The sequence below is a fragment of the Clavelina lepadiformis genome, chromosome 6 (genome assembly GCF_947623445.1).
Source record: "Clavelina lepadiformis chromosome 6, kaClaLepa1.1, whole genome shotgun sequence".
In the NCBI taxonomy this organism is placed as follows: Eukaryota; Metazoa; Chordata; class Ascidiacea; order Aplousobranchia; family Clavelinidae; genus Clavelina; species Clavelina lepadiformis.
The window spans coordinates 20,209,983-20,322,694 of NC_135245.1; the positions used below are offsets into that span (position 1 = coordinate 20,209,983).

The following is a 112,712-nucleotide window of genomic DNA, read 5'->3' on the forward strand; positions in this document are numbered from 1 at the left end:
TTTCACATGAATTCAACGGTCTTGTGAACCGCCCAATCCTGTTTTTGTTCGGTGGTTAAAGACGAACGGTTTCTTATAGAACAGCGTTTCACAGATAACCTTTACTTGCGGCAATATGAAGTATATCACATGAAGTACAGTACATAGTTCACAATGATGTTTGTTGACAATGCTGGGGGAGCAAAATTGGGGTTGTTCCCCGGTTGTTAAGGCTCCTTCTTCTCTTTTCACTTCCCATTTTTACAACCCCATTTAAACCGGGTACGTGACATTACTATTTTAACTAGGTGTGGCCGACACTGCACACAAATTTTCAATCGTTAATTGCTCGAAAACTATACGTCGTAAACTGATCGGATTTTTACAGGTTAGTAGCAAAAACATCTGGCTTCCTGTATACATCATAATTGTTAAACTAAAAAAAGTGCATTTAGTGTAAATCAAGTATTCCTACAAGTGATACATATCTAGAAGTTTTTCTTGTTACACCGCGCCCCCGCTGTGCGGAAAACCAGCTGACCGCGAGAAGAGAACACAAGACAGTAATAGTTAGTCGAGTTAGGGGTGCGTAAATGAGTAAACGAAAACGATACGCTTCAATGCGGAGAGAGAGCAAAATTATGAAAATATGAGAATATTTCAAAAATTACAAAATCAGACTTTATAAAACAAACATGGAAAGATAACTGAACCTTTTTTAGGAAAAGTCACCAAATTTCAAGTTTCTACAGCAAACAGTGCAACTGTACGCAAAGTTTTGCCGTGACTGTGTGCAGGATCGGCCACAACATAGTGTTGATGGGTTAAAAAGAACGACTGCCTCCTTTTGACGAAAAGAGAATGCGTCGAACAATTCTCTTTGTTTTCGCCAGCTGACATCAACTAACAGGGTGTGCTTATTCAACCCAAGAAGACAACATTATTGTAAATAGCGTTGCGGTGGCAATGTCGGATTTTTATGATAAATGTTTGGTGACAATGACTTGAATGATCTTTGAAAAATGCGGTAAAGTTTTGCGGTAACGTTTTTATTTTTTCTGGCCACCAGCTGGGTGGGGTAAGAACAACTCGATTGGTTTTAGCCCATCTCCTGACGGCGCTGGTTCGCTCAGGCGACCAAGCATATCACCCTATCACGATCATTCTACCGAGACACAAGGCCAAGACAAGGCAATGTTGCAATTGGTCGACACGTTAGGGTGACGTTAGCGCGTGGTTTGCAAGGTTAGACCCTTAAGAACAGAAATGAGGTTTAGGCTTTTAACGAGCAGCTCAGGAAAAAACGAATTTACAGAAACAAGATCAGTCATGTTGTGTTCTAATTTCAATGAAATTTGATCAACAAAATGAAGATTCAAATTTAAGTAACTTATAGTTTGTTTGCAAAATCCTGACTGTTTTATTTGTACTAAGTTACTTATGCCTGTCAGTATCAGCTTGTCTTTCTTGATGAAGTTCTAAACTTCTAATCACCATTGCCAGTGGAAACGTAATGCCGTTTGCGTTTGTCCGGTTATAACAAGTGTATTATTAGATTGTAAATAATAATTTCGAGACCAACCATTACCAGCTAGAGCAAACTCATGCGGAAATTATTTTCTGTAGTTGTCAGATAACCAAAGCTTTTTCAAAACGTGATTGACACAAACATACCTCTATGTGCAAAATGTTCACCAGTTCTTGATATCCAGCATCAGAAATATAATACGGAATGGTCGGCGTTCATACGCATAAAATAAGGTAAGATATATATAGCTGTACTTTATAATTTTGAGAAATTTGTTATTTCACCTTTGATCTTTATTCAAACTCATTCTGATATAGAAATTACATTTTCATATCAATTTCATAACCTAGATGGAAAACCAGGATCATAACCATTCTGTGGATCATGTCCTTAATTTCTCCTGGATGGATGCAAGGACGCCCAAGACGAAATGACTCGGACCCATGTCCTCATACTTTGCAACCTGATGACTCCAACGCTTATAAACTGATCCCTGTTGGTGACAACATCTGCTGCGGCTGCAATCCTGGGTTCCATGTTGAGAAACATTGCTTGTAAGCGACGGCTCATATTCAACCAATCAGCTTCTACCTTTTGGAATTTTTAGATTTTTTTTTCATAATTTGATATCATTGTATTTTATTTGGTTGGTTTTTACTGTACTGTACATTGATGCGTTTGTCTATAATGCATCTTCTATGTAGGCAAGGTCTGGCCCACACGACATGGTGTGAACCTTGTCCTTCTGGTCACTTCATCAGCCAAAAAGCCCACAAGTTGGAAACATGTCATTCTCACCAAGTATGCTCGGAGGACGAAAGCGTGATTTTGCAAGGGACCTCAACGACCGACACCAAATGCGGAAAGCGTACGACTGCTGATAATGAGCTAATGTTAAAGATACAACGTCCTACGGAGTATGTTCTACGCTTCATTTTGTACTATTATTGTTAGAAAAAGTTTTTCTTTGCGACGAATACTGTTCCTTTATGTACACCAAAGCCAAAACGTCTTCAGCACTAACTGGAACTTGTAACACTTTTAAAGAAGCATTGATGACAGCGAAAAAACAAAGCAAGAAACAATGTCGACGATTCCAGCAACGAAACAATCAACATCTATGTCTGTGTCCACTGAAGCTTTGACAATTGTTGGTGGTAAGTGTTGACAAGGTTATAAAAGTTGCATCTATATTAAATTGTTTGATGTGAACGAACCTTAAACAAGAATGTCGCAGATTCAATGTCGGTTTGGGTTTATCTTGGCCCGGTTTTTGCTGGATTCTCGCTTCTGTTATCGCTGATACTCCTCGGAATTTGCATCAAGAATTGTTTGAAAAAAGTAAGCCTTTAGATTTTATTGTACCCATGTATTTTATTGACTTTATTGTGAGACGTAAATTTCTGAAACAATAAACTGATTAAATGTTTCTGAAGGCAAAGATGTGCTGAAGATCGTAGAGTTTCTACGGAAAGCGATAACTTAGAAGACGATCCACCACGAGAAAGTGACTCCTTGTATGAAAATTTAAAGACTTTATTTTTTCTTAGTTCAATGTTTACATATTAAGCTACCGCACAAGCTCGGAACTTCAATATGTTTACTCATATGCATGGAGATGTACTTGTTCGTTGTGACGCAATATTTGGCGTTCCAGGCTTAGAAATCTCAATAAAACAGAAAGAAACCGCTGCCAAGATTCGGGAAATTCATCTCTGATACGAGCAGATTCGAGAGTGGAACTTTCGTTATACCAACGCTCTGACTTGGACAACAGACGCGACTCACAATTCTCCTTCAGCCCTGTAAGCTAGTGACTTACATTGTTTGCATAACTGATAGCACACAGCTGAAGCTCTTCCACTACAAAGGTTGTTGTTTATAGCTCACTGCAAAACTGCAGATCGACTTGCTGCCGAGGCCAACGTCACTTGTAATCTCAACGTCGTCAGATGGCGCTACATCTCTAAAGTGTAGAAATAGCAGCACATCAACCCTAAGCTCAGATAGACTGGATCAATACACACAAGACAGTCCGTTTAACGCTTTTAAGATTCGTTTGGTTTGAATGGTTTTAAAATCACTTTAAAATCAATACATGGACTCAATAAGTGTAACATTATTTAGTTAATTTTCTGAAAAAACTTAACCTGAAGTTTTTGTTTAACTTTTTGTTCCAGTGATGAACTTGTGCTATGCTCTAGCGAAGGTGATAACTCCGGATGACATCCGACCATTTTTCCGAGATCTCACCATTCTTTCTAACCCTGAAGTTGAAATACAGAACTTGCCGCCTCATGGTAAGCTTAGAAGTTGTTGTTGTGACTTAAATCTCACACAGAGATATAAAACGTAGGTTACAGCACCAGTTCTTGGCTACACATAGTCCCGAGTGCTTGCAGTTAATTAAAGGCTACTTGGTATTATTCAGAGTCGCCCCGGGAACAATTTATTCGTCTCTTCAATGTTCTCGTCTGCCACGGGGTGGAGCACTTCACCCCACAGAAGATCGTCAACGTCTGCTACAAAAATGGGTGGATGACGTATTCGGAAGTCGTCATATTTCATTTCCCCGATGCCCAGCTCGCACGAATGACCTCCTGCAGTGGAGGAGAAGGCCTGTAAGTTCCTAATGATGAGTCCCAGCGGTGAACAGGACGAAGGATATGGAAGTAAAATTGACTCTTGACAAATAATTGTCTGGGATGAAATAATGATAAAAATTTAAAACAATCCTACGTTTTTTAAGGGTTCTACGTTTTGCTAAATTGTATCGACGCAGCGTTAAACGTGAGAGCTTATAACTTAAATAAAGTTGAAGCACAATTCTTGCTTTTTCATGTTGCAAATCGATATTGCCTACGCTTTTATTTGATCGCCATGTTTTTGATAATCTTAATCATATAAGCTGAACACCTTAGTTCTTTTGATAAGGAAGAGTTTTGATTTTTCATTTGTAATGGTGGGCAATGCAATGACGTTGAAAGACGTGAGATTGAGGGCCGCGTGTATTTCTCTTGTGTCTGCGTTATATTTTGGCTCCTCTCTTCTGTTAAGCACGAAAATTAAAGGAACTTCATATTATATGAGACTTTCTTCACTTTGTTTTGGCAAACAGGAAAACGCAAAATTAGATTATAAAAAAGGGCCGGCAGGTGGCGCCCATTGAAAAGTAAGTATAAGAAAAACATGGTTTGACACAGCGGGGCAGAATCAGACCTCGGTGGACCTTTCGTAACAATTAACATCGGTTGATTCATCTTTATGTGGGTGGAAATGCGTACAGCCAACAGCCTCCTAACCCACTGAAGGTCGCGTTTATGAAGTCAGGTACCTTCCTGCTGTTGATTGAAACGTTGACATGTCAGCGACATGACAAAGTAATCGAGACCCTTTTGTTAAAGTCGCCTCACAGCGAACGAGAAATAGATCAAACTCTAAGTCGTTGACGGTGTCAACGGCGCATTACTTTTCATGGAACATCGTAAATTTTACCGAAAAATTGCGCTGTACACGAGATGAGTGCATTCACAAAAGGCGCGAATTAGATTTCCAAACAGAGGTCATATGTTTCATTTTGATTGACGTTTTGACAAGTTTGAATAAGGAAGATAAGTCATAATTGCAAAGGCATAATTGACAGATATGTCTGGATCCCAACAAGTCAGTTGCACGGCGCAGGCGATAATTTAGTAGATGCCGTCAAGTATTTGCCACGATGCGGAAATAATCCATCGCATTAATTGAGCGCAACGCGAATTTGGGCAATAATTATTATGGACGAACAAAGAAAAAATATCCCTTCAAAACTGACCCATGGGGAAGCGAATCGTGGGAAAGACCCTGTGACGTCACATAGGCTGATGCAATCGTTGCATAAGCATTTACGTCACAAGATATTTCATGACGCAATGTCTTGACCATAAAAACTTTTCCAGTGATTGGTGCTTAAATATGTTGGTTGGTAAGACACGTTATGTCCAGCGCTGCCAGCAGGTAGACCCGGCGGTCGGTTTCTACATGACTTATGCTACCGAGCAACTCCTGGACAATTGCAGACACAAACATCTTCACAAAATCAACTTTTCTATCACTGAGGCTGTAATTGAATATTATTTAATCTGCAATAATATCAATGCGCGGTCATCATCGTTCCTTGTTCATATGATGGTCGTGAAGTAAGCTGATATGATTGAAAACTCATGAAGCAAGGTATCACGCATCGTGCTGAAAAGAACCAGATATATCTGGAATATGATCCGGTTAAAACAATTCGCATCGTCTGACTTTGGTTTAAAGCGCTGTGATAAACCCGGTCTTTCATGTGCAAATAAACTTAAGTAAGTTGTTAAAGATGTAGATGGTTTGCGATGTAATAGTTTACATTGGTCATTCGTATTGCTTTTTTCGAATCTATTTGAGCACAATACGACACATGTTACATCATAAATATCATTGCAGGTGCGAGCAATGGGCCTGCATAGTAATAAGCGACGATTGGACCGATTTTTGCAGATTGAAGTTTGGACTGAAGTCGCCGGGCTTAGATGAAAATTAAATATTTGCTTTGACTCAGACACAGGAAGTATTTAAGCAGGAGAGGATTTCAAGCTTGTGACGTCGATGAAATCTTCCGACATTTCAACCCACTCTTTCTATTATGTAAGGAGTGACGTCATTACATGGCGTGACGACAGTGATTTCGCACTGAATGCATTCATGCGTGACAACTCACGACAGAGATTGTTGCGCGAAGTCAAAATTTGTGATACTTTCTAAAAATGAAGGTTGGCATTACACGCCTCACTAGTTTCACGTATTGAGAAACTTCTTTGCTGGAATTACGTCACTCTGCATATCGCATCACATTCCTTTGTACAAGACATTTACGTCATAGGCATTGTTTGTTCGTTATGACGCAAATTGACAACCTTCGCGGAGATTTCGATATTACAGCGATTCATGATAAAATACACATCACATGAAGTGATTGACGTCAAAGATTGATGTTGATTTTACAGCAAAGTGTTGGGGATTAGGGGATGTGTGGTTTAGGGGTTTTCATGATGTCTTACCATGTCTTTGACAAGCAGAGTTAAGTATTTACTGGGGTTTATGCTGCTGTACAGAAAAGATAGATGAAGTGTAAATGCAGACGTATTATTTTCTTGAGTTTCGAGTCTAGCAATTTAAATCAAAAAAATGAGTAGTGAGAAGTTTCAATTCTTTTTGATTCAAAGTGAACTTTCTTCCAAACAATTTACCGGCAAACTACATTTTGTTTCATTTAGCGCGACCCCGACATCTGATGCTTTCAAAAGTTGTAACATATTAGCATTATTATTAACATATTATAAGGGTATTAAGCTATCATAAAGCACTAAATCTTTATAATCTCCCCATTGAAACAGTATCTGAAGAGAGAGATCTCACCTTCGGGCGAGAGAAAAAAGGCACAAGCGCCAATCCATGGGTTAACCATAATAGCTTAGTTATTTCTCCCAAGATTAGCTGTGATAAGGAAGCTTGTTTGAGGCCTGTAAAGGATTACAGGAACGTCGTTGGTTTACAAACAGGTATTAGGACAAATTGCGATTTTTTTATGCCAGTTTGGACGACAGCAGCATGTCATTGGTTGGTCTAGAAATTTTATTTTTTGTTGGATTCTTCTTCGAGATAAACGTGTAAGAAAGATTTTCCCGATTTAATGCGAACATCCGCCTTTTTGTGAAAACAATCGCAATTATGGGATGCCTTGTGCAACGTTTTCTTTTGATGAAACTATGAAAGAGGTCTCAATAAACGTTGGTGTTTAACGTAACTTATCAATAATCGTGTCGTCTGGAAATAACTTGTGAACAAACGAAGATTTATTACGAAAACTGAGGTATGATTATGTTATTGATATGGCGTCAAGTACGATATATTGTAAGATACACGGCGTGTTCATGATCGTGAACCAAAGCTTCCGTATGTTGCTCTTAGGGTGTCTAGTTTGTATTGGTTTGTTACGTGTGACGTCTCGGATAGAAACTTGAGTTTTATTGCTACGCAGGAAACAGAAAACTTTAGAATGGGACCTTGCGCTTTTGAAAGTAGTTTTAAAACAAAGGCGCCGCGTACATTGTAGTTCACATCGCCCCGTAGATGACATCAGCAGACGGGAATATGTCAGAAGATTTTACGGTATGCTGGTGGCAGTTCGTGGGGGTCTGGGTGACGGTTGTTTGTAACATGATGACGACTAGGTTTTACCGAAGCTAGTTTGCGGCTGTAACGTGATCTTAATTCTCACGTAAGCTCTTTGTGTCTTTGATAAGGTATTTTGCACAATAAATATCATATATGATATCTATAACATTTAAAGTGTGACTTTTGACTTTGATATTCAAATGTATCATGATCATATCACTAAATGACGTGATTTACCTTTGTAATATTTAGTCGATAAAGCAATCTATAAACAAATGTTTGCAAATTAATAACAGCTTTTCTACTGGTTATGTGCTTAGTAATTCTCAGATAAGATAGAGCGTTGTTATTCGTTGCAGTTAATATCTCCTTATTAGGTTGTGGTGAAACGACGGCGTTGGAATTTTTGTCGCGCACTTTCCATGTCTTTGCCAGGATCTCAAACGTTCCAAATATTTACTCCGGTTATAATAAAATTTCACAAATCTTTTTGTTTGATTCCCGGAAGTTTGAAAAGTGTGACGTAACAATAAAGTTGCGTGCCGAACAAACGAAAGCGTCGAAGGTAAAAGCTCATTGTTTGCCAGTAACGTTAACTCCCGCCCCCCCAATGAGTCATTGTTTCACCAGGACGTCTGACGTTCCTGATTATGATGACTCATACCGTGTATTGCGTAACGTCGCAGGTGTTTTTGACGCAAATGCGTCACCTTTCAAAGCCCAAAAATGTTTGCGTAACTTTGTTGGCTCAAAGGTTGAGCAACATTTAAATCCAATATATAACACGTTGTAAGTAGTTTGACGCATTCTAATATAGTCATGTTGTTCTTTGACTTTGAAACTTGACATTCTGTAGCATACGAATGAATTTGACCACTTTCCGCCTTTGACGTCACTAACTTTTAGTTAGGAATTTGTAAATAATAACATTTCCGCTAAACAACCTTGATAAAAAATTGATTGCACCACAGTCAATTCGTAATGCTTGGAGAAGCATCAAACCCGTTAACTAAAAAAGGTTATTTTTCAATAATAAGAGTTCAAATGACGTAATGATTACATATAAAGATGTTTTCGACAACCGACGTTACAGCCGTCTAAAGTTCATATCCCCCCACGTAAACAAGTCAAGTGTATCACATGATGTTATTATCAGACTGACGAATGACTTGGCAAGTTATTGGCCGCTGTCCCTCTAAGTACGATGTCTTTCTGACGTCATAATCCGCCAGTGTGAGAAAACAAATCAACTCGTACGATCCTGATTTTATTGTCTTTTGTTTGTTCTGCGCGCTTCTACCCAGCTTTGCTTCTATTTCAACTGGCGATATTGCGACATGGGGTGAGTTACCATGGTAACGTTTCTAGTTCTACTCACAAAATTATCGTCGAAACAATCGACAAACACTCTTTGATTTATCTTTTACCCCCCCACAACTTTTGAAACTTGCTAATTAATTTAACACTGAAGCATTTTGGTAAAACACGCCGCCCCATAATTAAAAAAAACGAAATTAATCGTTCAGGAATTGCAGTTATAATTGTATAAGGAAGTAGCTTCAACGATTCACCAGCATCCGTCGTTATACCGGTGGTGATTCATCCGTGAAATGCTATGAAGCGGCCTCACATACAAAACCTTGCTGGGGACAACCCTCCCAACAGACCGAATAAAATTCACCCAGTTATGACGAATTTCATCTGGGTCCAGTTTGCTTGAATGTGGGTCACGAAATAATGAGCATTATGTCGCAATAATAGGCCACGAACCTGAGCTTCAACATCTCTACGCAAGGTTAAAAGTTGGTCATTCTACAAAATATTATCCATTGCCACGTTCGTTTTTAATTTCTTTTTCATATCATTACAACGAAAATGCTGGTATACAACATATAAGATATACAATAAGTCATCGTGTGTCATGACGAGCTCAAAACCCCGCCCATTAAGACGCAGGTTTTGTTGCTAAGAATCTAAACTGCTGGTAGCATGTGACATCGAAGTACTTTGCTAAATTTGCCTGGAGCGGTGTAAAGCGTTAATTACCACTTTGATTGTATCGAATTACTACCTGGACGTGCAAATAAAACACTAAGTTGTCTTCGACTTAGTTCCTAGCTGTTTTGATTCACGCATTGATATTTTAACAACACTCTTTTGGCGCCCAACATCTGTGGTTTGGTAAATTATTGCATCATTGTTCCTCTGCAGATATTGGTAACAGCGTTGCGCGACGATTGTGTCTTTTACAAAGTTCTCTTTCTTCTCTTTCATCGTCTTTCATCTCGAGAAAAGCAAACAAACAATCAAGCTATCTAGCAAAATGCGATCTCAGCCCAAGCAACCTAATACTGACCCGAAGCATGTGCCCTCATTAGGGCAGGCAGCTAGAACTGCCGTACGGGAAGGTGTCACGTTGCTACAGCTGAATGTAGAAGGTCTCACAAAAGCCAAAATCAACATCTTGGAACACCTTGTGAGCACCCACAAAGTCACCACCATCCTTCTACAGTATAAACCACATATTGCAGCCCTCCGAAGCAAGATATCGGCAAGAAACAACCTTTTAAGATGTCTGGTTGGGTCCTCATGGGGTGCATCCACGTTTCGTACAGCAGCGCTTGCGATTGTCCACAGTGCTGCAGAGTACGCTGCTCCAGTCTGGTGTAGAAGTGTACATGCAAAGAAGTTGGACACCACCCTAAATGAGACCCTCAGAATCATTACTGGCTGCCTCCGTTCCACTCCTGTTGCGTTTATGCCGGTGCTGGCAGGCATCGCTCCTCCCAAACATCGGAGAGCACAAGCAACTCACAAGATTGCATGCCAAGCCATGGATAGCATCAACCATCCCTTACACGCAACCCTGGGCGGCCAACCCCACGGTGGCCGTCAGCGGCTGGTTTCTCGCCGCCCCTTTAGCAGACATGCTGCTGCACTTGTGGCCGCCGGCTTCAACATCAACACTGCATGGTGCGACGACTGGAAAGAAGTTTCCCGCCCCCTCCCCCCCCAGTTTAATGTGGAGCCCTCCACCACTACCCCTACTGGCGCAGACCTTCCTCGAAAGGCCTGGACAACCCTGAACCGCCTCAGAACTGGAGTAGGTCGTTTTGGCAAATGCATGCACCGCTGGGGCCTTAAAACATCATCATCATGCATATGCGGTGCAGAATCACAAACAGCAGAACATATCCTCTTCGACTGCCGTGTCCTGCACCCACCCATGGGCCAAGACGACCTAAAGAGCCCTGACGAGGAAGGGAAGAGATGGCTGCAATTGGTAGCCGAATATGCTTGAGCCGACCTCATACGAAAGAAGAAGAAGAAGATCTCGTTTATTCTTATCTTACCATCAGTTGACAACCGCGCGAAATATCATCATTTAGTAAGGCATAAATAATTGCCATTCTGACGTAAAAAGTTGCAAACATTTATGACGTCATTCGAGCTCTTAATTTAAGGAAATATTTGCTGTGATTTCTATGATTTCTTCTTTCTATTTCTACTTTCATGAGGTAATGGGCGGTAAGTGTCAAAAACACTGTTTTGTAATAAGATCTACTCGACCTTGGACTGCTCTACTATGCTTACTGATACCACCTGCGTCGAAAACGTATCCGCCTTGTTTAGTATTTCCCATGAACTGATTATATGTAAGCTTAACGGCATCAAATGATGTGATGTCTTTTAAGTGATTTCTTCCTCATCAAGTGTTTTACAAAGAAGTAATGGCATTAAGTGACAAAACCTTTTGTTACCAGACAATTCTTTTGGTTTTAAATGTCCCGCCTATAACAAAAGGAGACGCACTTGCCGTGTCCATTCAAAGTTAATGATCTTAACAAAGCTTTCTTAAACGCGGTGAACGCGATCACCTTAAACAAAGGTAACAACGTCACCCCACTCATGGTGATGTAACAATAAGCGTCATCACTTTCACCAATAGGAAAGTAACAGGTCGTTTTAAAGTTCACGTTTTAACGAAAATACCATGATGGTATTTTTAAAACTTTTTTACAATTATATAGAATTAGAACATTTGTGCAAATAAGCGCCGAGGCTGCGGCGGTAAACTCACGGAAGATTTTTAACGAAAGATTTATTATAAGAGATAAAAATTCGCGCCGCATTCGCGGTGTAAATGCTCGATTTATGAGGGGTGGGACCGTCACACCCCCATCTTCAACCATTCAGAACAAACCCACATGTGACGTCATGATTGCATCAAAACTTTGCTGACGCAATCACTGTGAAAAGAAACTTACTTTGAGAATAGAGTAACCTGAGCGTACTATCAGATGTGACATGCTATTGTGTAGATATGCAAGAATGACTCTGACATCTCACTGTACCACTCATGTCACCTCGTCCTCATGCGATCCAGCGTTGTAGTTAAGAGTTGGCCCTTTCTTGTTATTGCATTTCCGAGTATTCCGCTAAGTCGGAAATTGTTAAGGGGTCACTTCCCGATAGAAAGGCAATTTTAAGCGGCTGTGACGATGTCGCAGTCAAAGCGTCGTATTAAAAAAGTATGAAATTTTCCGGTCCAATGCGCATGTGACGTCGATATGGGCTGGTTTGTCACGTCATTGTTTGACGATAGCTTGTCCCAGGTCTAAGCTAAGTTGTAAATTTGGTTTGTTGGAGTATTTGTGCTAAAATCTTAAGCTCAAAACTCGCTGTAAAGCTTAGGTAGTTGTTATAGAAAATTGAGTACAAGAATTCAAGACCGGGCAGTCCTAGTCTAGATCTCGTTGCAAGCCCAAATTCAGGGGAGGTTTATTATGTGGTTTTGCGATAGTAGCTTCTTGACTTAATGCACTTTGCATTCAAAACCCTTTCAATTGGGTCATGACCCCTTAAAGCTCAACATCTCTGCACTTGCAACTGTAGTATTTTTCGAAACCTATGTTCTTTCACTTTAACTTGAATGTCCATGTTTTGGTTCTTCTTCTTTCGAAATTTAGATATTTTTGTGTTTTCAAGCTTCGGTGAGTTGTGTTCTACCGAATTTTGTTTATGTTTTTGTGTTTGTTCGATCCATGCTGCACCTGCACTGGTTTACTGGAAAATTACTGACAGCTCAGCCAACTCCAAATTTTTCGCTTTCAATCGCGTTCGCGTGTTTGCAGTTTTCTGGCGTGTGGCTCCCAATGGTCTGAGCCGATAATGACCGACACTTGGTCGTGTTTATCGCGTGTACAGCGATGATTTTATTCATTCCCTGGTAGCTGAAATGCTTTGGAAGATTTCAACGTAAACTGCATTTTCTGGTAAAGAAATAACTACATTGACTTTAACTTTGTGTTGATAGATGCGATATAAGATATAAGGTAACACGCTTAATGTACTCAATGACAAGACACATTGCCTGCACACAGAGTTAATTTACTTGTTCTTTGAATATATCAAGTTTGTGCCACGGACCTAGGATCAAATATAACAATTTCTTTATCATCGACATCACATTGCCAACAATGCCTTCAACAGCTGTTTGCAGACGACGGTAAGTTTTGTTTGGCCCAAATTTATGCAGAAAATATTTCACTCCATTTATTACTTCTATTGTTTTATTTCCCGGTATTTTTGCCCGTTTACTTCGAAATTGTTCGACAATGAAATTATATCAAATGTTTTTCTATATTTAGGCGGCAAATTATTGTGATGGTTATTCTGCTGGTATTTGCACCTCAAAGTAGTCAAAGTCGACCCCCAGAAGAAAATGAATCTGATCAGTGCCCTGATACGTTAAAACCTGACGGAATGAACCCCTACAAGATGCGCGGGGTCCTAACCCCTGACGGAGACGAGATCATGTGTTGTGGGTTGAACCCCGGTTTCTTTTATAAAGGAATCTGCGAGTGAGCGCCATCTTGTGTTTACATAACAAAACCAGCAGTAGCTTAATGATTAAAAGAGGATTTGGGTCATAAAGTGACGTAACTTTGTTTTATTCTTCCAGCCCCGATTTTCCGAGCACAACTCAGTACTTACCCTGCCCCACGGGAACGTTCATGGACGAGAAAGTTCACGTCGAGCCTCGATGCAAACCTCACTCAAACTGCCCCATCCACTACGGGGTGAAGGGGCCGGGAAACTCCACCGACGATACAGAGTGTGAGAAATGTCGGCCGGGTTTCGACTCACTCACAAGCTCAAGAACTGAAACCTGCACCGAGATCAACAAGCTCAAGTCAGTGCGCGAGGATAATTTTGTTGTTTGTGTTTCCTTGTGTGAGTAGGTTAAATGACGAAGCCTGAATTACTTACATTCGACGACGTTCTTTTTAATCCCTCATGCAAACATGTTATCGCAGGCTGGACACTCTAACAAAAAATGTCGACAGCAAAATGATAAAAAAGCCAACGACAGAAATCAGTACTGCATCTACTCCCCCCAACCATGAAGATTCATCGTCACACAAATGTTAGTTTCTAACGTTCCGCTCATGCTATGCTTAATTTCTGTTACGTCATAATGAAATATTTTTGCATGGTGCTGGTTACAGACTCGACTACTTTTGTGATTTGCCTTTGCCTGGGGTTGGGCATCAGTGCGTTCTGGATTTTATTTTTCTGTCTCTTCTATTTTTGTTTTCTGAAGGTGAGCAAGCGAGAGAATTTTTTTGAGAATTTTTTGCTGCTGTTTTTCTTTGAATGCGCAACTTGCTCCATCGTGGAATGTGGAATAAACTCTAGTTTAACTTCCTTCATTATGACTTGCTGTGCAAATTAACTAACATTTTTGTAACACAGCCGAGAGCAAGATCGAATGGAAAGCACTCTGTGACGTGGCACAGTCGATCAGATTTTGATTCCAGTAACTGGACTCCCATTAACGGAAGCGAGCAGGAGTTATCCCGACACAGGTTGATTGCACAGGTGGGTATAGCGTTTTATCCTGATAACTTTCGACTTGAGCATGAACTCTCAAGACTTGAATCATTGTGTTTAGTTTGATCGTTTTGGCCAAACAGAACGATCTTCTTCATTGCATTTACATGTGTTGCCTCAGCCATCTATTCTATAAAGGAACAAATATAGCACATAACATGGAATGAGGTCTTGCAGTAAATTCTTTCTGAAAAAAAAAACGATTTCCTGTGGTAATACACGGACGATTTTCTTATTAGTCTTCAGGGGAACCGAACCATGTCGTGGCTGATGTACAAATGTCAAATGTCGTTGTCGTCGATGAAGTGCGACAACAGCGGTCGGCTCCTTCCACTTCAGAAATTGGAATTCAAACTGAAGTTATGTCAAACTGCACTGAACGGGAAAAGAAATGTAAGAAAATAGCCACGCTAGCCTACAGCAATGATACGTACCAAGTGTACAATATAATTTGCCAGAGCTATTACAGTTTTAAACGCATATGATGATTATTGGACTTACACCGCTGTCTTGTCTCATTGAACCTGTGTCATTTCAGTGTATGACCTGGGCTATGAGTTGGCAGAGATGATTGATAAGAATGACATCTGTCCCCTCTTCCGCAAGCTGACCATTCTTGGCAATCCTGAAACGGAGATAAACAACACAGATAAACCAGGTAAGAATGCATTGTAGAAAAGAAGTCGCAAATGTAACCTAAATAAAGCATATGAGCCACAACTTTTGGATTCGCTATTAATGGCCAACCACGGAGCTCCAGTTCACTGAAAACATGAGCTAAAGTTGTGTGACGCAGATAACCGACATATCCCAACACGAGTGCGGCAAGGACCGTAATGTAATTGCTGCGAGGCACAATCACCAACAGAAATTTTGCCGCGACCACCTGCCATGAGACTACCTCAGGCCTATTGCGTCACCTCCACGTGACCGCGCAGAATGCAGGAGACGTTAATCACTGTCGCACTTCTTGAAAAGTCAGCAGCCATCGCATAAACTATCGGTGCACCAGGAACATGAGTTAAACGCGGAAGAAAGCTTAGCAGCGATGCAACGTGAAGTGTTGTCGCGTTGAGCGAGCTTAAGACAATCGTTTACGATAAACTGACTCAAACAAACAAATATACAAAGAGAACTTTTTGACCTGTAAATGATGGAACGAAGAGTAGGAAATACAAAGATGAGTGATAAAAGAACGCACGCAAAATAAACTTGTGATAAACGTGATGGGCCTGATCGATTAGACGCTCATAGAAATTTCCGGGATGCACCAACACTAGTATCTCTTGGTCTTGTAGATGTACAACATTAAAACAACATCATCTTAACAACAACATCATTAACTAAACGACATCTAAACAACATCATTAACCCTTGCAATATACACTGATGCATAGTCGGGCGCATGGTCGACACAAAAACATTAAAACTTACCAATCTGTTTTGTTTAGAATTCCCCCGCGAATTGTTCATTCGACTCTTCCAAGTTCTGGTGAAGCACGGAGAAGATCACGTCAACCCACAACGTATCGCTGACGTCTGCATCGAGAAAAGATGGACGTCATACGCCCATCTAGTGCAACGTCACTTCCCCGATGAAGTTCAACTTCCAACTGCAAGTTCAACTCCTTGAAGTTAGTGGTCAGTTCCAAGTTGCAATCAAGCCAAAGGCGGTGAAGGATGAGGAGGTTGAAGATGAGGAGGATGAGGGATCCATGTACACGCCTCCAGCTGAGTCCAAACAACAGGAGTGTTGATAATCTCAGGCCAGACCCGTACAAGTGAAAATTATTCTTGTTTTCATGCCCAATGTCTAAATTACGTCCAACAATATTTTTTCAGTGCAATTCTGAACTTAAACGTCTTGAGGCCAAAAACTTGCCTATGCCCGAACATAATACGCAGTGGTGGCCGAACAATCAAACATATTTTACCGAAATGAGCGCATGTAGTGCAGTAGGAACTTTTGTAGTCGGTTGCTTTTCCTAGAACACTTGCGCACTCCGTCTAAGCATATTTTAATTTTGTGTATATTCATGTGCTGCTTTATTCCAAAATCATTGAAATAGTCGATCAAAACATGACCATGCAACCTATCATTGTTTATTTGATCAAAATTTGGTTGCTAAGAATGTCGGTGCATATTAACCACCTTGATATTACCACGTTGCACTGTCTGGCCGCATAAAAGTTCCTTGCTAGATATTTCTTGGTTGTTTGTATTAGGCAAGTCTTTACAGAATACAATACGTCATTGGCGGTGTGACGTACATTGCTGTATCATGACACTTGCGTTGTTAAAATGTTTTCCGTGCAGCCGTCTTCTTTCCTATAGAGCCATACACCATATACTATATACGCATGTAACTATTGCTGACGTAGCATTGGTGCGACTCTTGGTATCTGTGCAATGCACAAAGCACATGTCGTACTGTGCCAAAGTGGTTATTGGTTTCAAGTTACTTGTTACTTGTTTTTTGTTTGTAGTTGATGTTGGTTACCTGTTAAATTACTTGTTACCTGTTTAAATAAAATTTAGATCAAATTAAGCTTGTGGCAAAGTCATAACCTGTGCGTTGTTTTACGAAGAGTAAGAAACAGGAGAAAAGTGAAACAAAAACGTTTATCGTTAAGTTCCGATTTATACGAACTTGGAAGCAAAGAGCTTAAAGTTACGACTCATTCGCACAACGTGGCCAAGAGGATAAGTTCCACAGAATGAATCATTTCTTGGTTGTTCGAGCCTCTGTAATCGCTCTAAGTGATTCTTGTGATTGTAGTTTCATAATTAATGCTTCTACTGTATTTGCTTGGTCTTACAATGGGATATAGTGGTTAAGAATTGCCAAAGTTTACCTATTTAAAGCTGTTTTAAGTTAATCTATTGTTACGTGAACCAGTTTAACGGCTAGCAATAGGCGTTTAACTAAGTTTAAGATTCTCTGACCAAGAAGCGTGGCTTGCACAGCCTGCGTAGGCCAACTGTCGTCAATGCTTAACAAAAGTTCAACGAAATAGCAGCAAACAGCTCTGACTCATGCAGCAGAATACTTCCCCGTGGGGATTCACCTAAAAAAACTATCCCCGCCGGCTTCCCAGACAAGATTGAACCGGTTGTTGTTTCCATTTTTTCTTGAATAGAGCATTCTAGAACTTTCAAACCGCGGTTAGTCAGCCATTCGTCAACAGAGATTACTGGGAAAGCGAAAACCATATCTCTATAGACTATAGAGTCTTGCAAAGTATTGTTCAGTGTTTTGGCGACGAATCGCTTGTATTTCACTCAATTCAAGGCGGCAAAGGTAAACGTAGAAGTGCTAGTTGTGATACTGCAAGTGCTGGTGTCTAGTTGTATGTCGTATAAAGGTAAAAGTTATTGCAATTCTTGGATTGATCAAACCAGAGCTTCTGAACCAATGAAAACACAAAGTTTGAAAGTTTAGTCCTGTTAGAATTATCCGGTGGACAATAGCAATGTTGGAATAAGCGCCGATAAATTTCGTAATGTTGAAAAATAATCACAAATTAAGAAACAAACTAGCGAGTAAACCCAGGCATTAAGTACGTATAGGCAAGCACTAGCAGTGGCTACGACGCATAGAGCTTATGCCTCTGCCACAAACAGGCCATGTTCGCACGATCTCGAAACCAAGGTATTTTAGCAAGTGAGCTTGTGGGTCGCACGTGAACGATCATATCTCATAGAACTACTTAAAAGATTATGCAACCGTTCCGCTGTGACGTTGGTTTTACTTGATTGTGCGCTGGCAACGTAAGCTGTCGTTCTGACGAGTAATGGTAAGTTTCCTTGTGCACTTATTCGGCTATTATTATGCAGAAAAACGAGCTAATCTCCGATCTGTAAAGGCAGTGAAGCGTCAAACTCAGGCCTGATGCCGGAAACAATTCATTGAACTTGTAATTTTCCGTTCACACACGTATGAGGGTGATTAGACGTAACAGACTCTCTGCTGCAAAAGTTGTTTGTTTTTGTTATGTGTTGACAAGGTCGTTGTCGGCTGTTATTACGGATTATGGTGATATTTGATACTTTTTTGAGTTGGAAACGTGATGAGGTTAATACAATTGTCGGCGGTTTATTTTATTTTCCACTCGCATCTTTTATCCTTTTGCGCAGTGAGAGTTTTTGTGACTTGTTTCCAGGTTTGTTTGTCTAAGCTCTAAGTGTTCAAATATAGGTAAATTTATTTTGAACTCTCAAAGCATTTCACCACATAAGCTACGACATTTACAGCAAAATGAGATTTCGTAAGATTTCGCAACTTGACAGACGATTGTTAAATCAAATACTTAGCTCGCCCTTCCAGAACATGTTGACTTAAACCAGAAAAGTAAATCGGTGTCGAAGCGAGAAAACCAACATTTCCAAGTTCTTTCTTCTGCTACGGCGACCAACAGCGCAAGCGGGGCAATGCAAGGCAGAGAAAGCATCGGAAAATTACTGTAATTGTTTTCGAGATTTGTCGCGCCTGCAATGCGACCATGACCATGATCATGTGGTGCTTTGTAGCGGACTTGTATTTTCTACCGGTTTCGAATAATGTTAACGGTCAGTCGTTTCAGCCAAACCTCCTCTTCGGCAGATACTTTAAAACCGCAAATAAATGACTCCCTTGTATAAGCATTGCCGTATTATATTTTAATGTAAAATCGGCGCTTGCGAACTTTGACAGTCAATGTCAATCTTTGTCTTTGACAGGGGAATTTTCCATTTCACCTCACAACCTCACTTATATTTCTGTGCTCGGGAAAATTATTTAATAGTTTTATTTGCGGTAGTTTTTTTTAGTTTTTTTAGTCATAGTTTTTTTAATAGAGGTTTTTCCGGAATACGCACCAGGTTTTCCTCCACGATCCCTTGCGTTATAGTTGATTTGAGGAAGTCCTCGTCGTCTCTTCTGCTTCTCGTAATCGAACGATGTTTCAGTTGTAGGCATCGGTTTTCTTAAAAAAGCTGCAGCAAGTGATGCGCTGTTGACTGGCGTAGAAATTGACATTTATCGTTTTGCAAAACGTCGTCACCTATTCTCATCAGATTCCTCTCTTCCTCTTCTCTTCTCTCTTCCTGGAGCATTTTCCTTTTCTTTAGGCAGGTTAATTTCTTGGTGATACAATGCTGCAGCTTGTCTAAATCAGAAGTTCACCTTCTGTGCCTGTCGTTGTCATGGCAGCGAAAATGTCAGGAGCCAAACTGAGTGACGCTTAATCAGCCGCAATCACTTTGGCATTGACCTTGTTAAAATTTTGAGATACAAAAAGTCATGATTCCGTGGAAAAACGTTTGAAGTCCCACCGTGTACGGGAAGAAATTTCTTTGGATGAGGAATTGAGAGTGAATTCCAGAAAGTTAAAGTTCTAAGAAGAAAATCACGCTATAAGAGAAAGTTAAACAATGAACGAGGTTACAATCGGTCGTATTCATTCAACCGTTACTACGTCACAATGAATGAGGTTGCTTGCTCTGATTGGTCGACGCAGATGATGTGTCTTAAAGACGATAGCATTTCTTTGAGTTCGTCCGAGTTGACGAAAAAAGTTTTTTGCCAACTTAAACGGGCAACGTCCGGTAACCTGAGTTCAAACCCAAAATCGTTTAAGGTTTCTAAAGATCATAAGTCATAGTTAGCTTTCAAAGAATGTGATGACGAAAGCACACGTGATGTGTGAAGCACAACAAAGTGGTGTGTTCACGACCAAGCATTTAAAGCAGGGGTCGGCAACCCCAGGCACGCGTGCCACTTGTGGATGATTTGATGCGCACGTTATATCACCTTAAGAAAATGTAAAAAAATGCCTTACAAAAATGTTTGGCACGCGAGTTGTTGATATTTTGACATTATTCATAAACTGGCACACTGCATACGAAAGGTTGCCGACCCCTGATTTAAAGCGTGATGTTGCCTTATTAGGTTCAAAGGCTTAGGGCAATCGCCCTTCTAAAAGCAAACATCGAAGTTCTGGGTTAGATTAAGATGAGAAATAGCAAGCTGTAAACTCAGTACGAAATTGTTATGACGTCATCCCTTTATTTGTTTTTAGTCTTAAGTCTTGCGCTGTATATGCTGTGCTGTAGTGCAATATTTGTGCAATTATTCCTAATAACATTATTGCTGCAAAACTTGAAGACATTTGTGACAGAAGCTTTGAGTAGTATTATACAAGGTAAGCCAAGTTACTATGTGGCCAGCACCACGCTATTAGCTTGCAGTTATTTTGATGTAATCATTTTCCTTTACCAAAGCATCTCTTTCGTGCAAACATTAGTAGTGTTAGGAGCTTGCAGACGAATTTTCGTAAAACTATTTCTGCCCTCACAGAACCAGAATGAAGGTTCTGCTCATCTACGTTCTGCTTTCTCTCCTCGCTGTTGTTTATACCAAACCAAGTGAAAGGCGAAATATCGCTGACTCTGGCCATTTAGAAGCAGAGAAAGACATCTTGATCGACGCGTGCCCGCGCATAAAGAAGCCGCTGGACCCCCTTAAATACAAACTTCTACCCACGTTGATTGACGACCAGATGGAGATGTGTTGTGGCTGCGACGATGGGGAGTTGAACGTGGGTCCTTGCACGTAAGTCCAGTTTGGTTGATTCTGCGATAAACGTTTTAACTCGCTCTTTGTTGGTCTTACGTAGCTGGGTACTCACCGCCTGCTTTTTATGCTGACTGTGTGTGACTTTCCCTAGACCGGGCAAACCAGAAACCACCCGATGCGTTCCATGTCCAGATGGAACTTATAACGATGAACTGGCTCATAACAAGACACAATGCAAGCGACATGTTAACATCGCCTGCCCACCAGATCGTATTCACGTAGATGGCGGCAAAACAGAACAGCACAGGTGAGCATAGAACCAACTTAACATCAATATTTTGGTTATCATTGCCGCATCACATCATTGCAACAATATTGTTTTCAATTTCTACTAAATAGATGTGATTGCCGCGAAGGATCATTTCTTCACAACGGGAAGTGTCGGCCCCATACCCCATGCCCCGATCACTATGGGGTGAAGATCAGGGGGAATTTTGAACGGGACACCGTTTGTGAGGAATGTCGCGTCGGCTACAATTCTCCTGACGTGTCTGCAACCGCTATTTGCACCTTAATGTCGTGAGTTACTTTGTTCACAGTGACAAATTGTCATTGATAGGTCGCCGTAAGTTAATTTGTTGTTTCTTTGATCTTCAAGGTTTCGTACTACTCGGACTTCTGACGTCACCGAGCCTCCCCGGTCAATAACCTCCCATCAATCCCCACCCCCCATTTCTGAGAACCCGAAAAGTGAGCCTGGCAACAAAGGTGAGTCAGTTGACAACAACGGTGGAATTGGAATCGCGCTTATTCTTGTCCTCATCTTCATCCCCATCTTTGCCGCCGTCATTGTTGTGCTGCTGTGTTGCTGCAAAAGGAAACTTGTGAGTAGCTACCGCTGTAAGGTTCATTTTTTAACTGATGTTTGTCTTGGGTCAGATAGATTTGCAGTTAAAGTATTTGTTTGTGTTTTTTTTTCTTCATGAAGCCGAAACGTTTCAGAAACTTCTTGTCGCGTAACAATCGAACTGAAGGCGTGGAAGCCAAAGAAAACGAGGCTGGACAATTGTAAGTCCCTTTTTGAAACTTTTCACAGCAATTGTTTTGTGAATTTATCAATTGCTTTTACCTTATCGTGCACTGCCACTGTCAGTACCTTGGTAACTTCATTGAATGTGGTTGGTGGCCAAATGTCTGTGCCAAAGTCTGTCAAGTATCAAGTAGTAAATAAACGACTTTAAACTAAGACTGGATTCGAACGACGCGTTCAACAAAGGCTCCCGAAACATCTCCATCGCGTCTTTTTCCAACGTGGACGAGGATGAAGATGTAAAACGATCGGAAGATCTACAGCAGAAACCATTTTCTGTGAAGGGATCTTCTAAACTTGAAGTAAGTTTGCGTGACTCGCCCAAACCCAGGTTTAGGGTCCATGGCATTAGTCATGCCTACTGGCTCAGCTGTTAACAACATACACATGGTTTCTAGAACGTTAAAGATTACGAGGTCGTCGAATGCCACAGTTTACAGTTCAGTGCACCCGTTGCTGAAGATGGACTGGTGAAAGCACGTCCGACATCAGCAGGACCTAGCGCATCATCTTTATCTGGACATAGGGCGTCTTATTCTCTGACATTTTCTGATCAATTCACAAGAAAAAGTAGGTTTTTTACTTGATTCAGCTTAAACAAATATTTTGTTTTCCAGTGAATTTGTAGACCGAAACTCTCTTACGACATCTTATGGTTGTATCACTAAACCTTTACTTTTATCCAGTGCGGGATTTAGGCAACGACTTATCCGAAGCGTTTAGTCCGCAGGATATAAACCTTTTCTACCGCAAATTTTCAAAAGCAAAATATCCAGAGAACGTGATCCACTATATAGAGCTTGGACCAGGTGAGTGAAATGAAAGAAAACTTTGCCAGTAAGCAACGTTCGGGCTTAAGTTTTTAGTTTAATATATTCAGACCGACCACGACCCTCCGAAAAATTCATCAAACTTTTTAACGAGCTGATGAAACATGGGGAGGATCATTTCAACTCAAAACTAATCCACGGATTCTTCGAGAAGAAAGATTGGATGACGTATGCGCTGGTGGTTGAGGAGAAATTCCCGGAACTCCGGATCGCATCCGATAAAAACTCTCCTCATTATAGCCGTGCAGATACTTCTCAGTCTTAATATAGTTCTCATGGAATTTTAAAAACACAATCCACAGGTTTCCGTTGCTGCTGAGAGAAGCGAATTTCTTTTTTGCTTTATGCGCAGTTCTCTGTACTTCCTATTCTGCTCTGATGTTTCCTCTTTTAAAATATTTTGTTCTCATTTACCGTGAAAGAAGTTTAAACCTGTGTATGAGTTAACATACTTATATCGCCTTATGTGTTTATCACAGGTATCAGTTACATCTTTTTATGGCAAACTACAGGTTATTTCGTTATGTATTGTGACGTAGTACATTCGTCTTTAAACTTAAACTGGACAAGTTTCCTAAAAAAGTAAAACGATGAAACCAGGATTTTGATCGTTTTTAATTATTTTTATTTATCTTTTTATTGTTCACTCAACTTCCGCTGTTTTTTACTTTTTGTACTTTTTTAAATTTCACAACACCATTTGTGTTGAATATTTTTCTATCAAACGTTTTTGCTTTCTTTCCTATTGAAACTTTTCCAGATGCCAAACCGCTTTATTGTAATAAAGTCTTCCCATCAAAAGAAATTGTTCTATCCTGTGCCTGGATTCTTATGCAGAGCTGTATTACAACCACGTGTCTATTGTATCATAAGTCGGCTTTCAATATCTACACCTGCACCGGCATAACCACATGAGAGATAGTGGGCTAAAAATGGAAACGTGTTCATAAATGTGTCAATGTTTGAAGTACAGATTCCCAGCCAATAGTTTTCGTACCTTTTGGGGGAACGAGGTTAGACTTCAAGGGATACAAAACGCACTTTCTGACCTGTTTGCATTAGCAAGGACTTCATCAATATACTACAGGGTTACGAGATGAGCGCTGCACCGACACAAAGGCACATCGGACGAAACAGATTGAGAGTCCTTGCTTCCTCTTCGGATGATTTTGAGGGTTGGAGTTGGCTTGGACGTCATATTATTAAAACAATCGATGTGATTGCCAAACAATTTTAGTCAGGATTTTCATCGCCGAATTTAAATTATCCAGGCTTTGGTATTAAGGTAGAGACCCTGCTCTTATACAACAGTGATACCGGTGAGATGTTGGTGGTTTTGTGAAATGCCAAACGTCATGTATTGCAAAAACCTGAGCGAGCAGAGGAAACTACACGCACGACAACACACAATACTCAGCAATATGTAAAGGCAATTATATTTCTCTGTATGTGGGGATTATGTTGAACAACTATTACTCGTTGATGTGACGCAGAAGCGCAGTAGCCTAAAGCACGTTCAAGACAAGAGTGGGACTGAGTTAAGATTATAAAGATGAACATCGTCATAAAGATCAAGTAATTTCCAGAGCATAATACACTTTATACCTATGTGGTAAGATGTATGACGTATTATGTGATGCTCCTGCTTTGAATAATAAAGACATTGAAAAGTTTCGGTACAGTGTGCAGTGTCTCCTGCTTAGTGCAATTAAGCAACCTGAAGCGAGAAACCTGCCAGTTTCACCGTGGGGATTCCACTGCAAAATCATTCCCTTTTTACAAAGATTGGTTTGAACCAGCAGCAATGTCTCTTTGCTCGACGACAAAACCTCAAATGATAAATAATTTAATTTCTGAGCTTGGAAATGTCTATACTACTCGCAACTTCTGTAAACAAATAACAATATGTTGGAATGATGAAATGGGCACTGATAGAGTTGGCAACAGTGCAGAGTTTTCATAACGTAAAGAAACACGAGTAAGACGCCGGCATTGCCCAAAAATACCGCCACCATGCGGTCTAACCTTGATAGCACTCACGACGCTCGCTTATACCGCAATATAGTCACGCCATTATGACGTGACCAACGTGAAAAACAACTCCACTTCCATCAGCTTTTAGTTACAAAACGCAGATGAAAGTTTCACGTATAAGCGAATAAGACTATAATTTAACAAGCATAATTGCAGACAAGTATGAGAATGCATTCGTGGAACCAACAAGAAAACTGTGCTTTAGTATCGATTAGTGCTTTGATATGAACAAGTCTATAGGTTAATTGATAGGTTGGCAAGTTTATCGGTAGCCGAATTTTATCAAAGAAAGTTGTTGCTTGACTAAGCATAAATGTTTCTTATTGAAAACGAACTGTGGCAACTGTCTTGTTTCCAAATAAAGCCAAAACCTGGAAATTTTTGCTTAACTTCGTAATTTCTCGTTCACTTGCCGTTGGTGACGTCATCACACGCAATAATTCGCCTGCACAAAGAGCGGTCACGGCCAAGTTGAGTTTGGTTTGTCCCGATTAGTTGCTACAGACTTATCAGGTCGTCGTTTGAACTAAGTTAAGTTTAAACTACTTGGCCGTATGTCGGTATCGTTGCCTTAACACTATTTTATTAGCACGTGGCACGTTTTATGTTCTTCAGACTTTGTCGCATTTTTCTTGTTTGCTGAAAGGAGAACTTTAGCGTCACAGCACAACAACATGTTTATTGCAGAGTTGTGTGAGATACCAGCAATGATGAAATAAACATCAAAGCAAGCCCGATAACTCGCGTCGATGAGGTTGTTTGGCAACATCCGAACTCCTCAGGGCCCACATCCGTATTTAGCAAACGACAAAGCACTGAAGTATGAAAGGTTGTGCATCTGGGTCAAAACATGGAAAATTACTGGAAATATTCGAATAAAATGTTGCAGAGGGAGCTGCAGGGTTCATTGATCACGGAGCACTACAAAATGGTCGATGGTCTAACCAATAAGCTACAATGTCAGGGTTTATTGGTTCCGTGAGATAATAAGTTACAAAAATGATATCCACTTCGTTCGTGAAACATGTGCAATATAGTTGTCGTTTCTGTGCCAATTTTAATCGAGTTCAGCATTTATATCAGCTAATATTTGACTTCATATACAACGATATAATAAAAAGATTTTAATTTGTGCTTCCCCTGATGTTCGACTTTTCAGTTTTTATCAAAGATGCCGCTTCTCTTTCCTATAAAGTATTTTTTGTGACACAATAAGCGAAACACAGGCACTTGTTCGACGTTTGGTCACCGCGGGACCGCCTAGATAAATGTGATTGATGACGTAGTTATATTTTTTTGCAACGCAAGACACTGTCGGTCGTGAGATAATCGCATTTTAGCCACACATTTGTAAGGTTACTTCAGGACACCCGCATTTTAATGGCTAAAAATTACGCCACAGGCTTCAGTGTGCTCTTATGTAAACCATTATATATAACAACGTATATAAGCTCAAAGAACCCAAAACGTATGACCTGATAAAATCTTCCGATATTACGAAACGTTTAGAACCTACGAAGTAACATTCGGTCACGTTTAATCAATCGTGTCGTAGACAGAGATTGTTTGCGCTGATAGGCTTGGACCAAGTCAAGAACGAAGAGTTTACCGTGTTTGTATCTTGGCGTCGAACAGCTGTAGGTCACGTGACACACACTTGACCTAGGATAACCTAATTTAAAATCCAAAGTATGCTGAGGTAACCCAGTGGAGCCAAAGAAAGCAAATTCATAAGGTTTATACATCTAAGGCGTTGCTTGTGGTCAGCGCGAACGTTCAGTGTTTAAGCGGGTCCTTTCCCATCCATGGTGTAACAATGCTAATGAATACATGTTAATAACCAGTTAAACATAGTTTAGTTGAAGGTTGCTATAAGTCAACATACATCAGTTGTTTTACTTTGAGAAAACTCTCTTATCACATTCTTTAAGAAGCAAGAGCTTTGTACAGCTTTTTGTTGTGTTGCAGCATTGTAACTTGAAGCCATAAATTGTTGCCTGATCGTGTTTCAAAGTTGTGCTCTCACTGACGCTACAAATTGGATAAACCTTTAAAAAACCTTTACATTTTCGCATCAAAATCTAATTATTTCAAACCAGACTTTCGCAAAACTTGAAGTTGCTTCTGATTGCTGTTCTGTTGCTAATACTTGGGTAAGTTACAAAAGATTAACCATAACAATACACTGTTTGCTGGTAACCTTTTGTTTCACAGCCAAAAAAAGCTGTTTGGTAATGCTTGGAATGTACATATTTTCTGTTATTATCTTCGTTTAACTGATTTCCTGCCTTTGTACAAAAAATGCGAGTTTTCCTCATTTGTGCTGCGATTGTTTCGGTAACTTTTCCCCTCGGCCGACCAGGGGAAAGTCCCCATGTAGCTATGTCAGACCATCAAAAGGCGGAAGAAGATTTCTTGATCGACGCGTGCCCGCGCATAAAGAAGCCGCTGGACCCCCTTAAATACAAACTTCTACCCACGTTGATTGACGGCCAGATGGAGATGTGTTGTGGCTGCGACGATGGGGAGTTGAACGTGGGTCCTTGCACGTAAGACCAGTTTGGTTGATTCTGCGATAAACATTTTAACTCGCTCTTTGTTGGTCTTACGTAGCTGGGTACTCACCGCCTGCTTTTTATACTGACTGTGTGTGACTTTCCCTAGACCTGGCAAACCAGAAACCACGCGATGCGTTCCATGTCCAGACAGAACTTATAACGCTGAACTGGCTCATAACAAGACACAATGCAAGCGACATGTACTTAACATGGTCTGCCCACCAGATCGTATTCTCGTAGATGGCGGCAAAACAGAACAGCACAGGTGAGCATAGAATCAACTTAACATCAATATTTTGGTTATCATTGCCGCATCACATCATGGCAACAATACTGTTTTCAATTTCTACTAAATAGATGTGATTGCCGCGAAGGATCATTTCTTCACAACGGGAAGTGTCGGCCCCATATCCCATGCCCCGATCACTATGGGGTGAAGATCAGGGGGAATTTTGAACGGGACACCGTTTGTGAGAAATGTCGCGTCGGCTACGATTCTCCTGACGTGTCTGCAACCGTTATTTGCACCTTAATATCGTGAGTTACTTTGTTCACAGTGACAAATTGTCATTGATAGGTCGCCGTAAGTTAATTTTTTGTTTCTCTGATCTTCAAGGTATCGTACTACTCGGACTTCTGACGTCACCGAGCCTCCTCGGACAATAACCTCCCATCGATCCCCACCCCCCAGCTCTGAGAACCTGAAAAGTGAGCCTGACAACAACGGTGGAGTCGCGCTTATTCCTGTGATCTTCATCGTCATCTTTTTCGCCGTCATTGTTGTGCTGCTGTGTTGCTACAAAAGGATACTTGTGAGTAGCTATCGCTGTAACGTTCATTTTTTAACTGATGTTTGTCTTGGGTCAGATAGATTTGCAGGTAAATTATTTATTTGTGTTTTTTTTTCTTCGTATAGCCGAAACGTTTCAGAAACTTCTTGCCGCGTAACAATCGATCCGAAGGCGTGGAAGCCAAAGAAAACGAGGCTGGACAATTGTAAGTCCATTGAGTCAATTTTTCTTTCATTTTTGAAACTTTTCACAGCAATTTTTCATGTGAATTCATCAATTGCTTTTACCTGATCGTGCACTGCCACTGTCAGTACCTTGGTAACTTCATTGAATGTGCTTGGTCGCGAAATGTCTGTGCCAAAGTCTGTCAAGCATCAATTAGTAAATAAACGACTTTAAACACAGACTGGATTCGAACGACGCGGTAAACAAAGGCTCCCGAAACATTTCCATCGCGTCTTTTTCCAACGTGGACGAGGATAAAGATGTAAAGCGATCAGATCTTCAACAGAAACCATCTTCTGTGAAGGGATCTTCTAAACTTGAAGTAAGTTTGCGTGACTCGCCCAAACCCAGGTCTAGGGTCCATGGCATTAATCATGCCTACTGGCTCAGCTGTTAACAATATACACATGGTTTCTAGAACGTTAAAGATTACGAGGTCGTCGAATGCCACAGTTTACAGTTCAGTGCACCCGTTGCTGAAGATGGACTGGTGAAAGCACGACCGACATCAGCAGGACCCAGCGCGTCATCGTTATCCGGACATAGGGCGTCTTATTCTCTGACATTTTCTAATCAATTCACAAGAAAAAGTAGGTTTTTACTTGATTCAGCTTAAACAAATATTTTGTTTTCCAGTGAATTTGTAGACCAAAACTCTCTTACGACATCTTATGGTTGTATCACTAAACCTTTACTTTTATCCAGTGCGGGATTTAGGCAACGACTTATCCGAAGCGTTTAGTCCGCAGGATATCAACATTTTCTTCCGCAAATTTTCAAAAGCAAAATATCCAGAGAACGTGATCCACTATATAGAGCTTGGACCAGGTGAGTGAAATGAAAGAAAACTTTGCCAGTAAGCAACGTTCGGGCTTAAGTTTTTAGTTCAATATATTCAGACCTACCACGACCCTCCGAAAAATTCATCAAACTTTTTAACGAGCTGATGAAACATGGGGAGGATCATTTCAACCCAAAACTAATCCACGGATGCTTCGAGAAGAAAGATTGGATGACGTATGCGCTGGTGGTTGAGGAGAAATTCCCGGAACTCCGGATCGCATCCTATAAAAACTCTCCTCATTATAGCCGTGCAGATGTTTCTCAGTCTTAATATAGTTCTCATGGAATTTTAAAAACACAATCCACAGGTTTCCGTTGCTGCTGAGAGAAGCAAATTTCTTTTTTGCTTTATGCGCAGTTCTCTGTACTTCCTATCCTGCTCTGATGTTTCCTCTTTTAAAATATTTTGTTCTCATTTACCGTGAAAGAAGTTTAAACCTGTGTATGAGTTAACATACTTATATCGCCTTATGTGTTTATCACAGGTATCAGTTAGGCGACAAATGCTAAAGTTACATCTTTTTATGACAAACTACAGGTTATTACATTATGTATTGTGACGTAGTACATACGTCTTTAAACATAAACTGGACAAGTTCCTAAAAAAGTAAAACGATGAAACCAGGATTTTAATCGTTTTTAATTGTATTTATTTATCTTTTTACCCCTAGCTCAACTTACACTGTTTTATACTTATTGTGCTTTTTTAAATTTCACATTTGTGTTGAGTATTTTTCTATCAAATGGTTTTGCTTTCTTTTGCTTTCTATTTAAACTTTTCCAGGTGCCAAACGGTGACGTCAAACACCAAAAAAGTCATAAAATCTTTGTTTTATTATACAGTGAATTTACGAAAAGATTGATTACCAGAAATAATTTCCATGAGACTTGGCAAATTTTAGCCTAATTCTGCACGCGAACTGCTAGGGTAATTCCTAGGCTAGAAAACAACATCTTCTGATTGGTTTAAACATGTTTTCAAAGCTCTACGTAAGTATCCAACAAAATCATAGAGATCTTAGTTTTGGGTCCTTGACGCCTCAAGCAAAGACATTAGAGTAGGAATATTTAAGAAAATTTTCAACGAGATCATATACACCGTTCCATGTTAAAGTACTATAATGTTCGCAACAATAAAACTGGTTCTGTATATTATCAGCTTATATTTCGCTGGGTCCTGTTTAAGGAAATTAAACGTATAAAACTTCCAAGACGGATATTTCTGCAAAACTTGGCAAAAGAACTTGGGATGATCTCTGTTAAAAGTTCCTCAATGCCTCGCTCTGCAGAAGAAGCATCTGCTAGTGGATATCAACAACCACCAACACGAAACTGTCAAGTCAGAGACCACTGCTAAAAAACGCTCTGTTGGCAGATGCCACAAATGTGAAACCTTGAATGTGTAGAAAATGCACTTCCAGTGTACAGCGTGTATGCAAAGGCTGCAAATGAAGTTTACTCGTACATTTTGACAATATATGTCACTTGTTTAGTGACGTTTGACTTGTTTGTGTTGCTATGTTAAAAAATGACGTAAATAAAACAGACTGTTCGACTCCAAAGTACATGCTGGGTGTCAAAATGACAACTTCCGTCGTTCAAGGTAAATCAAAGTTTCAGTCTTTCTAGTATTAAGTGTCAAATGTTTTATTTTGTTCTGCATAATAAAATAGTGTCATTTTATATACAGTTACGTCATCATTTTTCAAAACCTAACAAATTTTCAAAGCATGGTAATCTATTTCACTCTCCACTCAAATCAATACCACCATCAACTTTCAAACAACTTCCAGTGATCATCGTTGCTTTGTCAGATGCCAGGAACAAGATGGCGTCGACCACTTCTTCCACTTTGATGTTTCTTTCGTTGAGTGGATGCATCTTGCCATAATCAGCAAACATCTCTTTGCTTTCCTTCTCCGTGAAACCGCCATTTACAAAGATGTTAGTTTCAACAAATGAAGGACTGCATGATGCACAAAAGAAAGATATTGAGGTTATAGTTTTCAAAAAACAAACAAACATAGACTTGTAACTGTACAACTTACTTCACTGCGTTTACTCTTATTCCACTTTTTGCAAGTTCTGTCGATAGAAATTATTTAGAACACGGTAAACGGTAGCGATGAAAGGTAAAACATTTCTTAGGATGCTTTGTAAGTGATAGGTTTAATATGCAGCAGACGATTGACAACCACCATATTATCTGATCAATTTTACAGTATGTCTCATGATCACATTCATACAACATTTTACTAAATATCACAACATTATTCATATATGGGAACAGATGTCTTCATATCTCGCGAACTTACCGATTGCTGAAAACTTGGTGATATGATCACAAGCTGCTTTGCTGGCGCAGTAGATGGAACCGTAAGGCAAATTATAAGACGTGCTTGCTATGCTTGATATGTTGACGATGTTTCCTGAGTCAGTTGAAGTCAGTTATAAAATGAATTTATTCATTTCTTTAAAATACCTTTTTTACCTTTAGTTTTCTCCAAATATGGAAGAGCAAGTTGAGTGAGATAAAGAACAGCTCTGACATTGACGTTGAAACATCGGTCAAATTGATCCAAAGTAAACTAAAAATGGAACAAACCTCCAAAAATTAACGGGATTTTATCAGGGATAAAGTTATGAAAATACATTAAATTACGATTGATGATGAAAATATGGTGCCAGTGATAGTCTTCAACTCACTGTGGAGATTAGCACCGCAGGAAAAACGCCAGCGCTGTTGACCAAAACATGGATTTCTCCAAACTTATCAGCTGTCTCTTTTATAATCCTTTCCATGTCTTCTTGCTTTGATACGTCACCGACAACTTGCAGGATCTGCGATAATAAAATCTTATTTGTAGAAAAATAAGTAGAAGACGAAACATCTCATAAAATTGCCCAAAATAATTTGTGCTTCTGATACACAATTTGTTTGCCCGGCCCCATTCCACCACAATGCATGTGGCCATCTACTGGCAAAAGACGAGAAGCAACTATGCAGTTGACCGTATCGAGGCTTCAAGTGGCAACGTAGTTAAAAATTCACAAAATTTTAATCAATCGTGCATAAAAGAAATCAATGTACGATAAAAACGCAAAAAATAAGAGAAACAACCAAAGTTAGTGAGAACGAAGACAAAAGAAACAATAACAAAAAGAAGGCTGTGCAAATAGTTTGCCACACATCGCTTTATATTTTTCGATAAGTTGTTCATCACTTTCTGAATATGACTGTTTACGTTTCAATTTTTTAAACTCACATCTTTCGCTCCAAGCTTCTCACATTCATCGGCAATTTGAGCAAGTCTTTCTTGATTAAGATCAATCAGGCTAAGCAAAGCTCCTTGCTTGGATAATTCCTTTGCTGTGGCTGCTCCAATGCCACTGGCTGCGCCTTTAGAAAGTATTGAAACAAAGATAATACTTGATTAAACAGAAACAAAACTACAATCATGTTAATTTAGAAAGTCGCAACTTTCAAAGTTATTCATACTTAGCAACACGTCATCAAGCACCAACACAACAGTTCAGAGCAAATTAAATACTTCCTTCGTTTTAAGCAAGTGCGCAGAAGAACACTTCCTGCGTTTTAAGCAAGTGCGCAGAAGAACACTTCCTTGGTTTTAAACAAGTGCGCAGAAGAACACTTCCTGCGTTTTAAGCAAGTGCGCAGAAGAACACTTCCTTGGTTTTAAACAAGTGCGCAGAAGAACACAAAAACAGCTGCGTCGCTCTTTTTCAGTTTTAAGGAGCGTGTAATGTGGAAAACTATTTTGCTAAAACAAACAGTTCTATTTTCTTTTGTAATTACATCGAAATATAAACAAAATATTTGAAACTTGCAAACTAAGCAGACGCAAAATATACCAGCATGACTAGAATGTATTTAAAAGAATACAGAAGGATCAATTTCTGCAATAAATGCTGCGCTTCTTGAAAGCGACCAAATCAATTTGTTGTAAGTGACCTTTAGAACAATACACCACTGCTTCAAAATCGGTGAGTAGATCATTGACTCAGTGCATGCTAAAGCCTGGGGTGGCAGGTAAGCAATTATGCAGCTGGTATTGAGAAATGATTTTAACGAAAAAGGTGGAATATAAGACAAACGCATCATTTGTCATATCAAATTGAAAACAATTTCGCACTTATGCGCGGTTCATGTACATTAGGTTATATACAAAGCTATTTAATGTGACAATATATCGGCTTAATAATAATGATAAACTTTATACATTTGGAAATGCATCTCACCTGTTATTACGACAACTTTGGAAGCAAAATAGCTCATTTTTGTTTAGAAGGACAATATGTTTCTCTATAAAAAGTGAAGTAATACAAAAATCAGTGAAACCATGAACTTACTTACTGACGATAACTTATGATTGACATTGACTGCGACTCATGTCATATATTTGGTCAGGAAGCCTTCTAACTGGAATCAAACTTATCCCATAGATTTTGCTGATCACATCACTGCTGCAGAACTGAATTAGATCTTGCAATATTTCGTACGACTCAAGTCGTGCCGGCTACTCTACCTTGTGCATAGAAATGCTAAAAATAAACTTTTCTGTTTGCTTCGTTGAAAACGAATGTTTTGTGTGGTGTAAAGAAACGTGTTGTGTTTTCTACTTCAGGCGTACGCTGTGTCACTTCGTTTCACAGTCTGTGTAAATTATTCAAAGTAATTTATTGCTGGATAATAACTATATTGTACCATATCCAGATCCCGGATTTGACTTGGCTATGTATTATAGAACAAAATAACCAAATAAAGATTTCCACTGCTTTAAATGTACCACGCAACGTTTGTGGCTTTTGGTGTTACTTAGTTGTGATACTGTTGTTTCATATAAACCTACAATACAATTGATCTTGTATTGTCAGTTCGGAAAATCGGCGTGTAGCTCGATACTGGATAATGAGTTACTTAATCAGCCAATTAATAAATTGCTGTTTGTAAAATATTTCAAACTGCTTCATATTTTGTAGATGCATGTTAGTGTCTCAACACATAACGAATGCTTGTCTAACACTCAACAAATATTTTCTGAAACTTTCTACAAAACATCACATAGTGCAAAGAAAACAACAGATGCTGCTGGGATGATGAACACTCGTTACCTTACCCTTGGCGTCTGGGGGATACAAGAATCATCTTTTCTTATTAAAATGTGCAGTTGTCAGAACAACCTGGCAACGTCTAAGCAGGTTGCTGTGATTGACTTTCATACCAGTATAATTTAAATCAGTGAAGCATCTGTCACATCGTCACGAGCAGCTTTTTTTAATGCTTAAACTTTGAAACTTCCATATGGTTAAAACTTCCTGCTATATCGGTGCTTGATATAATGACAATGTTAGTCAGTTCATATCTAAGCGTGAGGGAAGCACGACAGTAGGTTCGGCTTCCAGGAAGGAAATTATAAATACGTCCTTATATTTTTGTTGTTTGAGCAATAAAATGGCAAAAACTTTATAAGACAAAATCCCAGTAAGCACATAAACGTGAGAAACTTGTGTCCCGTTCATTTGCCTCGTCTTCCCCTACTACTACACTACACAGTGGCTCTTTAGTGAGGCATCTGCTCGTGGCCTCCGTAGAACGCCCCATGGTCCCCCAGGGAGAAATTACGTCACTTACCTGTTGCTGAGATGTCTTTAGAACACATGTGTTTATCAATACGGGTTAATCGTGGACAATCCAGGAGCTCTGTATAGAATGCAGAAAACGTTTTTCGACCGACGCCATATGCGACGGTGTTAAGTCAGTAAAGGCTCTGGTGAGAAGAGCCAACCCAACATACGAAAGCTTTGGAGAGGATTTAATGTTCCTGTGAGTAATGAAGGGCCTGAGGGATGTGGCCGAATGTAGAATGCAGAAGGAAGTCTTAATTGCACTTTGTCAACACCAAGCGGTTAACTGTGTTGTTGTGCATTGCTGCTCTGTGTTCTTGGCTTAGTCATTATTGTTGGATTTCGATGTGTTGTTCTGTGCTTACGTTCAGTCGTGTCGTGTGCCATTTGCAAAGTATAATATGTTTAATAAAATATGTTACTCAGATACGATTATTGTGATATGTTACTGTTACCGGCCTTTTTCTATGCTGGTTCGAATAGGCCTGCAGTTAAACTATAGAATTGTATTTGATAAAAATGGTAAAAAACATGGCACGTCTGCACACAGCTCAGGCATCGGTAGAGTCACTCGTTCTCCAATTAGCAAGGCGCAATTACAACCATCAGCGCCTCCGGCCGAAGGCAGAAACACAAAGGCAGAAAACGAAACACGTAACATTACTAGACAAAACACAAAAAACAAAACAAAACACACAAAACACGTAACATTACTAGCTGTTAATCATGATGGAAATAACAAGACTCAGACGTCAGCAATTCATGTTTAACAACAAATTGCAACCTTCTGATAATGTTTTAGTAACAGTTAACACATCACACCGTACCACAGGTATCCACAAATGGTCATGGTTATCCCGGAAAACGTCTTCACGGACAGATTTTTGATACTTTTCATAGTTTTCTCTTTAACCCGAAGAAATAATTAAAAACTGAAAACAAAGCTTTGCTGTGGAATTTTGTCGAAATCAACATAGAGCAAGCCAGCAAGATGATGGAAAACGAATTCAGCCACGATGATACTTCCGATGCTGGATTGAATGAAGTGGATGAGAGCATTCCAACCTCATTTCTGAACAACCAATGACTCAAGGATTTGTAGATAATGAGGCGCTTTGTGTTGTTCCGACCTTTCAAATTCTATTGGACGCTCGATTCCTCGTGAGTTACTTCACATACCTTGTCACAGAGGAACGGTTTCGCCCTAATTGGTTCAAATTTAAGGTGGTGAGTGTGAGGCAAAATTTGTTGCTCATCTACTTTATCAGTCATTATTGTGTAGTTTGCTTGAAGCGTTTTATCAATTAAACAACTTTTAATGGTTGTTTTATCACTGTGTTTGGCGCCATTGATAAATATAAACGTTGTGTCTTCGGTTTGGTTGGTCGATGTCTGACGGTGAGCAAATAAAGGCGGCTTCAAAACGATGATCTTTTTGTGTTAGTAGCGCGACAACGCTACATAATATATAGTTACTCGCAGTCAAGGGTGTCACAATTCGCTGTAAATGCGAAAAGGAACCTGGTTTCATTGATGAGAGAATTATCTTTACACATTATACGTCGGCTCATTACAAAATCTGACTACTTTTCAAAACTAATTACTGATTGCAAAAAAAAACAAAAAAAACAATTTATACGACAACAGATTATTGTAATCAATTTCACTGTCCAACCAATTCACGACCACCATCAACTTTCAGACAACTTCCAGTGATCATCGTTGCTTTGTCTGATGCCAAGAACAAGATGGCGTCGACCACTTCTTCCACTTTGATGTTTCTTTCATTGAGTGGATGCTTTCCGGATTCATCAGCAAACATATCTTTGCTTTCCTTCTCCGTGAAACCGGCATTTACAAGGATGTTATTCTCAACATGAGAAGGACTGCATGATGCACAACAGAAAGATTTTGAGGTGATAGTTTTCAAAAAACAAACAAACATAGACTTGTAACTGTACAACTTACTTCACTGCGTTTACTCTTATTCCACTTTTTGCAAGTTCTATCAATAGAAATTATTTAGAACACGGTAAACGGTAGCGATGAGAGGTAAAACATTTCTTAGGATGCCTTGTAAGTGATATGTTTAACATGCAGCAGACGATTGACAACCACCATATTATCTGATCAACTTTACAGTATGTCTCATGATCACATTCATAAAACGTTTCACTGAAGATTACAACAAATTTCATTCATGGGAACAGATATATTCATATCTCACGAACTTACCGATTGCTGAAAACTTGGTGATATGATCACAAGCTGCTTTACTGGCGCAGTAGATGGAACCGTAAGGCAAAGTATAAGTCGTGCTTCCTACACTTGATATGTTGACGATGTTTCCTGAGTCAGTTGAGATCAGTTATAAAACGAAGCTATTCATTTCTTAAAAATGGCTTTTTACCTTTACTCTTCTCCAAATATGGAAGAGCAAGTTGGGTGAGATAAATAGCAGCTCTGACATTGACGTTGAAACATCGATCAAATTGATCCAAAGTAAACTAAAAATGAAAAAAACTTCCAAAATTAAAATTCACTTTATCAGGGATAAAGTTATGAAAATACATTAAATTACAATTGATGATGAAAACATGCTGCCAGTGATAGTCTTCAACTCACTGTGGAGATTAGCACCGCAGGAAAAACGCCAGCGCTGTTGACCAAAACATGGATTTCTCCAAACTTATCAGCTGTCTCTTTTATGATCCTTTCCATGTCTTCTTGCTTTGAAACGTCACCGACAACTTGCAGGACCTGCGATAATAAAATCTTATTTGTAGAACAAAGTAAATAGAAGACGAAAAATCTCATGAAATTGCCCAAAATAATTTGTGCTTTTGTTACACAATTTGTTTGCCCGGCCCCCATCCACGACAATGCATGTAGGCCGCCTACCGGATAAAGACATGAAGCAACTATGCAGTTGACCGTATCGAAGCTTCAGGTGGCAATTAACGTAGTTAAAAATTCACAAAATTTTAATCAATCGAGCATAAAAGAAATCACTGTACGATAAAAACGCAAAAAATAAGAGAAACAACCAAAGTTAGTGAGAACGAACACAAAAGAAACAATAACAAAAAGAAGGCTGTGCAAATAGTTTGCCACACTTCGCTTTATATTTTTCGATAAGCTGTTTATTACTTTCTGAAAATGACTGTTTACTTTTCGATTAGTTTAAACTCACATCTTTCGCTCCAAGCTTCTCACATTCATCGGCAACTTGAGCAAGTCTTTCTTGATTAAGATCAGCCAGGCTTAGCAAAGCTCCTTGCTTGGACAATTCCTTTGCTGTGGCTGCTCCAATGCCACTGGCTGCGCCTTTAGAAAGTATTGAAACAAAGACAATATTTGATTAAACCGAAACAAAACTACAATCATGTTAATTTAGAAAGTTGCAACTTTCAAAGTTATTCATATTTAGCAGCACGTCATCGAGCACCAACACAACAGTTCAGGGCAAATCAAACACTTCCTGCGTTTTAAGCAAGTGCGCAGAAGAACACTTCCTTCGTTTTAAGCAAATGCGCAGAAGAACACAAAAACAGCTACGTCGCACTTTTTCACTTTTAAGGAGTTTGTAATGCGGAAAACGATTTTGTAAAACAAACAGTTCTATTTTCTTTTGTAATTACATCGAAATATAAACAAAATGTTTGAAACTTGCAAACGAAGCAGACGCAAATTATACCAGCATGACTAGAATGTATTTAAAAGAATACAGAAGGATCAATTTCTGCAATAAATGCTGCGCTTCTTGAATGCGACCAATTCTATTTGTTGTAAGTGACCTTTAGAACAATAAACCACTGCTTCCAAATCGGTGAGTAGATCATTGACTCAGTGCATGCTAAAGCCAGGGGTGGCAGGTAAGCAATTATGCAGCTGGTTTTGAGAAATAATTTCAACGAAAAAGGTGGAATATAAGACAAACGCATCATTTATCATATCAAATTGAAAACAATTTCGCACTTATGCGCGGTTCATGTACATTAGGTTATATACAAAGCTATTTAATGATATTATATATCGGCTTAATTATGATAAACTTTATACATTTGGAAATGCATCTCACCTGTTATTACGACAACTTTGGAAGCAAAATCGCTCATTTTGTTTAGAAAAAAATCTGTTTCTGTATAAAAAAAAGAAGTAATACGAAAATCAGTGAAACCATGAACTTACTTACTGACGATAACTTATGAATAACATTGACTGCGACTCATGTCATATATTTGATCAGGAAGCTTACTAAATGGGATCAAACTTATCCCATAGATTTTACTGATCACACCACTGCTGCAGAACTGAACTAGATCTTGCAATATTTTTTACCGACTCCAGTCGTGCAGGCTACTCTACCTTATGCATAGAAATGCTAAAAATAAACTTTTTTGTTTGATTCGTTGAAAACGAATGTTTTGTCTGGTGTAAAGAAACGTGTTGTGTTTTCTACTTCGGGCGTGCGCTGTGTCACTTCGTTTCAAAGTCTGTGTAAATTATTCAAAGTAATTTATTGCTGGATTATAACTATATTGTACCATATCCAGCTCCCGGATTTGACTTGGCTATGTATTATAGAACAAAATAACCAAATAAAGATTTCCACTGCTTTAAATGTATCACGCACCGTTTGTTGCTTTTGGTGATACGTTTTTGTGATACTGTTGTTTCATATAAATCTACAATACAATTGATCTTGTATTGTCAGTTCGGAAAATCGGTGTGAAGCTCGATACTGGATAATGAGTTACTTAATCAGCCAATTAATAAATTGCTGTTTGTAAAATATTTCAAACTGCTTCATATTTTGTAGATGCATGTTTGTGTGTCAACACATAATGAATGTTTGTCTAAAACTCATAAAATATTTTCTGAAACTTTCTACGATACATCACATAGCGCAAAGAAAACTACCGATGCTGCTGGGATGATCTACACTCGTTACCTTGCCCTTGGCGTCCTGAGGATACAAGAATCAACTTTTCTTATTAAAATGTGCAGTTGTCAGAACAAACTGGCTACGTCTAAGCAGGTTGCTGTGATTGACTTTCATACCAGTATAATCTAAATCAGTGAAGCATCTGTCACATCACCACGAGCGGCTTTTGTTGATGTTTAAACTTTGAAACTTCCATACGGTTAAAAATTCCCGCTAAATTGGTGCTTGATATAACGACTATATTATCAGTTCTAATCTAAGCGTGAGGGAAAGAACGGCAGTAGGTTCGGCTTCCAGGAAGGAAATGAGAAATACGTCCTTATGTTTTTGATGTTTGATCAGTAAATTGGCAAAGACTTTATAAGATAAAATCCCAGCAAGCACATAATCGTGAGAATGTTGTGTCCCGTTCATTTGCCTCGTCTTCTCCTACTACTACACTACACAGTGGCTCTTTAGTGAGGCATCTGCTCGTGGCTCCGTAGAACGCCCCATGGCCCCCAGGGAGAAATTAGGTCACTTACCTGTTGCTGAGATGTCTTTAGAACATATGTGTTTATCAATACGGGTTAATCGTGGACAATCCAGGAGCTCTGTATAGAATGCAGAAAAAATTTTTCGAACGACGCCATATGCGACGGTGTTAAGTCAGTAAAGGCTCCTGTGAGAAGAGCCAACCCAACATACGAAAGCTTTGGAGAGGATTTAATGTTCCTGTGAGTATTAAAGGGTCTGAGGGATGTGTCCGAATGTAGAATGCAGTCTTAATTGCGCTTTGTCAACACCAAGCGGTTAACTGTGTTGTTGTGCATTGCTGCTCTGTGTTCTTTGCAGAGTCATTATTGCTGGATTTCGATGTGTTGTTCTTTGCTTACGTTCAGTCGTGTCGTGTGCCATTTGCAAAGTATAATTTGTTTAATTAAATTGGGTTTATTGGCTCCGTAAGATAATAAGTTACAAAAATGATTTCCACTTCCCTCGTGATACATGTGCAATATAGTTATCGTTTATGTGCCAATTTTAATTGAATTCAGGATTTATATCAGCTAATATTTGCCTTCATATACAACGATATAATAAAGTGTTTTTAATTTCTGCTTCCCCTGATGTTGGACTTTTCACTTTTCATCAAAGATGCCGCTTCCCTTTCCTATAAAGTATTTCTTGTGACACAATCAGCGCAACGCAGGCACTTGTTCGACGTTTAGTCACCGCGGGACCTACCTAGATAAATGTGATTGATGACGTAGTTATGTTAGTTTTGCAAAACAAGCCATTGCCGGTCGTGAGATAGTCGCACTTAAGCCACACGTTTGTAAGGTTACCTCAAGTCACCCGTATTTTAATGGCTAAAAATTACGCCACAGGCTGCAGTGCGCCCTTATGTGGCGAAAGTAAACCATTATATATAACAACGTATATATAAGCTCAAAGAACCCAAAACGTATGACCTGATAAAATCTTCCGATATTACGAAAAGTTTAGAACATACGAGGTAACATTCGGTCACGTTTAATCAACCGTATCGTAGACACAAATTGTTTGCGCTGATAGGCTTGGACCAAATCAAGAAGGAAGAGTTTATCGTGTTTGTATTTTGGCGTCGAACAGCTGTAGGTCACGTGACACAAGCTTGGCTTCGGATAACCTGATTTAAAACCCAAAGTATTCTGAGGTAACCCAGTGCAACAGATGAAAGCAAATTCGTAAGGCAAATACATATCAGGGGTTGCGTGTGGTCAGCGCGAACGTTCAGTGTCCGAAGCATGTTCAGTGTTTAAGCGGGTCCTTTCCCATCAATTGTGTACCCATGCTAATGAATACATGCTAACAACCATTTAAACATAGGTTAGTTGAATGTTGCTATAAGTCAACATACTGTACATCAATTTTTTACTTTGAGAAAACTCTCTTGTCACATTCTGAACTTTGTACAGCTTTTTGTTTTGTGTTGCAGTATTGTAAGTTGAAGCCATAAATTGTTGCCTGATCGTGTTTCAAACTTGTGCTCCCACTGGCGTTACAATTTGGATAAATCTTTAAGAAATCTTTACATTTTCGCATCAACAATTACTTCAAACTAGACTTTCGCAAAACTTGAAGTTGCTGCTGATTGCTTTTCTGTTGCTAATACTTGGATAAGTTACAAAAGATTAACCATAACAATACACTGTTTGCTGGTAACCGTTTGTTTCCCAGCCAAAAATAGCTGTTTAGTAATGCTTGGAATGTTCATATTTTCTGTTATTATCTTCGTTAAACAAACTTATTTCCTGCCTTTGTACAAAAAATGCGAGTTTTCCTCATTTGTGCTGCGATTGTTTCGGAAACTTTTCCGCTCAGCCGACCAGGGGAAAGTCCCCGTGTAGGTATGTCAGACCATCAAAAAGCGGAAGAAGATTTCTTGATCGATGCTTGCCCGCGCATAAAGAAGCCGCTGGACTCCCTTAAATACAAACTTCTACCCACGTTGATTGACGGCCAGATGGAAATGTGTTGTGGCTGCGACAAAGGGAAGTTGAACGTGGGTCCTTAACCACTGCTCTCAGGGTGGAATTTACATGGAAAGCGGCAAAACAGAAAATCACAGGTGTCAGAGCAACATAAGTTTGACTTAAGTCTCTTCTATTCATTTCAACGGCGTAACAACATCTACAAACCCACTAAATAGATGTGATTGCTGCGAAGGATCAGTTTTTCACAACGGGAATTGTCCAAAGAACTATGCTCCATGGGGCTTTGAAATTTTGTATGTCAGTTTAGTATACTTTGGACTATAATTCCATAAAATGCCATCTATAAACCATGACTCAAACTTTTTTAACTGAAGCGCAAAATAAACACTAGAGTTTTTGGCCTAAAAAAACACTTTTAGCTACTTTCATGCCAAATTTTAGCCTAATTCTGCACGCGAACTGGGACATTGAAGCACGCCAACTGCCAGGGAAATTCCTAAGCTAGAAAACGACATCTTCTGATTGGTTTAAACATTTAAAGATTTTTTAAAGCTCTGCGTAAGTGTCCAACAAAATCGTAGAGATCTTAGTTTTAGGTCCTTGAAGCCTCCTCAAGCAAAGACATTTGTAGAATTATTTAAGAAAATTTTCAACGACATTATACATAAGGTTCCATGTAAAAGTACTATAATGTTTGTAACAATAAAACTGGTTCTGCATATTATCAGCTTAACACTAGAACGATAGAAGGTGTAATTTTGACACCTTATGAAAAATAAAGTTGTACTAACCCAAAGTCGTTTACTGTAGAACCGCTTTCTTTTGTCACTTTCAATCATTTAATGAGCTTAATGCAGGGCTTTGACCATTTTTTGTTTGGAGTACAAACAGTGCACTAATCTGTCTTGTTTACCAAGAACGATGGAAGGTGTCATTTTGACAACTTATTGCGCGATGCACAAACAGGTCCAACCAAAGCTATGAATCTCAAATCCTTTTGTGATATAACAACCTAAAATTCCTCGTCTGTGATAAATGCATTGTTTCATCATCAAAGAGTCATTGCCTCCACATTCTTGCTTCCCATGGTCTCTTTGGTAGCTTACATGTACGTCTTCCAGGCGCAAAATACGTCATTGCAGTGAATTTCTCACGCAGTATGATTTCGACTGCAAACCAGGTGTAGATTAAAATTGTAGTGAATAGTGCAGTTTTTGTTCACTGCATCTGCAGACGAGATAGTTTGGCCGACTTGTTTCATTTTTCTTTGGGTCTTTTCTTTTGTTTCTCTGGGTCCTGTACAAAAAAATTAAACATATAAAATTTCCAAGACAGGTATTTCTGCAAAACTTGGCGAAAGAACTTGGGATGCTCTTTGTAAAACATTCCTCAAAGCCTCGCTCTACAAAAAAAGCAGCTCCTCGCTCTGCAGAAGAAGCAGCTGCTAGTGGATATCAACAACCACCAACACGAAACTGCCAAGTCAGAGGCCACTGCAAAAAGAACCGCTCTATTGGCGGATGCCACAAATGTGAAAACTTCCTATGCGGAAAATGCACTGCCAGTATACAGCGTGTGTGCAAAGGCTGCAAATGAAGTATACTCGCGCATTTCGGCAATATTTGTCACTTGTTTAGTGACGTTTGACTTGTTTGTTTTGATATTTTAAGAAAAAACGTAAACAAAACAGACTGTTCGACTCCAAAGTACATGGGTGTCAAAATGACACCTTCCGTGGTTCTAGGTAAATCAAAATTTCAGTCTTTCTAGTGTTAAGTGTCAAATGTTTTATTTTGTTCTGCATAATAAACTAGTGTCATTTTATTCACAGTTAGGGCGTCATTTTTCGAACCCTAACAACTTTTGAAAGCATGGTAATCTATTTCACTGTCCAACCAATTCACGACCACCATCAACTTTCAGACAACTTCCAGTGATCATCGTTGCTTTGTCAGATGCCAGGAACAAGATGGCGTCGACCACTTCTTCTACTTTGATGTTTCTCTCATTGAGTGGATGCTTTCTGGATTCATCAGCAAACATCTCTTTGCTTTCCTTCTCCGTGAAACCGGCGTTTACAAGGATGTTAGTTTCAACAAATGAAGGACTGCATGATGCACAACAAATAGATTATGATGTTATAGTTTTCAAAAAACAAACAAACATAGACTTGTAACTGTACGACTTACTTCACAGCGTTTACTCTTATTCCACTTTTTGCAAGTTCTGTCAATGAAAGTTATTTAAAATACGGTAAATGATAGCGATGAGAGGCAAAACATTTCTTAGGATGCTTTGTAAGTGTCATATTTAACATGCAGTAGACGATTTACAACCACTATATTATCTGATTAATTTTACAGTATGTCTCATGATCACATTCATACAACATTTCACTAAATATCACAACATTTTTCATTCATGGGAACAGATGTCTTCATATCTCACGAACTTACCGATTGGTGAAAACTTGGTGATATGATCACAAGCTGCTTTGCTGGCGCAGTAGATGGAGCCGCAAGTCAAGATACAAGTCGTGCTTGCTACGTTTGACATGTTGACGACGTTTCCTGAATCAGTTGAGGTCAATTATAAAATGAAGTTGTTCATTTCTTAAATATAGCTTGTTTACCTTTACTCTTCTCCAATTATGGAAGAGCAAGTTTGGTGAGATAAAGAGCAGCTCTGACATTGACGTTGAAACATCGATCAAATTGATTCAAAGTAAACTAAAAATGAAAAAAAAAATCTAAAAATTAAAGTGACTTTTATCAGGGGTAAAGTTATGCATATACATTAAATTACAATTGATGATGAAATTATGCTCCCAGTGATAACCTTCAACTCACTGTGGACAATAGCACGTCAGGAGCGACGCCAGCGCTGTTGACCAAAACATGGATTTCTACAAACTTATCAGCTGTCTCTTTTATAATCTTTTTCATGTCTTCTTGCTTTAATACGTCACCGACAACTTGCAGGATCTGCGATAATAAAATCTTATTTGTACAAAAAATAAGTAGAAAACGAAAAATCTCATGAAATTGGCCTGAATGAGTTTGTGCTTCTGTTACACAATTTGTTTGCCCGGCCCCGTTCCACAACAATGCATGTGGCCACTTACCGGATAAAGACATGTAGCAACTATGCAATCAACCGTATCGAAGCTTCAAGGGAAAACTTAGATAAGAATTCACAAAAGACCAATCAATCGTGCATAAAAGAAATCAATGTACGATAAAAACGTAAAAATAAAGAAACAACGAAAGCTGGTGAGAACGAAGACAAAGGTGATACAAATAGTACAGATAGTTTGCCTCAGTTCGCTTTAATTTTTTTCGATAAGTTGTTTATTACGTTCTGAAAATGACTGTTTTTTTTCGATTAGTTTAAACTCACATCTTTCGCTCCAAGCTTCTCACATTCATCGGCAACTTGAGCAAGTCTGTCTTGATTAAGATCAGTCAGGCTAAGTAAAGCTCCTTGCTTGGACAATTCCTTTGCTGTGGCTGCTCAAATGCCACTGGCTGCGCATTTGAAACAAAGATAGTACTTGATTAAACCGAAACAAAACTACATTTATGTTACTTTAGAAATGTAATTTTCAAATTTATTCATATTCATACTTAGCAAAACGTCATCAAGCATTAACATAGCAGTTCAGAGCAAATTAAACATTTCCTTCGTTTTAAGCAAGTGTGCAGAAGAACACGTCCTTCGTTTTAAGCAAGTGCGCAGAAGAACACAGAAACAGTAGCGTTGCACTCTTTCAGTTTGAAGGAGCGTGTAATGCGGAAAACGATTTTGTTAAAACAAACAGTTCTATTGTCTTTTGTAATTACATCGAAATATAAACAAAATGTTTGAAACTTGCAAACGAAGCAGACGCAAACTATGCCAGCATGACTACAACACACTTAAAAGAATGCACAAGGATCAATTTCTGCAATAAACGCTGCGCTACTTGAAAGCGCCGAAATCCATTTGTTGTAAGTGACCTTTAGAACAATACACCAACGCTTCCAAATCGATGAGTAGATAATTGACTCAGTGTATGCTAAAGCCAGGGGTGGCAGGTAAGCAATTTTGCAGCTGGTGTTGAGAAATGATTTTAACGAAAAAGGTGGAATATAAGACAAACGCATCATCACTTTTGCAAATAATTTCACATTTATACGCGGTTCATGTACATTAGGTTTAAACGCTTCGAAATTTCCCGAGCGCAGATTGGAATATTATACAAAAGCTATTTAATAATATAATTTATCTACTTATTAATAATGATAAACTTTATACATTTGGAAATGCATCTCACCTGTTATTACGACAACTTTGGAAGCAAATTTGCTCATTTTGTTTAGGAAAAAAATCTGTTTCTGTATAAAAAGTGAAGTAATACAAAAATCAGTGAAACCATGAACTTACTTACTGACGATAACTTATGAATGACATTGACCGCAACTCATGTCATATAATTGGTCAGGAAGCCTTCTAACTGGAATCAAACTTATGCCATAGATTTTGCTGATCACACCACTGCTGCAGAACTGAACTAGATCTTGCAATACTTTATACCGACTCCAGTCGTGCCAGCCACTCTACCTCGTGCAAAGAAGTTTTGAAAGATCGACTGTTCTGTTTTCTTTTATTAAAACGAATGTTTTCTGTGTTATAAAGAAATGTGTTGTGTTTTCTCCTTCAGGCGTTGATCACTGTGTCACTTCGTTTCAAAGACTGTAGAAATTATTCTAAGTAACTTTTAGCCGAGACATGCTAAAAAATAATATTTCTGTAACTTTGACGGCTGATATGATATTGTACCAAATCAAGCTCCGGAATTTGAATTGACTATTTTTAATCGAACACACAGACGAAATAACGATTTCCACTGCTTTAAATGTACCACGCAACGTTTGTGGTTATTGGTGATACTTTTGGTGAGTCTTTTTTTTTCATATAGGCCCATAATACAATTGATCTTGTATTTTCAGTTTCGAAAACCGGCGTGAAGCTCGATACTGGATAATGAGTTACTTAATCAGCCAATTAATTAATTATTTGTTGTTTGTAAAATATTTCAAACTGCTTCATATTTTGTAGATGCATGTTCGTGTCTCAACACATAATGAATGTTTCTCTAACACTCACCAACTATGTTCTGAAACTTTCTACGATACATCACATAGCGCAAAGAAAACTACAGGTGCTGCTGGGATGATGAACACTCGTTACCTTGCCATTGGCATCTTGATGTAAAAGAATCAACTTTTCTTATTAAAATGTGCAGTTGTCAGAACAAACTGGCTACGACTAAGCAGGTTGATGTGATTGACTTTTATACCAGTATAAATTAATCATTGAAGCATCTGTCACATCACCACGAGCGGCTTTTGTTGATGCTTAAACTTTGAAACTTCCATACGGTTAAAAATTCCCGCTAAATCGGTGCTTGAAATAATGACTATATTAGTCAGCTCTAATCTAAGCGTAAGGGAAAGCACGACAGTAGGTTTTGACTCCCAGGAAGGAAACGAAAAATCCGTCCGTATGTTTTTGATGTTTGAGCAATAAAATGGCAACAATTTTATAAGACAAAACCCCAGCAAGCACATAAACGTGATAAAGTTGTGTCCCGTTCATTTGCCTCGTTTGCTCGTATTGCTTCACAATAGAGTAGCTCGTTAGTGATGCATCTGCTCGTAGCCTCCGTAGAACGCGCCTATGGCCGCCCAGGAAGAAATTAGGTCACTTACCTGTTGCTGAGATGTGTTTAGAACACCTGTTTGTTTCAAAACGGGTTAACCGTGGACAATCCAGGAGCTCTGTATAGAATACAGAAAACGTTTTACGAACGACGCCATATGCGACAACGTTAAGTCAGTAGAGGCTCCTGTGAGAAGATCCAACCCAAAATACGAAAGCTTTGGACATGATTTAATGTTCCTGTGAGTAATGAAAGACCTGAGGGATGTGGCCGAATGTAGAATTCAATCTTAATTGCGCTTTGTCAACACCAAGCGGTTGAATAAGTTCGATGTGCACTGCTGCTCTGTGTTCTTTGCAGAGTCACTATAGTTGGACTTCGATGTGTTGTTCTGTGCTTACGTTCAGTCGTGTCGTGTGCCATTTGTAAAGTGTAATATGTTTAATAAAATATATTGCTCAGTTACTAATATTGTAATTTGTTACTAGCTATTAATGATGAGGACAATAACAAGACTCAGTTGTTAGCAATTCATGTTTAATAACAAATTGCAACCTTCTGATAATGTTTTTGTAACACTCAACACATCATTACACCGTACCACAGGTATCCAAAGATGTTCATGGTTATCCCAGAAACCGTGTTCACGGAGAGAAATTTTGACAATTTTTATAGTTTTCTCTTAAACCCTAAAGAAATAACTAGTAACTGAAAAAAGCTTTGATGTGGAATTTCGTCGTAATCAACATAGAGCAAGCCAGCAAGATGATCGAAAACTAAACCAGCCACGCTGATACTTCCGATGCTGGACTGAATGAAATGGCTGAGGATTTCTCAACCTCGTTTCTGAACAATCAATGACTCAAGGATTTGCAGATAGTCAGGCGCTTTGTGTTGTTCCGACCTTTCAAATTCTATTGGACGCTCGATTCCTCGTGAGTTACTTCACATACCTTGTGACAGAGGAACGGTTTTGCCCTAATTGGTTCAAATTTAAGGTGGGGAGTGGGAGGCGAACTTTGTTGCTCATCTACTTTATCAGTCATTATTGCGTAGTTTGCTTGAAGCGTTTTATCAATTAAACAACTTTTAATGGTTGTTTTATCACTGGGTTTGGTGACACTTAATCACGCGACACTTAATCACGCGACGTTTAATCACCGACACATAATCACTAGGACATTTAATCACGCGACATTTAATCACACATTTACAATGTTTATTTACATTTACAATTCACAGCAATGTTATGCATGGGAAATGTAAGCAACTGCACTAAAATCTCGCTTGACAGATAACGGTCAACTGTGTTTTGCACGCGCAGTTTCAGTGCCTTGTACCGCATTAGAATAGAAGGTTGAGTACCAGCAATTCTTTGCAGAAACGTTGCACGTTGCATTTGTGCACGTTGCACGTTGTGACATTAGAGTAATGTTAAATATTACATAGGTTATACGTAGCAATGCAAAATGACATGTTATTTCCTGATTGGCTAATGTGTTTGTATAAAAACTAAGGTTTGGTTAAAATCTCTACTTCTTGTCTCTACACATAATATCAGTTTTACCTTCTGGACTGTTCATTACTGAATTGGAGTTATGGTTTTGTTTAAATGTGAAAAGATGATGAAAATGTTTCTAATGTGATACAACTTACTTCGGACAATATAACAATTAGACTTTATGAAGCTGGTGTTGATTTAAAGAAACATTAGAGAGAAAGCAGGCGCAACGGAGTCAAAGACAATTGTCGGGGAGTTCTAAAAGAAAGACTAATAGCCTTTGGCTTTAGGCCAACCTTAAGCGCAATCCACATCGCCACTCCCACAGAAAGATGCACACGAGCTTGAATTACTGAATTTTCCTCAAGCTTTTTCGACATCAAAGTGATTATGTGTCGCGTGATTAAATGTCGCGTGATTAAGTATCCAAGTCGCGTGATTAAATGTCCTAGTGATTATGTGTCGCGTGATTAAGTGTCGGTACACCTATCACTGTGTTTGGCGCCATTGATAAATTTAAACAATGTGTCTTCGGTTTGGTTGTTCGGTGTGTGACGGCGAGCAAATAAAGGCGGTTTCAAAACGTTGATCAATTTGTGTTAGTAGCGCAACAACGCTACACAATATATAGTTACTCGCAGTCAAGGGTATCACTATTTGCTGTAATTTTGTAAAAGAATCTGCTTTCATGGACGAGAAAATTCTCGTTACACATTATACGTCGGCTGATTGCAAAATCTGTTTACTTTTCAAAACTGATTCCTGATTGCAAAAAATAACAAAACCAACAATTTATATGAAAACAGATTATTGTAATCCATTTCACTGTCCAACCAATTCACGACCACCATCAAATTTCAGACAACTTCCAGTGATCATCGTTGCTTTGTCTGATGCCAGGAACAAGATGGCGTCGACCACTTCCTCTACTTTGATGTTTCTTTCATTGAGTGGATGCTTTCTGGATTCGTCAGCAAACATCTCTACGCTTTCCTTCTCCGTGAAACCGGCGTTTACAAGGATGTTAGTTTCAACAAATGAAGGACTGCATGATGCACAACAGAGAGATTTTGAGGTTACAGTTTTCAAAAAACCAACAACAATAAACGTGTAACTGTGCAACTTACTTCACTGCGTTTACTCTTATTCCACTTTTTGCAAGTTCTGTCAATAGAAGTTATTTAGAACACGGTAAACGGAGCGATAAGACGCAAAACATTTCTTAGGATGCTTTGCAAATGACATGTTTAACATGCAGCAAACGATTGACAACCACCATATTATCTGATCAATTTTACAGTATGTCTAATGATCACATTCATAGAACATTTCACTAAGGACCACAGCATTAATCGTTCATGGTAACAGATCTCTTCATATCTCACGAGCTTACCGATTGCTGAAAACTTGGTGATATGATCACAAGCTGCTTTGCTGGCGCAGTAGATGGAAGCGTAAGGCAAAGTATAAGCCGTGCTTCCTGCACTTGATATGTTGACTATGTTTCCTGAGTCAGTTGAGATTGGTTATAAAATGAAGTTATTCACTTCTTTAAAATAACTTTTTTACCTTTAGCCCTCTCCAAATATGGAAGAGCAAGTTAGGTGAGATAAAGAGCAGCTCTGACATTGACGTTGAAACATCGATCAAATTGATCCAATGTAAACTAAAAATAAAGAAAATACCTCTAAAAATAAAATTGATTTTTATCAGTGATAAAGTAATGAAAATATGCTGCCAGTGATAGTCTTCAACTCACTGTGGAGATTAGCACCGCAGGAGCGACGCCAGCGCTGTTGACTAAAACATGGATTTCTCCAAACCTATCAGCTGTCTCTTTTATGATCCTTTCCATGTCTTCTTGCTTTGAAACGTCACCGACAACTTGCAGGACTTGCGATAATAAAATCTTGTTTGTATAAAAAGTATAAGTAGAAGACAAATTTTTTATGAAATTGGCCTGAATGAGTTTGTGCTTCTGTTTCACAATTTGTATGCCCGGCCCCATTCCACAATAATTAATGTAGGCCACCAAACAGCAAAAGACTTGACACAACTATGCAGTCAACCGTATCGAAGCTTCAAATGGCAACTTAGATAAACATTCCAAAAAGAACAATCAATCGTGCATAAAAGAAATCAATGTACTTTAATAACGTGTAAAAAAAAGAAACAACGAAAGCTGGTGAGAAAGAAGACAAAGTCGCTACAAATAGTGCAAAAAGTTTGCCTCAATTCGCTTTATCTTTTTCGATAAGTTGTTTATTACGTTCTGAAAATGACTGTTTACTTTTCGATTAGTTTAAACCCACATCTTTCGCTCCAAGCGTCTCACATTCATCGGCAACTTGAGCAAGTTTTTCTTTGTTTCGACCAGTCAAGCTAAGCAAAGCTCCTTGTTCGGACAATTCCTTTGCTGTGGCTGCTCCTATGCCACTAGCTGCGCCTTTGAAACAAAGATAATATTCGATTAAACCGAAACAAAACCAAATTCACGCTACCTTATAAAATAGTAACTTTCATCATAGTCATCAAGCACTAACATAGCAGTTCAGAGCAAATTAAACACGTCCTTCGTTTTAAGCAAGTGCGCAGAAGAACACATCCTTCGTTTTAAGAAAGTGCGCAGAAGAACACATCCTTCGTTTTAAGCAAGCACGCAGAAGAACACGTCCTTCGTTTTAAGCAAGCGCGCAGAAGAACACAAAAACAGTAGCGTCGCACTTTTTCAGTTTTAAGGAGCTTGTAATGCGGAAAACGATTTTATAAAAACAAACAGTTCTATTTTCTTTTGTAATTACATTGAAATATAAACAAAATGTTTGAAACTTGCAAACGAAGCAAACGCAGACTATGCCAGCATGACCAGAACACATATAAAACAATGTAGAACGATCAATTTCTGCAATAAATGCTGCGCTACTTGAATGCGCTCAAATCCAATTTGTTGTAAGTGACCTTTAGATCTTTTATAAACCACTGCTTCCAAATCGGTAAGTAGATCATTGTCTCAGCGCACACTAAAGCCAGGGGTGGCAGGTAAGCAATTATGCAGCTGGTGTTGAGAAATGATTTTAACGAAAAAGGTGGAATATAAGACAAACGCATCATCACTTTTGAAAACAATTTCGCACTTATACGCGGTTCATGTACATTAAGTTTAAAAGCTACGACATTTCCCGAGCGCAGATTGGAATATTATAAAAAAGCTATTTAATGATATAATATATCTGCTTAATAATAATGATAAACTCTATAGATTTGGAAATGCATCTCACCTGTTATTACGACAACTTTGGAAGCAAAATCGCTCATTTTCTTTACAAAATACTTTGTTTCTGTATAAAACAAGAAGTAATACAAAAATCGGTGAAACAATGAACTTACTTACTGATGATAACTTATGAATGACGTTGACTGCGACTCATGTCATATAATTGCTCAGGAAACCTTCTAACTGGATTCAAACTTATCCCATAGATTTTGCTGATCACATCACTGCTGCAGAACTGAACTAGATCTTGCATTACTTTATACCGACTCCAGTCGTGCAGGCTACTCTACCTCGTGCATAGAAATGCTAGAAATTAACTTTTCTGTTTGCTTCGTTGAAAACGAATGTTTTGTGTGGTGTAAAGAAACGTGTTGTGTTTTCTACTTCAGGCGTACGCTGTGTCACTTCGTTTCAAAGTCTGTGTAAATTATTCAAAGTAATTTATTGCTGGATTATAACTATATTGTACCATATCCAGCTCCCGGATTTGACTTGGCTATGTATTATAGAACAAAATAACCAAATAAAGATTTCCACTGCTTTAAATGTATCACGCACCGTTTGTTGCTTTTGGTGATACGTTTTTGTGATACTGTTGTTTCATATAAATCTACAATACAATTGATCTTGTATTGTCAGTTCGGAAAATCGGTGTGAAGCTCGATACTGGATAATGAGTTACTTAATCAGCCAATTAATAAATTGCTGTTTGTAAAATATTTCAAACTGCTTCATATTTTGTAGATGCATGTTTGTGTGTCAACACATAATGAATGTTTGTCTAAAACTCATAAAATATTTTCTGAAACTTTCTACGATACATCACATAGCGCAAAGAAAACTACCGATGCTGCTGGGATGATCTACACTCGTTACCTTGCCCTTAGCGTCCTGAGGATACAAGAATCAACTTTTCTTATTAAAATGTGCAGTTGATGTATAACTGTATAGCAAATGTATAACTATATTGTACCATATCCAGCTCCCGGATTTCAATTGACTATTTATTATAGAACAAAAAGAACCAAATAAATATTTCCACTGCTTTAAATACACCACGCAACGTCAGTTGCTTTTGGTGTTACCTTTTGGTGATATTAATGTTTCATATAAATCTACAATACAATTGATCTTGTATTGTCAGTTCGGAAAATCGGCGTGAAGCTCGATATTGGATAATGAGTTACTTAAACAGCCAATTAATATTTTGCTGTTGGTAAAATATTTCAAACTGCCAAAATATTTAAAATATTTTGTAGATGCATGTTCGTGTGTTAACACGTAACGAATGTTTGTCTAACACTCATCAAATATTTTCTGAAACCTTCTACGATACATCACATAGCGCAAAGAAAACAACCGATGCTGCTGGGATAATGAACTCTCTTTACCTTACCCTTGGCGTCTTGAGGATACAAGAATCAACTTTTCTTATTAAAATGTGCAGTTGTCAGAACAAACTGGCTACGACTAAGCAGGTTGATGTGATTGACTTTTATACCAGTATAATTTAATCATTGAAGCATCTGTCACATCACCACGAGCGGCTTTTGTTGATGCTTAAACACTTAAACTTCCATATGGTTAAAATTTCCTGCTATATCGGTGCTTGATATAACGACAATATTAGTCAGTTCCAATCTAAGCGTGAGGGAAAGCACGACAGTAGGTTCGGCTTCCAGGAAGGAAACGAAAAATCCGTCCGTATGTTTTTGATGTTTGAGCAATAAAATGGCAACAATTTTATAAGACAAAACCCCAGCAAGCACATAAACGTGATAAAGTTGTGTCCCGTTCATTTGCCTCGTCTTTCCCTACTACTACACTATGCAGTGGCTGTTTAGTGAGGCATCTGCTCGTGGCCTTCGTAGAACGCCCTAAAGGCCCCTAGGGAGAAATTAGGTCACTTACCTGTTGCTGAGATGTCTTCAGAACACATGTGTTTATCAATACGGGTTAACCGTGGACAATCCAGGAGCTCTGTATAGAATACAGAAAACATTTTACGAATTACGCCATATGCGACATCGTTAAGTCAGTAAAGGCTCTGGTGAGAAGATCCAACCCAACATGCGAAAGCTTTTGGAGATGATTTAATCTTTCTGTGAGTAATGAAATGCCTGAGGGATGGGGCCGAATGTAGAATGTAGTCTTAATTGCGCTTTGTCAACACCAAGCGGTTAACTAAATTTGTTGTGCATTGCTGCTCTGTGATCTTTGCAGATTCATTAAAGTTGGACTTCGATGTGTTGTTCTGTGCTTACGTTCAGTCGTGTCGTGTGCCATTTCCAAAGTATAATATGTTTAGTAAAATATGTTACTCAGATACTACTATTATGATATGTTGCTAGCTATTAATCATGGGGGCAATAACAAGACTCAGTTGTTAGCAATTCATGTTTAATAACAAATTGCAACCTTCTAATAATGTTTTTGTAACACTCAACACATCATTACACCGTACCACAGAAATCCAAAGATGTTCATCATTATGCCAGAAACCCTCTTCACGGAGAGAAATTTTGACAATTTTTATAGTTTTCTCTTAAACCCTAAAGAAATAACTAGTAACTGAAAAAAGCCTTGATGTGGAATTTCGTCGTAATCAACATAGAGCAAGCCAGCAAGATGATCGAAAGCTAAACCAGCCACGATGATACTTCCGATGCTGGACTGAATGAAGTGGATTAGGATTTCCAACTTCGTTTCTGAACAAACAAGGGACCAACTTGACGCACCACGAAAAGTCAAAATTGACGTCTGTTGTCAAAGAAATGCATATACGTTTCCATTTTCCGGCTTGTTAAAGAGCACGAACACTCGTTGGAGTTCGAAGATTTGTGGATAATGGGGCGCTTAGTCTAGTTCTGATATTTCAAACTCTATTGGACGCTCGATTCCTGGTGATTTACTTCACATACCTTGTGACAGAGGAAAGGTTTCGCCCCATTGGGTTCAAATTTAAGATGGGGAATGGGAGGTGAACTTTGTTGCTCTTCTACTGAATCAGTCATTACTGTGTAGTTTGTTTGAAGCGTTTCATCAATTAATCAACTTTTAACGGTTGTTTTATCACTGTTTTCGTCAACATTGATAAATATAAACGTTGCGTCTTCGGCTTGATTGGTCGGTGTCTGACGGTGAGCAAATAAAGGCGGTTTCAAAACGTTGATCAATTAGTGTTAGCAGCGCGACAACGCTACACAATATATAGTTACTCGCAGTCAAGGGTATCACTATTTGCTGTAAATGTGAAAAAAAACGCTGCTTTAATGAACGAGAGAAATCTCGTTACACATTATACGTCGGCTGATTACAAAATCTGATTACTTTTCAAAACTAATTACTCATTGTAAAAACAAACAAAACCAACAATTTATACGACAACAATTTATTGTAATCCATTTCACTGTCCAACCAATTCACGACCACCATCAACTTTAAGACAACTTCCAGTGATCATCGTTGCTTTGTCAGATGCCAGGAACAAGATGGCGTCGACCACTTCTTCCACTTTGATGTTTCTTTCATTGAGTGGATGCTTTCCGGATTCATCAGCAAACATCTCTTTGCTTTCCTTCTCCGTGAAACCAGCATTTACGAGGATGTTAGTTTCAACCATAGAAGGACTGCATGGCACACAACAAATAGATAATGAGGTTATAGTTTTCAAAAAACAAACAAACATAGACTTGTAACTGTGGAACTTACTTCACTGCGTTTACTCTTATTCCACTTTTTGCAAGTTCTGTCAATAGAAGTTATTTAGAATACGATAAACGAACAGATCAAATGCAAAAAGTTTCGTAGGATGTCTTGTAAGTGATAGGTTTAACATGCAGTATACGGTTGACAACCACCATATTATCTGATCAATTTTTCAGTATGTCTCATGATCACATTCCTACAACATTTCACTAAATATCACAGCATTATTCCTCCATAGGAACAGATATCTTCATATCTCACGAACTTACCGATTGCTGAAAACTTGGTGATATGATCACAAGCTGCTTTGCTGGCGCAGTAGATGGAACCGTAAGGTAAAGTATAAGACGTGCTTCCTACACTTGATATGTTGACGACGTTTCCTTAGTCATTTTTAGTACGTTATAAAGTAAATTTATTCATTACTTCAAAATAACTTTTTTACCTTTACTCTTCTCCAAATATGGAAGAGCAAGTTGGGTGAGATAAAGAGCAGCTCTGACATTGACGTTGAAACATTGATCAAATTGATCCAAAGTAAACTAAAAATGACAAAAAAACTTCCATAAATAAATGTGACATTTATCAGGGATAAAGTTATGAAAATACATTAAATTACAATTGTTGATGAAAATATGCTGCCAGTGATAATCTTCAACTCACTGTGGAGATTAGCACCGCAGGACCGACGCCAGCGCTGTTGACCAAAACATGGATTTCTCCAAACTTATCAGCTGTCTCTTTTATGATCCTTTCCATGTCTTCTTGCTTTAATACGTCACCGACAACTTGCAAGACCTGCGATAATAAAATCTTATTTGTATAAAAAATTAAGTAGAAGACGAAAAATCTCATGAAATTGGCCTGAATGAGTTTGTGCTTCTGTTACACAATTAGTATGCCCGGCCCCATTCCACGATAATGCATGTAGGCCACCAAAGAGCAAAAGACTTGATGAAACTATGCAGTCAACCGTATCGAAGCTTCAAATGGCAACTTAGATAAACATTTAACAAAGAACAATCAATCGTGCATAAAAGAAATCAATGTACTTTAAAAACGTGTAAAAAAGAGAAACATCCAAAGTTAGTGAGAACGAACACAAAGGTGATACAATTAGTGCAAAAAGTTTGCCTCAATTCGCTTTAACTTTTTCGATAAGTTGTTTATTACGTTCTGAATAAGACTGCTTGCTCGATTAGTTTAAACTCACATCTTTCGCTCCAAGCGTCTCACATTCATTGGCAACTTGGGCAAGTCTTTCTTGATTAAGATCAAACAGGCTAAGCAAAGCTCCTTGCTTGGACAATTCCTTTGCTGTGGCTGCTCCAATGCCACTGGCTGCGCCTTTAAAACAAAGATAATACTTGATTAAACCGAAACAAAACTACATTCACGTTGCTTTTTCAAGTTATAACTTTTCAAGTTGTTTATATTTAGCAACACGTCATTAAGCACCAACACAACAGTTCAGGGCAAACTAAACACTTCCTTGGTTTTAAGCAAGTGTGCAGAAGAACACAAAAACAGCTACGTCGCAATTTTTCAGTTTTAAGGAGCTTGTAATGCGGAAAACGATTTTGTTAAACCAAAGAGTTCTACTGTCTTTTGTAATTACATCGAAATATAAACAAAATGTTTGAAACTCGCAAACCAAGCAGACGCAAACTATGCCAGCATGACCAGAAAACACTTAAAACAATGTAGAAGGATCAATTTCTGCAATAAATGCTGCGCTTCTTGAATGCACTCAAATCTATTTGTTGTAAGTGACCTTTAGACCAATACACCACTGCTTCCAAATCGGTCAGTAGATCATTGACTCAGTGCACGCTAAAGCCAGGGGTGGCAGGTAAGCAATTATGCAACTGGTGTTGAGAAATGATTTTAACGAAAAAGATGGAATAGAAGACAAACGCATCATCACTTTTGAAACAAATTCGCATTTATGCGCGGTTCATGTACATTAGGTTTAAACGCTACGACAGTTCCCCAGCGCAGTTTGGAATATTATAAGAGTTATTCAATGATATAAGATAAACTTTAGAGATTTTGAAATGCATCTCACCTGTTATTACGACAACTTTGGAAGCAAATTCGCTCATTTTGTTTAGAAAAAATCTGTTTCTTTATAAAAAGTGAAGTAATACAAAAATCAGTGAAGCCATGAACTTACTTACTGACGATAACTTAGGAATGACATTGACTGCGACTCAAGTCAAATATTTGGTCAGGAAGCCTTCTAACTCGAATCAAACTTATCCCATAGATTTTGCTGATCACACCACTGCTGCAGAACTGAACTAGATCTTGCAATACTTCATACCGACTTCAGTCGTGTCGGCTACTCTACCTTGTGCAACGAAGTTTTAAAAAATTAACTTTTCTGTTTGCTCCGTTTAAAACAAATTTGTTTTGTCTGGTATAAAAAATTGTGTTGTGTTATCTGCTTCGGGCGTGCGCTGTGTCACTTCGTTTCACAGTCTGCGTAAATTATTCCAAGTAACTTTTAACCGAGAAATGTTAATAAAGGTTCTGTAACTTCGACGGCTGATATGATATTGTACCGTATCCAGCGCCAATCAAGCTGCCTGATTCGACTTTTCCTTTATTATAGAACAAACAAACGAAATAAGGTTTTCCACTGCTTTAAATGTACTACGCAACGTTTGTGACTTTTGGTGATACGTTTTGGTGATACTGTTGTTTCATATAGGCCGACAATACAAATGATCTTGTATTGTCAGTTTCGAAATTCGGCGTGAAGCTCGATACTGGATAATAAGTTACTCACAAGAAGGAAAAAGAAAGAGAAAGACATGGAAAGAATTATAAACGCAACCGCTGATAAGTTTGGAGAAATCTATGTTTTGGTTATCAACGCTGGTTTTGCGGTGATTAGTTCAGTAGCCACAGTAAGTCACCAGAATAACCAACATTTCTCAAGTACTGTATATGCTTTAGTTTTACTTCTGTCTTTTGGAGTTTTAGTGACTTTACGAAAACATTCCACTATGACACTAACAAACACATTCATTAATTATTGTTTGTATGCCTTTGCCTTGTAATACCCTGCTTTGTTCCTCAGTCAAACCAGCCCTGACAATGATGTTTGTTTCAACTCCAGCAGGGCTTTATGACGCACATGAGGGTAAGGAAAGTTTAATGTTTTAAAGATTACTAATGCAAGGCTGTAAAAAAAGGAAAGTTAGCGGAATCCTGTGATTAATTCTCCCACTTTGATGTTTCTTTGATTGAGTGGATGCTTACCGGTGTGAGGATGGCGATGTGAATTGTTTTAGGTTGGCCTAAAGCCAAAGGCTTTTAGTCTTTCTTTTAGAACTCCTGACTATTTTATCTTTGACTCCGTTGCATATGCTATCTCTGATTGTTTCTTTAATCAGCACATCATTCATTAAGTCTAAATTGTTATACTGTCCCAAACATAGTCGTAGTCACATCAGAAACACTTTAATCACCATTTCTCATCCGAATAGAGCGATCACTTCAATTGAATAATGAATAAGCCAGAAGGGCAAAACAGAAAAGACTGAAGAGAACGGTTTGAACCAAGCCTAAGCTTTTATATCGATACGTATCAGCCAATCAAAGAAAAACACGTTATTAGCATTACTACGTATAGATATGTCATTTTACGTCACCTAAGCTTTTGACTACAAGTACCATCTAACTTCTTACACTCCAAATTGCGACGCTACTTGAAAACGCTCATATCTAGGTCAGTATGTCGATTTAGGGATACAATGTTTGAATAACAGGATTAACCAAGAATAATAGCTGTCTAAATATTCAATTACATCTAACTGGAGAACACACAATCGCTTATTAAAATGCCAATTATGTAACTTATTACAATTTGTTATTACAGTCGCCATACCGGCATGATCAGCAAATCTAGCCTTGCTTTGTTCCTCAGAAAAGCCGATGTCTACAAGGATGTTTGTTTCAACTACAGCAGGGCCTTATGACGCACATAAGGGGTAAGTGTAAGTTTAAAGTTTTGAACGTTACCTATGCAAGGCTGCAATAAAAGGATTATTGGTTAAATGTCAAATCTATTCAATAAGTTTGAAGTTTGATTTCGAACGCTGCATGGGCATTGGTACAGTAGAACGGAAAACGATTAACCTTCAAGAAATGTATTGAAGAATGTCAAACAGTATGGCAGTTTTTCACCAAGCATGGAACATTTAAGAAAAACTTTGTCTTCATTTTCAAACTTTGTTGAAATTTGTTGGAAGGTTCAACCAAGGACTAGTTATCAAGATTTCAATTTAAGTTAGTTTAGCATTTCATTCGCATGCACAGGAACAAGCAAAGTGTAACCAACAGCCATTGAAGAAACGTTTTTATTATATTTATTATTTTATAATTACTTGAAATTTATTGTAAGATACTATACTACGTATTGACATGAATTAAGTTGATTATGATAGGAACTCACTGTAATAGAATTTAAAAAATAAGAACTTACAGTAGTAGACATAAAGAATTACAAACGCCAAACAAGTTTGCTGCAAATTATTCTAAATATTCAGCTTTGACAATAAAATGCATTTTATTGTCCAACCAATTCACGACCACCATCAACTTTCAGACAACTTCCAGTGATCATCGTTGCCTTGTCAGATGCCAAGAACAAGATGGCGTCGACCACTTCTTCCACTTTGATGTTTCTTTCATTGAGTGGATGCTTCCCGGCATTATCAGCAAACATCTCCTTGCTTTGTTCCTCAGAAAAGCCGATGTTCACAATGATGTTTGTTTTAACCACAGCAGGGCTTTATGATGCACATAAGGGATAAAGAAAGCTTAATGTTTTGAAGGTAACTAATGCAAGGCTGTAATAAAAGGAAAGTTAGCGGAATCCTGACGCGACAACCAGACGCGACCTGACGCTATCCAACTTATCCAAGCATACTTAACTTACTTCACGGCATTCACTCTTATTCCGCTCTTTGCAAGTTCTGTAACAACAATATCATGAAACTTTTATCAAATGAAGCGGCTCAATAATGATTTCCCAACTGTTAAAATTCAACTTCAAACTTTTTCTTACCAACAACAATTCATTTTAACATTTCATTTCACTTGTTCATTTTTTAGTTCTCGTTTGCACCAACTACAGCTTTTAACTTTATCATGGACAAACTATAATGTTTATTTTCACAACCTCACCCAACGCTGAAGCCTTGGTGATGTGATCACAGGCGGCTTTCGTGGCGCAGTAAATAGAAAAACCTTTCGTGGCGTATGTAGTGCTACCGATGCTGGATATGTTGACGATGTTTCCTTGGTTAGTCAATGTTGGTTTAGAGTAAACTCATTTATTTCTAAATTTTTACTTCTAGATTTTGATAACCCCAATAAATTTTCCTTTACACACCTTTAGTTTTCTCCAAATATGGAAGAGCAAGTTTGGTGAGATAAAGTACAGCTCTGACATTGACGTTGAAACATCGATCAAACTGATCCAAAGTAAACTAAGACACAAAGTGTCACTTTTATACAAGTATATATGGTGCGAAATAAGCAGGACATGCACTAAACCGTTCATACTATGGGTACCCCATATACATGATGTATTTATTTCCATCTTACTGTGGCTATTGGTGCCACCAAGCCTAAACCAGCGTTGTTGACCAAAACATGGATTTCTCCAAACTTATCAGCGGTCTCTTTTATAATTCTTTCCATGTCTTCTTGCTTTGATACGTCACCGACAACTTGTAAGACCTGCAATGAACCCATTTTGTTTGTAAGAGAAAACACTGGAACATAAACAACCCAAGTCTCACTCTTAACTCAAGTTCGTTCTTGTTTTTTCCTTCAAATGTCTTCGTTAAAAAGTAATTGTGTCATTTACATGATGATTCGTAAGTTTTACAAGATCAAGTTAGTACTGTCCATTTAGTACTGTCCATTTGGCGAATAATTTAAACTCACATCTTTCGCTCCAAGCTTCTTGCATTCATCGGCAGCTTGGGCAAGTCTTTTTTTGTTACGACCAGTCAGGCTAAGTAAAGCTCCTTGCTTGGACAATTCCTTTGCTGTGGCTGCGCCAATGCCACTGGATGCTCCTTTGAAGAAATTTTTATACGTAATTAAAACTAAAAACGACATACAGGGTAATGAAAAATGTCTAATTTAAAGGCACTAGAATAGAAGGTTGCAAGTTTCTCTGAGTTGATGAGGTATTTAGAGTTAACATCATCCAACAAACAACAACATCCAACACCAACACAACCTTTTTAATCGAATTCACTTGTTATACGTTTAATGCAATTTAGCATTCAACTTACTTAGTCACATTTCAATTGCTAGCAAGATACATTCAGGGCATATCAGAATGTTGAAAAATGTAAAATAAGCCGTTGTTTTTCACTTTTAAAGTTCAGATTGAAATGCTACAAACAATTTAATTGATAGGAATAGATCGCATCTGTTTTTTTCAGGTCAAACTGTTCATATCTACAGAAAATTTCTTTGAAGCAAGTGAAATGAGCGCCAAATAGGCCACTAAATGCGCAGCCTATACTTGTCCTGCTACAACATTCTTTTGCTTCTCTTTCATTTGTAAATCATTGACTCAATGCTGGCAATTGAGGTCGTTTCTGCCGATAAATGTTGCCGGGACATTTTACATAAGTCGTCTAATGCTTTGACATATCATATAATAGCAATAAAATACTCGTACATTTTACTTTTAAAATCACAACTTACCTGTTATTACGACAACTTTAGATGCAAATTCACTCATGTTGTTTAGAAATAAATGTGTGTCAGGATAATGCACTAAGTCTGAAATATTACAACAATTACATACATCTGAGTTATACTGACGATGCTAGAATAGTATTGACTGGAATGCATTTTAAACATTTGTTCAAGAAACTTTCCTGCTGGATTAAGACTTATCCCATAATTTATGGCGATAATATCGCTTCTGCAAATCTAGACGGAACTTGTGAGTGCTTATGGAGATGCGCAGTGCCGCCTCGGGTTCGCAAACACGCTCGGGTTTAAAGAGTGCGCAGCTTTTCTTTGCTCTGTGTACAACAAAGTTATAGGTGGCGTGGTGGCGTGGTGGCGTGGTGGCGTGGTGGCGTGGTGGCGTGGTGGCGTGGTGGCGTGGTGGCGTGGTGGCGTGGTGGCGTGGTGGCGTGGTGGCGTGGTGGCGTGGTGGCGTGGTGGCGTGGTGGCGTGGTGGCGTGGTGGCGTGGTGGCGTGGTGGCGTGGTGGCGTGGTGGCGTGGTGGCGTGGTGGCGTGGTGGCGTGGTGGCGTGGTGGCGTGGTGGCGTGGTGGCGTGGTGGCGTGGTGGCGTGGTGGCGTGGTGGCGTGGTGGCGTGGTGGCGTGGTGGCGTGGTGGCGTGGTGGCGTGGTGGCGTGGTGGCGTGGTGGCGTGGTGGCGTGGTGGCGTGGTGGCGTGGTGGCGTGGTGGCGTGGTGGCGTGGTGGCGTGGTGGCGTGGTGGCGTGGTGGCGTGGTGGCGTGGTGGCGTGGTGGCGTGGTGGCGTGGTGGCGTGGTGGCGTGGTGGCGTGGTGGCGTGGTGGCGCTGTACAGTGTTAACGTTGCAAGTTTATTCATTTATTATCTTTTTGTTTCTTTATTTTGTGTCTACACAACTATTTTTTTTCATCGACTCCAACTCTTGATAACTCCTAAAAGTCTTGATATTTACTTGTCTATATTTACACTACTTAGCGCACCTTCAATTAACCTTTATTTCCTATTCATTAATGTTGTTATTTTAGTGTTGTATAGGAACTAAATAACTATTTTAATCTTGCAGCACAAGGTGCTAAGCAACAAGGTGATTTCCCACTCTGTTATAATTAACCATTTAAACGGCTTCAAATCGTTCATCCTAGCAGAAGACAAAAGACCAATATGTTAATTGGGTATCATTTCTGGCGTAATTCATACATTTTCCATTCGTATATACTTTGCGAACAGAATGGACCTAACAACCAATATTGATATGATTCTATTCAAGTTATGTTGTGGCCAATTATGGTCTTTCTGGATTTGCGTTTTGTTGTGGGTGCCTACAAAAATAAAAGTCAGGCAGTAGAAGAATTTCTCCAAGGCCGGACACTTCAGTAAAGTTCTATCTTCAACCTCGAACTCCACAAATTTCGCCGAGATTTCTTTGTAAATTATAACCAACGACTGGTCATCAAGATTTCAGACAGTAAATAACTCACAAGAGCAAGGAGAAGCGAAGCGTGACCATCAGATGTTGCAATAAACCAGCAGCCTTCATTTTATTTCGAACATTTCATTGTAAGATATTTTGCTCTCTGTTGATACGCAGTAAATTGACTTGTCAATGTAGGAAACCAGGAAGTTTCAGTAAAACAAACAAAATAAACAAAAATCGAAACAACTTTGTTGAAAATTACCCTGGAGTTTAAGTTTTTTGCACAAATTTTCAGCTTTGACAAAACAATGTATTTTATTGTCCGGTCAGTCCACGACCACCGTCCACTCTCAGACAACTTCCAGTGATCATCGTTGCTTTGTCAGATGCCAGGAACAAGATGGCGTCGACCACTTCTTCCACTTTGATGTTTCTTTCATTGAGTGGATGGAGCTTTCCGTGTTCAGCGTATAATGCCTTGCTTTGTTCCTCAGTTAAACCGGCGCTTACACCAAAGTTTGTTTCCACGCCTGCAGGGCTGTAACAAAGCAAGGGTTATCGCAATCCTTTGTGCGGAACAAAACGCCACCAAAAAATATTTAACTTACTTCACCGCATTCACTCTTATACCGCTCTTTGCAAGTTCTGTAAAAACAAAATCATGATACTTTTATCAAATGAAGTTGAACATATTGTGCAGTATTTCTGAGTTGTTATAATTCAGCTTCCAACTGGCCTACTTGCTTGCTTATTCGTGGCTTGCTCGCCGACGAATGTATTTGATCAATTCATTTTAACTAAATTTGTAATCTCGCTTAACTCCAGATTTCTATTCTATTGAGAGCAAATTTTAATGATTGTTTCTCACAAACTCACCCAACGCTGAAGCCTTGGTGATGTGGTCACAGGCGGCTTTCGTGGCAGTGTAGATAGAAGCCCCCGCCAAGGCATATGTAGTGCTACCAGTGCTGGATATGTTCACGATGTTTCCTTGATTAGTCAAGATCGGTTTTAGAAATATTTTTATTTGTTTCTCATTTTGCACCAGTAGAAAAGAAGATATATTCATTCTTACTCCGGAATTCCCATCAAATTATTTTTACATACCCTTCGTTTTCTCCAAATATGGAAGAGCAAGTTTGGTGAGATAAAGAACAGCTCTGACATTGACATTGAAACATCGATCAAATTGATCCAGCGTAAGCTAAACACATATAAAGATACATTTAAAGAAGTTTTCGAGACAGATTGCAGTTTGCGAAACAAGTCACGAGGGAATTAAGTAGTTCAGATTCTTGATACCAAATAAACATGTTACCATAGTTGTTAACTTACTGTAGCAATTGGTGCCAACAAACCAAAACCAGCGTTGTTGACCAAAACATGAATTTCTCCAAACTTATCATCTGTCTCTTTTATAATCTTTTCCATGTCTTCTTGCTTTGATACGTCACCGACAACCTGTAAGACCTGAAAAAAGTATGGTCAGTACAGCATGACTATATGCTGCAGATCAACATAACTCAGTCATCATGGATACGTGGAAATACAGTTACGGAGAAAATGTCACCTGTGTCACTTAAACTTAAACGGGCCACCTGTGTTGATTGTTCAGGCAGAAATCTTTTTGAAGTATTTGATAATATGCACAGCTCAGTAAATCTCTACTCACATCTTTTGCTCCAAGCTTCTTGCATTCATCAGCAACTTGGGCAAGTCTTTCTTTATTACGACCAGTCAGGCTTAGCAAAGCTCCTTGCTTGGACAATTCCTTTGCTGTGGCTGCTCCAATGCCACTGGATGCGCCTTTGAAATAAATATGATTTATGATCACAGCAAACGGTGTTAAAGGTCTTGGTAAACGCCAGTTTTAAAAAGACCGTGACATAAAAGTTTCTGGTTATTTAAAGTTCTGTAAATAATGACAAGTACGTTTTAAGAGCAGTACGGCATTGCGTTCACGTGGTTTCAGTTTATAGATATGTATAATTTAAAGTTAGAGTCCTCACGTACTGAGATATTTGCGTGCGTTTGTACTCACCTGTTATTACGACAACTTTAGATGCAAATTCACTCATTTTGTTTAGATACCAAATAGGTTTTCTACGAAGCTGAAGAATAAAATTAATCTATTTACCTCCGTCAACTCCTTAAAACAATATATTAATAGTTGTACGTTATTCCATCGATCAAAAAACTTTCTAACCGCAATAGATTCTATTTTGTTTTGTTGGATAATCACTCTACCATTTCAAAACTAATCTAGAACTACCTGGTCACCGAGATATGCCTCCCCTAATATAAGACTAACCTACGCAAACACATCGTTGTTTGAAAAGCAACTTCTCTGTTTGCTTAATTCACGAAGAATATGAGAGCGTGACAAAGGATTTTTCACCAGACATTCCTGCGTGACTTGACAAAATTTTGTAAATGAAGATCGCGATGGGAGCTGTTTTAACAATAGAAATGTAAATGGTGACCAAACGACATGCAATAGCTTCTCAGTCGCTGTTTACTTTAAATTACTTATATTTTACGAAACAAAGTAAATTCTACAATGATTACGAATTGTTTTATACCAAATTGGGCAACTTATTTATGAGGTTTTATCAATGGTCTTGATCCAAATAGGTCCCCGATTCGTCCGTGCTGAGTGCTGACGTAGACCCACTTGATAGGCTATTACTGTTTGTTCATAATCGAATCAAGTTTCTGATGGCCCACCCCTATTTGCCCATGAGCAGTAACCGGAGCCAAATGATAGAGAAATAACAAATAAATTAGCTAACCAGGTCAATGACTTACTGACGATATCCTGGAACGCTGTTACTATGAGTTTGAAATTATGTCAGATTTCTAATCAAAGAACAGTTTTCTAGTTAAAATTTAGATTCTATGCTTTGCGTTACTTAATCATGCCAATATTGCAAAACTAGTTTGAAGTTAATGGTTAGTCAAGATACACCGCACCATCCAACCTACGTCCACACTTTGTTTACTTTTTTCGTTGTTCGGTTTACTTGAAAGTTAGTGCCACGATGATGGTATGACCAAGTTTGAGTAAATCGTGTCAGCATGACTTGGCAAACTGTTTCATCTTCTCGGATACCAAAAACAACGACTACAATTAATTTGTAGACTACAATTTATTTGTCACAGAATGCATTTTATTGTCCAGTAAGTGCACGACCACCGTCCACTCTCAGACAACTTCCAGTGATCATCGTTGCTTTGTCTGATGCCAGAAACAAGATGGCGTCGACCACTTCTTCCACTTTGATGTTTCTCTCATTGAGTGGATGGAGCTTGGCTTGCTGAGCATTAAACCCCTCGTTTTGTTCTTCAGGTACACCGGCGTTCGATGCGAAGTTTGTTTCCACAACTGCGGGGCTACATGTAATGTAAAAAGGAGTTACATGTGCTATGACTCACGTGATGAACATCTTTCAAATCTGTTCTACTTACTTCACCGCATTCACTCTAACGCCACTTTTTGCTAACTCTGTAAAAAAGAACAGACATAAAATCGTGTTTAGTGACGTCATAAGTAAGATTACATCACTGATTGCTTACCTAATGCTGACGCTTTGGTCACGTGATCGCAAGACGCTTTAGTCGTGCCATAAATGATGAATCCGGGAATGGTGCAGCTGGTGCTGGCTATGCTCGATATGTTGACGATGTTGCCTGAATGAAAGATACTTCATCAGTTGCCTGCTGCGTGTTCCTGCATATTTTTAAGAACATTTGCACCCACCTTTAGTTTTCTCCAAATATGGAAGAGCAAGTTTGGTGAGATAAAGAACAGCTCTGACATTGACATTGAAACATCGATCAAATTGATCCAATTCCAACTAAAACAAAGTTGAAAATCAAAATATTTGCAGTAAGTGCAAGTTTCTTGATGATTCTTTTTGATTTGGGTTGTGCTTTAACTCACGTCAGCAATCGGCGACATCGCAGCAAAACCAGCGTTGTTGACCAAAACATGGATTTCTCCAAATTTATCAGCTGTCTCTTTTATAATTCTTTCCATGTCTTCTTGTTTTGATACGTCACCGACAACCTGTAAGACCTGCAAACACAATATAATATCACCTACAAATAAATACACGACCAAAGACGCTACGTAGCAAACATTTTAGTTAAAAATAATAAGCCCAACATTTAAAACAAATTTCTACTTAACTCATAAATGAATTTAGTTGAAATTGTCAAATTTGAAATCTGTTTCTACATACACTGCGTTATATGAATGTAGAAGTCAACTCACATCTTTCGCTCCAAGCTTCTTGCATTCATCGGCAACTTGGGCAAGTTTTTCTTTGTTACGACCAGTCAGGCTAAGTAAAGCTCCTTGCTTTGACAATTCCTTTGCTGTGGCTGCTCCAATGCCACTGGACGCGCCTATAAACGACATTAAAACAACGTTTAAAGGTTTAAGTAAACGCGTTGTTGTCTATTTGGCAAAAACGCGGCTGCAATCAGCTGACCGGTTATCACAACAACTTTAGAAGCAAATTCATTGGTCATCTTGTTCCGGTTGGTTGATTTCACTCCTGGTTCTGCGTTGATAGACGACCTGCAAAATAATTAAGTATGAGTTGACTTTAAAGCTGTTTCTGACACTTATATATGGCGACTCGTCTTCCTCACCTCGGTTCAACTGAGACTGATTTCTTACCACAACAGAGCATTCTCGATTTAAAGTAAAAGCTGCCGTGTGCTGGGACAGACGAGGAAATGACAGAAGAGGAAATAACGTCGTGACTAAGATGATTTAATACAATGAGTGTGTCACGAATATTCTGAAGAATGACTGCGCAAAAATCAAAACTCTGAACAAAAGATTAGATCATTACTGGCCATTTTACTCCGACTTAAGTTGCTTGGTGTATTCAGTTTGTTCACCGATCTTTAAATATTTGCTCAGTGATTACAAAGAAAAAAGTATGACTTTGAAGAATGTATCCGGGGGATAATTTCAAATATAGTCGATTACCAAACCCTATTAAATAATCATTGTGTTTTTCTATACAGGTCTTCAGAGAAGAATAGATTTCCTGAACAAATCGTTTCACCAAAAGTTTAATTATTACAGTAGCTTGCTTTTGATTTTATGGCAGGTTGCCACTGCCGGCAAATAGCAAACATGTAACAAACGGTCGTTATCCATTAATTGGAAAAATTGCATTTATATTTTCATATGTGTTATTCTTGGCAGATTTAGGTTCGATCACCCTGGCTTGAAACATCGCTTGTATTACGTACAATGCCATGAAGCTTTATGTTGCTTTTCTCATAACTTTTAGTCGCATCCAACGTCACATTCACTCCAACATGGTTTCAACTTTAGAAATAACCAGAAGTCGGAAGCTGTCAAAGTGTGGACAGTTAAAAGCATGACCAGGAGTTTCGGATCATTTTTACAATGTGGTGGACTTGCTTTGCCTTGTTTTTGTTCATATTTCGAACTCTATGTTTATACTTGATGCGCAAACCAGCTGAGTTAAAGAAACATGTCATGGGAACTTTCATTCTCCTGAGAGTGCTTTTGTGCATTTTACGCTCTCTGGTGAGGATTCCAATGCGAGGACTTAACCTTGCCTTGTAAGCCGGAACCGCACGTTGTGAAAACAGCCACATAGTAATAGTTGTCGTAAAAAATTACTGAATGTTCTTAATAATTTCATATTGAATGTCACCAAATTTTGGCAAAACGTGATGCCATAGTTCTATTTGATGCGTTCTCTTATTTTGATTTGACTCATTACTTGATATTGTCACGTTTTGACAAAAAGATTTCATACAAACGTCTGTTCTATTCCGTAAACAATCTCGAAGGTGTTGCAAAGGTTCACTTTTCTCTTAATGTCAAACAAAAACGCTTTAAAAAGCCCGAGAAAGGTTGAATTTTGCTTAACAATACAAACGTTTCATGTATTCAGGTTTATTTTAGAAATATGGGAAAAAGTGGTTTATTGCAAACTATGCTCGTGTACAATTAGAATCGATCCAGCTTCCATTGATTGAAAGTTGCAGCTTTTATGAACTTGTAGAGATTAAAACAACAAACACGCACCGAGAATTAGTGCTCAGCTGTGTCGTGAGGTGATGACGTCAAAAATTTACATCAGGTTATAACGTTAAAATAATCGAAATTTTGCAGGGACATTTAACGTATGACGTAACATGTTTTTCTTGTAGGCTTGAGTAACAATGTATGGGAAAACTTAAACAAAGTTTCCCAACAAATAAAACACGTTAAATTTGTTGAAGTTATGTGGGAATAAATGCAACATATTGTGAGACAAACAAAATTACGGAACTATTCCTTTATGATGACTTGATGTGTATTTATGCAGCATCACAATGAATTCGAGCGAACGGTTGAACACGATTACAAATTATAATTTGTATTAATGTCAAGAAGCTAAAATATGTAAAAATTAATTGATTTACTTTGAATTTAATATTTTACAAAGAAATAATAGCATACATATATCGGTTATAATTAATGTTGAAACATGCAAGTAATTAAAATCACAAAAATCAATTTTTATGACATCTGTATATAAGAGGAGACACCATCCGGTATTAATCAGCGAACTCCACTACCACTTGATGAGCGCAAGAGCACCGAACATGGCAAGCAAGAGAGTGACCAGAGAAGCCTGGACCAGTGAACCACTGTTGCCATTGTTACAACCATCTGAACGAATTAATTCAGCTTATTTAAATATTTGAAATCCTTTTGCAACGAAGTTCCCTTCCGAAACAAACAAACTTAATTTGACATGTGAAAACAGTTACAGCCAAAGCTGACAGAGATTCAACGATTAGGTTAAATAGTTGTTCAAGGTAAAATAGACTGTTGCTATGGCTAGAGAAATATTGTCATGGACACTTGTAAACTAACTTTCCAAACATTGGCGCCTATACTATATTAGTGATACATATCAGTTGATGCGATTTTCATTTTTTAGTCAGTACGTCATATGACGAAAGTTTCGAAAAGTGTAATCTGAAAGTGTGCCGAAAGTAAGAGTCTGGCAAACTCACCTTTAGAGCAGAAGTAAACGCAAGCCTGAACTCCTGTTTGCGTCTGGCAACTTGTCCCTGCGGTTGTGGGTGAACACTGCCTTACGATCGCCACCGCGTCAACGCCAGCTGCGCTTGCCTCTGCCGAGTCATAAACAATTTATCAATGAAGCCTTGAAGTTAAAGATATTGACAAATATATCTTGTGGTGCCTGAGATATAAACAAGACTCACTTCCAACTGATGTCAAGCAATGATCTTGTCCGGCGGGGCACGTTTTTAGATACTGATCGTCTATGTTAGGGCCATAGCATGAGTTGTCAGTTGTGACAGAGTTATATTGGCATTCATAGCACCGGATGGTTGATCCTGTGATTTAAAGTTGTTTTTAAAATGAAAAGAAAAAAGTTCTTTTAAAACCGAAAATTCCAAAAAAATGCTTAAATTCAAATACCTTGAACAACAAACAAAAAAAGAAAAATTGCAACTTCAATAAAAATTTTCATAATTCTTGTCAGGAATATTTTCCACGATTTTAGAGTGATTGCTTATTCCTTAAGTGACTGGAAAGTACCAAAACGATTTAAACCCAAACCAAAAAAATTGTTGTTAAAAAGTATATACCACTGAAAAGATCTTGGTCCTGTGTATATACTGACCAGAAGTGCACAGAAATTTCGGCAGGCTGAATTAACTCGGCCGAGTAGAGCAAAAATGCCCAAATTTGGTTTTCGGCCGAATTTATTCCCAAAATTTACTTTGGTCCAGATTCCGCTAAAAACCGAGTATTTAAAATAGTCCCAAAGCCAGCTCTTTCAGTGCAAGAAAAATGTAACAATAGTGTTGTTGCACGTAACAGAAATTGTAAGAATGCCATTTACCTTTCTGTTGCAAATTATAACTAAGTATATTTTAATTATATCTTGTATTTCTTTAATTAAACAAGCTGCGACTTAATGGCACTGTTTCGTTCAAGTTATCATACGAATACTTCCAATACTAGATCGCACGATTAGATACCGTAAAACCTCTATTTCACCGCCATGGCGCTCTATTTTTCAACTCTTGTTTAAAAGTGGCGTTCTATTAGAGGTGACGTTCAATTAGAGGGAGGCGCTCTATTTTTCTACCCTTCTTTAAAAGTGGCGTTCTATTAGAGGTGGCGTTCAAATAAAGGTGGCGCTCAAATAGAGGTTTTACGGTAACTCGGTTCCTTTTTTCAAACATTCGGTTTCAGACCGAATCCAAAACACGATTTCCGTTCACCAGTCAAGGATTATATTATTTATATTATATTAAACGATTATTTTAACGATTATTATATTACGATATTACAGTCAACTCAATCTTTATTTAAAGTCAACTTGTCTCAGCATTTTCTGCTAACTTTAAACTCTGTTCATTTTTGGACATACTTTAGGTTATTTTCAGCAAACATTTCCTAACTACTGGAATGCTAGGTTCAAAGCAATACTGGCGTGGCCCAGATATCAGCGTTTACTTAAAGCACTAACAAATATCATCTTAAAACTCATATATGTTGTTGCATCCCACCAACAAACGTCCACTGAAAACTGTTTCAGAGTTGTGCTTCAAGAATAATGTCGAATATTTCGATACAAGGCCCAGTCTGGTACGCAGATTATTACGACTTACGTCATGAAGGGGATTGCTGAGAAGGAATTTTGGTGTAAAAACTTTTAACAAAAGAACCAAAAAAAGAACGAACAAAAGAACTGATCAGAGAAATGTAATTATAAACAGACTATAGTCTTTCACTCAAACACGACCAATTTATAAATAATGCGATTATTGTTTCACTGATGTCTCTATTCTCTTATAATGACGGGCTGGCACAAAACGTTCGCATCAACACTCGAAATGAACATGTCCACTGCATACACCGCCTACAAAACTGGAATGCACAGCTTATACAGGGAAGCCCAAGCACTGACAGTTTTCAGGAAGCGTCGTTGCGTGCGCTCTAAAGTTAACGATTTGCGTTTTAGTGTTGAGAACAAAGAGAGACTGTGTTTATATCTCGGTTTTTCTCCAGGTTATAGTCCAGATTTATTAAACAATCAATATTGAAATCGGTCAGATGTAACAGTTGCACAGAACGTTAAATATATTCCATGATGGCATCTCAATTCTACATTTTCACTCGTTTGTATTTCATCAATTGGCAAAATTTAATTTTTAATTAAACCGAAACCCCTAAAACTATCGAATCTTCATAAGATGGTTGAAACATTTTTATAAGAATTATGTTTCAGGCATTCGCTAAAGATCCTGATATAATTTGTGAGGTAAAACTTGCGAGAAACACTGATTTTGGTTACACAAGATCGCTAAATTTTCTTCTTTTCGGCGGCTTTATATATAACACATATCAAAACACCATCGGGCTTCATTCTTAACAAAATGATTGACGCGATGGGAACGTATAATTGGTTATATATATCTTTAAAAACTACAAGCTCAAATTTTACAATACATACTGTATATACTACTATTTAGGATGGTGATACAATTACCTACAAAAGGAGCAAGGCCCCTGTACAAAACAATATAACGACCCTACATGGCATGGTCTTGGTAAATAGTAACTTGGAAACTTGGAGAAAAGTCATAAAACAAAAAAGTAAAATTGATCAATCGACAAATGGCGTTGTCATATGCTCGGGGTAATCTGGATTCAGACGATATAAAACGATGTAAACTCTGGTTTCATTGAGTTTTTTCTTGTTTCTTTAGTGATAGCAATATGGTAATAGTTGAAAAACCATCACCAAGTTTAAACTTGAACGATTGATTTTTCGGAGTTCGAAAATAAGCTAACATTCCAACTTCGAAAGCTTTCATATGAAAATTCTCCGCGATTCTTATGGTACGACTTGCAGCAATGTTTGTCAGTTTTACAAAAGCCGAAGCGAGCAAACGAAACTAAACTGAAATTGCCAATAAAAACCGAAAAATTTTTCCTCTTTAAAGTTAATTGTGTTTGTGCACCTGAAGAAGCTATTTCGTCTTTTGTAATGTCGACGATCATATATTAGTATAGATAACGATTTGTTTGCTCAACTTTGTAATGTCCGTTTTTTCCTGTAGTACGTCTTCATTTCTATGACGTTGTAAAAGTAACGATTTGTTAATAATCAACTCATAAGTGACGTAATTAGGTAGTTTTCATTTTTTATAGTTTTCAAAGCGTTTCCGCATGAGCTCAAACCGTGGCAAGCAAGAGAGTGATCAGGGAAGCCTGAACCAGCGAACCAATGTTGCCATTACCAGTGTTGTAGCCATCTCAAGAATCAATTTGAAACCCAGTCTACAATCAAATGGAATGTCAACTTTTGTTTAAGAACATACAAGAGTAATGACATTGAGAAAGTTAGTCTATAGCAAGTTGTCAACTTTTCCTTTGCTTGAAACAGAAACGACTGGACACATATATATATATATACTGGTTCATGTAAGCTTATATAACAAATCTAAGACTTAGAAACTTGGATTCTCAGAGCGAATTCACACAGTTCATGCGATGTCATGTTTCTCGCAATTTCCATGCTTGTCAAGTGGTCGATGGTTTTGACCTATTTTTAAGCTGAATTCTGAAACGTTCAATCACTTCCAACCTACACATTCAACACCCGGCACCTTTGAGTGTTTAACTATTATAATTACAGTATCATTATTACGTGCTGATGTTAACAAGCGCACGCTGTTGCCAAGGCGCCGCTCTTAAAACTCCGCTAGCCCCGTCTCAGACATGTAATGTGACGTATTTAGAAGCAGGATTGAAAATTCCAGGTCTTTGACACGTTTTACTCCGGCACTTGTAAAATTTGGAACTCCTGGTTATGAAATCCCTTTCTACAGCACAGAGTCTCACGGTAGCTTTTATCTCATTGAAAATCATAAATGGAAAGATTTTGAAAATACCTCGCTTCGTTGCGCACTGACCGTGAATTTTTCTGGAATTCAATAACCGACTTAGAGATGATTGATCTGTTGTAAGTATAAAATGTTTATCTGATAAAAAAAAAAGCGAAATAAATCCACAGCAAAAACCAAAAAGTGATTTTCGAGTTGTAAAATAGCTTCGTTTGGAGTTGTAGCTAGCTTCGTTCAACTTCAGTGAGAAAACTGCTCGCGTACGCTGCGGGATGCTCCCCATTAGTCACGTGCTGCGACAAGACACAACCTACTGCATTAGTTGAAGCATCAGTATCAAGTATATTTTATGAAGTATCAAGTTTTTCCGGAATCCGGATAGAACTAAATCGGAGGTGCAGACATCGCGGTCTTAACTTGAGCAAATGCTAAGCTACAAATATTATTCTGTACACAGGCGCACAGGTCTTTTGGGTTAATGTCGACAGTGGAGCAGCTATTTGTCAAACCTAGAAATTTTCTCACCCTTCTTATGCTGTTTGGGTTCGGCCACTCTTAATCGCTTTAACCGGGATCGCAGCTGTCACCTTTCTTTGACACGACGGACCTGTTTCTTTAGCAAATTACATTTTGATAGGTTGAGTTTTAACCCAGCGGCAATCAGCCGATCGAGAACGAGGTCCAGTTTCTGCCAAATGCTCCTGAAAGGAAGGTGGGTAAATTATTATTTCATCCAAGTGCGCCAGCACCCGGTTCCATTCAACGCCGCGATGAGTCGTTAAAAACTATTGACCGAGGCTGTCATCTGCTCCCTGCAGAGGAAAACTACATTTCTTTGCAACGTCATGCGCAGCCTATGATTCACGAAAAATATCACAGAACCATCATTTTTCTTGACTAAGACTACTGGAATGGACCAAGGTGAAAGAAAATTTTTGAAAATGGATATATCGATGTCGCCACATTGTATCGCATTTGCCACGTTTGATGGGTCTTCATGAAGCTCTCCTCTTTGACATGTTGCTGTAATTGAACACGAAGAATATGAATTAACGTAAGTAATTTGACTTTGACCGAGAATTGGAACAATCTGAGCCATCCTTGTTGGCAAGTGTTCTGTTTCATCAGAAAACGTTGCAAGTCTGATTTGTACAGAGTTACCTTTTATGCACGTAACACATTCAGCCGGGACAAAACCGTATTCGATCAAAAAGTTCGAATACTCCTCAATAACTACTGCGTGTTATGTCTGGTAAATTACAGTCGTCGTGGAACTGACCGGGAACGTGAAACTCTGTCAACGGTGGAACAGCAACAGCACTCATTACCTTTTTATCGCATCGGCACCAAACCTACTCTTTCATAAAGCGATAAAGATCTTCGACTTGCAGTTTGAGTTGTGGATGGATAGTTTACGAAGCGCTCGTATTCTTGTACAAAGTCTATTCCAAGAATACATTCATCATCAATACCTTTCTTGATAGATTCCAATTCCTCACAAAACTGGCGAACTTCAGCTTAAAGGTCAGTCACCATCTCTTCCAGATTCGACAACATGGTTTCATTTAGACGCACTGAAGCCACCCCTTGCGAAAAATCAGCTGGAACATTTGGGACGTTAATTAGTTCCTCGTAGCAGCTTTGAGCAAAAAGCGAGCGCTTTGCTGCGTCACCAAATCATGTGTTAGCTTTCTTGCAATCTTCTTTTCGTATCTAAGAAGCAGAAAATCGGTTGGTAAAGCCCCTACAAGGTATTGTACAAAATGTCGTGACGCAGACTTTGATCAGCATCATCCGGGTAGGTTCAGTAGACGAGAGCAGAAAGGGCGGTGACGAAATTCGGACAATTTTGTCCCGACGCTTGCACTCGATTAAACAACTGTTGGCGAGCAAAATCTCGATTGGATGAACTCACAGTCACTGCCTTGGCACTAGCTCCTATGTCTTAGTATGATGCACCATGCAATAAAATTCTGCTATCATGTCATATGTCGAGTTTCAGGGTGACAGTTTAGCATCAAATTAGTGTTTGCTTCTCGGTGGCTTCGGAAGCTTCTACATTGGCACGAGTCAAATTCTTTAATAAAACTAAAATCCGTGTCAAGCTCATACGTAGATGATGAATAAGCGACGTTCCTCTTAGAAAAAGACTCAAAAGTACGCAATAAATAAATCAAGTTAGGTCGTTTCTAAATGTGCCAACAATCAAAGTCCTGCCGTGGTGGCCAGTTTGTAAAGGTTTCTGTTTAGATCTGCATCGGTTCTTCTGAAAACAGGCCGTCATTGACCATGTAATGACGTTGAGCATGTAGCGCAGACGTTTATAAAAACGTAGTGTACTCAGACAAACGTTGAAAACAGGAGCAGATCAGCAACAACTGCTCGCACACCGCAATGTGAACTGGAATGACCTTCATCCCAAAAACAAAAATAAGACCAACGTTGAATGGGGCGTGTCGCCGCACGAGGCGCTAGTGGTTTTTATTACGTCTTTACGCTTTCATTACGTTTTTATTACGTCTTGTTTTTTCTATGAACGTTCCACGTTGGATCGGGCCACTCGTCAGTATCACGATCACTCGTCAGTATCACGATCACTCGTCAGTATCACGATCACTCGTCAGTATCACGATTGCCTTTTTATTTAATTTTGTCGAACCAAGACTTTGACACGTGCATTAAGAGTTTTATCAATTACTTTGCCTTCTATTTAGTGAAGTTAAATTCATATCTATTAGTACAAGCTTTTACTTCATTCAGCATATAAATGGAATGGTTAATTCTTGGAAAACTGTTAAAGTTGTCTAGAATAGAAGCGGGCAATACGCCAAGTACATTTCAACATGCGCATATCCAATCACATTATACGTTAGATATTTTCAAACTTGCAACACATTGAGTACACAAAGTAACGAATCAAACGATATTAGTCATGAGTAGAGACGTCAAGCGGATATCGATCATCAACTTCCACTACCACTTGATGAGCGCGAGAGCTCCAACCATGGTAAGCATGAGAGTGATCAGAGAAGACTGGACCAGTGAACCACTGTTGCCATTGTTGCAACCATCTAAAGAATCAAATCATTTTTGTCAAAGATTTTCGGATTTCACGTCACCGCATATTTACCAACCAAGTATGGAAGCCAAAACAATACAAGCGGTTTAACAATTAACAACACCAACAAAGACAATTATTTGTCTTTAACTCACCCTCCGAGCAGAAGTAGACGCAGGACTTGATTCCTGAAACCACCTCAGGGCACGTCGGGTTGGTGTAAAATGAGGAACAATTCCTCACGACAGTCACGACCGCTTGGCCGAATACATTCGCGTCTGCGTAAGATTACAAGGAAATTAAATATTGGAAAATCTGATATTTGTTGTCGCATGCGACTCATACAAGACTCACTTGCCACCGTGGTTGAGCAATGACCTTGACCTTCGGGACAGTCCTGCAGATACTGGTCGTCTATATTTGGGCCATAGCATGTGTTTCCGCTCATGACAGAAATGTGCTGGCATTGATAGCACTGGATGGATGATCCTGAAATTTTAATAAACGATGGAATGTTACCTTTTATATCACATTTGAGAGTCTACAGAGAATTTTTTTAAAAAAAGATTTCAAAAAAGTTTTAAACTTCAAGTACCTTGGGCGACGAACAATGCAAGAAGAATTCCAACTTGAATAAAAGTTTTCATATTTTTCTTTGAATGATTCTTCACAATTATCAAAACTATCACTTGTTACCTTAATCTCTGCTGAAATTTAACATTTCATACAAATTTGCATTAGGCTTATCTTTGCATTGGTTACCAGTAATGAAATAATCTGATAACTAGTTGTGCAATTTTGTCATAAACCTTATAAACTTAAATACAAACTATACCTCGCGTACACTTTCTTGGTTCAAAAAACTCAAGAAAATTTTCTACATCAGAATAAAATATTTACGCTTAGATGAGTTGATCGTGGTTTTATTTAGGAAATTACTGTTTCAACCAATATCTGCAAGAAACTAGCAATGACATTGAAAACGCCCTCTCCTGCTCAGCACAACTTATTCTAGCCTCGTGCAGGTCATATGACGTCGGCAAGGCAAGAAACATTTCGCCGCAGGAGAAGAAGCACCTTTAGAAAGAGTCAGTGCAGTTTCAATGGCGCAACTTAGTTGTCCTGTAGATTTAGGTTTCTTTCTTTTTCCCCTCATGCCGTCAGGCAGAAAATAATTATACGTTGCATCAATTATTAATGGAAAGGGAATAATTTTTTCAAGACTTTCAAAATTAAATCAATCAATACGAGATTATTCTGACATTTAGTGAAATGTTCAAAACAAAAAATATTCACCGGAAACTCAAGGAAACATTTAAATGACGATATAATTTTAATTGTTGAATAACAAAAACTTTACGATGCCTAGCTCTTGTTGAACAATACAAGTTGAACACAAACCGTATCTTCAGTAAAAGAAAACAAAATGATGAATAATTTAAACACATTTTTTTAAACCTAGGGCGCGGTGCCAAAGCTTCAACTGCGCTCGTCAGCGTCGGCCACAAGCTTTTGCTCCAGATCTCGCAGCAAAACTAATTATACCGCCCCAGGCATGTCACATGACCATTGCGAGAATATTCCCCCACCCCCGCTGACGTCATATCATTGTTAAAAATGCCAGCAATTTTGTGTGGGGAATTTCCAGGAAATTTACAGGCATGTTCGAGTTATAGATTCTCACAAATTCTCCCAGTTAATAATCTGCAACGCACATGAAACGCACATTACTGAGAGCGACGACGTGACGGGAAGCATCACGACAATGATTTGTTTGCACATTTTGACAAATTTGATTATGTTTCTAGGTTTACCATTCTCATTTTTGTTTTGGGCTTTGGTGGCCTTGCTTATTTAAGATTTGACACACTTTGCACGTTCCTTGTCTTTACGTCACTTCTAGCTACTTTCCCAACAGTCCAGATTGCCGTGTTGGCTTTCATCGTCCTGACTGGCGTTGTTTAGAAAAAGGCTGTGAAGATTTTAAGTTTCTTCTGACGAAGAGCGTCTTGTTGTCACGGCGCCCTCTCTAGATCGCAGCTTACGTATGTGTTGGTCATCTCTTGTATTATTATTTGTCATCTCTTATATGTAGAAGCCGCTGCTCTAATCGTTGTGATTATATCTGCCAGCTTCGATTTATAACTGATAGTTTTAAAGATAGTTGCTGGGTTTCCACCGTTAATTTTATTGAATTTCTTTTAATCTTTGTGGCGAAACGACCAGGTTTGCAATAAATTGTGTTTATTCAAAGGAATTTTATAAATCGTTGCCGCCACATTACGTTTGTGATGTCACATAACAACGCCTTCTATTTGGCTATCTATTCCAATAGCCTAACTGTTTTAATTGACATAAAGTTATTGATTTGACAATCAAGCCGCGGTCACTTTGACAAAAGATAAAGTTCAAACAGAGTCACTGCTGGTTTTTGACCTGCATGTTTAAAATAAGATCGAGTGTTGTAGTGAAGCTCGTTAACAAAGTAAGTTTCTCGTTGCTTCAGGACCTCGGTGTCGTTGATATATCAACGTGATTAAATACCGGAGCAAGATACGTCACAGTGCGTTGGCGTGGAGAAGTTATCTGGCAGGTTAATATAAGCAGGTGATGTGTGGGCGTAAAATACCGCACCTCAGCTGATATGAGCTTATCATTGAAAAAGTTTTCTTTGACCTGTATGTTCAGCCATGCGTGACATGGTTCCGTATTCCTATTTGCGTACGTCATAATCCAAAATCGCCTTGAGCATACATTATGAAAATCCAGCAGTAATTGAAACATGCGAGTATGTTCAAAATGAGAAAACGCGTGGAACTTAATAAATAAACTTAATACGCCGCAAAAAATCTTGAAAAGACTTGTTTTAAAACTTAGTGAAATTTTCTTTTGATATCTTTAGTTCCAATAAAAGACTCCGACAAACTTTACATTAATTTTATCAACGATCATTTCCGCATCGGGTTCGGTTCAACGTCAACAGAAAGTCTACAGCAAGGTTGCAAAGTGAGATAAATTTTTTGAATGGAATCATAAGAGACCTGTTATACCACACACACACACACACCAGACGCTTAAAAGAAACAAAAATTTTCACACCAAATGGCCTCCACTGCTTTGGCGCGCAATCCATCATGTTGCCAAGTTGGGCGCGTGCCATCATAATGACCTTGAAATCAATTTTTATGGTTGAGCAACCGCGCGATGGTTTGAAACAATCAATAGTAAAGCCTCAGTTCTTACGCCTGCAGCGAACCGGACAGTTTGACTTTGCTTGGTTAGAAGGTAATTCTGGTCCGCCCTTAAGGCACTGTTGGCCTCTGTTGCATCTGTTAAATAAAGCAAAGTAACATTTTTCAATTTGCCTTTTGCTACTAAACAAGCCCGGTCACCTAGCTGAGTATTTGTATTCACCGAGTTGTAGGATAAAAGGACTTAATGCAGTATTTTGAGCAAATTCTCGTATCTGGAATTCTCACACCTAATGCTTAAACTTTTAAACAGCTTTTGACTAAATATTCTCAATAATATCATTCGAGACTAAACACAACACACACAGAGCTTATATTGAGCAGCATTTCACGAACGTTCGATCGCAAAATTGTCTTGCGCAATGGGAATTGAGCGTTTGGAAAACTTTGTCCGGTTTCTTTCACTTTCCTGTGAGACGGCATCAAATGCTTTCCATTACTAGAACCTCTGCAAGGTCTAATACAACGGAAACAACTCTCTATGGTAATGACTGTCGCTTTCATCGTTCAGAATAGGATTTATCTTCATTGCTCTTGCATTGCGTGAACTTACAGCCGGCCAACATGCTTGAAATATTGGCTCCGAATATTCAGTCGGCAAATCTCGTCCACAGCTGGATTTTCGTTTATTAATTATTCAAAACAAAAACTATAAAAGTTTCATGAAGTTTCCTTCTCTTGTGCATTCATTGCTCCCAATTCCCTTGCACTGACATTCATGAGAGTAACGTTGGTTAACTCACAATGGCGTTTTCTTCCACTGGAAGGCGCCGTAGAGTAGCAGCATGAGTTGCTGAAACTTAAGTCTTTGCTTCAAAAGATTAAAATCTGAATGAGCATGTGTAGGTCTGGATAGCGCAATGGACGCGAACTTTGTGCAGCTTTGTAAATATTTTTATGGAAAAGTGAGTTAAATCGCTTCATGGGTTTGGATGAATTAAAAACAAGGACGTTGAAAATAAGCACAATTTTTCCAGTTCTGCCTTTGAAATCTTTCAACATGAAACTGCAACCACTGCAAAATATGGCAAATAAATTGCAAGTAAATAGTACAGATGCACATTGTCTGTGATGTATAAACCATTTCGTTGCTACCTGCAGCAGCACTGGTTTTGCAAGCACACACTGATTGCAGACCCATCACTCCTGCTGTAGATTTCGAGTGCGTTACAATTTTTAGTGTGTTTTATTGCTTGCGTATAAACTAGGGAAGGTTGTTTAGTTTCAGCGGTATACAGCTGCTACATCCTAGATGAAGAAAGTTAAACAAAAGTTTTTATGACTTGTAAGTTTATTATTATTGTTCAACATAGGTAATACTAGCCTATGTACAATTCGACCTGTGATACACACATCACAAAGTTAAACACAAAGTTTTTATGATTGTTTATTACTGTTTAACATAAGTAATACTAAGTAGCCTACAATTCGGTGATACAAACACCAGGGAGCCCACATGTTATCACACATCAATCTGCATGTTAAGTGTATATACATACATATTATATGTTATCTACATGTTATCACCAAATAAAAAGTAAATCAATCAATCGGACCTCGCATGAAATAGGATGATGGACCATGAAATAAGCGCCTTGATGAAAAGATTGGTAATTAATGTTCTTAAAAGTGTAATATAGTCATAGTAAATTCATGGTGCAACAGCCTATCATACTATGACCAGTTAAAAAATTAATACATAAACATTTCCAAACGGAAAAGTCAGTACACAACAATATGAAGAAAAACAAGTGGAATTGGTAAAAGTTGAATAAGATGGACATTTTTTTCTTAAATTTACACCAACAATTTGAAATGCGGCAAAACCTACGACCGAGTAACTCGCGTTTGGAATAATTACTATCAGCAGGATTCAGCAACGCAATTGAAGGAACTCGCTCTGTGTACATTAAAATTACGTTCAAGGAAGACTAAAAATCGAAGGCTTGTCAAACCTTCAATGGAAGCAGTCATTACGGTCCAATTGAGTGTAAGTATGAGCGTCCACGTAACCTATTTTCCACGTAGACTGTCCAGCTTTTACCAACTTGCAACAAAATGTCGCTAATACGCGCGAAAACTAAAACATTTTTTTCCCACTTAAACGTGCCATTAAAACAATAATTTCAATTTGAAACAAAAATGTTGCACAAGAATCAGTTTCCCCAAATTTGTTTTATGATGCAACAATAAAATCTTCTTGAGCGACAATAATACACAACAAAAACATCAACTTTCTTTACTGGAGTTATAATAATAAACAAGGTTCAAGTAACTGGCAAATACGGCTTTCATGATAAAAACAAAACTTTAATGCAACGCTTGTTCATTTCATCAATAGACGAAGATTAAGGTTTAACCCTATCTAAACCGGGCTCGCGACTTTACGATTTTAACTAGGTGCGGCCGACACTGCACACACATTTTAATTTGTTTAATTTCTAAAAGTGATACATTTCTAGAATTTTTTCTTGTTGCGTCGCGCTCCCGCTGTGCGGAAAACCAGCTGACCGCGAGAAGAGAACGCAAGAAAATAATAGTTAGTCGAGTTAGTGGTGCGTAAATGAGTAAACGAAAACGATACGCTTCAATGCGGAGAGAGAGAAAAATTATGACAATATCTGAAAAATTACAAAATCCAACTTTATCAAACAAACATGGACAGATAGCTGAACATTTTTTAGGAAAAGTCACCAAATTTCAATTTTCTACAGCAAACAATGCAACTGTACGCCACGTTTTACTGTGACTGTGTGCGGGAAAAGCCACACCTAGTGAAAATAGGGTGAACCGTCTGTGTTGGTTAAGGTTTAACTGTCTCTGTTGATACGCAGTGAATTGACTTGGCAATTTAGGAAACCAGGAAGTTTCAGTAAAACAAACAAAATATTGCAAAATCGAAACAACTTTGTTGAAAATTACCCTGGAGTTTAAGTTTTAGCACAAATTTTCAGCTTTGACAAGACAATGCATTTTATTGTCCGGTCAGTCCACGACCACCGTCCACTCTCAGACAACTTCCAGTGATCATCGTTGCTTTGTCAGATGCCAGGAACAAGATGGCGTCGACCACTTCTTCCACTTTGATGTTTCTCTCATTGAGTGGATGGAGCTTGGCTTGCTGAGCGAATAATGCCTTGCTTTGTTCCTCAGTTAAACCAGCGCTCACAGCAAAGTTTGTTTCCACACCTGCAGGGCTGTAACAAAGCGAGGGTTATCGCAATTCTTTGTGCAAAACAAAACGCCACCCAAAAAGTATTTAACTTACTTCACCGCGTTCACTCTTATTCCGCTCTTTGCAAGTTCTGTAACAACAAAATCATGATACTTTTATCAAATGAAGTTCAAAATGTTGCGCAATATTTCTGAGTTGTTATAATTCAGCTTCCTACTTGCTTGCTTGCTCGTGGCTTGCTTGCCAGCGAAAGTATTGGACTAATGCATTTTAACTCAATTTATAATCTCGCTTAACTCCTGTTTTCTATTCTATTGAGAGCAAATTTTGATGTTTGTTTCTCACAAACTCACCCAACGCTGCAGCCTTGGTGATGTGGTCACAGGCGGCTTTCGCGCCATTGTAAATACAACATCCCGGAAAGGCGTATGTAGTGCTACCAGTGCTGGATATGTTCACGATGTTTCCTTGATTAGTCAAGATTGGTTTTAGAAATAGTTTTATTTGTTGCTCATTTTGCACCAGTAGAAAAGAAGATATATTCTTTTTTACTCCGGAATTCCCATCAAATTATTTTTACATACCCTTCGTTTTCTCCAAATATGGAAGAGCAAGTTTGGTGAGATAAAGAGCAGCTCTGACATTGACGTTGAAACATCGATCAAATTGATCCAAAGTAAACTAAGACATACAAAGATACATTTAGACATGTTTCCGAGACATATTGCAGGTTGCGAAAAAAAGTCACGATAGAATTAAGTAGTTCAGATCCTTGATACCAAATAAACATGTTACCCTAGTTGTTAACTTACTGTGGCGATTGGTACCACTAACCCTAAACCAGCGTTGTTGACCAAAACATGGATTTCCCCAAACTTATCAGCTGTCTCTTTTATAATTCTTTCCAAGTCTTCTTGCTTTGATACGTCACCGACAACTTGTATGACCTGAAAAACGTATAGTCAGTACAACATGACTATATGCAGCGGATCAACATAACTCAGTCGTCATGGATACGTGGAAATACAGTTACGTGGAAATACAGTTACGGAGAAAATGTCATCTGTGTCATTTTAACGGGCCACCTGTGGTGATTGTTCATGCAGAAATCTTTATGATGTATTTATAGTATGCACAGCTCGGTAAATTGTACTCACATCTTTTGCTCCGAGCTTCTTGCATTCATCGACAACTTGAGCAAGTCTTTCTTCATTACGTCCAGTCAAGCTAAGCAAAGCTCCTTGCTTGGACAATTCCTTTGCTGTGGCTGCTCCAATTCCACTGGATGCGCCTTTGAAATAAATATGATTTATGATCACAGCAAAAGATGGTAAAGGTCTTGGTAAAAGCCAGTTTTAAAAAGACCGTGACATAAAAGTTTTTGGTTATTTAAAGTTTTGTAAAAAATGACAAGTACGTTTTAAGAGCAGTTTTTGCCTTGCGTTCACGTGGTGTCAGTTTATAGATATGTAGTTAGAGTCCTCACGTACTGAGACTCACCTGTTATTACGACAACTTTAGATGCAAATTCACTCATTTTGTTTAGATGCCAAATAGGTTTTCTACGAAGCTGAAGAATAAAGTTAATCTATTTACCTCCGTCAACTCCTTGAAACAATATATTAATAGTTACACGTTATTCCATTGACCAAAAAACTTTCTAACCGTAATAGATTCTATTCTGTTGTATTCGATAATTATCACTTGTAATGCAACGTGGATATATGCTACCTTAACCTGTAAGGTTGGACCACTTCACTACAATATTCGGTTGTCAGTTGAATTGTTTATTGCGCTTGATGATATGCGACTTTCAAAGGTCGTTGTATGCCTTTCTCAATCTTGGGCTTAATTGTTCACCTTAACGAATTATTGTCTTGTAAATGTGGCAACAAGATTGTCTAACTAGACACTGAACTTCTTCTAATTGAATTCAACAATGTTACACAGGAATGACAACTGTATATACTGAATATATTGAAGCTTCTTTGAACGAATAGATTTAGATGAAACATTGTCACAGCAACAGCATTGTAACAGATGTATTAAGACAGCTTATTGTTAGATTGTTGCTGACTGTAAATAGCGCCAGTTGTGGTTAATCTCTACCCATAATGCCTCAGCTTGCTTACCAATGTGCTAACATGCCAGTAGCCTACGTATTCATTCCAGATTATGCGCTATACACGTGTGCTCACTTTTCACTTTCGTATTAAAATATGCTGTTAATGGCCTCAAAGCCTGAGTCACTCAAAGCAGAACATTACAGCATAAACCTGCCACTGTAGGAACTAGGCCTATGTTTCAGCCATTTTCTTAGCACACAAAATAAGAATGAATGAAAGAATAACTCACGTCACGATTTATAACGATACAAAGGAAGTCATGCATAGGCGACACGTAACGCAAGATAGGCAGCCACGACATTTAGCCTATGTCTCAACTCAAAACGGAAAATAGGAAGCTATCGGTATAACATTTATCCCACGTTTCGTGAAGCCGATTTCCGTAAACAAGTATTCTATGCGGCATTCGATTTGCAAGCTATTTTATAATATTATCATACCCTCCACCATTTCAAACTTAACTAAAACTACCTGGTCACCGAGATACGCCTCACCTTAATATAAGACTCATCTACGCAAACACATCTTTCTTCGAAAGGCAACTTCTCTGTTTGCTTAATTCACGAAGAATGTTCAAGCGTGACATAGAATTTTTCACCAGACATTCCTGCGTGACTTGGCAAAATTTTGTAAATGAAGATTGTGGTGGGAGCATAGATATCTTATATATAATAATATTAAGTAATACTAAGTACAATTCGGTCTGTGATACACACACCAGGGATCAAACAACAATCTGTCCACGAGTTGTCACCAAAAAAAAGTAAATCAAACGGACCTTGCATGAAATAAGCGCCATAATGTAAAGATTGGTAATTAACGCTCTTAAAAGTGTGTTATAGTTAGGCCTATAGCGAATTCATGGTGCAACAGCCTATCATACTATGACCAGGGACAAAATTATTACATAAACATTTCCAAACGGAAAAGTCAGTAAATGACAATCTGGAGAAACACGAGTGGAATTGGTAAAAGTTGAATAAAACGGGCAGATGGACATTTTTTTCTTAGTCGTCCACCTTTTAAACAATTAAAATTAAATTAAAATCACGACAATTAAAACATTTTTTTCCCACTTAAACGTGCCATTAAAACAATAATTTCAATTTGAAACAAAAATGTTGCACAAGAACGAGTTTCCCAAATTTTTTTAATAATGATGCAACAATAAAGTCTTCTTGAGCAAAATAATAGGCCTACACAACAAAAACATCAACTTTCTTTACTGGAGTTATAATAATCAACAGGGTTCAAGTAACTGGCCAATACGGCTTTCACGATAAAATCACAACTTGAATGCAACACATAATCAGTTCATCAATAGACGAGGATTAAGGTTTAATTTGTCCACTGGAGAATGTAGGATTTGAGCTTAACAAATATTTTGCAAAAAAGTCAACTATCTTTGCAGGTGACAAGCTATGAATCGTCATTGCGGGAAATGCAATCAACCGGAACAAAGAAACTACTCGAAACTAGTTGCAAAATATAGGTCCAGTACAATAGCCTCAATAGGCCTACTACTGTTGCAAGAACTGTGTTCCTCTGGATTTTCTTGACGCGTCTGTCTTATCCTGAATGTTGGATTTATTTGCCGATGTTTCGTATTTCTGTGCCCGTTCTTTCCTGTTCATTAACTTTCAGTCGCTCTTCCAGGTTTTGAACTTTAATGAGCGCTTCTTCGAATAACTTCTTCTGCAGAAATTGCTTATTTTTGAAGTCACCTTGAAGAGCAAAAAGACTGTTAACTTTGAACTGATCAACACACAGACAAACTTTTTTCCGAAGTAAAACACTGGAATTACCTGTTCATTTAAAGCCTTCGTATTTCTGTATAAGAGACTGACCAAGTTTAAATCTTCTCGGAATCTTTTTTGCAAATCATTTCTTATTTCCAAGTAATCATCTTCTAAACTGCTCACATCACACTGGGGCAGCTTCTTTATCGCGTTGTCCTGGCAACGGCGTCCAAGCGCCATCCAACCTTCTTCTGTGTGCTGAAGAAAAGTTACTTACTATTAAGTTATTTACTTAATTTTTATTAATATTAATTAATTTTAATATAATATTTAATTAATTTACTTACTTAAGTTATTTACATACTTTCTTACATTCAGCAGATTTACTGGCACGCATTTATTGATATAACATACACTTAATAACTGCTAGTTCTGGATCTCAACTTAATAAACCAGCAACTTACAATTTTCTTTGCGCTTCACGTCTTCAACATCCCCAGGACTGACATCAAACTTCCGCAGCAATCTTAAGATATCGTCACGTTGCATAAACTGCTTCAATCTTTCCTATATCTCCCTCACTGGTGTATTTAGGCTATGAAGAGAATTTAGTGCTATTATGCTTTGCTTTAATTTAATGCAAAGAAACACACCAAGATAAGAGCAAGGATTGCAAATGAGTAGAAAGAGCAGATGTAATTTATAGCAAGCAGAATACATTAAAACTGCTTTGTGCAGCCATCAAATGGAAAAGCTTTGCAGGTAACAGATTTTTGTAACAAAACTCTACTTGTTGTTTCATAAGGCCAATCCAACTCTGTTGCTGGAATCCGTGGAAGCCTGTTGATGCTTTGCCAAGTTAATACCTTCATGATTTATCAACTGCTTGCCAAAACACTTCAAAATTTCAATTTGGTTCATTTATAACACAATTCCAGGATTTAGCAAATATTTACTCAAAGCAAGTCAAGAATGTGACTTCGGCCCAACCATTGAAATTCTCGTTTTGATACAACGCCATCTCACCTCATTTCAATAGGCAGTAGGCTGGTCAGAAGTTGATGACATCATAAAGGGAGTTTCCTCTGTGGGTTTACAACTTTAAATTGAAATACAAATGGTTTTTGATAACAGCAAAATGTCAAAAATTACGGCCTGTCTTTCAGTCATCAAGATCACCCATTTAAAGTAAAATGTTACCAAAAGACCTTTGAAGTATAAATCCATGTAAGACATTGTCTCACATTCCACTTATTTACAGTGGCAGAATGGCAAACACGGCGGTTGCCGATAAAGTAAAACTTTCTAAAAATGCAAATAAAGCTACGAATTGCTTTGGTCCGTTATCACACCACTGTGATGTGAGTGGTCACATCAGCAACTCATAACAATGATAAAAATAACACAACATCAAAAGGTTGTCAAATGTGTTATTTTATTTTATAAAGCAGCAGTATTTTATATTAGAACAAATAAAATTCTAAGTCAAGTTGTTCAGATCAGTGCAAGAAAACAAGAAGATCAAAAAACACATGAAAACTCGTCATGATAAATCGGCATCGTTTCGATGCATAAAAATGTACAAGGCCAACATAAGATGGCTTACAACCCATAAAGGCAGCCATAAAGTAAAACAAAGCATTATATTGACAACTTGTACATTGTACATACTCTCATATATTAATCCCATATCAACTTGTACTGGAACAATGCATTCCAAAAATTACTGAAAAAAATGTGATTCTACGTTAGATAGGCTAACAAAAGAATTAAACAGTATTAGGAAACTATCCGTATTTCAAAACAGATTACAAAAGTTATGTCGAGATAAAGAAGAATGAGCAAAAAATCAAAAAAAATCTCTCAACAACATTATACTGGGTTCCAGGTCGATTCAACCAACGGACGATTCAACCTACGGACGATTCAACCCAGGACGATTCAACCTAGGACGATTCAACCCACGGACGGTTCAACCCACGGACCATTCAACCCGCGGACGATTCAACCCGCGGACGATTCAACCCACGGACCTTTCAAACCACGGACGATTCAACCCACGGACGGTTCAACCCACGGACCATTCAACCCGCGGACGATTCAACCCGCGGACGATTCAACCCACGGACCTTTCAAACCACGGACGATTCAACCCCGGACTATTCAACCCGCGGACGATTCAACCCACGGACGATTCAACCCGCGGACCTTTCAACCCAGGACTATTCAACCCGCGGACGATTCAACCCAGGACTATTCAACCCGCGGACGATTCAACCCCCGGACGATTCAACCCACGGACGATTCAACCCCGGACTATTCAACCCACGGACCTTTCAACCTAGGACGATTCAACCCACGGACCTTTCACGTACTATTGGCTTAGGTTATCACCAAGTTACTTTGTAACTAATATTATGTAAGCTAAATAAAGCTAATATATAGGCCTAAGCTAATATAAAGCTTTTTGTGTTTCCTTTTTTTTCTTTTACCACTTCTTGTTAGCATTGGTTGTACATCAAAACACTTATTGTTTTCTGCTTTCCAGTAAAACCTTGAATATTGTTATTTTGCCCTATACAGTACTTTGCGTACATTTCTGTCTACGCCTGCTATTATTTTTTGTATTTACCCGTGTAGATCGGTTATTATATAAAATGTTCTCCTTTTAGCATTAAGTTAACATTTTTGAAGTTTTTGAAAAGACAAAATGCTTTCGACCCACGTACGTAAATGTGTGTATTTATTTTTTTGCATGTACACAAATTACAGATATTTTTATAGACACCTCTTTATACATCGATTAATTAGAAAGAAAGTTGTTTTATTTACAGGCAAGCTTAAGAACATGAACCTGAACACAAACACAGCACGTATAAAACACAAAGCTGAAAAGGGTACTACAAACGGGAATTAATTAGCACATATGATCGATAGTCCGGGGTTGAATCGTCCGTGGGTTGAATCGTCCTGGGTTGAATCGTCCGTGGGTTGAATCGTCCGCGGGTTGAATCGTCCGCGGGTTGAATCGTCCGCGGGTTGAATGGTCCGCGGGTTGAATGGTCCGCGGGTTGAATGGTCCGCGGGTTGAATGGTCCGCGGGTTGAATTGTCCGCGGGTTGAACCGTCCGTGGGTTGAACCGTCCGTGGGTTGAATCGTCCTGGGTTGAATCGTCCGTGGGTTGAATCGTCCGTGGGTTGAATCGTCCTGGGTTGAATCGTCCTGGGTTGAATCGTCCTGGGTTGAATCGTCCGTGGGTTGAATCGTCCGTGGGTTGAATCGTCCGGGGTTGAATCGTCCTGGGTTGAATCGTCCGTGGGTTGAATCGTCCGGGGTTGAATCGTCCTGGGTTGAATCGTCCGTGGGTTGAATCGTCCGTGGGTTGAATCGTCCTGGGTTGAATCGTCCTGGGTTGAATCGTCCGGGGTTGAATCGTCCGTGGGTTGAATCGTCCGACCACCCATTATACTGATATCGGTCGATACAAAAACTTACTATTTCATATAAACGAAGTATGTACATTGTACAAGTTTACTTTTCTTTCATTTAAGCTTTTTTAATTTTTGTTTTGTTTTTAAAGTAATAAAATACAAAAATAACAACAAGAAATGATTTCCTCTAATATTTTTACTCAATGAAGGGGATTCCCAGCTTCTAAGTACTCAGCCAATGACAGCAGACCGTGGTTTCTGAAGTAGCCAATCAGCTTCTGAGGAGTAAACGCTTTTCCCTGCTTGAAGCGAATTCGTTTGATGCATGAGGCAAGGTACAGTGTAGGGGAAGCTGCAGTGTAAGATGCTGGTTACAAGCAAAAAGCAACAGAAAAAACTTACAGAACCACAATCGAGGAATTATGCACCATGACATTAATAATGATGTGATGATGACATTCATGATAATATGACCAAGCTAGATGATATGAGCAAGATGGAGAAGGTAAGATAAGCTACCTGTGACTCTTCCATCCTGTCTAAGTTCCAACTCATTCAGCTCAACGTCATTTAGTTTAAACAAACGACCAAATTTGCGAACGTCATCTTTATTCAGTCCTTCCAACTCATTGACTTCCAAACGAGAGATCATCGAATCTGTTTCAAACAAAATACAAACAACTGAATATATATTTATTTTTTAATTTTCTTCCCCCCCCCTCCCCCAAAAACAAACTTTTCAAATATTTCCTCACCCAAAGTAGGAGGGCATTGGCCAGTGTCAAGAACCTCATCGACATCTTGTTGCCCTTCACTCAACCCACTAAACATAAACAATTGACATCATATACAAAACTTAAATTTGTTAAAGTCAAGTTGCTTTCTAGGAATTACCTGCCACCATCAATAATCAAATCAACGCCTTACTATCACATTTATGTAGGCGGAGACAACAATAATGTTTTATCAAAAGCCCAATTTCTCTTAAAAATAAAAAGCACTAAACAGTGAATTTTACTTCAGCTGCAAGTTACACCAAGAACCTACCAAATGACTAAGCTTAACTTTCCTTCTTTGTGAGCTATGACGTCATCACGAGAATGTTTGAGGAGAGATTTCACTTGACATCTTTGTTCTGATGATTTCTCCCCCTTCTAAATATCAATAACTATGTTACTATGTTACTAAGGTAATCGTTAATAACCAACTAAATATTATTGCAACTCTACCATTCATAGAAACGTTGAACGGCCCACTCTCAAAAGCATAGTAAGTTTCATAAATGAAAACACACCTAAAATAAGCCAAAAGTTCAAGTACCTTGGAGCAACCTTCCGTGCTTCTGAGATGACAATACCAAACAGCAGCAGCAACAAATACGATTACGATGATTGCTGGTACAATAATAGCTATAGAAAAATAAAAATTATGTAATATAACAGATATGACAAACATACCATGCATAGCAGTAGACACCAGTCCTGTTAAACTGACATTTATTATTTTGTAAACGGACCAGGGTTTATGTGGTTTTTACTACTTGCAGTGCAATGGCTGAGTTTTTAACTAGTAGTTGCTGAAATTAATTACAATAAATTTCTTGTAAAGGTAGATACAACTCCGGTGAAATGACCATTTGCACTGGCCTTTGTACTTCATTTCATTTCAATAGAAACAGCTTTGAAAACCCAAAAGTGTTATTGAAGGTTATTTGAAACAAAAGAAAATCTGGAATCCAACTTCTCGGCTGCTCCATTGTTCAACAGCGACATCTGGTAATCAAGTGTTCCGAAATACGAGTGAAAAAGCAAACCTGTGAGTACATGGCTAGATGCCCCACTCAAGCTGTCATCGGGTGGCATGGGCATTATTGCTCCCATCGCTTCAACAACGGATGTAGAAGGTTCTTTGTCATCAACTGATGTGGTTGTTTGCAAAGTTGTCGTTGCAACAGTGGTGGGAGATGTTGATGATGTTGAACTTTAATGGAAAAACAAAAAAACTTTAAACTCTAATATTATTATTCATTCGTTAACTATTTTTATAATTTCTTCTGAAAATTTTATCCCGATACCATTTTTTCGTAGTATTTGGTTCAATAACCAACCTGATGGTTGTAGATGGTGTACTGGTAGATGGTGTACTGGTAGATGGTGTACTGGTAGATGGTGGTGCCTTGTGGCCTCGGCACGTCTTATCCCTTGTGTTGAATGTTCCCTCATTACACTGACATCTTGATTTCGCAAAAAAATAGCAAATTATTAAGCCAATATTAATTATACAATATTAAGCCTGTTGTATGGCTAAAGCAGCATAGTTGCATGAGAAGTCATCAAATGCAAATAGATCCCGGGTGAATGACATCATACCTGGCTGAGAAGGTTCGTGAACCGGCAACTCTGTACATTCCTGTCGGACACTCGACGACTGCTTTATGACATCGTCGGTTGGAGTGAGCCGTTTCATCCATGTAGGTCTGATTGGTCGGGTCATTGGGGTCAAAGGGACAAGATCGGGTAACAGTGGAAGTCATGTCAGTTCCACTGAGAATTGATTAACATGTGTAAGAAATTTATATGGGTCTGGTATTGCGTGATTGTGAAGTGAAATCATTGAGCATTGTCATACACTAAGTTTTTCGAAAGAAGAGAAAATTTACAGAATAAACTTAAAGGAAATGTCACCGACTGAAGCAGCACCTTATAAAGCGCCCGTAGTTTCAAATTCTAATTCTCATTCATAAAAATGTGTAAAATTTAAGCAGCGATTTTACATTTTTTATGAAAATGAAGACGAACACTAAAAACAATTCAGTCAGCGTCGAACAAAAGAAACTCACTCGCACAAAGCCTTAATATATTTTCCACGAGGAGCGAGACAACACTGACGGAGCTCACCATCAACTTCAAAAATATCAACAACTCTTCCCATTTCATTGGGAACAACGCCGGGGCAAGGATTAGGCGACTCGGCTGCAACAGGCAAGGCTCGAACACAAGCAGCCGTCGTCTGCATCAAAAATAATTCAAGTAAACCTACAACATGATGTCTATAGTTGCTGTAAATGGAAGAGATTTATGAGACTATGACAGAAATTAGTAATGATTTTGGCAAAGAAAATGACAAAAGACAAGAAGCTTACCAGAAGTATGGCCGGTAATAGCTTCTCAATCATTGTTTATACTTTTTAAAGTAAATTTACATAAAACCTAAAGAGATAATATAAAATTAATTTTCAAAAAATTAACAAAAATTAAAAACTGCATAAGTACATGAAATAGGCAACAAAATCTGCGTCATATAAAACTACATCATTCAAAACAGAAATTGGATTGCGCACGATGAAGAACAAAGATGTAGAAATGTTATAAAATTTCGTTCACTGCAGTGAAGAAATAACAGGTCAATAAAGGAAGAAATTTTCATCAACGATTTCCTCAATTCTTTCCTTTCATGCTTAATGAGCGCATGTCGTTATATTGAAGATAAAATTACATCATAGTCGTACATTGTGAGGTCATTAGATTAATTGAACGATGGAGTAATTGACATTGTTTAACGATAATTATTGACAGCGTCAAGTTAAAAAAGAAACCAACAAACTAACAGAATATTACACTTCTAACATTCTGCATAAAAAACTTTTCATCGCTTCTTGTTCACAACAGCGCAGTTTCATCAATAATAAATTCAACCTTAAGTGTGACCTGCACAGCACAAGGCAATAAAATCTGTGATATAAATAATAGGAGTGTGTAAAATAAGAAGCATCCACAATGTCACTCCATGTCTCCCATATCCACCACTACTCTCCACTCCTAGTGATGATTCCTTGTCACAAATATGTGTCTTCTCTTGTTGATCAACATCAGGATGATGTTTGCTCATCGTCCACAATGCCCTCTCTCTTGCAATATTCTTCAATGAAATCGACACAGGTTTGATCTCCCATCGTGATGAATTTTGCGATCAGGTTTCTTGGAGTGAATTCTTTCTTTGGTTTCAGCATATTGTAAGCGCATGCACAAAAGTCATGCCCTTTACAAGAAAATAATATGTAGAAAAGGAATTGTTTGTTGAAATTTTAAATAAAATTTCCTGCTAGTTTCATATGAAGTTTACACAGAACATATCATTCACTAAAATGAAATGTAAAAATGCCTTTCTCAATAATCAAGACCAAACATTCTAATACATTTTCTGAATTTAAATATTAAAAGCTTTGAGGAATAAACTTACAGTCCTCTTCTTTTGCCTTCAAGTTTCCAATCTCTCCTTCAGTGATGCGATAAAGTCTGAGTAATCGCTTAATCTTGGATCGATTCAAATGTTCCAGCAAAATTTCCCAGATAGATTTTACTACAAGATTTAAATGGGACATTTGATGGCTAAATCAGAAGCATCCAAATTTATTGATAAAAATATTAACCCATCCAGCGCAGGCAACACCATCTTACTTATGGATAAACGTTTTTCCGGTTCTAATTCTAAAAATATTTTTGTTTGTGGTTTCTTTTCCTTTTTAATCGTACTCGAAGTTGAAGGAACATCTTTCCCTGAGGCATTTGCACTGAAGTCACAAATTTCAATACATTTTAAACACATAGTTAGATAGATAAACGTACATATGGCAAAACGACCAAATGCAGGCGGCAATTCTGCCCATGTCCATGAAGTAGAAGTCCAACCTTACCTGGTCTTACTGCTTGATGCCTCTTCTGCGTAAGCTTCCTCATCTGTACTAACAGTTTTATCAGCAGCAAGAACGCCCGCTTTGGCTTGTCTGCAAATTAAACAAATACCAATTGCGAGCATATTAGTTATACCAGCCACAGAATTTTATAATCGTTCATTAACCTAAATTGTGGTTGAACATTTCAAGTAAATTTAAGCCTAACATAAGCAATACCACAGCATAAAGCGCAACGAATAACTCTCAATTAATTGCATGTATTTTGAGACAGATGTGCAGGTGCATGAACCTTGTATCAGGTCGATAGGTGCGTTGGTCCCCATCCTCATCCACATCATTGTTTGGGGGGACATTAGTCACAGTCGGCGTTTTATTATTATTTGGCCTCTCTCCTCTGTTAGAGGATGAATTTCCTGATTGAGATGTTGCATCGAGAAGTGGACAACTTTCATCGTGCTCTGGGCCCTCCCTGGAATGTTTCAATGTTCTTTTAATCACTGACATCCTCTATAATATGAGACAATATCATATGAGACAGAGTGCTAACTCGGTTCGATTCAATCCAGCAGATGTTGTCTTCCCTGATCCTTCCCCAACCGTGCTGACTCTTTCATCAGGCGGTGATGGTTCTAGACCTCCGTTTGGCGACTGCTTTCCACTGCTTTTACATGACATTTATATAAACATACGAAGCATGCTACACATTTTTAGGTATTGCCACTGCTAACAAGGTAGTATCTACCATATGCTCATTGGAGACCAGCCATGACAGTTTCAAAACAATCGCAAACATTTTTTCAACAAAAATAACTTTCTAGCTGTTTCTGAATTTATCAAAGGCATGACTCCAAACCTATGCTCAACTAAACAAATGAATCAAAGTATACCGAGTCTCAACAATCCCGTTGCTGGAATTCAGAAGACAAGGTAAATGTCCTGGCTAAACAGACCATAATCAAATATCTTGGTTGAGTCTTCCTACCTCGCTTGAGTCGGATGAGGGCTTTCAAGTCGCCCATGATCCGGTTCCTCTGTTGAGTTTTCACTTCTGTCTCTTCTCATGGAGGGAGCACTTTCAGGTGATGGATTAAGAAGCCGAGCATGTTCAGCTGTGTCCTCCCTAAATTTTACAACACCTTTGGTTATCCTGGTTGTGAAAAATAACAACAAAATACTTCTGTCTTCAGCATCTCACAAATCTTACTCAGTTGCGTTGTTCGATGACCCATCAGTATCATTCTCCATCTTTTTCACTCGTGCATTTTCCTTGTGGATTTTCGGAGCTGACCTGCAACAATTACAAGCTGGATTCTTCAGAAGTTTCTAGTTCAATGTAAATTTTATGATTTTGTTTAACCACGACTGGTGGAACACATTCATTTAACTGCAATGGCATCCGACTTCATATTTCAAGACAATAATGATATAATAAAATATTGTGCTTCTATCTTATTTTCAACTTGCTTGCTTTATCTTCAACAATAACAATACAATAACTGGACTTTGGTCATTGATATAGCTACAAGTTGTAATGTTACACACACACACACATGTCAAATTCACAAAATACCTATTGCACTCTGAGTCCTGGCTGCCACACAAATCTGACGTTGGGTGTGGAAGTCTACTCGGTAACAACATGTAACAAAGACGATTTATAATATATTAACTACACTCTGGTCATTGATTAATATATATAATAAAACGCTATTTAATATAATAATATATTGGTCATTGATTAATGTATTAACTAGACAGGTTGTAAAGTTCAAGACAAAGGACCTGTTTGATGCTGATCCTCCTCCTCCTCCATCGCTGCCGACTCCTCCACCAAGCATTAATCCTTCTTCACCTCCATTTGATGGCTGGTTTCTTGACATTATAAGATAGAAGTTCAAAACCAGTTAGAATCAGCCAGGAATCACTCGAAAGAGGATTGTTGTGACAGAAAAATTTTAAATCATGATAAAACTTGCAAGCATGAAAATCAGGTGAATTTGTGTTGAGGCATGAGGAATATCATGTCATTTAACTGGAACTAACAAAGCCAAACTCTTCTTTTTATGATGTGCGGTAATCAATAATACATAGGTGATTGTGTCTAAACAAGTTCAGATAACAGGCTAAATAAGCGAATCTTACCCATTCTGTGTCCGTCTTCGTTTAAGCCAGCAACACAACTGCAAGTGAAATCACACATTAAATTTAATAACAAACTTAACAGCTTGCTCTATCAAATCAGACACTAAACAGCCCACACTTTTTCAGTCACTTACAGCAACAAGTAGCAATATCACCACCGCCACCAAGACAACTAAGGCTATAATTACACATTTTTAGTCACTTACAGCAACCACCGCCGCCACTATCACCACCACCACCAAGACAACTAAGGCTATGATTACACCATTGCTTAAACCTTGACTGGCTGGAGTGGGAAGAGGAATTGCTAAAAATAAAAATATTATCTGTTCAGAATGTTTTTAAATTTTATATATTTCGTCGGATACTTTTTTGATGAATTAGAAATAAGTTCAAGGTTTCATGAGGCCAAAATGAAAAACGCTGCCAGTGTCATGCGATTAACTTTCTACTGATGCACCAAGTTACAGGTATATGAGGCTTAATACGGAATAACTATAACAACTGTAAAGCACTTAATTGTAACAATTTACTTTGCAATGTCGTCGAAGAGGTGGAATGAGACAATGTGCTGGTGATAAAAGAAAAACCAGGTTTAGGATCCAAGTTTGATTTTTGATACTTAACTAAACCTTCAGTAGCTTAAAAAGAATGCCACATCCGCATAGACATCATGAACACAAAGCACAGGAATACCACCAACCTTGAAGTTAATTGAGCAACATCCTGAGAAGCTTCGACGCAACTACAAACAATGTCATTTACCGAGAATGTTTCAACTTAACCTCGAAACTAGATTCCTTTGTACAGACATATATACATATATATATACGTCATCCAAGTGACTTATATGATGTACATAGACTTAGTACCAAGCCATAAAATAATAAACTAAGCTACCAGTACATAAACAGCGTATATGTCGTGGTGCACTCACGTTGTGTCGTGTGTTGTATTCCCTTCAATCCTTACAAACCCTTGAGTGCAGTGTTGCAGTGCTCTCGTGCATTCTCTGTGAGAATGAAGGGTCTCGTTTGTGAAGCTCTGTCTTGTTGGGTCACCCACGACAAACTCACACGGTGTGCAAGTTCTTGAATGGAAGCGTCCCTTTCTGCACACAAACAAACCAAACTGGTTAAACAATTGCCTCAGCCTCATTTCGTTTACAACAGAGGCATCTCATCACTAGGACGTGACCACACTCGTAGCTCTAATTACTTTGCACCTGGAGCAGTAGAATTTCGTTGCATTATCGTGCAATAAAAAATATGGCCTAAGGTCACAGTCCTCGCAGTGCTCAGCAAGATAGCTACTTAGTTTTGTGTTTTCTCAAAGTGCTCAAAATTTAGACAGTTACTGTGCTTGCTCAGTTGCTCGCTACACTACATTGGACTGGAGATACCAGGACAACAATGAAGAACAAGAAGAAATTTGTACTAATTTATGAAAAGTGATGATTTGTAGAACGTTGCAGAAACCAACCTATAACGAGGTTGAAAACAGATGGTTTTGAAAACCAAAAACACCATAACAAGATTTTCATAATTTCTACAACTCACTGACAAATCTTTGACATGTAAGTTCCTGCTGGGCACTGACAACACAAGTGTTTGTCCTCGTGGTCGACATCGTCAATGATGTTTTTGGTTCGATTGACGACATCACACGTAATATCAGTGCAGACGACATCAAATAATCCCGTACAACTCTGATCTCCGTCACTGTGAGCCGCATTTCCAGGATGAAGATAAAACAGGAAGAGAAAGATCTAAAGAAAAAAAAACAAAGATTAAAGAGACTGCATATAAATATATAATAACTTGCACAAAAATGTTTCTGATAGTCACAGCCCACGGCCTGCTGATTAATGCTTCCTTTATTATACGATTAAGTTAAGAATTGGGAGCTTGAGACAATGTTTTCAAAAATTGTGAGAAAAAACAAAGGATAATTGAATTCTTATAGTTAAGAGAAAAAATCTCCTTTTTTGTTTCACGTTGCCTTTAAAATATGAAACTACAGTATTACAAAATTTCAAAGTACAGTATATCGGATGAAGTTTTTAACAATGACTAAATCTTGTGACTGTTCCATAAAGCCACAGTGAGAACAGCCTCCACCAGACGCACTGTACAGACACAGCTGCAGGAGGCTTCACAGTTGGTTTCTGTTCCACTGTTTGACTGCATAATTAGGTGACCGGATAATTAATCAAATACCGATTATAATCGAGTATAATGTATAATTATACAAGATGTGGAGAATCGAAGAAGTATGACACTGCATGTATATACTGTATACTTGTTATCTTTTAAAAAAGATTGAAATAGTTTATGTTACCACAATTTACTAATTCATACATAAGCTATACCATGCTTATTCCATTCATGGACAAATAAATATAAAGATCTTACCAACGTTTTCATAAACTCAGCCGAAACCTTCATCAAGAAAAATATGTCCCTCTTGCATTGCATCGTTACCGGTAACTAGGCCTAGACTAGTTGTATTTAAAATTTGCAAACAAACTAAAGGTAGTTATCTTAGGCCTTGTAATAATATAATTTAGCATATAAACAAAGAAATGAATTAACAATAAGAGTGTCGGGTAGCCAGTGTATGAAAAAAACACTCTTGCTGATTTAAACCCAAAAAATCAAGTTATACTCAACGTACAACCTCAAAATTTATACCATCACACGCAGAATTTCATCCTGCAAAACATACTTTTAAACTACGTTATTTAGCCAAAAAATTTCAAGTAATTGTAATTTTTTTGCTGTGTTCTCGGCTTTTCTTGGAATGGAGCCAGTCTAAGAAATTTCTGCCAGTGCATAAAAAACTTTTTTTACTTTCATATGTATTTTTGGTGGTTTTGCTTTTTTCAAACATAGACATCAGATGTTTTCGGTGTTGAATTTTTGGATGATTTTTTATTATTAAATTCAGCTTTAATCTGAAATATTTTTCATCAAATATCACCAGAAAATGTCAGATAAACTTACTTAGAAAATTTTTTCTGTCATACAGTGGTTGAAGATTCAGTCTACAATGTGTAGCCGAGGAATTTGCAAGTGTGCAAAAAAAGGGCTTGTGATAATATTGTGTACGACATAGAATCAGTGAAGCATAACACTGCGTGATGTAATCGATTGCAACCCTCTTAGTGTGCGTGCATTACGAATTATCAGTTATCACTTATCAGTAGGGCAACCAAAAGTCAATATGGTAAATTTTTTTTACCTGCTCAGAATGCTATGAGACAAGCACAAAACAAATTTCAGCTTTGTACGACGTGTGGTATAGAAGTTATTAGGTCAGATAAAGTCAAAATGTTACGTTAGGTCAAAATACGGTCAAATTGTTTCGTTAGGTCTTTTTTTTAGGTCAAAATCTATTAAACTTGTAATTTTGTAACCATTTTGTAATATTATTCTTCCGTTTTTCTCTTTTCTTGTACCGCAAACAATTCCAGTCCCGCAAATTTTACTTAGAACCAAAGCCACAAAGAGAGGGAAGGCTTTTCAGCGCGTTTGGTGACGTCACGATGTGACGTCATTGCATTTGAAACTGCAAGTTGTCAATCTTAATACGCAGAAACGAAAAAAAAGTCAACACTAGAAAAGCATTTTGTCATTTTTAAATGCAGCTTTAGATTAGAATTTAGAAAGTTGCTGTAGACAGTGTAGAGACTATCAGTATAGCGCTTTTCAAAATGAGGTCAAAATTTAAACTTTTTAGGTCAAAATGAGGTCAAAATTTGCAAATTTTAAAGTCAAAATTTAAAATTTTTAGGTCAAAAAACTGGTTGCCCTACTTATCAGTCTTATGTTCAATGCCGCAACATGTCTATAGGCCTATGCTGTTGCTGTACCAATGTTCTATCTAAATGTATTCGTTCAAAGAAGCTTCAATATAATCAGAATATATAGTTGTCGAGGTGTACAATAAAGCAGACAACGACCTTGAGACTCATTTAGCTCGAGGACAATAGACTATTCAACCGACAAAGTTGTAATTGAAGTGGTCGACCTTACAGGTTAAGGAACGATAAACAAACATTTCATTACAGGCTCACTAACTCGCTTCTTTCGTGAGATATTACAGCTTTTGCGATGGACATCGAAATCTTGTTTTGGATTTGAAAATCAGGTTTTTCGTAGTCAGTGAGTTTGACAAGATGGCATTTAAGAAGTATTGTTCTCCAAGTCAACACACCAAATAGTATAAGTCGACTTTTTGCATAACAATTCTCCTAACCTTACCGTCTATCTTTAACTATATGGATTGCGTGACCTTCTTACCGTGAAATAGTCACTCTGTAAAAATTTGTCTGCCCACTTAATTCTGTCAGCTTGGGCCACTTAATGGTAACCGTCTCGAAATAGGCAAGTAGTTAGTCGGTCCGCTAGCCGAGTGGTTCAAGCGCTGGCCTCGAAATAATGCGGGTTTTGTCCCGTTTTCTAATCCAATGACAATGCCTTTGGGCAATACATTAACAACACTCACTCCCGTTTAGTGGACCTGGTGGACAGCTGTACATTCCAGTGATATTTTATAATAAACTTCTTCTCTTTAACTCAAAATGGGTGTTTTGTTAAAGACAATTCGACAAACGAGCTGCTCATAAAAACCGCATCAACGGTCAACGCAAGGTTAAGACAATGGCCATTGTTGTTAGAGCGGCTTCAACGAGGTTTTGCGCAGACTGGAGAGATTACTTCCTATTACAAATGTTTGATGCCAATAACTCGGCCTATTGCTTCCCGTCTTCCGGCGTATTAGCTCCGTCGCTTGCAAGTCGTGGAAGAACGATTATGACAAAAAGTTTAAGTTTAGTCTGAGACGTGTAATGTAATATATCAAAGTGCGATGATTAAATAATATTCCGTGCGGAAACGAAATAACTTTTAGAAACGGGATTTCATTGCATTACAAATTAATATTGCAATTAGAATGCAAACAAGTTCACGAGCAGCAGAGCATTTCATGCAAAGACAGCAAAACACAACGATGTAGAGCAAAGGTGGCAAACTGCGGCTCACCGACATGTTTTTGTGGCTCTTCCAGCTGAATAGTAATATCCCAAATTGATTACTAATAACATAATATTATATCTTATATTATAATAACCAAACTGACAAACACTACTGTTTTTGCGGCTCGCTGGTTTTTGTAGTTTTCTGCAAGTAACTCTTTCATTGAACAAGTTTGCCCACCCCTGATGTAGAGTATCTCAACTTCTAGAAATGTAAAATTTTACTGCAGGCGGTTGGCAACCAGCAAAATTTATCCACTGGTAAGATGTTGTTGAAGAAATCAAAAACAAGACTTGAGTTATGAGGAATGATCGTCGGGCTAAGTTGAGCAAATATCGCCATTTTCTTCACTATCAGGATTGAGGCTTGCATTTGAAAGGTCCACCTGTAGTTGAGGTTTTCGACAACTCTGACTTGAACTTGGAGCGTCGTCTGTATTGAGTTCAATGTCATGTTTCTCACAATACTGCTTTACAATGTCAGCACAGTTTTGGTTAATCTGCTTCAACTTGTCATGAAGCGAGTTGGGGTTGAAAATATCTCCGAGTGAGATGAGGGCTTCGAATGCCTTTACAGTGATTCCTCTTGTGTTTACTAGAACATTATAATGTTCAAAATTGTTTAACAAAAGCACTTTGCTAATTCGAATAACGAAAGGTGTCTGGGTGAATAAGGCGTAATTTCTTTGTACATTTTTTTACTTTTATGTCGCGATTTGTATACGCCAATTTGATCAATCACAAGTCATTATTCTGGGCTATTTGTGAGAGAGACAATGGGCCAAGCCTCCACCTCTTTCAGTAATGACCCTAAATACGCCAATGGTGAAAACCTACCCTACAAATTGCCAACATCTGTGTGCAAATGTAAATTGAGGACAAAACAGACATTTTCATGAAACTACATATTTAATAATTTTGTTATTCAGCAAACCAGAAAGCATTTCTTCTGCCTGAGACACCTTCTGATGTGAACACAACAATAGTGAAATAAGTGACAATACTCACTTTGATGACGTTTATTAACCAAGTCATCAATAATTGGTTCTGGAATCCCAAAACGCCTCAGTAATTCATAGACATCTTTCGCCAATATGGTGCCATCCAACTTGTCCCGAATATCTGTCACTGGTTTGAAATTTTTGAGTTCATTAAATAAAACAATTACTACATAGAATTAACAATGAAGAAGCAAAACACAAAGCACTTACTGGTCTGTGCATTTTGAGCCGAAATAAGAGGCTTCGACTCAGACAAAAGATTTCTGGCAACACCATTCTCACCGGGCGATGATGCAGATTGTGCACCACTGGATAAAATGCAACGTACAACTTGTTATTTTACCTTAACACCAAAATTGCCAAACAAACAAAATATGAGGAATGCCTACTTAGGTGCTATTTGGTGCATCTCCATGTCTGAGCTGTTTCCGGACCTGCAAATGAAAAACAAGCATTGTCTTATATTCATCTTCAAGTTTATCCACCAAGCCACTAATCCCGTTGTCGTATCAGTGCCAAGTTATCAACACCACACCATGAACTTACTCCACTGGTAGTTCTGTTGCCGAAGTCCTGCGATAGAGTCTTCTTATGCGATCCTTAAACTAAACAAACAACTGCTTATTAACCAATTGCATAGTCGATAGAACGACATTGTTGTTATTTAAGATTGACCAAACATAAATCCCAGGTTTCAGCTATTTCCTTTTAAGCTGAACCTTTCTGTATCTATTGTTTTTCTGCAAATAATAAGACCACTGCACACCATATTGAGTCAAACTGTCCAATCACAGATTGAGAAATAAAACTGTTATAAATAAATAATTAATCTAAGTGGAAACAAAACATAATCAATACTCCGTGTACAAGAATAATTAAGCATAAAAATTGGTTTTCTCAATTGAAACAATAGTAATCTCTGGTATAGTGAGAAATAAATCTTTATATTCTTATTAAATAATACTGATACAATCATATCTAAAGCTTACTAGAAAACAAAGTACTAAGGTAATGAAAAGAATTCCGCCGATAACTCCTAAAGCTATCTTCCAACCATCCTCCTGAGCCTGTCCACTTGTGTGACTTGGTTCCAGACACCTGATAACAACAACGCAAGATGATTAAGATAGCATTGTGTCATCTGCACTACAAACAACAAATTGTCCTTCAACAGTGGATGTTCTGAAATAATAGGCAGTACAGCTTGCTCTATGCACCAAATTTACAATGCTAACGAACTAACGTGGCAGGGTATGTCGTGTTCCCTGAAAGACGATCCATTCCACCAGGACAGGTTTCAATCGATTTTAAGCAAGTTTGATTGGCATTGGATAAAGTCGTGTAATATTGTCTGGATGGGTCGTTCTCGTCAAACTGACATGGTGTACATTCTCGTGTGCTTGGCTGCAGTTTGCTGCAAACCACCACATCGTCAATGTCAGCACAGTAGTCATGTTAATGCTTCAGAAAAGTTAGGCTACAACAACTCACATGCACGGCTTGGACATAAAAGTACCAGGCGGGCATAAGCAGCAGATATACGAGAAGTCTGGTCCACTGTCGGCAACGTTTCCATTCTCATCAGGAGGGACATCCCCACACTCAAGTTGCACTGACATTTATGCCTTGATGAGTTTTAATTCAACAACTAACAGTTCACTGCAGGGAAAAAATAAAGGATAAAAATAACAGTATATATTTGAAAAAGTGGTCATAATATCTGAACACTTGTCATAGTAAATGGGGTATTTTATATGGCAAAATTCGGGACCGTACCAAAATAGCCATAAAACTGGTGGTCCTATTATCCTTGATCATAATAATTGCTTCTACTGTTGGCTGCAATCATATGACATAGAATTTACAGATCTCAGAGGCAATATATCGTCAATCTTTCTAAAACTATCTTTCCTGGAAGAATCAGCAAACTTGACTACCCACTTTTTTTCAAAAAAGTTGCAAAAAGTTTTTGAATATTACTATCACTAGTTTTTCTCTTGTAAAGCATTTGCACTTTAAGTTCAAACCATGAGAGGTGATTGAAAAAGGTGCTTCCAAGTTTCTAAAAAAAAAATCAATGCAAGCATTGTTTAGTTTTGCCTCGTTTCTATTTGAGTCCTACCCTTACTGGGAAGTTTGTATAAAAGTTTGAAAATCTGCTGAAGATTTGGCTTTTACAAAATTTTTCTAGCGGCGCGGAATTGCCGCTTTGGAATATATTCTATATTATAAGGATTCAGTTGGCGTGGCGTAAATTTTGACACTACAGGTTTTTCTTGCATTTATCCGTTACACTCAAAGCAAACTTTCAAATAGAGAATCTTACACACTAGACTTTTTCGATATAACAACTCAAGATATATGGTCAGCGAAACAAGCCGGACTGCAGTTACTTTCTGCAAGATCTTAGGTGCGTCAAACAACTCAGACGTAATGGAAGTGTGAACTTGCACAATTACACTGTAGGCCTAATGTACACTGACTGATTCAATCTTTAAATCAATTAAACATTGAGTGCACAGAAGTTTTGTCCAAGTCATTAAGTGCAAAGTACGGCACTAAAGCTCATGAAAAGCAGTATTCAGTGGACCTACGTCAAAATGTGCAGTCTGCAAGCAAAACATGTGACATAAAACGCATAAGAGTTCGCGTTTTAAGTAAGGTGCATGTGAATTTCAGGAATGTAGTAATTCGGTTTTATGTTGTAGTAATTCGGTTAATTCGGTTTCGAATGTAGTAATGGATTACAATCTGATGAGGCTGATGCCCAGAACGCTTGTAAGCTCATTAAAAAAAGCAAAGTGGATTCAAGATGTCCATTGTTACATAGAGACGATCAAAGAAACCTTGCCCAAAAAAATGTTGGCCGTAAATCAAATAGGGTCTCGAGCCTTAGTCCAACATATAGCCATATAGGCTACGCAATAAGCAGTTGGTCATTTTATTTGAAAGCTAACGACTAGGATCTAAATCACGTGTCGAATAGACGATGACGTTTACTCTTTCGCGCTATAAACTACAATAAGACTAATCCTCGCCAGTCTCGTTAAAAACGTGCATCTTTTGCTTGCACACAGTGCCGCTACTGACTATGGTTAGTACGGTATCACCAGATTGGTTTTCCCCCGGGGCTTGAATTTTTCTGTTCTTTTTTTACTAAATTCATACGAACCTTTATAGGATTTCTATGATTTTTTATCTGTTGGGCAACAAACCATAGATAACATCAGGTGTAAATATAAACCCTTTGTTTAGATGTATAAGATATCAGTGGTCGAAATACGGATAATCTTAATTTTTTTAAAAAAATTAAGATAATGAATATTAACCGACATCCGTATCGTTTAACTTAAATTTAGACACCGAAAGTTACAAATCTTTGACAACAAAAATTTCAATGCACTTGCATAATACGTTCTATTTTTAAACTACAATAAACTTTGGCTCTTTTGTGAAATTTATGAATCCTTTCTTTAATTAAAAACAGTTTAGTTTTAGTCAATCTCGAATGGAAATATACTGAATATTGCATCAATCACAATCATTTCACAATGCAACATATTTCGTAATCTTAATAATTTAATTACTCGGATATTTACATTATTTTTCGCCATTGTTAGTTAGGAGAAGGAGCCAGCTGATCCAAAATAAGAAGACACATAGGAGGTTAAAGATACGCGAGTAAAAGGACACAAGACACTGTGCCGAGAATTTTTGGTTAGCACGGGCACTAACCCCAGCATATTTTGACTTTCGGTAAATTAGAGCTGCTCAAGAAATGTTGGCGAATTTCGTCTCGTCGCAAGACAGACAACATCAACATCAAATAAAAAGGATAATTTTTCCTATAACAGTAACAATTAATAATGCTGGGAAGGCTGTAAACATGTTTACATGCTGTGCACAGCATTTGTAGCCTATTTAGAGGAACTTGTCAATCTGCCAAAACGCCCACACATATTCTCATTTGTCTGCTGGAAAGGAAGTCTATCGGCGGATAACTTCATTTTTGCAATGTGCGTCAATGTTATAACTCATCAACCTTTAGCGGTTAATGCAAAACATCAATAACACAAACAATGACGCATCTTTACACACTGTAGCGTAGGCTATATAGGGCACTACTGGGGTACTGTTCTTGGAGCAAAGCTACCTTGAATTGTTTCACTGGTACAACGACATGCCTCGTAAGGAAGGAAACTTATTTTTAAGTCCTGCCTATTAAAGAAATCTGTGTGCTTTCATGCCTAAAAGAAAACTGATCAAAATAAGTTACTTAAAAGCAAGAATCCTGTTGAAGTCTCTTTTCCATGAAACAAGAGTTAGTGCACTAGCCTACATCTATTTAGTGGGGAAGTTGACGACTTTAAATACATTTTAATAAAACAAATTAACTCAAACATCTCAATTTTACACTTGTAGCTCACAGCTCGTATTCTTTGCTGTGTAAGTTGTCAATAGGCCTACATTGTACGTTATTGCTTACCTTGCCTCTAATGCTTCTTTAAGTCATACTTTCTCGCAATCGCTGTTTCTCTCAACTTTTTCTCAATTCTCAACGAAAATTGTACAAATATTCTCTAACTTAATGCGCTGTTGACTGAATATTTCATTAATACTCAATTGCTTTTCTGTCAACTCTCTTCCATATCGTCAATATAACTATTGAAGCATGACCATCTACAAATGTACTTCGGGTATATGCTCGTATAGATATAATAGCCTACATATATCTTTACGATACGCCATCATTCAAGAGACGATAGCTGTTCAATTTTTTTTATCAAACGTAGAACTATAACATTTTCATGCCATAGGCCTATTAGTGTATTAAGTATTAAAAAATATTATCCTCTCTTTTTTCGGAAACTACAGTGCCCTATAATTTCTGTAGATTTATTTTCAATTGTACTGAAAAATAAATGACGCGCGGTCGTCCTTAAGGAAAACCACCACAAATCAAGTTTATTTGCGTTTCGATGAGTATCAATGAAAACAGTTCAAGTAACCTGCATAAACCCGATAAATGATCAAAAGTTAAAATCTTCAAGAAGAGTTTTATATGAAATGTAGCGTAAAGAATCTGTTCTTTGTAGATGTAGTGACCATACCAGTTACCACCAACATGTCCATACCCAACAATTTTTTATGAATACAGTCGACTCCGCTTAATTCGGACACTTTGGTTCCGCTCACTTTTGGCCGATTTAAGCGGAGAAACGGCTTTGTCCGAATTAAGCGGAAAATCAATTGTTCGTTTCATGGTCATGCATAAAGGCAAAAAATGCATTTAAAATACTGTACTGTTGCGTAATAAATGAATTGCAGCTGCGCTATACTGCAGTAACTGGCACCGATCGCATAAAACGTCTTTGTTTACTTTAGTGAACAATTTCACTTTCTCTGCTAAACTTTTCTGTACAATTTTGTCCTACAAGATGGACGCAATTGTACCGAAGTAAAAGCGACAATGAAGCTGGCACGGCGTTATATGAGTTCATTGTCGATTGTTACTGCATGGATCGTCATTGTTTCACCATAATCACCCATAATGCAATTGAATCTTGTCTTAAAACGAACGAAGTACTGTTTATTGTATCATAACCTAACGATGGAATTGCAAACCTGTGTCCGAATTAAGGGGAGAGTTGTCCGAATTAACCGGAGTTTTTTACGTTCAATTTTTACTTTTGTTCCTTTCCCGAGCATTTCGGCCGAATAAAGCGGTTGTCCGGGTTATCCGGTGTCCGAATTAAGCGGATTCGACTGTATTTGAAGCTTTCTACGGCAAGACGTTTCGCGTTTATTAACGCATAATATTACGAACTAGCGTCGTGTCTTATCTTAATCATGTTAATGCCAAAAAGACCGAAAGAATAAACATATAAAGGTTTTGGATTATTCTTTAGCCACAGTGGTAAATGTGGGGCCGGCACGGGTGAGATTCATCAACTTGCCGAACCATTTTTTGCCATTGCCATTGCCGAACCACCAAAACTTTGCCGAACCACCTAATAAAACAAATTAGCTTAACTGCTTCGAATTTACACTTGTAGTCTATTGCTCATATTGTTTGCCAGTTTGTTATCAATACACTGCACGTTATCCAAACCTCACCTCTAATGCTTTGTTAAGTCATACTTTTTCTCGAACGCTACAATTAAGTATAACCGCTAATTGAGACGAAGTGGTAACTTCGAATGCCAGTTACAGCCATTATCTGGAAGGCCAGCTAGCAGTAACTGGTATACCGCGTAGTAACAGCTGGCCTATATTGGTTACCTCTCATTTTTGGCGTTCGAGCCATTTTTCTGTTTGGAAATTTCCTATTTAAATGTTTCCAATTTTCCATTATCGTGTTTGGAAAATTCTAATTTGTTCAAACTTGTACTGGAACTTCACGTATTCCTGGGTCATCTTCGGGGCTGGCTTGTTCAAATTGTGTTTTTTTGCCAAGATATTGCCATATATTACGGTGGTGTACAAACTGTACATCAATTTGATTTCTATGAAAAAGTACTTCCCGCCAATCTCGCTGAAAAAGTTAAGATCCAGTTCTTAGCTTAGCCTAGTTCTTAGTTCAGTTCTTAGCCCAACTTGTTAATGACGGTTTTTAGGCTAGGCTCTGTATATATATATATAGGTATTATATGTTATAGCTATAGGCCTATAACTTAAAAACAAGATGACCTTAAAATACATTGTTTAGCGGGTGATAGGCTACGTAGGCCTAGCAGCGGCTGTGCTGCTGTGTATTGCGACTCCAAGACTGTCCTTTTTTGCAGTTAAGGGGAAATAATCAGTATTTCCCGTTTTTTGTTAGAGACATCGCTTTTAAACACTAATTTTGCAGTACGAATTGCAGCAAAATTTAGTGTCTGCTTTTTTTGGAGACATTGGCTTGTCCTGGTCTGCATTGCAGTTTTGGAAAAAAAATTCGGTTGTGCTCTAATCATAGACACCTTAAATAGAAGGACTGGTATCTTCTATGCTCGGTATCTGGAACTTGGGTCCCATCATAATTTGTGTCAAATACATGGTAAAACCTTCATTCTGGTGTCTCTTGGGGGGTTTTGAAGGGTGAGGAATTACTTTTTCATACTTTTAACCTTCTACAAGGTCATCTGAAGGTCATTTAAAGGTCAAATCACGAAAAAATAGCGCAAAATCACTCAAAATATTGCATATTT

General features: G+C 38.3%; 20 protein-coding genes across 21 annotated transcripts; 5 read left to right on the forward strand and 15 right to left on the reverse strand.

Annotated features, from left to right (window-relative positions):
• The first annotated feature begins 313 nt into the window (after nt 1-313).
• On the forward strand, nt 314-4,591 carry LOC143462385 (uncharacterized). Its single transcript, XM_076960526.1, has 11 exons — nt 314-367; nt 1,606-1,740; nt 1,858-2,061; nt 2,212-2,424; nt 2,555-2,664; nt 2,745-2,847; nt 2,941-3,024; nt 3,165-3,312; nt 3,393-3,540; nt 3,688-3,807; nt 3,939-4,591. The coding sequence occupies exons 2-11, from the start codon at nt 1,712-1,714 to the stop codon at nt 4,130-4,132; spliced, it is 1,353 nt and encodes a 450-aa protein (XP_076816641.1). The 5' UTR covers nt 314-367; nt 1,606-1,711; the 3' UTR covers nt 4,133-4,591.
• Nucleotides 4,592-10,022: 5,431 nt separating this feature from the next.
• Nucleotides 10,023-11,000, forward strand: LOC143463411 (uncharacterized). The gene has a single exon (XM_076961876.1). It carries the CDS (start codon nt 10,023-10,025, stop codon nt 10,998-11,000), a length of 978 nt encoding a protein of 325 aa, XP_076817991.1.
• Nucleotides 11,001-13,011: 2,011 nt separating this feature from the next.
• Nucleotides 13,012-17,145, forward strand: LOC143461591 (uncharacterized). Its single transcript, XM_076959357.1, has 9 exons — nt 13,012-13,208; nt 13,351-13,563; nt 13,665-13,895; nt 14,020-14,129; nt 14,212-14,306; nt 14,459-14,584; nt 14,836-14,989; nt 15,135-15,254; nt 16,048-17,145. The coding sequence occupies exons 1-9, from the start codon at nt 13,180-13,182 to the stop codon at nt 16,227-16,229; spliced, it is 1,260 nt and encodes a 419-aa protein (XP_076815472.1). The 5' UTR covers nt 13,012-13,179; the 3' UTR covers nt 16,230-17,145.
• Nucleotides 17,146-20,640: 3,495 nt separating this feature from the next.
• LOC143461592 (uncharacterized) lies at nt 20,641-23,892 on the forward strand. The gene is made up of 10 exons (XM_076959358.1): nt 20,641-20,779; nt 20,935-21,189; nt 21,305-21,460; nt 21,553-21,732; nt 21,812-22,037; nt 22,142-22,221; nt 22,401-22,545; nt 22,642-22,813; nt 22,930-23,052; nt 23,124-23,892. Exons 2-10 carry the CDS (start codon nt 20,942-20,944, stop codon nt 23,336-23,338), a joined length of 1,545 nt encoding a protein of 514 aa, XP_076815473.1. The 5' UTR covers nt 20,641-20,779; nt 20,935-20,941; the 3' UTR covers nt 23,339-23,892.
• Nucleotides 23,893-25,209: 1,317 nt separating this feature from the next.
• LOC143461593 (uncharacterized) lies at nt 25,210-30,429 on the forward strand. The gene is made up of 9 exons (XM_076959359.1): nt 25,210-27,656; nt 27,772-27,930; nt 28,023-28,202; nt 28,282-28,477; nt 28,582-28,661; nt 28,862-29,003; nt 29,100-29,271; nt 29,387-29,509; nt 29,581-30,429. Exons 1-9 carry the CDS (start codon nt 27,409-27,411, stop codon nt 29,793-29,795), a joined length of 1,515 nt encoding a protein of 504 aa, XP_076815474.1. The 5' UTR covers nt 25,210-27,408; the 3' UTR covers nt 29,796-30,429.
• A 157-nt stretch (nt 30,430-30,586) lies between these two features.
• On the reverse strand, nt 30,587-33,995 carry LOC143461596 (3-oxoacyl-[acyl-carrier-protein] reductase FabG-like). The gene is made up of 7 exons (XM_076959361.1): nt 33,785-33,995; nt 32,791-32,924; nt 32,231-32,365; nt 32,016-32,112; nt 31,840-31,953; nt 31,573-31,609; nt 30,587-31,490 (listed from the first exon to the last, which is right to left on the reverse strand). Exons 1-7 carry the CDS (start codon nt 33,819-33,821, stop codon nt 31,268-31,270), a joined length of 777 nt encoding a protein of 258 aa, XP_076815476.1. The 5' UTR covers nt 33,822-33,995; the 3' UTR covers nt 30,587-31,267.
• A 1,951-nt stretch (nt 33,996-35,946) lies between these two features.
• On the reverse strand, nt 35,947-39,351 carry LOC143461595 (3-oxoacyl-[acyl-carrier-protein] reductase FabG-like). Its single transcript, XM_076959360.1, has 7 exons — nt 39,252-39,351; nt 38,364-38,497; nt 37,796-37,930; nt 37,581-37,677; nt 37,406-37,519; nt 37,139-37,175; nt 35,947-37,056 (listed from the first exon to the last, which is right to left on the reverse strand). The coding sequence occupies exons 1-7, from the start codon at nt 39,286-39,288 to the stop codon at nt 36,834-36,836; spliced, it is 777 nt and encodes a 258-aa protein (XP_076815475.1). The 5' UTR covers nt 39,289-39,351; the 3' UTR covers nt 35,947-36,833.
• A 3,866-nt stretch (nt 39,352-43,217) lies between these two features.
• On the reverse strand, nt 43,218-47,869 carry LOC143461597 (L-xylulose reductase-like). Its single transcript, XM_076959362.1, has 7 exons — nt 46,890-47,869; nt 45,974-46,101; nt 45,424-45,558; nt 45,207-45,303; nt 45,031-45,144; nt 44,764-44,800; nt 43,218-44,681 (listed from the first exon to the last, which is right to left on the reverse strand). The coding sequence occupies exons 5-7, from the start codon at nt 45,128-45,130 to the stop codon at nt 44,459-44,461; spliced, it is 360 nt and encodes a 119-aa protein (XP_076815477.1). The 5' UTR covers nt 45,131-45,144; nt 45,207-45,303; nt 45,424-45,558; nt 45,974-46,101; nt 46,890-47,869; the 3' UTR covers nt 43,218-44,458.
• Nucleotides 47,870-50,601: 2,732 nt separating this feature from the next.
• LOC143463412 (L-xylulose reductase-like) lies at nt 50,602-51,634 on the reverse strand. Its single transcript, XM_076961877.1, has 4 exons — nt 51,535-51,634; nt 51,173-51,286; nt 50,907-50,943; nt 50,602-50,824 (listed from the first exon to the last, which is right to left on the reverse strand). The coding sequence occupies exons 1-4, from the start codon at nt 51,632-51,634 to the stop codon at nt 50,602-50,604; spliced, it is 474 nt and encodes a 157-aa protein (XP_076817992.1).
• On the reverse strand, nt 51,552-54,624 carry LOC143462241 (putative oxidoreductase SERP2049). Its single transcript, XM_076960319.1, has 2 exons — nt 53,058-54,624; nt 51,552-52,225 (listed from the first exon to the last, which is right to left on the reverse strand). Exons 1-2 carry the CDS (start codon nt 53,092-53,094, stop codon nt 52,077-52,079), a joined length of 186 nt encoding a protein of 61 aa, XP_076816434.1. The 5' UTR covers nt 53,095-54,624; the 3' UTR covers nt 51,552-52,076.
• A 1,681-nt stretch (nt 54,625-56,305) lies between these two features.
• LOC143462152 (putative oxidoreductase SERP2049) lies at nt 56,306-59,055 on the reverse strand. The gene is made up of 7 exons (XM_076960197.1): nt 58,830-59,055; nt 57,975-58,108; nt 57,425-57,559; nt 57,207-57,303; nt 57,031-57,144; nt 56,765-56,801; nt 56,306-56,682 (listed from the first exon to the last, which is right to left on the reverse strand). Exons 1-7 carry the CDS (start codon nt 58,864-58,866, stop codon nt 56,460-56,462), a joined length of 777 nt encoding a protein of 258 aa, XP_076816312.1. The 5' UTR covers nt 58,867-59,055; the 3' UTR covers nt 56,306-56,459.
• Nucleotides 59,056-61,104: 2,049 nt separating this feature from the next.
• LOC143462153 (putative oxidoreductase SAR2567) lies at nt 61,105-63,660 on the reverse strand. Its single transcript, XM_076960198.1, has 7 exons — nt 63,506-63,660; nt 62,729-62,862; nt 62,384-62,518; nt 62,169-62,265; nt 61,961-62,074; nt 61,713-61,749; nt 61,105-61,563 (listed from the first exon to the last, which is right to left on the reverse strand). The coding sequence occupies exons 1-7, from the start codon at nt 63,540-63,542 to the stop codon at nt 61,341-61,343; spliced, it is 777 nt and encodes a 258-aa protein (XP_076816313.1). The 5' UTR covers nt 63,543-63,660; the 3' UTR covers nt 61,105-61,340.
• Nucleotides 63,661-65,031: 1,371 nt separating this feature from the next.
• On the reverse strand, nt 65,032-67,126 carry LOC143462150 (putative oxidoreductase SAR2567). Its single transcript, XM_076960195.1, has 7 exons — nt 66,968-67,126; nt 66,599-66,732; nt 66,262-66,396; nt 66,034-66,130; nt 65,803-65,916; nt 65,535-65,571; nt 65,032-65,464 (listed from the first exon to the last, which is right to left on the reverse strand). Exons 1-7 carry the CDS (start codon nt 67,002-67,004, stop codon nt 65,242-65,244), a joined length of 777 nt encoding a protein of 258 aa, XP_076816310.1. The 5' UTR covers nt 67,005-67,126; the 3' UTR covers nt 65,032-65,241.
• Nucleotides 67,127-68,042: 916 nt separating this feature from the next.
• On the reverse strand, nt 68,043-69,737 carry LOC143462149 (putative oxidoreductase SAR2567). Its single transcript, XM_076960194.1, has 8 exons — nt 69,586-69,737; nt 69,423-69,511; nt 69,203-69,336; nt 68,870-69,004; nt 68,687-68,783; nt 68,503-68,616; nt 68,395-68,431; nt 68,043-68,319 (listed from the first exon to the last, which is right to left on the reverse strand). The coding sequence occupies exons 1-8, from the start codon at nt 69,624-69,626 to the stop codon at nt 68,097-68,099; spliced, it is 870 nt and encodes a 289-aa protein (XP_076816309.1). The 5' UTR covers nt 69,627-69,737; the 3' UTR covers nt 68,043-68,096.
• A 1,133-nt stretch (nt 69,738-70,870) lies between these two features.
• On the reverse strand, nt 70,871-72,569 carry LOC143463492 (uncharacterized). Its single transcript, XM_076961972.1, has 4 exons — nt 72,425-72,569; nt 72,205-72,339; nt 71,992-72,111; nt 70,871-71,641 (listed from the first exon to the last, which is right to left on the reverse strand). The coding sequence occupies exons 1-4, from the start codon at nt 72,474-72,476 to the stop codon at nt 71,544-71,546; spliced, it is 405 nt and encodes a 134-aa protein (XP_076818087.1). The 5' UTR covers nt 72,477-72,569; the 3' UTR covers nt 70,871-71,543.
• A 5,922-nt stretch (nt 72,570-78,491) lies between these two features.
• Nucleotides 78,492-79,669, reverse strand: LOC143463491 (U-scoloptoxin(05)-Er2a-like). Its single transcript, XM_076961971.1, has 4 exons — nt 79,521-79,669; nt 79,280-79,414; nt 79,081-79,203; nt 78,492-78,938 (listed from the first exon to the last, which is right to left on the reverse strand). Exons 1-4 carry the CDS (start codon nt 79,570-79,572, stop codon nt 78,841-78,843), a joined length of 408 nt encoding a protein of 135 aa, XP_076818086.1. The 5' UTR covers nt 79,573-79,669; the 3' UTR covers nt 78,492-78,840.
• A 3,878-nt stretch (nt 79,670-83,547) lies between these two features.
• LOC143462151 (4-formylbenzenesulfonate dehydrogenase TsaC1/TsaC2-like) lies at nt 83,548-87,005 on the reverse strand. Its single transcript, XM_076960196.1, has 7 exons — nt 86,852-87,005; nt 86,509-86,642; nt 86,164-86,298; nt 85,936-86,032; nt 85,705-85,818; nt 85,445-85,481; nt 83,548-85,373 (listed from the first exon to the last, which is right to left on the reverse strand). The coding sequence occupies exons 1-7, from the start codon at nt 86,886-86,888 to the stop codon at nt 85,151-85,153; spliced, it is 777 nt and encodes a 258-aa protein (XP_076816311.1). The 5' UTR covers nt 86,889-87,005; the 3' UTR covers nt 83,548-85,150.
• A 4,964-nt stretch (nt 87,006-91,969) lies between these two features.
• LOC143462995 (uncharacterized) lies at nt 91,970-95,950 on the reverse strand. Its single transcript, XM_076961339.1, has 11 exons — nt 95,791-95,950; nt 95,488-95,657; nt 95,018-95,191; nt 94,756-94,881; nt 94,462-94,628; nt 93,969-94,057; nt 93,696-93,802; nt 93,404-93,471; nt 93,168-93,305; nt 92,849-93,000; nt 91,970-92,685 (listed from the first exon to the last, which is right to left on the reverse strand). Exons 1-10 carry the CDS (start codon nt 95,821-95,823, stop codon nt 92,849-92,851), a joined length of 1,224 nt encoding a protein of 407 aa, XP_076817454.1. The 5' UTR covers nt 95,824-95,950; the 3' UTR covers nt 91,970-92,685.
• On the reverse strand, nt 95,858-102,311 carry LOC143462994 (uncharacterized). 2 transcript variants are annotated; one of them, XM_076961338.1, is made up of 17 exons: nt 101,898-102,311; nt 101,043-101,251; nt 100,421-100,594; nt 100,187-100,228; nt 100,017-100,054; nt 99,690-99,790; nt 99,484-99,521; nt 99,124-99,213; nt 98,912-98,965; nt 98,546-98,629; nt 98,324-98,461; nt 97,889-97,999; nt 97,631-97,810; nt 97,342-97,431; nt 97,106-97,218; nt 96,888-97,007; nt 95,858-96,686 (listed from the first exon to the last, which is right to left on the reverse strand). In XM_076961338.1, the coding sequence occupies exons 1-17, from the start codon at nt 101,958-101,960 to the stop codon at nt 96,517-96,519; spliced, it is 1,815 nt and encodes a 604-aa protein (XP_076817453.1). In that variant the 5' UTR covers nt 101,961-102,311; the 3' UTR covers nt 95,858-96,516. The 2 variants fall into 2 exon arrangements, with proteins under 2 accessions (XP_076817453.1, XP_076817452.1); XM_076961337.1 differs by having other exon boundaries at nt 97,889-98,002.
• A 2,000-nt stretch (nt 102,312-104,311) lies between these two features.
• LOC143462267 (uncharacterized) lies at nt 104,312-107,314 on the reverse strand. The gene is made up of 8 exons (XM_076960353.1): nt 107,014-107,314; nt 106,766-106,936; nt 106,512-106,620; nt 106,069-106,127; nt 105,912-105,956; nt 105,733-105,830; nt 105,530-105,649; nt 104,312-105,116 (listed from the first exon to the last, which is right to left on the reverse strand). Exons 1-8 carry the CDS (start codon nt 107,139-107,141, stop codon nt 104,842-104,844), a joined length of 1,005 nt encoding a protein of 334 aa, XP_076816468.1. The 5' UTR covers nt 107,142-107,314; the 3' UTR covers nt 104,312-104,841.
• Between the last annotated feature and the right edge of the window lie 5,398 nt (nt 107,315-112,712).

Coding starts and splice junctions, on each gene's coding strand:
- LOC143462385 (XM_076960526.1), top strand. CDS start 1,712: ATGGTCGGCGTTCATACGCATAAAATAAG. Junction 2,848..2,940: donor ATCAAGAATTGTTTGAAAAA/AGTAAGCCTTTA, acceptor TAAATGTTTCTG/AAGGCAAAGATGTGCTGAAG. Junction 3,025..3,164: donor CCACGAGAAAGTGACTCCTT/GTATGAAAATTT, acceptor TTGGCGTTCCAG/GCTTAGAAATCTCAATAAAA.
- LOC143463411 (XM_076961876.1), top strand. CDS start 10,023: ATGCGATCTCAGCCCAAGCAACCTAATACTGACCCGAAGCATGTGCCC.
- LOC143461591 (XM_076959357.1), top strand. CDS start 13,180: ATGCCTTCAACAGCTGTTTGCAGACGACG. Junction 14,585..14,835: donor GACACAGGTTGATTGCACAG/GTGGGTATAGCG, acceptor TTTTCTTATTAG/TCTTCAGGGGAACCGAACCA. Junction 15,255..16,047: donor AAACAACACAGATAAACCAG/GTAAGAATGCAT, acceptor TGTTTTGTTTAG/AATTCCCCCGCGAATTGTTC.
- LOC143461592 (XM_076959358.1), top strand. CDS start 20,942: ATGAAGGTTCTGCTCATCTACGTTCTGCTTTCTCTCCTCGCTGTTGTT. Junction 21,190..21,304: donor TTGAACGTGGGTCCTTGCAC/GTAAGTCCAGTT, acceptor GACTTTCCCTAG/ACCGGGCAAACCAGAAACCA. Junction 22,222..22,400: donor GAAAACGAGGCTGGACAATT/GTAAGTCCCTTT, acceptor CTTTAAACTAAG/ACTGGATTCGAACGACGCGT.
- LOC143461593 (XM_076959359.1), top strand. CDS start 27,409: ATGCGAGTTTTCCTCATTTGTGCTGCGATTGTTTCGGTAACTTTTCCC. Junction 28,478..28,581: donor GTTGCTACAAAAGGATACTT/GTGAGTAGCTAT, acceptor TTCTTCGTATAG/CCGAAACGTTTCAGAAACTT. Junction 29,272..29,386: donor TAATCAATTCACAAGAAAAA/GTAGGTTTTTAC, acceptor ACTTTTATCCAG/TGCGGGATTTAGGCAACGAC.
- LOC143461596 (XM_076959361.1), bottom strand. CDS start 33,821: ATGAGCTATTTTGCTTCCAAAGTTGTCGTAATAACAG. Junction 32,113..32,230: donor CTGCGGTGCTAATCTCCACA/GTGAGTTGAAGA, acceptor TTCCATTTTTAG/TTTACTTTGGATCAATTTGA. Junction 31,491..31,572: donor ATAAGAGTAAACGCAGTGAA/GTAAGTTGTACA, acceptor TGCATCATGCAG/TCCTTCATTTGTTGAAACTA.
- LOC143461595 (XM_076959360.1), bottom strand. CDS start 39,288: ATGAGCGATTTTGCTTCCAAAGTTGTCGTAATAACAG. Junction 38,498..39,251: donor CAAAGTTGTCGTAATAACAG/GTGAGATGCATT, acceptor TACTTTCTAAAG/GCGCAGCCAGTGGCATTGGA. Junction 37,176..37,405: donor CACCAAGTTTTCAGCAATCG/GTAAGTTCGTGA, acceptor TTCTATTGATAG/AACTTGCAAAAAGTGGAATA.
- LOC143461597 (XM_076959362.1), bottom strand. CDS start 45,130: ATGTCAAACGTAGCAAGCACGACTTGTATCTTGACTTGCGGCTCCATC. Junction 44,801..45,030: donor CACCAAGTTTTCACCAATCG/GTAAGTTCGTGA, acceptor TTTCATTGACAG/AACTTGCAAAAAGTGGAATA. Junction 44,682..44,763: donor ATAAGAGTAAACGCTGTGAA/GTAAGTCGTACA, acceptor TGCATCATGCAG/TCCTTCATTTGTTGAAACTA.
- LOC143463412 (XM_076961877.1), bottom strand. CDS start 51,634: ATGGAAAGGATCATAAAAGAGACAGCTGATAGGTTTGGAGAAATCCAT. Junction 51,287..51,534: donor GGTGCTAATCTCCACAGTGA/GTTGAAGACTAT, acceptor CAACTGACTCAG/GAAACATAGTCAACATATCA. Junction 50,825..50,906: donor ATAAGAGTAAACGCAGTGAA/GTAAGTTGCACA, acceptor TGCATCATGCAG/TCCTTCATTTGTTGAAACTA.
- LOC143462241 (XM_076960319.1), bottom strand. CDS start 53,094: ATGAGCGATTTTGCTTCCAAAGTTGTCGTAATAACAG. Junction 52,226..53,057: donor CAAAGTTGTCGTAATAACAG/GTGAGATGCATT, acceptor TTTGTTTCAAAG/GCGCAGCTAGTGGCATAGGA.
- LOC143462152 (XM_076960197.1), bottom strand. CDS start 58,866: ATGAGCGAATTTGCTTCCAAAGTTGTCGTAATAACAG. Junction 56,802..57,030: donor CACCAAGTTTTCAGCAATCG/GTAAGTTCGTGA, acceptor TTCTATTGACAG/AACTTGCAAAAAGTGGAATA. Junction 56,683..56,764: donor ATAAGAGTAAACGCAGTGAA/GTAAGTTCCACA, acceptor TGTGCCATGCAG/TCCTTCTATGGTTGAAACTA.
- LOC143462153 (XM_076960198.1), bottom strand. CDS start 63,542: ATGAGTGAATTTGCATCTAAAGTTGTCGTAATAACAG. Junction 62,863..63,505: donor TAAAGTTGTCGTAATAACAG/GTAAGTTGTGAT, acceptor ATTTCTTCAAAG/GAGCATCCAGTGGCATTGGC. Junction 62,266..62,383: donor TGGTGGCACCAATAGCCACA/GTAAGATGGAAA, acceptor TTTGTGTCTTAG/TTTACTTTGGATCAGTTTGA.
- LOC143462150 (XM_076960195.1), bottom strand. CDS start 67,004: ATGAGTGAATTTGCATCTAAAGTTGTCGTAATAACAG. Junction 66,131..66,261: donor TGTTGGCACCAATTGCTACA/GTAAGTTAACAA, acceptor ATATGTGTTTAG/CTTACGCTGGATCAATTTGA. Junction 65,465..65,534: donor ATAAGAGTGAATGCGGTGAA/GTAAGTTAAATA, acceptor GCTTTGTTACAG/CCCTGCAGGCGTGGAAACAA.
- LOC143462149 (XM_076960194.1), bottom strand. CDS start 69,626: ATGCTCTGTTGTGGTAAGAAATCAGTCTCAGTTGAACCGAG. Junction 69,512..69,585: donor TCAGTCTCAGTTGAACCGAG/GTGAGGAAGACG, acceptor ATTATTTTGCAG/GTCGTCTATCAACGCAGAAC. Junction 69,005..69,202: donor AGAAGCTTGGAGCGAAAGAT/GTGAGTTGACTT, acceptor TTGTGTTTGCAG/GTCTTACAGGTTGTCGGTGA.
- LOC143463492 (XM_076961972.1), bottom strand. CDS start 72,476: ATGAAAATTTTTATTGAAGTTGCAATTTTTCTTTTTTTGTTTGTTGTT. Junction 72,340..72,424: donor TTTTTTGTTTGTTGTTCAAG/GTATTTGAATTT, acceptor TTTAAATCACAG/GATCAACCATCCGGTGCTAT. Junction 71,642..71,991: donor CGTTTACTTCTGCTCTAAAG/GTGAGTTTGCCA, acceptor TAATTCGTTCAG/ATGGTTGTAACAATGGCAAC.
- LOC143463491 (XM_076961971.1), bottom strand. CDS start 79,572: ATGAAAACTTTTATTCAAGTTGGAATTCTTCTTGCATTGTTCGTCGCC. Junction 79,204..79,279: donor TTGCTCAACCACGGTGGCAA/GTGAGTCTTGTA, acceptor AATCTTACGCAG/ACGCGAATGTATTCGGCCAA. Junction 78,939..79,080: donor CGTCTACTTCTGCTCGGAGG/GTGAGTTAAAGA, acceptor TTGATTCTTTAG/ATGGTTGCAACAATGGCAAC.
- LOC143462151 (XM_076960196.1), bottom strand. CDS start 86,888: ATGAGTGAATTTGCATCTAAAGTTGTCGTAATAACAG. Junction 86,643..86,851: donor TAAAGTTGTCGTAATAACAG/GTGAGTCTCAGT, acceptor TTTATTTCAAAG/GCGCATCCAGTGGAATTGGA. Junction 85,819..85,935: donor ATATTTGGAGAAAACGAAGG/GTATGTAAAAAT, acceptor TGACTAATCAAG/GAAACATCGTGAACATATCC.
- LOC143462995 (XM_076961339.1), bottom strand. CDS start 95,823: ATGATTGAGAAGCTATTACCGGCCATACTTCTG. Junction 94,629..94,755: donor ACACCATCTACAACCATCAG/GTTGGTTATTGA, acceptor TTTCCATTAAAG/TTCAACATCATCAACATCTC. Junction 94,058..94,461: donor ATCTAGCCATGTACTCACAG/GTTTGCTTTTTC, acceptor ATTTTTCTATAG/CTATTATTGTACCAGCAATC.
- LOC143462994 (XM_076961337.1), bottom strand. CDS start 101,960: ATGCAATGCAAGAGGGACATATTTTTCTTGATGAAGGTTTCGGCTGAG. Junction 98,462..98,545: donor TCATCGAACAACGCAACTGA/GTAAGATTTGTG, acceptor TGTAAAATTTAG/GGAGGACACAGCTGAACATG. Junction 97,811..97,888: donor GCTGGATTGAATCGAACCGA/GTTAGCACTCTG, acceptor GAAACATTCCAG/GGAGGGCCCAGAGCACGATG.
- LOC143462267 (XM_076960353.1), bottom strand. CDS start 107,141: ATGTCAGTGCAACTTGAGTGTGGGGATGTCCCTCCTGATGAGAATGGA. Junction 106,128..106,511: donor CCTTAGTACTTTGTTTTCTA/GTAAGCTTTAGA, acceptor TTGTTTGTTTAG/TTTAAGGATCGCATAAGAAG. Junction 105,957..106,068: donor GCAACAGAACTACCAGTGGA/GTAAGTTCATGG, acceptor TTTCATTTGCAG/GTCCGGAAACAGCTCAGACA.